General features: G+C 43.3%; 2 protein-coding genes across 8 annotated transcripts; both read right to left on the minus strand.

The window, feature by feature from the left end:
* Nucleotides 1-26,004: 26,004 nt before the first annotated feature.
* LOC310922377 (ribosomal protein S6 kinase alpha-6) lies at nucleotides 26,005-62,754 on the minus strand (the record flags this gene model as incomplete). Of its 6 annotated transcripts, none has more annotated exons than XM_083882886.1 (22): nucleotides 26,005-31,002; nucleotides 31,846-31,986; nucleotides 33,026-33,143; nucleotides 33,841-33,917; nucleotides 34,306-34,467; nucleotides 34,906-35,064; nucleotides 35,721-35,810; nucleotides 36,267-36,392; nucleotides 36,671-36,795; nucleotides 37,845-37,947; nucleotides 39,396-39,460; nucleotides 39,897-39,985; nucleotides 41,262-41,332; nucleotides 42,100-42,242; nucleotides 43,306-43,343; nucleotides 43,606-43,712; nucleotides 46,502-46,581; nucleotides 47,083-47,163; nucleotides 47,978-48,059; nucleotides 50,719-50,835; nucleotides 54,424-54,483; nucleotides 62,680-62,754. In XM_083882886.1, the coding sequence occupies 22 exons, from the start codon at nucleotides 62,752-62,754 to the stop codon at nucleotides 30,877-30,879; spliced, it is 2,235 nt and encodes a 744-aa protein (XP_083739012.1). In that variant the 3' UTR covers nucleotides 26,005-30,876. The 6 variants fall into 6 exon arrangements, with proteins under 6 accessions (XP_083739012.1, XP_083739011.1, XP_083739010.1 ...); XM_083882885.1 differs by having other exon boundaries at nucleotides 43,601-43,722; XM_083882884.1 differs by lacking the exon at nucleotides 62,680-62,754 and having other exon boundaries at nucleotides 36,267-36,389; nucleotides 54,424-54,705.
* A 15,626-nt stretch (nucleotides 62,755-78,380) lies between these two features.
* Nucleotides 78,381-119,653, minus strand: LOC310923329 (highly divergent homeobox). 2 transcript variants are annotated; one of them, XM_083884601.1, is made up of 12 exons: nucleotides 119,590-119,653; nucleotides 115,470-115,615; nucleotides 114,800-114,886; nucleotides 111,704-111,850; nucleotides 108,661-109,785; nucleotides 104,781-104,834; nucleotides 95,652-95,798; nucleotides 91,954-92,161; nucleotides 88,913-88,992; nucleotides 87,261-87,344; nucleotides 85,119-85,241; nucleotides 78,381-84,908 (listed from the first exon to the last, which is right to left on the minus strand). In XM_083884601.1, the coding sequence occupies exons 3-12, from the start codon at nucleotides 114,833-114,835 to the stop codon at nucleotides 84,783-84,785; spliced, it is 2,130 nt and encodes a 709-aa protein (XP_083740727.1). In that variant the 5' UTR covers nucleotides 114,836-114,886; nucleotides 115,470-115,615; nucleotides 119,590-119,653; the 3' UTR covers nucleotides 78,381-84,782. The 2 variants fall into 2 exon arrangements, with proteins under 2 accessions (XP_083740727.1, XP_083740728.1); XM_083884602.1 differs by lacking the exon at nucleotides 114,800-114,886.
* Nucleotides 119,654-129,486: the final 9,833 nt, after the last annotated feature.

A 129,486-nucleotide genomic window follows, 5' to 3' on the forward strand; every position in this document is an offset into this window, starting at 1 on the left:
CTGTGCAGTAAAATCATCACTGGAGGTTCTTTTGGGAGTAACTATTCTTTCACCACACAAAAGAAAAGAGCCTTTACAGATTCAATTAATTGAAAAAAATAAACTAAATTCCTCAAGCAGTTTTTTGTTTGGTGTTTTTTTTGTGTGTGTGTGTGATTTTTTTTTTTTTTTTTTAATTCCTGCATTCCATATGCTAAATATTATGTCAGTGTTCTAGAAGAGAAATATATTTTTTTGGTAAAGTCTTTTCAGGGGTGGGGGGGGGTCTTCTGAGCTCTTGCACAGCAAAACTCAGGCTGCCCATGTGATTTTTGCTGTGTTTGAACATGAAAATATTAATGCAATGTGACCCCATGGCAAACAGCTCTGTGGATGAAGGTGATGAAGGGTACACAGCAGTGCTGTTGAGCTGAGCAGGAAAGCTCCTGACTAGACAAAAACTGTGGGTTTTTTAACAATGCTGAACATCATGGGGTGTACCCAAGCAATATATTGTGGAAATCTCTGGTGTTCCAGCAGCAGCAGGAGGATCCCATGGCTGGATAATCAGTCACAGGCTTGGTGTTCTCCCAAAGAAGGCGTCATGCCCACTCCGGCTGCCGAGCTGCGGATTCCAGACCTCCGTGATTCCCCCTGTGTCTGCCTGGAGATGCAGGAGCTGGAGCAACTGGGAAATCAGCAGAGCAGCAAGCTGAGCACTACAAATTGGTAAAAATTATTTAATACTGGGAAGCCGATCTCGTCACCCCCTGGTAATTCTGTCAATTAAGCAGATGGAATTAATATTAATTATCAACGACGAATTGTTTGCGGGTGTAATAATGAATGGAGGAAATAGGAAGAAACACAGCACATTTGTGATGCAGAAGTGTTGGCTGTCTCTGAATATTTCCTCTGGAATTCCTTGATTCCATTAAAAAGTACTTTTAGAAATACATTTTTTAAGTGTTTCAGTTGCAAATCAGCCTGAGTGTCACAAAGCAAATATGTACACTGAAATTCTCTCTGATCCAAGAAGTTACATTAACTTAAAAGAAAATAAATCAGAAAACAACCCACAGAGATGCTCAGCAAGAGTAGTCATCCTTGAAAAAGAGGGAAGACCAACACTTGGAAATATTTTAACTGGAGAAACAAACATTGGAATATCGCTCCCACTCTGTGCTGATGCCTTCAACAGATTGCAGTAACTTTTTTCTTATATTAGAGACAAAAAAAAGAAGTCAGAAGGAAATGGTAAACCTATAAGCAAAACCCCTGAATCCCTGAGACATCATTTATAATTAGTTTTCACTAATAATTCTGATTAATCTCTGCCACTTTGCTCTGCACCTTCAAGGTGCCCCTTTTGGCAGCTGTTGGGAAACCTCCTTTGCCTTTAGAGCAGGAGAGGCCTTGGTTAGAACACCACTAACAAGGGCATCAGCTTCTGGAGTGTTTGACAGCGAGATTTGCACAAAATTAATCCTTAGAGGAATATTTCCCTCCAGAACAACCTTCCTCCACCCCCAAAAGTTTCCCAAATACTCCCACTGGCAGATGGTGCAGACACAGGCAGGTCCACAGGCACGGGAATTGTTCATCACCCCTCGTGCTGGGGGTTTTCAATCTTGTCACCAAGACCAGAAATGAAATTTTCCCTACTTGGGATCATTTTTCCAGCTCTTTCTTACCTGAATTGGAAGGTGATAGTAGTTTCTAGGTTAGGAAAGGGAATTCTAGGTGACTTGTGTGGGCTCTGGAAGATCCAAGACAAGGGAATAAGGGGCACAGGGGTAGGAGCAGTAGTGAAAAAAAGGATACAAGCAGTTCTAATCCTTTTTTTAGAGCTGTGTATAAAATGATGGATACGTTCTGCTGCTTGAGGGACATAAATATCAGTTATTAAGACAATCAGGATTTGTTCTTTGCAATTACTTTTTAATAGAAACATGAATCTCAGTTAAAGCCAGATTTACGCTCACCCTTGCCTAACCCAGTGTCAGGATCTTTGATCCCAAATTATTTATGAAGTGGGGAAATCTCTCCTGCATGGGGTGTTTCTGCTTGAAATGGGCAATAGGTTCTTCCCAAAGGCCTTTGCACCTTTATTGCACAAAATAATCTGCTGCTGAAATGCATTTATAGGTGCAACATACAGTTATTACAAAAGCAGTCAGCAATAAAACTTAAGGGTTTAGGGCAAAAATTGAATAAAAATGTCATTTCCAGTCTGAGCAGTGAAACTGACACAGTGGGATCCCAACAGGAGGATTTGGGCAAACACTCTTCTAATGGGAAACACCCACTGCCACCTCTCCTAGTGAAGGGTGGGGAAAGCCCAGAGGCAGAAACAGGTTGCTGGGAAATGTTCCCACAACCAGGGGCTGCAGGTGATGCCTTGGGAAGGCTGACCTGGAGCAGAGACTGGACAGAGCTGAAGAATAAAATAGGTATTTACTGAAAGGCCTTTAAGGGTACACCTTGGGCAGGACAAGAGCCTGACCAGGGCTACACCCAAGGTGGATCCAAAATGGTCACAAAATGTCTGACTGGTCATGAGGTTTTACATTTTTATAAGTTTTGGTGCATTTGCATATTGGGGTTTAATGGTCCAATTACAGCTCCACGTTGTGAGGTCTCATCCTTCTTTTCTCTCTTCAGTCCACCACTGTTTATGCTGCTGGGCTGAAAGTTCTACTTGTTCTCCAGCAGGAAAAGGATTTGTTTTGTCTCCCTGCTCTGTGAAAAGAGCTCGTCAGCACTTAATATGAGGCTCAAACTACATCCCTAGGCAGAACAGAATCTGAAAATATGAAAGCTAAAGCTTAAGACATCACAGGGAGCCTCATCCTGTCCATCCCACTGGCCAGCAGCTCCAGCTTCCCCCTTTCCCCATGGATCTACGTGTAAGACACCAGGGCTTCTGCAAGAGTCTGGTGGGATTTACTGTGGGGTTCTTTCCTTTCCTTTCTTTTAATTTTTGCAGTAATTTTTTGTCCCTCCTCCCAATCCTGTCTTGAAGCATCACAAGAGATCCCACTTGGTTCTGTTCTAGTTAGCAGTGATCTCTCAGTTAATTCAGCCATGTATTTGGGGGGTGGGTGGGAAAGCCAGAGCTGATTGGGAATGGGGTTTCAGGTTGGTCCAGAGAAAGGACTCCATGAGGGAAGTGACCCCAGTCCCACCACACTCCCCAGCCTCTTGTGCACTCAAACAGCTTCTGGTTTTAACTAAAAACCCGATTCAGTCTTTTAATGAGTCTTTCAGAGTGCCATAAGGCAAGTGAAGACAAACTGAAGTTCTTGGGGAAAGGTTTAATTTAGGCAGGGAATACAAGGATAACATATTAATGTTTCTCTCCAAATGGAGCATGTGCAGGTTTGGCTGCAAGAAGCAGAAATCATTTTGCAGACTAAAAGCAGCTGCAATCTTTTGAAATTCATATTCAGAAAATAATTCTGAATCGTTCAGGTCTTTTGACATCAACTTACAATTAACTTTTAAGTAAATTGAGTGTAGTTTTATTTACAAGGCCAAGCTGCCTGCAGCTCCCAGCCCTGTTCAAGTGGGAGGAAAACCAACCTTCCACTGGTGTCAACAGGAATTTAAAGGAATTGGGGCTCTGAATGCTCAGTGTGCTCCAGAGTGCTGCTCAGGATCCATGAATCCCTTCTCTTTGAGGAGAAAAGCTGTCTGAATGTCACTCACACTGCCCTTTATTTTTATCCATTAGACAAACAAAATGAATGATCACATTTATGTGGAAAAAAAAGCAGACCCCACGGGCTATACGGCGTGAAAAGAACTCTTTCTGCCCAGCAAGATAATGCTTGAAAAGGTGAATGAAAAGATTTTAGCAAAGAGGAAAATGTCCCTGTAGGACCCTTCCTAATTCTGAGCTCTTCAGCAACGTCAGCCTCGCTAATCCATACCTAGCTGTGAGTTCAAATGAAAAATTCATTAACTTTGTGTCCTTTAATTTATTAGGTGTAGCAACACTCCTCATCAGGGGAAGGGCTGAAAGGAGGGGACAATCAGGGCTCTTTTATTCCCTTGGCAAACCCACGGGCTCACAAAGGGAGAGGACCCTTTTGGGAGAAATTACCCTCCCTAATTAGAAGCGCTGCCGTTGGCTCTCGCCGGGGCCGGGCAAAGGGAAAATGGAAATTCTGCCATCAAAGACCTGCAGCAGCCATGGCCACAACTACAGCAGGGATAGGCAGTGGTGGAGGCTCCTCAGTGACCAGCTCAGCCCCGGCAGTGCATGAAGAGAGAACAGGAACAGGAAAGTATTTTTTTTTTTTTTTTAAGCAGAGAATTAAAACCGAAAGGTAGATTTTTCTATGCCACGTCAGGGCTGGATGCTGCTTCACATCCCCTGCACTCCCTGCTGATCCATCCTATCCCTGTGCTGTGGCAAACTGGAGAGGCTTTTCCCAGCAAACAGCCTGAGCTGGGATGCAGGAAGTGAGAATGGGAAATGTAGAGGATATTGAGTGATCACATCCACAGTGGAACCTGGGATAACAACCACCCCTGCCTTTCTCTCAGGCTGATAGGATTTGGTTTTATTCCCAGTAACACAATATTTTGTCCTTACGTGACCCTCCCCGGTGTCCCTTCCCTCCCTCTTTGGAAAGGAATAAATAATTATCCTTATTTTCTGCCAGGAAACACAGATAGTGAGTGGGGTGAGATGGACAGCAGCCAGGCCAGTGCCAGCAGCAGAGCTAGGGGCCCAGGCCCCATTAACATTAATGCTTAATTAGTGTTTACATTTTCCAAGCAAAATGTAAACATGTATCTGCACCAGCCAGTGCCAGCTGTGATGGAGGGAGTGATGTTATCCAACAGCAATTTCCTCTCCTTTCAAAGGGGCATCTCCAGTAGGTAGGACCACAAAGCAGCATCTGAATCGTGACACCTCATATTGTGCCCTGCAAAGGACACAGTGGGGTCACATCATCAGTTTTGAGGTAAGACCAGCAAATATTTTTGCTGATGAGAAAGGGTAAGTAGCAGAAAAACAAAACAAAACAAAAAATTATTTAAAAACCCACCCCCTTTGAAGTTGCTGCAGCAGTCATCTATGATTTCAATTATAGAATTACAAACTGCCCTGATAGCCATATGGATATAGGCTTTAAAGCCAGGAATTATTGTTCCCTAAATTAACTGTTCTTTGCAACAGCAGAAAACTCCGAACAGCTGTAAAAAATGTTCACAAAGAAATCTGAGTGTAGTGGAGGTTAATCCAGGTTGAAATTTCTTTACAGATATTAAAATGAGGTTCAGCTGAGCCAGAAGTTCATAAAATCAGCTTCTCTTGCTCACAAAGGTGACAGAGATGCTCTGGCTCTTGGCCCTTCACCCCTCCAAAGTGATACCCAGCTTACCCAGACATGGAACACATGCCCCTGTCACCACTTGTACCTTCCTGAGGCAGCTTCCAAACATCTCCTTTCTCATGGTCCAAGTTCTCCCACTCCAGGGATCCCAGAGACAAACAGCTGGAGGAGAAAATTACACAGACAAGGATTTTCTGCTGCAATTGCTGAAAAACAAATCCAAAATCTCTCTGTCACTGATGTTTCTAAAACCTCTGTCACGGGGGTGTTGGGACAGCAGATGTTTGTGGTTCCATGGGGGATGGATATGATAGGGACAGGATACTTCATGTCCTCTAAGGGGTTTTTCTAATATTGGAAGTTAGGGCAGTGCAGCATCACCTCCTCTACACCCTGAGTCACATTTGGTCTCCTTCCTCCTTTGGAATACTCTTGGAAAGAAGCCTTAGGGGCTGGGGAAGGTGAGAAGTTTCTTGGGCAGTGGAGCTGAAAGGAGATGGTTTTCCTGGAGGGAGGTGCACAGGCACCCATTTCCCACTCAGTCACTCTCAGCAGCCACCTGCCATGCTGAAAATCAAATGTAAATGTTGATTTTGTGTCATAAACTGAGTCCTTCTGAAAAGGTGAAAAACCATCAAGGAGAACAACCACAATCAATGCAAAACCCAATATAATTGTAAACCAGGCATAAATAACAAACAATGTACATCATCTCCATAAGGATAGGGGATATATACAGGGTGTTAAGGCAGTTATTTAAAGAAGGAAGACTTAAAAAATGTGTGAAATTATCCCTGAGTTTGAAGACAACTCTCCCACGGTGTTTCCTAAAAGGTGCCTTACCTAAAACTGTAAGAACTGCTCTGGTTTACCCAGCAAGAAGAAGAGCTCAGCTGAGCAGCACAGAGCTGGTAGGGCATCACAATTTGTTCTAAGAACAGTAAATAACACAGTTTTATAATGGCTTTCTTCTCTCTTATCTTGTGGCAGAGTTCAAGTTTTGGTGCTGTGACAAGGAAAAGAGCACCTGAACATGAGCAGCATCACCGTGACTTAGTCAGTTGTAGGGACTTTTCTTCAAATGCAGTCACAGACATCATTATGTAGAGGAATTCCTTGTGCCATTATGAACATACTGATGACCCCATGGCCCCCAGACCAGCCCCTAATCCCTGAATCAGGACATGAGAGAGGGTGAAGGTGCAGGACTGTCCCTGCAGTGAGATCAGCATTACCAGACTTGTCTGCAGCTCGGTGCCACAGTCACAAGTCACAGGAATTTCTATACAAATACACCATTATGATTTTTCAGGATGTGTTTTTCTGGGGTGGTGTTTTTTTTTTTTTTTTTTTTTTTTTTTTTTTTTTTTTTTTTTTTTTTTTTTTTGTTTTGTTTTTGTTTTTGTTTTTGTTTTTGTTTTTTGTTTTTTGTTTTTTTTTTTTTGTGTGTGTGTGTTTGTTTGTTTGTTTTTACAAAGCTTAATAGGAATTAAGCTCTATGGTTTCCTTTCATACAGGGATGACTTTAGCACAGGTGTCATGTCATCTCTCCCCGAGGCACCAGAATGACCAGACTGACCTCAAAATGCACATGGAAAATTAGAAACCACACACACACACACACACACACACACACAAAAAGGAAATTCAACCTGGAAGAACAAAACAATGAGCAGATATTGCAGATATTGCTGTTCAAACAGAACTCATTTTGCAGAGCCCCACAGCCCTGCAGGTGATCAGTGCATCCCCCAAAGGGGGTCTCACCAGGGGAAGTTGGAGGAGACGCCCACAGACACGGCTCCGTAACCTGGATGCTCCCAAGTAATTCCCAGTCCTTGGGAAGGAACAGTCTGGAGTGACAGCAGGGAGGTACAGCAGGAGGCCTCTCTTTGTGTGCCACACCAAGCTGGGCTGGAGCATGTGAGGGCACAAAGGGTGGAAGTTATTTATTATGAAATAAACTTTGCAGAGGCTTAGCGAGGCACCTTTGATGTTTCCAAAGAGCCCATCTGAGCTCAGTTTTGGAATAAAGTAGCCAGCTCAATGATATCTTAATTTCTTGAAGACAGTTGTTCAGTCTCTTTTCTATACTGTATGTTCCACATTAAGTCATTATCTATGCTGTTCACTCCATTAATTCTGCTAGTTTTATTAGCAAAGTTCTGCTGCCTGGTCCTGTAGCAGTGACAAGCATTTCTAAAAGCTAATCTGACAGATAATGACTCCATTAAGTGTTGAATACTAATTGGTTTACATCAGGGGCCTGAAATTAATTGATGTAAATAAATTAGCACCTGAGCATGCATCACCCCAGCTTTGGATTTTCCTAAATACCAATGATTTTTAAAGCTTGTATCTTCAGCAAAACGCAGTGAAATATAAACAGACAGGATGAGTAATTAAAATGTGGCAACAAAATAAGACTATCAAGATGAGCTTAACAAAGATTGTTTACCTATTGATGGAAAGGGTAGTGCCTGCCTGTACAGTCTGTTTACACTGCTCTGACTCCTAGAAAAGATACTTTTCTGACAGCTTCCCAAAGATATAATTATCATTTCTATAATAACAGTGACACTGACCCCCACACCATTACTAAGATTTAGTAAAGTTCTGTGATATGCAGGGAATATGTCCTATTAATCACAACAAACACCTGCCCCCCCTTTAAAAGTCAAGGCTTCAATTATTAAATCAAGGAATTAATAAAAGTTATTTTGTTTTAAAGGGATAAAACCTCATTATAGTGGTGATTTGTCATCGGAGTGACACAAATAACGACTGATTCCTGAAGCCTGGGAGAGTGAGAGGGAGCCTGGGCTCCTTGGGCATGGCAAGAGCAGTCCATAGGTTAGAAGACACTAACAACTGAGGTTTATTTTTGTATACAGATCTACTGTGTTCACTTGCACCTTTATAAGCAAAAGAAAATCTAATAAAAAACAATAAAAATCTAAGAAGAATTCACTTTAGGAAAGTGGATGTCATTTGGAACAGTGAAGGAAACTCAGCCTAGGACAATATGGAATCACAGAACTGTTTAGGTTGGACAAGCCCTCTGAGGTCATCCAGTCAAAACATTAATTCAGCACCTCCAGGGCCACCACTGACCCATGTCCCCAAGCGCCACATCCACAGGGCTTTTGAATCCCTCCAGGGATGGGGACCCTACCCCTGCCCTGGGCAGCTGTGCCAAGGCTGAACAGCCCTTCCCATGAAGAATATCTGGACAATATGAGGAATCTTTGGCATGAGCTCCATCTCCACCAGGGAACTCACCTGAATCTCTGCAGAACTGCTGGGAAGCTTTGGGAAAGCCACAGAGGTTGGTGAAAACACACCCACTAACTCCAGTCTGCTTTGGATCAACTTCCTAATTAATCCCATTGATTTTAGGTCGGAGACACTGTTAATTTTTACATGCACTGAAGAACTCTTTGTTTGACAGAACTATCATCATTGTGAAAACACTGAATGACTTAAAGTTATCCTGCAAAGGACAAGACCAAAATCCCTTCCCAAATACCCCCCCTATCCCTGCCTTCTGGCAGTGGGAAGCCATTCCCTGTGTCCTGTCCCTCCATCCCTTGTCCAAAGTCCCTGCCCAGCTCTCCTGGAGCCCCTTCAGGCACTGGGAGGGCTCTGAGGTCTAATACCAGGTATAATTCCGTGAATGAACACGGAGGGAGCTGTAGCAGTCTCGGGGGAGCCGGGATGCTCCGGTCCCCTCCTGCCCACACTCCAGTCCCCGCGCTGGTGCCGGACCCGGATCCGTCCCCGCCTGCTCGGAGCCCTCCCCTGCTCGCAGCAGCCGGGTTTGTCATTCCTGCTGTGCTCCTTTCAGGATCCGCTTTGATCCAACGCCAGGCGCAGCCCATGGCAAACAGGCAGCCCGAGCTCTGTAAACAACAACTAGAGTGTTCCTCTCCTCTCCTCTCCTCTCCTCTCCTCTCCTCTCCTCTCCTCTCCTCTCCTCTCCTCTCCTCTCCTCTCCTCTCCTCTCCTCTCCTCTCCTCTCCTCTCCTCTCCTCTCCTCTCCTCTCCTCTCCTCTCCTCTCCTCTCCTCTCCTCTCCTCTCCTCTCCTCTCCTCTCCTCTCCTCTCCTCTCCTCTCCTCTCCTCTCCTCTCCTCTCCTCTCCTCTCCTCTCCTCTCCTCTCCTCTCCTCTCCTCTCCTCTCATTCCACCTTTCAGAGGACTTGCAGCTCCTAAAAGTGAGTCCTTTATCACCACTGTGGCTCTGATTCCAAGTGTATCAGCTGACAAGTTTATCCCTGAACCACCTCAGAATTCCCGGGTGGACAAAACTGCCCCACTCCTGGGTCCAGGTCCTGTCCTACACCAATGAACCATTTCTGGCATTTGCATCACGAGGCACCCCCCAGAGCACCCAACAGACAAGAGCCCCCTGAACATTCCTCACACACCCCCAAAGTGGGGGGAAAAGTGGAAGAAAGTCCCCTGGAAAACAGCTTTGATAAAACCAGTCATTTCTCAGCTCCAACACACCAGAGATTTCTTCCACAGCTATCAGCCAGCTTTAGGAATAAAGGTAAAAGACAAAAAGTATTAATAACTGGGAAGAGATACAGGAATGAGCAAACGCTTTGCCACATATGGAGTAAAATACAGCTCCGAGCAATTAAACATTTTAAGCATTTTAGAGTTTTTAAACATTGCCTTAAGCTACATAAGAAGTCAGAAGGGTTTAGTAATTCCATGTTCCCTGACACAGCCTTCCTTTGAAAGCTTTCACCCAAGAGTGTGGAAAACTGTGCAGAGCATCAGCCCTGGGGAAATTTCAGCCAACATCCACCATCATTCAGCTACTGGGCCCAAAGCAGGTAACACCACCTAAAATCCCAGGTTGGTTTGGCTTGGAGGGACCTTAAAGCTCATCCAGTGCACCCCCTGCCACAGGCAGGGACACCTTCCACTAGCCCAGGCTGCTCCAAGCCCTGTCCAACCTGGCCTTGGGCACTTCCAGGGATTTAAATGGACAAATAGCTTTTCCCCCTATTAAAAAGCAGCAGAGTCCCTCAAACCTAAAGCAGCATCCTCGAGGTGGGGAGAATGTGGCCCTGTGTGAGTGTGGAGAGGTTTTGGTGTGGTCCATCCTCTTCTCCATCTTCCCACCAATTTTGGAGCAGCTTCTCTCCAGCCTCACCTGTGCAAGGATGTGGATTAAGCCACCAGCAGAAAATCATCAGGAGTTAACCAGGGAAAATTAATTACAGGAATAAAACTTCCTTGAGTGTCCTCATCAGTATTTAAGTATAATGACTATTTATTAGTCAGGGTAATGGACAACAGAGCTGAAAGGGTGCAGGTTTCCAGTAGTCACCATGCATATGCTTAATGAGAATTCAAAAGACATAATGAATTAGGATTCCCCTGTTGGGCACTGAGTATTTCTTCATTAAATTCTAATGAACTGGGAAGAGTATCAGGTTTGCTCATGCAGTGTAATTTCCCCCCTTTTTATGGTTATGTTTACATGCATTTAGTTAATCCTCATCATCCTTATGACAAAGAAGTGCTGAAAAAACAAGTTTGTTAGGAGTGGAAGGAAGATAAATATGCAGAGACAGACGACTCAGCAGCACAAATTGTATGAAGTAATAGAATTTGTGCTGCACCCCACAGAACCCATAACCCCCAACCAGACAATGCTTTTTTCCTTGGGGGTTGTGGGAAGAGATGAAATCTCATTTAGTAATAAGGTTATGGCAAGTGATGATGTGGTTTCACTGGTGACCACCTTTAGGAAAAGAAAGGACTCATTCCTAAAAACACACCCAGCACATGAGAGGGGTCAATGCAGACCAATCCAAATTGCTCATCACAGAACTGAGGACTAAAACAGCCCAGGGAGAAAAAATCCATCTCAATGAATGACCACTTCAAATGTGACCACACTGTCCCTAGAACAGTGTCCTGGACAAGAGGTGGCTGGGCAGCCCAGAGAAACAAATCCAGGAGTCTGCGGTGTTGTGGACTCTTCCAAAGGGCAGAGGAGCTCCTGTGGCTTTGGGAGTTGGTGTCTCCACATCCCCAATTACTGTAAGTGAGTTCCTACAAGTAATTTGTTACAGAGTAAGTTGTTACAGAGCAAGAAGCATAAAACCAATAATCTGTGCTGGCATTAAGTCAAAAAAATATTTTCGAAAGGGTAAGAGGGTTTGAAAGAGAGGATGAAAGCAGCTGCAGTAATCCTCTGGTGTCTTCATGCTTTTCCAGAATCGTGGCAAACTGGAAATCCATTTGCAAGGCACTTGTGGTCCCTGTATCCGTGCTGGGGTCGGAGCCACCGCCCCAGCCCTGCCCCTCCTGGCGGCAGCTGCTCAGGTGACAGTGGCACCTGATGGGGACTGGGCCATGCCCCGGGTGGTGGCACCGCCCCTGCAGACCCCGGAGCGTCCCCTTCATCAGCACCTCCCACGTCGAAATCCAGGGGATTAGAGCTCTTCGTCTCCTCCCTGCCTGGTGGCAAGACTAGCAAAGCAATTAGGCTGCTATGGCAATTTTATGGTGCTTAGAAAATTAATTAGCCACTTATTAATTAAAATTTGTCATTAATATTATTATTATTATTATTATCATCTTTTAATTCATTCTCTTTCTCAAGCTTGGTGTTTTTTCTGTTTTGGGGTTGTTTTTTTTTTCCTTTCTGCTTCCTTTGTGTTTCTTGTTTGCTTCCCAGGATGGACACATCCCATCCCAGCTCTCTAGCCACAGGGAGGCCCTGGATGGGGAGCTTGGCTATTCAGGATGAGCCTGGAGTAGATGTCTAGGGAGTGGATGCAGCCCGGGGAGGGCACTTACAAATGCAGGACTAACCAGGGAAAGCCTTTGCATAAATCAGTGTTTAAGTCAAAGGACAATTTTTTTATTTTTTTTTTAATTTTTTTTTTTTTCCAGAGACCTGGGATGTGTCCTTTTTTTTTTAAGCAGAGGATGCAGATGAAGCCTGCGATGTGGAATCTTCCTGAAGAGGCCGTTCCTGGAGGATAATGTCGTCCAGAGGTTGGAAACCACAGCACTTGTTCTTTGTGGACACTGGCCAGGGATTCTTTTGTTGTTGTTTGCTTTTTGTTTGCTTGTTTGTTTTTTAACTCCGCGTTGGGAATAATCTCCGAGAGACAGTTTCATAAAATTTTACATTAATTTAAGACCAAAGTGTATTTTATTTGTACCCTTGCCAGGATTTTGAAGTCTCCCTCCCAGGCTCCTGTCCCCTGCTTTAGCATCTCCAGAGACTCCTTTGATGCTCCTAGCATGAGAGATCCCACCACCCTACAACGCCAGAGATTGTCGGAGTTGGAAACTTTCCCAGAACAAGTTTGTTGGTTAAAGGGCTCTATCTGTGATGAAATATGGCTCAGTCCACAGGGTCTTACCTTCAGTACTCTCCCTCTGTTGTCTCAGACATCACACTTGACACGCTCCTCTCTCCTGTAAGAGACACCAAAGAACTTTATTACTGTCAATAAAATTCCTACTGGGGCTCAGCGTGGCTTTGCCTGTTTTGTCCTCAGTGCTCCTGGAGTTTTATAGCCCATATTTAAGGCCATCCTGGGTGGAAGTGACCTGGTGGTGCCCTGTGGTGGCTCTGGGGCAGCCCCTGCCCTGCCCAGGTGAGGACACGACCTGAAGGGAAGCAGCTCTGGCAGCAACAATCCCTGGGCAGGGAGTGCCAGCCATGGCCTGGGCTCACCCCCAGCAGGTCAGGGAGGGGATTCTGCCCTGCTCAGGTGAGATCCTGGATAGGGATCCCAATATAAAAGATGTGGAGATGCTGGAGTGAGTCCAGCTGAGACCACGGAGCTGCTCTGGAGCCAGGCTGGGAATGTTCACCTGGAGAAGAGAAGGGAGACCTGAGAGCCGTTCCAGAGCCTAAAGGGGCTCCAGGAGAGCTGGAGAGGGACTTGGGACAAGGGATGGAGGGACAGGAAGGAGGGATGGATTAGATTGGCCACAGCACAGTGTGGTGGGGCCAGAGCCACTCCTGGGTCTGTGGATAAGCCACAAGGAACAGAGGGCTGTGTGAGGGGCAGGGTGGGGTGCAGGGCCTGTTTTGGGGTAGGGCGTCTCGGGGGTACAGGGGGGGCAGGGTGGAGAAGGTGTTCAGGACCAGAGCTGGGGTGCAGGATCAGAGCTGAGGTGCTCAGCAGTGCTGGGTGCAGGAGCAGTGCTGGGGTACGGGGCAGTTTTGGGGTGCAGGATCAGTATCACGGGTGCAGGATGGGTGCTGTGGGTCCAGGATTGGTGTTGGGTACAGGGAGGGTTTGGGGTGCTGGATCAGTGCTGAGTTCAGGGCAGTTTTGGGAGTGCAGGGCACAGACCAGTGCTGAGTTCAGAGCAGTTTTTTGGTTGCAGGGCGGGTTTTGGGGTGCAGAGCACACATGGACATTGTGTTCAAGGCAGGTTTTGGGGTGCAGGGCAGGTTTGGGGTGCAGGACACGCATGGATATTGTGTTCAGGGCGGTTTTTTGGGCGCCGTGTCTGGAGCATCGCCCGGGCCCCGGTGGAGCAGCGCCATCTGCAGGCGCTCCCGAGCACTGCACAGTGCGCTCCCCCTGCCCGCGGCGCCGCTTTTCCCTGGAATAACAACAGCAGCATCCCTCTTCTTCCCTGTGCCGCCCCCTTCTCCGTCCTTCTTCCATGTGCTGCATCCTTCTTCATCCTTCTTCCCTCTGCTTCATCCTTCTTCATCCCTCTTCCCTGTGCTTCATCTTTCTTCCCTCTCCTGCATCCCTCTTTCATCCCAGGAACCCTCTGGGATGTTCCCCAGGCTGGGGGACCCTCCCGACCCTTTACCTCCAGCCGTGGCCGCCGATAACCCGATGCCAAACCTGCTCTAGAAGCATTTTCCTGGAATCTGGGGCTCTCCATGTGGGAGCCATGGCGTGGCTGAGGCCAATGAACACAGAGCAGCCTCACACTGTGGCAGGGAAAAGGCACAAATTCAAACATTAAAAAATGGCAAAATCACGTTAAACCCCCAATATCTGGGTGCTGTGACATCATAATCCAGTATTGTTGTGGGCAACATCTGATAAACTCCTGTTAGATGTCATTCTGAGAGAGAGTTAAGGGCTGTTAAAGCATTAAGGAATTAAACTTTCTGCTTACCAAAGTCACCCTTCTGGCTGAAGTCACTCTAAAATAGCACTGTTGCCTCAAAAATTATTTGTCGCTGCAAGCAATGGTATTTCTTTTCTGTTAAAATCTTTTTTAAAGCTTTTAACCCATTTTTCTGCGAGTCCAAAGCATCATTGTTCTTAAATAACAGCCAAAACCTGCCCAAAGGTTCCTGCCTTCACCCTTGGCTCTGGTAAAACTGACCAGATTTACCCATTGCTCACTTGTGTCAGGACTTTTCCACTCTACATTGCCTAATAAATGAATTTTTTGGGTATGAGCTGAGCTGTGGGAGTTTCAGCAGCTGCCCCTGGCCTGATGACCACTGGAAATGTCCTTGGGGCAGCTCCAGTCTCACCCTGCAGGAATGTCCCAGCTGCCACCACCTTCCTCCTCCATCCTGCAGTTCTGAATTGCACCAAAGGTAGTAATAAAAATAAGCCTTCCCTCCTGCAGCAGAAAAATTAAATTTGCCATTATTGTGCCTTCACACAAGTCCTCGTGGAAGGATGGGTTCCACCTGTGTGAAGGGACTTTATTTCATATTGCACTGGTTAATACCAATGTCTTTGGAGGTCATCAGACTCAACAGTTAAAAAAAATTAACCTGAGAATTTACAGCAGTTAAATACAGCTAAATAATTAATGATGAGGAGATTGAACTTCCCGTTGAGATTGGATTAGGAGCCAATGTGGGACACCACTGCTGTAGAGCATCTTTCCCTGGGGATCCTCCCAGCAAAAATCAGCTCCTTTATTGCTTTCCATATCACTAATAAAATATGAAAGGAGAGAATACAATAATATTTTCATATCATATTAATGACCTTCAGAATGCAATCAGACTTGCAGCTCTGGCAGAGCAATTTGCTAACATAATATAAAACTGTTAATATGATATGAAGGTCACTGAGACAGTACAAAAATTAGTGTAATGACAGCAACTAACCTGGGCCCTTCAGCAGCAGGAACAATTAACTTCCAACTTCATTTCTGCAACCTGTGCCTCGCATGGCAGGGGCTGCTGGACCCCAGACTGCTTCTTCACAGGCTTTGAGTTCACTTTTCTCCTTCTGCAGGGCTGGAAAAATACTTTTAAGAGGCCCTGCCATGATGATCATGTGCCTTCAGCTCCTTGGAAGGACATCGCTGCAGCCAGGTAAAGCAGGTTTCTAGAGGAGGTGGAAATCTCTAAAAGACCCAGTGAGAAAAGCTCCAGATTCCATAAGATTTATGAGAAATAAAAGAAAAATAATATTTTTAATGGAACTGAGAATTTAAAAATTAAAATATTTCAAAATGTTATTATTTTGCTGCTGAGGAAAGCTTATATGTTTACTTTTGGTAGTTTAAACATCTGAATGTTTAATGTCCAATAAATGAACATCCAATAGAAAAGTACTAAACTTTAAAATCAAGGATTTTTAGATTATTTTAAAGAAAGCCCTATTCTGAAGCAGGAAAACTTTGCTTTTCACCAATTAATGTTCCTGAGGCACTACAGAGCACGGAGGACAGGGAGCATGTTAAAGTCCTTGTTTAAGGGTCTTCTAAAGAATTAGGTCTGGATACAAGAGAGACTAAACTCTGCTCTTGGTCCAGGGTAAATTTTAGGCCTCTTATTCCAAGTCTGTCCATTTGACCTCACCTTAAAAGCCACCAGTACAGGAGAAAAAACTGCAGATTTCTCTCTGAAATGCCCCACTGATTCCCAAAATGTTCCCTCATGGGAACACAGAATGGGAGAAAAGAAAATAAAAATTACATGAGACTTCTCCTGTGTTGAACTCCTCTTCCAGACTCTCCAAAACTTTTCTCCTGTCTGGGGCTCCCCTAAATTTCAGCATACACAATATCCTACAACAAGGCACTTACAGCTTAACAACTTTTTCCATGGAAAAACCATGTTGTTTTATAAACTTTGGATACTTTGGATTCATTTGATGCCACTATAAAGGACCTTCTCAAAACTTTTTGGGAGAACAAAAATAAAAGTTATTCTTTCATCCATGAGAGTTTTGTCTAATGACACCAGCATCACCATAACAAAGTGGTGATGGAAAAGTCCCTGTGAAATCTCTTCTGAACAGCAGGAATGGTTTTGTTTCCATAAAAGCAGCTTTTCTGCAGGGCTTCAATATCCTGAATGACAAACACAGCAAGGAAAAGAGTGTGGGAAGCCACTCTCCAGCTGCACAATGAGCAAGAGAGGAATCTCCTCCTGGAGGTCCTTTTACTGCCTGAGCCAAAACCCCTTTATATGTATTTTATACAGGGATTGATTGGTATTTAATTAACCTCCACTTTATGCCACAGTCAATCTTTAATTAAATGCATCCTTAAGCGTAGAATTTAGAGCATCACCAGAATGAGTTTAAGTGCAGAGAGGGATTTTATGTTTTCCTCATAAACAAGAGACAAGGAAGGAGGGAAATTGCTGCTTGGAAGAAGGAGCCTCCTCAGCCAAACACAAAACTCTTTGCTGGAGCCATTCCTATAGAAGGAGACGTCCCAATTCCCTCACTGGGTGGGGATTTATGGAGGGGGAGCCCAAAGCAGCAGCAAGTTTTGGAAGGAAGGAGACCCCCCCCAGCTCCCCTGAGCTCTTTGGACCTTCAATTCTTTGTGCAGCCTTTGAAAAACAAACTCCAGGAAAGAAAAGAGTGGGGAAAAAACAAAGGTATTATGGACAATTTTCTAATGTAAACAGCAGTGATAAATTTTAATATCTTAAGTAGGTAAATATTGTTTAAATAAGACCCAGCAGTGAAAAAAAAAATCATTATTTTATAGTTTGCAATGAAAGCCTGTGTTTGTTTTCTCTGCAAAATTCTGAGCCTCCTTACACAAAAATGCTGATCATAACAAAGTTTAGAATCCACTTCTTTTCCTTTGCCTTATAACACTCATCTTGCTCTGATTGCCCTGGGTGGAACCCCCACTCTGGTCACACCACGGCCTGATTTCAAACAAATGGTGATGACTCCGAATTTTTCCCAAATTTTGCCTTTCACAGAGGTCAAGAACCACCACACAGGTTTTGAGCCATTATTGGCAAATTTATTAATACCAAAGTGATGATTTAGGAGGAATTCACATTATGGATCACTCACATGAGTAAAAGATATCCTTACCAAACAAGGCAATCTCAAATCAGGTGTAATCATTTCCAAAGAGGAAAAAAATCCCTTCATCCCCCACAGAAAAGAGCCTCCTCTACAGGGCAGTGCATGCCCTCCATTTTCACACAGATTTTCTTAAAAAACACATTTCTCAGGCATCCCATAGGCAACTATTCAGGGTTTTTCCTGGATGCAGCCTCGCATGGAAATCCAGTGATCCCCAGAGCCCTGCTGGGTGTCCCGACAGCACTGGGGTTCAGCAGGGTCAGAGTGAGCCCAATCAATGCCCCTCTGCTTCAATCCCACCAATAAACACAAATTAATGGGCACATACATAAAGACTGGCATTAAACTGTCTGTTTTCTCACCTTGTTTGTTATCTGTATTCCTGTGATATGGAGAAATGAACTTTGCAGGTTAATCCTGTCATTTTAACACCTTTGGGAAGGGTTGGAAGGGACATAAAACATCATCAGGTTCCAGCTCCCTGCTGTGGGCAGGGTGACCACGGTGTGTGGGTTTGAGATGCTGTCCTGATGTAGAGAAACTTCTTAAAAACAAAAAAAACCCCAACTTTTTTTGGTGTTTTTGTTGACAAACCAGAAATTACTGAGTGTTGCAAGTGACAAGCAGGAATTTTGTTTACTGGAAACATGAACTCCACACAATGTGAGGCCACAGCTCAGTCTAGGGCAACACCATTTATTTTTATATGTGTCAAGAACAGGGAAAGGAGAGGAGAGAAGCAGAAAAGGATAATCCCCAGCTAAAGCGGGGAGAATTTGGTTTTGACCAGTGTGGGACCACAAAAATCAGAAGTAAACTAAGAGATACTTACATTAGCACTAACCCCAGAGTTTCATCTCACCAGAGCAAGTGATGGTGTACATCAGTCCAGATTTTATCTCCATTAGTGCAGAAGTGCCTTTGGGGCTGGCAGACACGTGTTTTGGCTGATTTGGGACCTGGGCATTTCTCTCTGCACACAAGAATTGCTCCCCAGAAGAGAGGCCCCCACACCAAGTTCTCATATGGAGGATTTGTCACCCTGTCTTTCTCCCAGAATTAAAAGCATATTTGTTTTGCTTCCAGAAAACCAATTACACACAAAGCTCACCTCGCCTGAATGAAAAATAAGAAAATTGAATGTTTTCCTTGTAATATCCCAAAAGCTCAGACAACCCAGCTGACTTCCATATTTTATTTGAAAGGAAAAAGGAACCCATGTGTCCTGGCAGATCTGTGCTAAAAATTGCACCTCATTGTGGCTCCAGATTGAGGGATTTTTCCAAGGGCAGGATCTCAAGTGCAACCATTTCTTTTCAAAGTTGACAAACATTTCTATGGCTCCAGACTTGCAATGGTGGAAGGTCACAGGCTCCCTTCAGTCCCTTTGGGTCTCTTTTTCATAGACGAAAGGTCTCACTGGGCAACTCGGCTTGGAGACAATGATCCATGAAGAGACTCATGGCTTTCCAAGAAAATAAAGTCTGTCTAAATCATTTAAGCAGGATAACGCCTTCTTCCTTCGTGGAAAAAAGTGTCTTTCACTGCCTGTCTTATCTTTGTTATATAAAAAAAAACGCCTTTCATTCAACTTGCAGCACAATGATCTCGTCCTACCAGTGCTAGACATTCCCTCTGCCCGAGCCCATGTCTCCTAGCATTGGGTCTCCAGCATGAATAATTGCTCTGCACAGGCTGGCAGTGGGCAGGGAGCAGGTTTTCCTGACATCCCTACCACGGGCAGCCTTCCCTCATCCCTCTGGCTCCATTCCCTCTGCCGGGCTCGCTGCGGAGGGAGGTGAGGAAGGAGAGAGCAGAGATGGATGTAGTGCCATACCATACTAAAATCAGCACTTCTGCCAGCATCCCTCATTGATCCATAGGGAAGAGACTCCAGAATTCACCCAGCTGCCCAAAATCCGGGCACAGTCCTGCCCTTCCAACCTGTGGCTGCTTCCATAACTGGAACAAACTGAGCGTGCCTGGACCATCCCTGGCTGTCACCCTCTCGAGGGCTGCACCCAGCTCCTCCTCCACCCTGAAATGAACCCATGGGCTCAGCTTCATGTCCCTCCTCCAAGATTAGCCAGAAAGAGAAGCCATTTCTGCCAGAGCTAATCAAAGGGGGTGATGAAAACCCTGGTTAAAGGCAATAAATAATGAAACCAACTCTTAGGTCAGCTGTGATGTGCTTACACAACTCCTGACATCCCTACAAAACAGCCCAGATGGAAACGTGAACCTTTCTAAAGGATAAGGGATTGTACTAGCAAAGAGTGAGCAGGATCCTTGATATTCTGACATTTGAAATATTCAAAGTGAAGAGAATTTCTCTATGAAAGTGTCAGCCTTAGTTCAGCCAGAAACTTGGCACTTGCCACAGCAATCACAACTCAACCTCACCTTTAGGATCAATCACCCCCCTGGCCTTACAGCACACCATGTGCAAGTCCCACACCATCCAGGCACTAAAAAAAGAGCTCTTTCCCAATAAACCAACAACCTGAGTGTCATCCCAGCCACCTTCAGCCCGAAATTGCTGCCAAACAAAAACTTTCTGCCTGCTTAAAATAGATATCCTCAGTGAGCGCCTGCCCCTGCATCCATTCTCCATGTTTATGTTATATTCAGTAATTTGCTTTGTCTTCCTGATATTTAGGATTAAATCATTATATTTCCAGCTATTTCCCCATAGACATTTTCTTAAATAGCTTACGTTGCAATAGTAATAATCCTTTGGATGGTCCAGCTGATTGTTCACCTGATTTCTTTTCACCAGGGTAGGGCTGTAAATTAGATCTCTCTTCTCCAAAGTTTTCTTGGATGAATGGTTTCATTAATAAGAAAAGAAACAGAAATCGATTCCAGCGTTCAAAAGGCTCCAAAGAAAAATAATTTCAAAGTAAAGAGAACTTAGGAAATTTCAAAGCCCAGAGGAAAAAAATTAGGACCTAATCGGTTTTCTATAAATCCTAGCTTAAAGAATAAGGGAGAAATACAGCAGGTTAAAGAAACTTGCCAAGAAATGCAAAAAATTCACAGGTAGATATATTCTAGTGTTTCTTTCCTGATGATGCTTTTTAGGATAACTTCATCCTCTAAGCCTTTATGAAATTTTTTTTTCTCTTTTGTTTCTAATCTCCCTTTCTACTCTCCTCCAATTACTGAATTCCATCTGGCCTTTTATCCCTGCATCACAAATAATGTTTCTCTCCCCGTGATCTCCCACCTTTGCCAAGCAGCAACCTGGGGGACACCCAGGTCACATCTCACCTTGTTGGTTCTTCAAGGTTTTGTGTCTTCTCCTGAGGAGGAAGAGGGGCTGTGAGGTGTAAACCCAGCTCTGCTCAGAGGTTACTCCGTATTCAAGAGATGCTGGGATGTTCATGCATTTGTGCACTCCCAAAAAAAGGGAAATTTGAAAGGAATTTTTGTTTTGTTGACCCCGCTGCTGAGCGGGAGTTCTCACTACAACAGGAGCTGCTGGAAAACACTTTTTCTGAACAGTTTCCAAAGGGTCACTGGCAGCAAATCATCCCCTTCTTAGCTCTGGATAATTTGTAAGGACGTTTGGAGGCTTGTGCTGGGGTGTAAATCATTGGCAGCACACAATTGATTCATGGGGAATTTCATAGAGTTCACTCTCAACTCCAAACAATTACCACTGGGCTGATTTGAGAAAATGTCTCTTCCCTTGGGATGAAAGCATCTAAATCAAGCTCAGTTTCAAGCCACAAAAAATTAATGGCAGGTATTGCCACCCCACAGTGCGGGGAGCTGTGGACATAAATCCCACCTTGTGGAATTTTATGCATCACCCAGTTTCAAAATTTATATTAAAAGCTCACCTAAAGTATGAAAAACACATTCTAGCAATTTAATTGTCACGTAAATATATTAAGTGAAATATATTAAAATATATTTATTATTTACCCAATATATTAAAATAATCAGAAAAACCATGGACTTATAAAAACATGTATCTTTGATGTTGTATCATCCCAGGAATAGCTTGGGCATGTCAATTTTTTGACAGAGTAAAGGGCTGCTCATCCAGGGAGTTGGGGTTCAGAGCAAGGTGTCTCCAGAGCATGTTTTTGTCACCACTTCGTCTAAAGGACACAAAAAATGGATTGGAGACTCCTGGAAGAACATATGGCCACAGGATAGGGAAAACTATTTGTGATTTAGTAAATTATTCCAGACTTCAATTGATCCACTTTGTGTTTTCTTCCTCTTTACTTTCCAACAATTTAGGACATTTTTTTTTAATTAAATACAAAGGCCTTGGCACGTTTCAGAAAATTAATCACTTTTGGCATTTATTAGCTATTCATTTCTGTTTAAAACATGTTTTATAATTCATTAAAGTACCTCAAAAATTAAATTCTTAACAGCCGTAGGCCCAAATTATATTTAAGTAAGAAAATTAAGCACAGTAATAAATAGCAAAGAATTCTGAAATATTAATTTGGCCTGTAGCATTTCAAATGTTTATTTGCAATAATTAATTTGAAACCAAGTTTACATTGCCTTTGCCAGGAGTTTGCTGGGAACTTTGAGTTACGTTACTAATTTCCTCAAATCTGCCCTTACTCCCTCCCTGACAAGCACTGCCAGCTCATTTAAATTAATTCTTTCAGCTATTTTGGAGTTTGATCATTTTCCATGGGGCACAGGGAATGAGCCAGCACGCTCTTCCTGGTCTGGTGCAGGGGGAATTAGCAGCTGGAGCTGTTAATTAACTCGTGGTTCATTTTCTGCTCCCCCCTCTGCAGCAGGAGCCTGAGCAGCAACATGAAACCTCTTCTTTTGGGTTGGAAGGGACCTTTAAAACCCATTTAGTCTGACCCCCCTGCCACGAGCAGGAACACCTTCAGCTTGAGCATAATGTGATTTTCTAACCTGGCAAAGCAAGATCTTAACTAATTTTTATTCCTAAATCGTTGTCTTACTATCAGAATTTAATGAGGTTTTCTATCATACAGTTTGCTTCAGATGCTGAACCCTGGAGTATCAGAGCATTTTGAATTGCAATAAGTTTCGTAATGAAAACAGGAAACATGCACAAATTTCTGTCTACAAGCATACAGGTGTTTAAATCACCTTTCCCAGGTGGTTTAATAGCTTTTAAGAATCACTAAAAACATACAGCTGGTCTCTACTTGGATCCAAAATATTTCTGTTTACCTCAAAAATTTGCATTTCGAGTTTTTTGCCCGAGATAAGAAACTTCCAGATTGGCCTTGTGCTGCTGTTTCCAAATCAGAAGTTTTTGTGCTTGGCTGCACCAATTCCAGCTCAGGAAGAGCAGAGGAAGAGCTGCAAGGGGGAAGTTCCATGTCCAGGCGCTGCCCAGATATTCCCGTGTGGATCCGTGCGCTGCCCTGGCCCTGCCCCTTCTCCCTCCTGGATGGAACAGCCCTCCCGGGAATGCTCCCAGCCCAAACCCTGCCAGAGCTCCGGGAGAGTTCGGACAATGGTCCAGGGCACAGGGTGGGATGTTTGGGGTCTGTGCAGGGGTAGGAGTTGGACTCAGAGATCCACGTGGATCTCTCCTAGTTCAGGATAATCTATGATTCCATTATTCCTGCTCCTCCTCCTTTCCCAGGACTGGGAAATCCTTGCCAAGGTGTGACCTCTGTGTTAAGGGAGATGCTCCGAGGCTGGTCCTGCCGGCGCTGCTTCTCTGCCCCTCGGCCAAGAGCAGCAGGATCTGCTCCCGGAGCTGCAGATACGAAACTGTTCTATTAAATTCTTCGGGATATGGATATGAAGGGATCACACAAGCCCATCCCACAGGCAGGAAAACAAGAGAACCAGGAGAACAAGAACTTCTCAAAAAGGAGAAATAAACAAAATGACAAAGCACAGACTAATTCCAACAGGCGCAACCGAACTGCAATTCCCGGCCGTGCATCCTGCAGCCGGGCTCCAGGAGGGATCAATCCCGGCGGGAAGGCTCGGGGGCCGCTTGCGGGGCGCTGCCTCCATCTCCTGGGGGCTGCGGGGAGCGCAGCGGATGCGCCGGGACCTGCCTCGAGCCGGCATGGGAAACACCGGGAATGCCGGCACGGGACCCGCACATCCCCCGGGACAGCGAGCACCAGGAGCAGCACAGCAGGGCTGGCCGACATCCCGAGCGGATTTGGGGTCACTGTGACTCTGTAACCACCCGGTGCCCGTTCCCCCAGAGAAGGGCAATGAAGAATTGCGTCCCCCTTTCCCCACGCTGTTCCTCATCCCCGCTCCTCGCTGCTTCCTCGCCCATGGAATGACTGAACTCAGCCCCAAACAAGCAGACGAGGACACAATACGCTGTTTCTAACGCCTTGCCACGAGGTCAACTTTCAGTTTAGTTGCCAAGACCTCCAAACAAGGCTTTCAGCACAGCCAGCTGCCAAGTTAGGGATACACAGAGCCTGGATCAGCACCCTGTAACTGAAATTACCATAAAAAAAGATTCAATAAAACGGGAAGGGACCTTAAAGCCCGTTTCTTTCCATCCCTTGCCATGGGCAGGGACGCTTCCCCTATCCCACGTTGCTCCCAGCCCCATCCAACCTGGCCTTGAACACTACCAGGGATGGGACAGGCACAAGCCTGTCAAAATTAGACTGATTCCCCCCACAAAAGCCTTAAGAAGCGATAAACCCCCTTAAATTAAGAGATATCCCTCCCTCTGCAATTCCAGCCATCCCTGCAAAGACCAGGACACAAACCCGAGCGCTGAGGGCCACCAGAGCCCAAAATTCACCTGTTCAGGAATAAAGGAATTTGCATGGTCAGCCAGCGTTAGGGCATTACACTTCTTGTTTAAACACAGCTTGGTGCAGAACTGCTCTGGGGTAGAACACTGTGCATGCCAAAAATCAAAGAGCAGGCCCCAAAACAGCTCTGGAGAGTTAAAGATTTGCTCCAAGGCTGGAAATCCAAACGACCCCAAGGGGAGGGAGCTGTGAGGGATCTCCTGTCCAAACAGTGCTTTAAGGGACTGCAGAACTGACCTCACCTCTGCCAAAATCTTCCTGAGTCTTTCAAGAGGCCCACAACAAGCCCCAGCCTCTCAGAGAAGTTCTCCAGAGGTTCTGGAAGGAAATTGTTAAAATAAATGCAGTATTTTGGCAAAACTGCCAGCATTACACCTGCTCCCTCTTTCTGCCACTGCTGGAGCAAGCAAAGGTGGGAACATCTTTACCTTAAAACATTTTGCATCCCATAAAAACACAAAAGAGACGTGGGAAGGTGCCTCTTACACTCATAAAGCTTCAGAGATGAATCATGGGGAAAACAGCTCCTGAGAACCAAAATTTGCAGGAAAACAAAGAGCAGGATACAATTAAGGCACATTCTGGAGTCTTTTAACAGTTGGCTCATTCCTGTCCTTGGTTTCTCCAAAATTTCAGTAAGGTTGGCTTTTAATCCTTGTCTCCTCCCACCCAGCAACACCTTCACAAAGCCTGCAGATCTCAATACCTGACACTCAGAGCTTAAAAAAAAAAAATCTGTATTTTCATGGTTTTGTCCAATTTGATTCGTTTTTCCTGCCTATCTTGAATGAAACCAAACTAATCACCACAATCTGGGAAACTTGCACCTGCTGTCTCCTCTGTGGCTCCAGTCCCTCCCTCCTTCTGCCATACATGTTGGTAAAAGCAGTGTCTTGTGTGAGCAAATAGCACCTGGGAGATGGACCTGAGGAAAAGGTGAGGCAAAGGGAAACCTTCCTGTCCATTCAAAACAATAAAGTATTTATAAACCGTTGTGAATACCAACAGCACCAGCAGTTACCAAATACCTCAGCAGGATTTTAAACCCAGTTTTTAATGTCATTCCTGCCACTTGTAATGCAAGTATCTACTTTCAAATGATCAAATATGTGCGGGAAATTATTTCCTCTTAATATATGGAGTCAAATTTAATAGGTACTTAAAAAACAGAGGTAGATGATCCCACCCTGAGGTAACACATCAATCCTACCACTGAATGTCTGTTTTGCTGCAAGTGTGGCATGAAACACTTGACTGAATATAAATTTATAAATAGCTCTTGATGCATGTGAGATGTTTGGCAAGGTTTATGAAATAATTCATATACATTTAATTTGGGAATGTTTGCTCATTGTTTTTTATATCCATTTGAAAAACAGAAGGAAGCGAACTTTCAAAGCAGAAGTGATGGATTTCTGTCAATTACCAAATGTTAGGAATTTGCAACCCTTTTATTCTAGTACTCAAGGAACTGCCAGCTAATTAGAACTGTACCTTTTTGATTATCCAGGGAGTTTGACAAAAGTAAGTACAATTTTGAGGTTGTCTTTGGTGTGTTGTAATTGAAGGCAACAGTGCAAAGAGAAACACCACTGCACTGCCAGACCCAGCCTTGCAAGAAGAGAACGTAGTACAATGCAAACTTTAATGTCAATATATACAGAGCTTTAAAGAAAACATTTCTTTTAAAATTAAATGAAATAAATACAGTATGATACAAAATCCACAATATGCTTAAGAGAAAGAAATGACAGTTACAATATCTGATAACGGGGACCTTGTGTAGAGTTTCATCTTTGAAGTACCTCAGAGAGCATGGAATTCATTGCACACTGTTCTCAATTAATGCCCTTTATCGAGATTTAGCCACGTGCCAGGAGTTTCAGCTCTAACCAGAGCATCAGTGCAAGATGCCAAAGTGCTTGGGACATTATGACAATGCAATTAATTAATTAATTAGCAAATACTGCTCAAAAGCCTAATGCAAAACACCCAAACCTCAACACTTGGTCCTGCAAAGCAGATCCACCTCCAGCATCCTCGGTCCTCGTGTGAAAAACCCCACAAGAGGATTCAGGGTTATTCAAACTCACTATTGGTAATAAGCTGTTGCCCAAAAATTAATGATTAACAGACTCAATCAATTAAGTATCTTTTAAAGCTCTCAGAGGAAGTTTGCGCTCGTTACACAGGAAATATCTCAAGAAACCAGTTGCTGATGATTTTGTGGGGGGACTTTCCAATTATGCAAATTATTACAATACTCAATCAGCTTCAGCCATACATTAAGGGTGGGGGAGTTTCAAATTTGTATCTGTTCCTCTATTTGGAGAAGCAAATATTTTAAAAATAACTGGAGCATGGACAGATGTTGATGCAGAAGGCTGGTGTGGTATGAGTGAAGTGCAGGGGTGCTACCAACAGCTATCAGTGCACACCTAGAAGAGCTTTGGAACAAACCTTTAAGGAGAATTTTGTGGGTTTAACCCTACAGAGCTCCTACAGGATTACACAAGGACTCTATTATGAGCTTCAGAAGCTTTCCGGAAACTTTGAGAAAGAAAAACCTGCTCCTGCCTCACCTCCCACAAATACCTGCAAACTTTTAGCTCTTGATAGGACTGGAAAGCTTAAGTGCTACAGAAATACAAAAAACCTGGTGTTTGCATTCATGTTTTAGCCTAATTTCACTGATGCAAACCAGAAGAATTATTATAATCTTGTGTAATTGATTTCACATACCTTTACAGACCAGTCTCTAAGTAGATTGCAAGGAAATCTTGAAGTTTGCTAGAGGTTATTTTAACTTTTAGACAGTAGAAGATCAGCTTTAAAATTTAAAAACAAAAGTTGAAGATCAGGTATTAAAATATGGAAGACAGAATTCAAACTCAGCATGACTGACTCAGGTGAGGTTTTGGATTCCTTCTCTGGCTGCAAGAATATTCAAACAGAGGCCTCAAATGAACAGCAGGATCAGCCTCCTGCATCTCCTGGCTGGACAAGGGGAATTTTGTGATTTTGAGCACAACGGGAAAAAGAAGAAAACCACATAAGCCACAGGGCAGTGGCTTGACTGGACCCAACCAGGAAAGCTCTCAGGAAGGGCCCTGTGACCCCACCATGGGCTCACCACAGTGGCCACTGCAGTTTCTGGATACAGAACAGGAATATAAGAGAATTCCTTACTTTATATCCAAAGGAAAACTGAACGTACAAACTGAGATATCCCAGGGTAAAAGAACAACAAAAGAGGTCCTGAGGCCACTCCACCTCCAGTGGGAATCTGCTTTCTGTGTGCACCAGAGCTGGAACTTACTGAGAACAATCACCACCAAACACCAGAGGCAAGGGCTCTTTTGGCAGGAAACCGGAGGTAAAATATTCTATCAATAAAGATTTAGTTCTGTGGAAATTCCTTTAGTCTGAATGCCTACTTCTGGTGCAATTATGAGCCTTTGTGAAATTTTGACATTTTTTTCTAACTCAATAAGGCAGTAAGAACATCATCTGTTTGTAAACTTGAACGGTGCCCAGATGATATGAAATAATTTCCATCAACTGCAGCCAGAGCACCTTCCCATTTCCCACCTGCTCTTCATCTCAAACCTTTAACTGACAGCTCACAAGCAGACCATGCTACTTTCAGATACCAAAACTTAAGCTGGGAAAGAAAGGGATGAGAAACAGGCAAGGAATTCCTGAAGGAGCCTCACAAAGGTGATTATTAAATACAGTAAAAGTAAACTGCAAGTGAACTCTTTCAAGCTCCTGCATACCCCAAAAATTTCCAAGACTGATACGCTGAAATAGTCAGAATAAGGGAACTTTTCCCCAAAAATAAGGATTATAATTGGCATACCAGGGTACACTGGCCTGTCAGATACAACACATCCATGTGTTTTCCCCATGATAAAACAACTTTGTAACATTGCAGTGACTGAAAGGCTGCTTTTATCACTTGCACTTGCACAAAGGTCAGCAGTGATGTAACACAGGGATAACTTTACAGGAGATGTTTTAAATAACTCTGCAAAGAACCAAAACATCCACCTTGTTTGTGTTCTTTTCCTCTCATCACCTTTATGCTGCACATCAAGGACAACTTGAGTCCCTTCAGCTGCTTCCAACTGCTCTGTGCAAAATGCTTTTAAGGTGCTTATACTGTGGTGCTTCTAAGCAAACTAAAAGAAAATACCAACAAAAATACTGTAAATTACTCATGGGCAAAGCCATTAAAGACCAGCTGTTGCCTTTCAGGAAAGCTGAAGACAATTGAAGTTTGACATTTTCACTGTATTCCAGGCCTTGTATTAGCTCTTATGCCCAACACAACTTTTAGGACTACATTTCAACCCACATTACTCCTTGACCTGGGCTCAGAGGGTTTAATTTCCACCATTTTTGCCTTTTTTTTTTTTTCCAAGTGAATTCAAATTCTTCTGGCAGTCATCTTTAGATTTACCTAAAAATGACCCTGACAGAGTGCAGACAAGAGGCTTCCAGGCATTCTTGCTGGAAAAGGTTTTCAGTAAGGAAAAGGAGGATGAAGCAACTGCAGAAGGGGCAGGTTTTGTACTAAAGAAGCAGCTTTCCAGGAAGCAGTTGTGTTCTTTGATAAGCTTTCCAGCATTTCAAATAAGCACCTCAAAACCAGGCACAAACAGCCCCTAGAGCTTCCAACATCCATCAAACACTCAAGGAATTCCATCCAGGGGATGTTCTGCGTGACAAAAAGAGCACACCTATGTTTGCTATGTCATTAAGTCTCAAATCTACATATATTCATACCTAACTATCTGGCCAGATAATGTCCATCTTCCCCCAGCACAACAGAAGAAAGCAGCTTATCTAAAAGTACTTCCAACACCACCAAGTCCTTCACAGGTATAAGCAAAAACCAGCCAACACCTCTTGTGAGATCTGAGTTATCACCACCATTCCTGGTGCTTGGGCCAGAATTCTCCTAGAAGTTTTTTTGGTTTGGTTTGGTTTTTTTGCTGTCTCAAAACACTGATTTCTGTCAGCCTTGGGGACTTGCACTTGAAAATTCAATGATGACAAATGAGTCTGAACTACTTTTGAGTTCTGGTCACTTCACAGTCTAATGTCACTAATATATTTAATACTTAAAATCATCCTGCTATGTCACTACGATTGCTCAGTGTCTACAACACTTGAAAACGCTTCTAAATGTATCTCTGAACGAACTACCAGCGGTTAGCATTGGTTTTGAGTCAGGAAACCCCAAGGTAATTCTGGCCCTGAAATGAATTCCCTCTCCACCAGAGCCTTTAGGAACAGCTGAAGTCCCAACACCAGACAGAGAGGGTGAGTGAGTGCTGGCCACAGGACGCTGAAAGGAATTTGTCCCTAACTGTGAAATTTCTTGGTCAGAATTCCCTTATCTGGGCACACAGCAAGGCTTATTTATTTTCCCAAGCTACCTCTACAGTTAGGCAAAGAGAATTTTGCATTTCTGTTCTGTAATATTTGTACATGCGGCAAGAGAGTCAGAGAGAAGCAACCTTCTATTAAAAATAAAATCAAATAAATAAAAAATAAACCCCAAGTGCCAAGTTGGTTATAATAAAGTGTCAGTTTGTCTCATATACCAAACAAACCTAATATCAGGTGTATTTAGTGGAAAGACTGCTGAGGAAAATAACACAGTAGTTGTACTAATGGATGGGAAATATAAATAACAAAGGATTGAACTGCATGATGTTGTTTTGAAGTGGCACCAATGTTTCTGAGAGCCTGAATTTTGACAGTTTATGCACATATTGACTTTCTCCAGCTCAGTGCAGGACACAATTTATGCTCACAACCAGAAATGTTCATTTTCCTGTTAGAGGCCATAACCAGCATTTCTTTTGGGTCACAAGAGATTAAATTGAAGCGCAGATCTTGTACATCCCTTTGATTTGTTTTTCCACAGCAACTCCTCCGTTACTGGCACCATGCAAACACAGATCTACCAAATCAACAGTGATGAATTAACTCTGGCACATCACATTGCTCAACTCTGCATAATAGTCATGGACAAGGGTAAGGAATTGAGTTGAATCAACGAAGTGCCCAATTACAAAATTAAGAATTTGCCCTTCACAGTAGGGTCTAAAGGTGTGAAGCAAGAAAACTCACACTGACACTTTATGTACAACTTGGTCACTGGCAACGGTCCCCTAAACCATTTTTTTTTAACTGAACCCAGCAAAACTATACAGAATGTGAAAGAATATTTGCAACAGATCTCAAAGGACAGTGTAGATAAATCCATTATGGTGTACCTGATGTTTAAATTAACTTAACAGATACGGCCTGTAAAACGAACACAGTATGAACCTGTGGATTTTTTTTTCTTTTTAAAAAAAGGACTTTTACAGAATTCAAGTAGTGTAGCAGGAAACCATAGATGCCTTTTGATCACAGGTCAGGCAAAACAGAGCCACTTGCTGGGTTTTCCCCTTGCTTGTGTCTGCTCAGGTGTCCCAGTGGATCTATAAGTCTGTGGATGTGAGCTTTTTCATGCTCCGTCGCTGAGCTAAACTGGAGGCTGCCACAGGCTCCAGCACTGGCTGAAATGTCTTGTGGTTCAGTGCAGAATATGTAGCAGCCATGGCTCCCTAGAGAAAAAAATAATACATAATAAGGATTCATACATATACAAGTTTTAATCAGAAAATAGAGCAATTGAACATTAAATACTCAACTAACTCCATTAAAATCAAACAATACTTGTGTCAGGTCATGTGAATTCTCTAAAGTTTGTTAGGAAAAAAAAAAAAACTGTTGTTGACTCCTTCCGATGCCTAAGCATGGGTGCCTGAGACTTCTTTCTCCTTCTTTTGTATTTCTTTTGTATCCCTTAGATGTAGGAGTCACCTGTTAATGTAGGTCAGAATTTGTATCTTTTAAGCCAGATTAGCACCAATTTCTCAAATACAGCCACTTTAGTGGCTACTCAGGTCCTGACTGAGGAGACAACTCAAGAACTACCTTAGAGAAAACATACACAAAAATCTATTGCTCTACACAGAGGTTAAAAATAATTAACTAATTTAATTTGTAGAGGGACTTTAAACAAGGCTATGTAGGACAGGGGAATGGCGAGGACAAGGGGAATGGCTTCTTTCTGCCAGCAGGCAGGGATAAATGGGATATCGGGAAGGAATTTCTCCCTGTGAGGGTGGTGAAGCCCTGGCACAGGTTGCCCAGAGAAGCTGTGGCTGCCCCATCCCTGGAAGCATCCAAACCCAGGCTGGACAGGACTTGGAGCAACCTGAGACAGTAAAAGGTGACCCTGCACATGGCAGGGGGTGGATGGCCCAGCTTTAAGGTCCCTCCCAACCCAAACCATTCCACGGATTTCTCTATGTAACTTAAATGCGTTGATACTACGGAAAACAAATAGGAAAGAGAGACTTCTTCAGCCCCAGCTGAAGCAGCAGCATCCCAGGTGGGTTTACCTTTACTAGATGTGGGGCATCTTGCCTGTTGAGCTGATAATGAGGCAGCTGGTCTCTACAGGCAATCCAGGAATGCTTCAGCACCTGCTCGGCCGTGTACCGCTGGTGGGGATCCACGTGCAGCATGTGTGACAACAAATCCTGCAGGGAAGGGAAACACAAGGATTGCTCAGTCCAAACCATCTTAGGTGGCCTTTAAAGCAGCAGGGATGGCAGCAGTGAGAGAAGCACCCGATGTGGAGGGATTAACACAATGCCAACACACAGAGAACAGCAGACAAACAGGATCATTCTGTGCCCTGACACAGCAGAAGGCTGAGAACAATGTGTGGTACTATTGGAGCAGTTCAACAGAGCCAGCCTTGATTGCAGAGGAACTCACTGTTGTGCCTTTCATGTTTATTATGAATATAATCTTTAAAAGACTATTAATCCTATTCAAATGTAGCAGGCAGATTTTATGGAGGAAAGCTATTATTTGCAAATCTCTCTCCTTGTTCATTCTGCACTTTGGGCTCTGCTGACTCCTTACAACTGAATTCAGAGACAGTGAGACACCAGCAAGAAATTTTTCCTTCAAGAAGCCACATAAAATATAAAGCCAGCAGCAATGGACATTTGTTTTTGCCTGTTAGAAGCATTAGCAATAAGCTACTGATTAATTACAACATTGGTCCAAAGAAAAGGTGGGTGGGAAGGGCACAGAACAGAGACAGCAATAGTTTGAAATAACACCAAAATATGAGCAAGCTGACAGAATGTTCCCTTTGTTTTAGGTACAAAATGTGAAGCATTCTTAAAAACACAGAACTGAATTTCTCATGCTAAGACAGAAGCAGCCAACAAGCATTCTGAATCACTCCTACTGAAATGAACAAGTAGCGCAGTTCCAAAGGATCGGGAAAAAATATTTAAACATTAACATTAAATATTAATGTTGATCTTTTTAAAAGGTAGCACTGGTGATTAAGATACCCACAGAAGGGGTCAACATCATCCCAGGGAATCCATATTGATTACAGATGGAGTCTTTAAATAAAGTGTTGGAGCAGATATCCTTCCCTGCAATAAAGTCTGCAGATAATAACAACGAACTACACTTATAGTGCAGTCTAGCTGATAAAGCTCAGTAGACTTCATTGGAATTCTACAAAAATATAAAACCAAAACACATTCACACCTTTGCTGCATCTGAAACAGTGTCCCAGTTGCCTCCACTTAGAGAGAATTTTCCACTGCCTATCCGTACTAGGATCTCCTCAGGAGTATCATTGGGACCATTGGCAAATGGAGTATAGCTGGTCAAAGAAAAAAAAAACAAACAAAAACACCTTGTTAGATAAAAACTGCAAGAAATTGGTAAAATCTTGTGAATCAGAATCACTATCCCACTGCCAACAGAAATATATCACAGAATATACACATACTATTAAATATTAGTATTTCTAATATTAAACAGAAAGTACAGATTTATCAAAAGAATAATTTCCCATAGACAGGATTTAGCCATAAGGCTAATAACCTGCTCTTTTTCTGTTCGAGCAGAATTCAGCAAACATCTCTCATTTTGGCCACTAGATGCTTCCTAGAGCTTCATCAGGTTTGAACGTTTAAGAAACTCCAGAGATCACAACCCAAAGTGTTCTACACAAGAATGCAGCAGGGGCAGGAGACACAAGGTGAGTAGAGGGGATGGGGTGGGAGGACAAGAGGCTGGAGGATAAAAAGAAACCCATCATGTATTTTCACAGATTCAATTCCCTGCTGAAAACTGGGGGAAGTCTTTTCACCCCCAAGTCATGCACTACGGGAAGAGAAATCTTGATCCCACTTGTGAGATAAACGTGGTTTATTTGGCTTTGACTCAGAGCTGCCTGTCCCGCCTGAGTGTCTGTGTCATTCTATGAGCCCATGCCTCACCATTTCTATGGAAGCAAGGATTCAGGCAACATTCTGGGATTTTAGGTAAACAAAACAGCTCAGAAATATTCTCACCCTGCCAACATTGTGTAAAGGAGAACTCCCAAGCTCCATATGTCACAAGCAGCATCATATCCCTGTCTCATGAGAACCTACGAAACAAAGAGCATTTAAGACTTGCCAGATATTAAAAAACAACACCACAGCCTATGGAAAGGTAAAACCAACCCTGGATCACATCAGAGATTTGATTCTTGATTTTCTAATATACAGGTTGCAGTAAATACCAACAATATTTCTTGTTCCCAGGTCATCTCTTAAGGTTTTCAACAGGCTCACATCCTATTTTTGAGGGTGGACTCCGTTGTTTTTAAAGCAGGTTTATAATAAACACATGCCCAAGTGTTTAAAAAGCATGTGTGATTATATTTAAAGAAAACTAGCGGAACTGTTTAAGTTTTTTTCCAAGCATTGCTGAAAGGTTTAAGCATTTGATGCACCAAAAACAGCATAAAGAAAACACAGAGCAGCTTGAAATACCTCTGGTGCCACAAAGTTTGCCGTGTAGCAGGGAGTTAGAAGTAGTCCATTTTCTCCTCGAAGTTGTTTCGCAAATCCAAAATCACAAATCCTGATGGAATCAGCATTGTTTGAATCATCAGTGTATAAGATATTACTGGGTTTAAGGTCTCGGTGCACCACCTTTAAGCAAAGACATTAGAAAAGCCATCATTTAGGAGGAGCAGGTACATTTGTTTGTAATTTACAATTTATGAAAGCTATTCTCTAGATTAAGATACTTATGATAAAGACCTATATAACTTTAAAGTACCCAAACATTCTAGTTCAAGTGATGTAACAAAAACCTCCTGGCTGGTAATACAAACTGGAACTAACATCACCATTTGGCAGGAACTAACATCACCATTTGGCAACAAGGAGAACAGGAAAAAAAATCTGATGTTTCATAAAGAGTCCAAAGGCTTTGCCAGGATAACAGGGTAAGTTGTTTACATTATTCACCTTTGTGATAAAATACAAAACCCTGTAGCAAGAGAACAATCCAAGCAAAGCACACAGGGCAAGGGAGAGGTAATTTCAGGTCTGTGAGGCGGCTGCGGGGTAGCAGAGCTCACTCACCCCCTGGCAGTGCAGGTAGTCCACGGTCTTGGCGATGGTGAAGAGCACAGCACTGGCCTCCCGCTCTGAGAAGAATTTCTGCCTCAGGATCCGGTCCAGCAGCTCCCCCCCCTTCATCAGCTCCGTGACCAGGTAGATGAATCTGCCATCATCATACACCTGGGGAGAGGTGGAACAGTGCATTCCCACAGAATACACCCCGAGCTATTAAAAGGCAACATCTGCAGTTACACATTCCCCAGAAATCCCCTCCTCCCACAGCAGTGGGCAGCACAAACAGCAGGGACTGCCAAAGCTGGGAGTGCAAGGCAGCTCATGTGTCATCCTGGGAGTTCATGACTCAAGCTGTTAATTCATCACTCTCCATTCAAGTTGTTAATTCATCACTCTGAGTTACATTTTTCAGTGTAAGGACTTCTGTTGGAAGAGGTGAGCAGCCCTGCAACTCCCTACTGCTCTCCCTTCCAGGGTCATTCTGGCATAGACAGGACAACATGCAGGCCAATGCTTTCTTTTCTTTTCGTTTTTTCTTCTTTGGTTACCAACACACTGGCTGCTCCTTTGAAACAAGTAGAAATGCGGCATTTCTAACCTTTACATCATTTCTCACTTCAGGCTGGTTAAACAGGCTTTAGAAAAAAAATCAGTATCAGGACAACGTTGTATTTTGAAACACACCCTGTACTATTACATACTGTTCTCGCACTCGATTTTTCTATGTAAAAGAAACTTAATGAATCCCAATAAACTGCCTACATCTGCATTTATTTTTTTAGCACTGTCTAATAAGAGGCAGCAGAAAAGGAGGTACATACATCCTTTAAAGTAATAATATTTGGATGTTGCCCATAACGCATGAGAATCTCAATTTCTTCTGAGGGATCCCTTTTGCTTTTATCAATTATCTGCAAAATATAACATGAAAAACAACTTGCATAAGCAAAGTCTATTTAATAAAGACATTTTTTTGCATTTATATTCTCATTTAAACAACAGAATAAAAAAATTCTAGAGTTCATTACTTCTTACTAATCATAAGTAATTAATCTTCCAGCTTCTAATCCCATTTATTCATTTCTTGCTCTATCCTTGTTAAAACTCTATCATTAATGAAGCCTATCCTCCACCAGTGAACAAGGAAATGCACTGGCCTGAAGCATCACAAATTCCCTACAACTCAATTCCACCCTTGTGAATGCCATTTTATTTCAGGTGTTCTCATCATTGTACAGGATTTCAGCTTTCAAGATTGTAACTTATAAACACAAACAGCCACAATAACTGGAAAATTCATAAATACAAGTTTTCAAATCTACCAGCTAATACTTTCAGAATGTCAGAGTGGAATTTATGCCAATTACCTTCACAGCAAACTCCATGTTTGTAGCTATGTGGATACATCTCTTGCAGACAGAGTAGGAGCCTACGCCAATATCTTCCTTCAGTTCGTAGACATCAGTGAACTGTGCACTGTTTCCATGAAGCTGCTTTAAAAAAACACAGGCAAATGGTTATCTAAAGCAACAGCATTCTCTTTGCCATTACACTGGTACCAACAGCAGAAATTTCTCCTGCTTGCTCAAGATTTTTCTTTGAAATTCTGCCTCCAGAGAAACAGTAACTCACTTCTTAAAATCAAGAATATGGAAGTATTTAATAAGACACGTTTTACAACTGTCTCCTCAACAAAGCAAGAATAATTGTAAATAATGAATATTGGTAAGCCTTTGACATGTAGTAAGTTTCCCAAAAAGGAAAGCATTACCTGGACTATGGGCAGGATATTGGCGAGGGGTGATATTTTATGGTCTTCTACAGTAGTAGTTGCAACGAAACTAAATCCCTTGAAGAGCTGGTGGGCATTTGCACTGGGTGGGACCCCTGGAGAATCTAGGGGCACACAGACACACAGTATTAGTGTGGCTACATCTCAGCAAGACCATTTCATGACATTCAGGAGAGGTATGTTATAAAAACCATCTTGAGGGAAGGGAAGCAAACAAGAGGAACACCAACATTAAATAATAAATAAAATTTCTAGTTTGTTATCTGTGCTCTCTTACTTCAGTAACAATCACAAACAAGTATTCCAGGGCTTAGATAAAAACTGCAAAGCTCTGCAGGAATTTATGTGTGAACACATGTTTTAAGGAAGAATTTTACTGAAGCAAAAGTACTTATGGAGAAGAAATAAAGATCATTGTCAAAGCTCAACAGCTTTGTAACACAGAAGAGCAACAGCAGAATTGCTGGTTCAGTGGTAAATGAGCTGCTGGCAAGGCACAAGTGAGGCAACACAAGAATATGCAATTAGTAAATTTTCACTGAAAAAAATATCACTGAATTATCATAATTAAGTTTTCCTCAGGTTTTATTTTGTGCACCTCTGAATCCACTGTCTGAAATCCCACAGCAAGCACAGCTCAGTAATTTTGTGTAGCCTATTAAGTGCACAGACCTTCTCCACACAAATGTGGGAAGAGGGTTTAGAAGCTGCATGCAGCAGGAAAAAAAATTCACAAAAGAAAACCTGAAGTGAAACTTGAAGCAGACCAAGCAATAATAATGATGATCTTTCTTTAAGCAAGGCATTCTCAATGAAATACTGACCCTAAAAAGAATCACTGCTGCAATCAAATTGAGTTTACTTTTAGTATAAATACTTCCCCTCAAACACTGCACTGCATGACTTTAATTATAACTAGAAACCATAGTCCAGCTTTTAATATTCCAGTTATTTTTTTTCTTCCGGAATCAAAGATTAGCAAAATATTCAAAGAACAGAAACCTGCTGAGGAGAACATCCTCCTTCAAAGCACTGGAACTCTGGTGCATCCTTTTAACTTTGTCCCTGGCTTTTCTGCCTGTTGTTTTAGCATTAATTTGACCCTCCTGTCCCACACATCTCACCAATTTACAGCCATTTATAGCATAGTTACCTTTTGGTGTTTTCGCTGTGAATTCTGGATCAAAACAGAAAGTATCTTCTGGCTTTCCAGAGGCAGGTTTGAATGGAGGCTGTATTTCTCTTCTGAACAGTTTCTGAAAGGGAAGGACAAAGATTTAAGAGTCAATGAAGCTTCCATGAGCACTGTTATTTTGTCAAAATAAAGGGTAAAGGACAAAGACCTCAACCAGTGTCAGGCAAATCCCACTTGGCAATGAATTGCCCATTCTCAAAGCTCTAATCCAGGTTTTTCCTAATCCACCAAACTAAATCAGGGGAAGATCCCAAATCTGCAATAAATTCCATTTACAGCTAAGGAACAGAGAACTTCATGTCAAAAAGATGTTGACTCCCCATACAAAATTCAGGAAGTTCTAAGAGCATTTCCTTGCCATTTCTCTCCTCCTTTTAGATAGACCTATTTTGCGCATTTTTTTTCAATTTAACCTTCCTGCAAAAAAAACATACAGTATACTTTAGTTAAAAAAGCTGAACCAACTAAACCAACCAACACCAAGGAACGGGAACCTAAATTCATCCCAAAGAAATAGAGATAAAATACTAAAGTGTCATCAACACCACTGGAGTGAAATAAATACAAATTATTGTCAAACTGAAAAAAAAATAAACAAAAAGAAAAGAGAAAGAGCTAGAACTGCTGAACTTTCAAACTTCCCTGCTGGTATTTATTTCAACATCAGTCCCTTCAAAAGGAAAAAAGTAAATAATCAAGCCAAACAAGACAACAACTTCTGAAGTGTATTCACATAAAGAAGAGGAGTTTTGCTATTACTAATAACTTGTTGCTGAACAAACTCTGAGGGAGCGGCTGCCTGAATACACTTAGAAAATAATTTTTCAGAAATAAATACAGGAGATAAATAGATGCATAATGATGAAGGGCTTCAAGAAAGAGGTTGCTGCAGTTCTGTCAGCACAGCCACATCTCATTTATTCCATCACAGCAAAGGGGAGGATTTATTTCACACACAGCACCTTTGAGAACATTTCTGCTAAACACAGCTCAGAGGATGAGTGAACCAGAGAGCAGAATCATAAAGTGCTGACAAGGAATTGAAGCCAGGAGTTGTGATCTTGCAGACTTTGGATCATCTTGGAGCATTTGAGTTAATTCCTGACCTGTGAGTGGGATGGGAGTGATGCAGAATCAAGTCCAAGACAATTACAGCCACAAGGAGCTGTTGCTCTCGGCAGGGAGCCCTGGACATACACTTTCTGAAGGATTCCTGGGGACACCAGCAGCCTCTCTCACCTACAGAAACTCTAATGGATCATTTCAGCTTGAGAATGCTGCAACTCTTAATTATTTAAAAAGTAAATGCACAATTTATAATTCATATTCCCTATCTGCAGTAAATACTGCAGCTCCAGATGCCAAGGAATTACAGGAGAAGCCAGGATGTGCCAGTCAGCAGTAATGCAGGGTTTACTGTGCCCTATTCAGATGTAAACACTTACACAAATGCTACAAGACACAGAAAAATTAACAACAGCTTTATCATTCAGATTCTTTTGTACTCACATTCCAGTCCACAGTAGAAAAAAAAGGATGTCTCTTGATTTCTTCAACTCCATCTGAACCAGCTCCTGAACAAAAGAAATATTGTGTTTAACACACTTGTGGCTAAAGTCTTTGAATACTGCATAAAAAATTACTTAATTTCTAGAAAGTTTGCACAGACATGGTTATTTGAGGGAACTGTGAATCCAGAAATATTCCAAGGATGTAAAATACCCAGGGAGGCAAAGAGAGCACAAGAAGCCATAAATACAGTGTCTACATTCTTTGCTGTGACACTGTCAGAGCTTTGGCTCACTCCTAAGTCACTGATCCCACATTTTGACCATTCCTTGGCCAAATCCAGGAAGTTATGATCCAAGCTAAGAGGAAATGGTACCCAAATGTTACTGATCACCCAGAGTTGAGAGTCTCCAGCAACTACTTTTTTTTTTTTTTTTTTTTTTTTTTAAATAAAAAGTTAGTCTGAGTTGATTATTTAAAGATCCAAATAAATGAACCAACCTAATCTATTTGATGGGTTCCTTTTAAACAACATCCTTAGGAGACTTTGTGCTTCAGGGCTGAGGAACTGAGGCATTCCCAGCTTTGCTCTAAAAGAAAACAGAGAACAAGTCAGAGGAAGAAACTTATCTTAGTAAAAACTGTCTACACAGATTTCACTGCACAGTTTGATGCATCAAGGACCTATTCCAAAGCCTTGTAGAGTGCACACACTTAACTCACCAACTTTTTAAGTTTCCTATTATAGGAGTGGTTTAAAATAAAACCCAACAAAGAACAAAGACATCAGACCAAAATCAAACCCCACCCACGTCCCCAAAGCAAGCTTTATGCTGAAACAGAGTCCAGTAATTATCTCAGAATATGTAAGTATTTTCAAAGGTGTCTGCATGTCACCAGGTGGTTTTTACCAATAACTACAGTAACTCAGAAGAGACTCACCAAATCCCCAGTTACCTGCCCTTGCAGGGATTGCAACTATTCCTCCAGGGTTCATTGAGCCATCATATAGAAGCTCACTGACTTTACCATTTATTTTATTTAATGGAAACTCTAATGCCAAGGCAGGAAATTCTTGTGCAGAACTGCAGCATCACTGGGAGCTGCAAGGGAGGCAGCTCGTAGTCTAATCCATCCTTTCACAGGCAGCACCACCATGAACTCCCCCTCAGGGCAAGCTCCAAGTGCCCTGTTCTGGGAAGATCAGAGTTTCTCTCTCCCCTTCCCTTCCCCATCAGCCCTCACAGGGCCTGAGGCTCTGCCTGTGCCAGGAGGAAACTGTTAGCTGAGCACAGACAGAGAGAACATATTTGCCCAACAGCTCCACGCACTGAGCACCAGCTCACCCAGTTTGTCCAGTCCAACAGCTTCTGTTGTAACTGGGGTAATTTAAGACGAGAATTTGAGCACGTCTGGGCTCTCCACACATCTGTACACAAAGCAACTCCTGATCCCTTGCTGCTTACAAAACAAGGTGTGCTGTAACAGTAGCAAGGGAGTGTAAAAACAAGAGTGTAAATCAAGCTGCTCTCAGTCACTGCACTGTTCTTATCTTTATTATATGCTTACAATCAAAGTACAGATTCATCCATGAGATTTTAATTGCTGGGGATACTTAATGGTACTTCACAGTCTGGGATCTAAAGCTTATCAAGTGGTTTTGCTTTTCGTTCCTGTTGCAGCTCGGTGCCCTTAGAATCATAAAATGGTTTGGGTTGGAAGGGACCTTAAAGCCCATCTTGTTCCAGCCCCTGCCATGGGGACACCTTCCACGAGACCTGGCTGCACAAGGAGTTATAACAACCTGCTAAAACACATTTAAAATTATGTTTTCAGACTTCTGAAAAAGGAAGGAGATATACTTACTTCAGTATCATATTCATAGTCTCATTTCGATCTTTACCTTGAAATGGCAGGGTACCAGTAAGCATTTCAAACTGGAAAGAACAAATGTTAATCTAAATCAACACTTCTTCCCCCAACTGCTGAAACAAAGTGTTAAGCACAGCACTCTTTCCTACCTCTACATCACACTGGTTGAACTTTGAAAAGATTATGGAAGTGTTACCAAATCTAAAATTCTGCTCTCACTTGCAGTTCACATGATGACAACAGTAGCAAGTGTAGCATGATGATGACAGAGCAATGTTATACATTAGGAAGCTACTTGAAAGTAATAAAATATCCTCCACAAGCAGGTTTTAGATATTGCCATATTCCCAAAACTGCAAGAATGGTAAATTCTAGAGCAGTAGTTTACTTCTCAAGTCCATCTGCATGTCAGGCTGATGCTCTAACACATCCCAGCAGGCACAGAAGTGGCAACAGTTACTGACTTATCTCGCTATTCCACTCCAGCACTCCTTCCACAGGCTCACTCTCAGAAATGTCATTAATATTCCTTCAAACTGAGTCTTCAAGTCTGTTTTTAAATTTAACTATTGAGTAACATGCAAAATAAACACACAAAGTGAAGTCTCTCACACTGACTACAACCAGTTTTAACTACTAACAGACAACACATGATTTTTCAGGTGCCTGATAAACATTCCTTGGAGGTGAAAAGTCAATTTTATTCCACCCAGTAGCAATTCAGTCACTGAACTGCTGCCCTCATCCAAGCATCCCTAATCAGAACTGGACAAGCTTATTCTAAGTGCAGTTGTGTGAGGTTAGCAAGGGAAGCAAGAGGCAAATACAGTACCATGAGGACCCCAAAGGACCACCAGTCAGCACTCTGGTTGTGCCCTCGCCTGTTTACCACTTCAGGAGCCATGTACTCTACAGTACCACAGAAAGAATAGGCCTTCTTCTCTTGGTCTACTGATTCCTTGCTGAGTCCAAAGTCTACAACAACAGCATCACAAGAACACAGCCAGTAAAGAACTTCAGGGGAAAACAAATCAATCAATATAGGGTGATTCAAAATGCAAGTGTTGAGAGGTTTGGGATGGTTATTTTCAGAAATATGATTAGCACAGCTCTCTGTGAAACAAGAGACTGCAGGTATCTGGAGACAGCACATTCAGTTTACTACACACCCCCAAAACCATTCTAAAAGTCATTAAATTCATGACTAGCCATCAAAATTATCACTGAAACAACTCGACATTTGAAATCCTACACGTTTAGAGCTCTAAGATACTCAGAAGTTCTCATTTCCTGTTTACTGCCTGTTTACTCACACAAAAAATTGGTTAAAAGTAAAAATCAGTTTCAAAGGGAATGCAGCCTGCATGGTCTAGTCTTACTGAATGATGAATCAATAGAATCACATTAAAATTATTGCTGTTACATAAGGTAACATGGTTCTGTAACCTGCCTCAAGTTCAGTACAGAACAGCCCTGCATTCCCAGAATATTTCATCCCCAGAACACTTTTGTCTCTGTTTTGAATACAGTGAATACACAAGTCCTTGACACTGGCTCAGCTCTAAAACACTCTTTTTTCACAGGGGAAAATGATTGCTGATCAATGATCCCATCCATTATTCCCACTTTCAGAAGGAAGTGACAAATTTAGGACCGAATTGTATTTAAATATAGCAGAATTTTTAAAAGGCATGCATTTTATAAACCTGATTTCCATCACCATTATTCTATCAAGTCTTTGAGGGTTTAAAAAACTTCATTTTCTCTTGGAATCTAACAGCAATATCTTAGATTAAAATATATGATGAAATCTCTAGTACAAAGTCATCACCTTCAATGTAATTTAAAGCTTCCAGAAATTTATAGTAATTTGTTTCCCAAATAGTCAGTGTTTTATATACATTATTTTCTAGAATATATGTATTTGGATTGTTCCTCACAAAATTATTTTCTGCAATTTTATATGCATTTAAAATTGATAATACATAAACTCAAAAACATTTATTTACAAAGGGCTGTATTCATGAGTGGTGCCTACCTGTTAACTTGATATGTCCTGCTTCATCAAGCAAAATGCTGAAAATTAAAATTCACATTCACCAAAACACATAAATAGCAATGTTTACATAAAACATTTAAAATATAAGCTAAAAATTATGATATCCAAATCTGTTATTACTTTAACAAGCAAATGTTATTTCATTCAAACCACAGATACGTGGTTTAGATTTTGTATTTCTTTACGAAGTCTTAACAGAAATAGCTTTAATTTTTACAGTGGAAAAAAAAGGCAACAAGCAAAATACACATAATAGTGGTAAAATACATTTTACTTTACTTTTCTGGCTTCAGGTCCCTGTACACAATTCCCAAGCTGTGAAGGTGATCCAAAGCAAGGGCCAGTTCTGCGAGGTAGAATTTCACATCTTCCTCTGTAAACATAACCTAATAAGAACTGTATAGATTTACCTTCTGATCTTGTCTTCAGTTTTTAAAACTGCAATCTAAAAATATATAGTTCTATCTGCCTAAATTTCAAACTTACTTTTAAAAGTCCCTTGTGAAGTCATAATTCATGAGTTCAGCCAAGAGAAATTATTTACTAATATCTGTTAATTATAAAGTACACAAAGAACTACATGCAATACTTAAATAAAACCATCAGCATTGCTGCAGAGCATTAATTAACTTTTAGATAATAAAATAATTGTTGTATTTGGTGTAATTGACACTCAGAACTCATCCTGCCAGAATCCCAGACAGTTTTGCACTGCATCATTACATTTAATATATGGCTGCTGTATTGGGTGAGTGTGAATTCACAATAATAAGATTAAGGAAAAAAGGCAAACATCATTTAGGAAAAAGGCATGCAGAATAAAACACCAGTGGCAATAACTATGACACCCTGGGAGTTGAAGAACATACTCTGCTCTAGGAAAAGAAATAAAATTAAAGAAGCCTGGTGAGACACTGAAATATTGATGTTACTTACTTCTAGAGCAGAGATGTATTTCTATCCTGAACACTCCACAGGTTGCTTCTAATTTAATATACAAAAACTGTGCCTGCTTTGACTCTTGTCATGTTCTACAAATTGCTGGAGGAGCTTGGAATCTTTAAACGTCTGGACAGAATTTGGGCTTTAAGGGAGCTATTCCCTCATTTGCTGGATCCAGCAGGAATGGGGAATGGAGCCACTCAGCACGGCCAGACTGGAAGTACCTGGGCTCCCTGAGTCAGTGCCACTGCTCTGAACTGCTCAGGCATTATCTGTTCTCCAGGCACAGATTATTCCCTGATTTCCATAATGACAGGTGCTGACCTCAGGTGAACAATGAAGCTGTTACACTCCACACAATGTCACCTTCACACCTTTGAAGAGCAATGCTCATGATGGGTCTCATCTCTTTCAAAAGAGCAAAGGGAAACCTTGGATTTCATTACTCCTTGGATTTCATTACTCCTTGGAGCAGCCAAAATGCAAATCTCAGAATACAGTGATGCTAAATGCTAATCTACCATCTCCCCATAATGACATCTAAAGCTGTTCTCTGGGTCAAGTTTAACATGATGCAAGCCAGTTAAATTAAATATTACCAATAAAAATTTCATTACACACTCATCTCACTGCCACAGCTGAAACTCTCATACCCACATTAGAATTTAAAGACCAACAGAAGTCTTTTAATAACATCATACTAAACCAAATTAATTTAAAATAATCCTTGTGTGCAAGGTATGGAATGCCACAGGGAATTTATTCTCACATGCCTTGTCCATAAGCTGTGTTTTACCATGGACTTTTGAAATTATCTCTCATTCCCAGAAAATAAAAACCTGGGGTTTTTTACTATCTATATACATAAAAGCCAGTGTAAAAGGTAACTGAAGTGTTAAAAAAATAAAAAAGAGGGAGTCTTAGTAGTAAGAAAACTTGAGAATTATGACTTCTTGATTCCCACAAGGAACACATCCCTCTTTCAACCCCCAGCAAGAGTTCTTATGGATAGCCTTGCATCTCTTATTTAAGAATGTTCCATAGGGGATAATCCTAGTTGGGTTAGTGCAAGAGAGCAGTTCTTCCTCCTATTCCAGAACTCCCTCTGGAATTAGACATTCCATATCAAAGCAGAGCCTGACCTCTTTCCTACCTCGTGCTCCAATAACCCAGGTCAAGTCAGTCACTTGAAATTTTTAACAGCCATTCTAGATCCAGATTAATTAATTTTGAGCTCAATTCTTAAGACATAATCACCATGTTACTGAGCTCATCTTTTAACAAAAATGCCTTCAAATTCTTTCTCTTTTGCCTGGTTCCTAAAGTCAAACCTTTATTTTTATGAGAAGTATAAGGGGAAAAAACTCTCTCCTGGCCTTACATACTGGGAACAAACAACCTCCTCCATGCCATGAAAAAAATCAGATAACACAGTTTTCTCATTTAAGAAAGTGGCTTTTCCTGTGCTTTGGCAATATAAATAGATTTACAGTGGTAAAAACACTGAAAACCTCTCTTGCTGTGAAGCTGTTGAGAAACTGCCATTAAAAATTTAGACCTTTATAAAAGGTTTGCCAAAAGAAAATAAAAGTCTTCTAAACATGTTCATAACACTTAAGGGGGCATGTAATAAATATTTGATAGCAAATGTTTTTTTAAAAAAATAACAACAACCTGTAGCAGTACCCCATTCCCTCCTCTGGAGCTCTCTCTCCAGGAAATAAAAATAGAAATGAGAAATCCAAGGTCCAGTTGTGCGCCAGGGCTGGATGGAGGGGAGTGGGCTCAAATGCACTCTGTGTTCCCACTTGAGGGACTCAGGATGAGCATTTGGATTGCAGCACGAGGCAATTTTACAGTGCAGCAGAAAAACTCTCAGGGCTGCAGGATTCTAGGAGCACCTAAGCTGACTAAGAGCATGAGAACTACACATCCCCTTCCTTCAGTGCTAAATATTCATTTACTTCAGTTGTGTTTCCAAGCAACAAAACATTTTTAGACAAAAGAACTGTACTTTGCAGATGCCGAATTAAAACTTGGGCTACTCATCAATACACACTCGGGTTTCTTAAGGATAGAACAGAACCTACAATATGTAAGAAAAGCCCAAAAGTTATAAAAAACTTCACTGTGACAAGAAATATGGGGGGAAACAAGTTTAGAAGGCAATCCTGTACCAACAAAACCCAATCCCTGTCTAAGAGTGAGTGGAGATAAAATTTTAGGTACTTACCTCTTTGGATAATCGTGTGAATACATCTCCTCCCCTGAGAAAATCCAATATTAAATAGAGCTTCCCTTCAGTCTGAAAGGCTTTAAAAAAAAGTAAATAAAAATCAACAGTTGCATGACAAAGCTACAAAACAGATATAAATGCTTCTACAACTAGGAAATTTCAGTCACAGGCAATACTTTTGTTGTGGAACTGAAATAATTCAGCAGCACACAAGGTAATTTACTGAATGATTCCTCACTTCTTCACATAAGAAAACCTTAGTCATGGGAGATGATTAAAATAATGTTCTTCTATTTCCCCTTTGTCAAACAGGGAAACAGCAAGGATGTCAACTACTGTGGTTTGGTTTAAATCAATGAAAAGTACAAAATCTCTGCAGAACCTGAATGTAAAGATTCAGAACGTTCTTACAAGAGGTCTGAACCCAAAACTTTTATACAAATATGTATTTACATTCCTTTTTTTCCCTGAGTTGCTAGAACCTAATGGGGACCCTCCAAAATTGATACAGAACAAGAGTAGCCGTGCCCTCAAGCAAGGAAAGGAAGTGTAGGCAAAGAACAGGAATCTGAACCAACCATAGTGCAGTTTGACGATGAACGGGTGATTTACTTCTACCAAGATGTCTCGCTCCATTTTGGTACGGACTCTGTCCCGGACTGAGGGGAGACAGGAAAAAACAACCACAGGCTGAGACAAATGCATTTGCTACAACACAAACTCAGCAGAAAGGCTTTGCTGGCTAAAGGAATCTCTTCCCTCACCACCTTATTTGTTTTTAATGTTCAAGTCACCCACAAAATTCCTCCTTTCAGACACTGAAACTCTGGTTTGTTTCTTGCCTTCTCTAACTTTCTTCTTTCCTTCATTGTACTTTCAGCAAACCCCCATCTTTTGTGATAATCCATATTGCTTTCAAAAAAAAAAAAGCTCCCATCTACGTTCCCAACTTCAACTTTTGTGTTAACTCTCTGTCCTGAATATAAAGTATTTTTAAGATTACTTTTTTCCCTTTAACAGTAACAGTCCTATTTACACATAGTGGACTCACACCCATCCAAGTGTCTCCTGAAAGCCAAAACACTGAATTAAATAGTTCTGGCTCCTAGAACAAGGGAATGACTTAATTTTAACCACAGCAGAGTTCTGACTTAACAAAAGACAAAACTGTTTATGAAACAACTTGTTTTCATATAATGAAAATGAAATAACTTGTTTTCATATAATGAAAAGTCTAAAAAAATTAAATAATCCAATTTTAAACTTTAAAAGAGCATTTCTGACCACACAATTAAAGCTACCTGGCCAGATTTAAAATAATACTTAAACATGAATTTACAACTTACTCTAAAAAAAACCTCCTGTCAGAGAAGAGTTATGAACCCCTGATAAATACTTAAGATTAAAAAAAGCTTTTAAATACAGGTGCACTAAATCCCATGGTCCAAAGTCTCAGCTGAAAGACAAACCTACCTTTTAAAGAAGCCTTTTTCAACACTTTCATTGCATAAAGCTGCCCAGCATCAGGCCCAATTATCTTCCTCACGAGGAAGACCTGGCAACATAAAGCCCATTTTTAAATCACTGCAAGCTTGATAATCAAACCCAAACTCTCACAAAGCATTTGCAAACTTCTCATGAACATCAGGCATCTCCCAGTGCTCTGTACCAAGCACACACCTTTAAAGGAAGAGCAAAACTGCATTCCTTGATCAGATCAGAGCTGCAAAGCACCAAGCTCTCTGAAGCATGACACTGGCCATAAATTCTGATTATTTCCTGATTTATCAAAGAAGTTCTTACAGAAAGATGCTTCCTTCTATCACTTTCTTGGAGAATGACAATTCTGCCTGGTCTGCCACCTCCCAAGAGGTTTTTGAGGTTTAAGACCCAAATCTCAGATACGAAACGTTCATTTTCATTAATGAATTCTGTGCAAGTGGTGAGATAAAAGCAATGAAACCTCACCATTTAAGATCAAAGCACCTTTTCCCTCTGGAATAGCAACTCCAACAGGTTTTTCAACTTTTTTCTCTCCAGAAGTGTTTTAAAGATAGATGGGATATAACCTGACACCGAGAAAAGCATATTAGATAAAATATTGCAGTACAGAGACATGGAGCTACACGAATTTTTAAGCACCAGATCTTCCAATTTACAAAATGGTTTGATATGTGCTCCTACTTCTAAATTGCTGTTCTTGTAATAGCAATTCTTAGTTATGAATTATTAGGTTTTGCTGTAACAGAACAACATACAAATGACAAGAGAAAGCCAAGAGTTCCCCAGAATTACCACTCTGATCTCACCTTATCCAGGCTTTCATTTACAATTAATTTATTTACATCTAGAAGTTATATCTATTTTTTCAATGATCTTGTTGAATTTTCCATTCTAGAATCAGAAATTCAAGCACTGTTATGACTAAGTTGTGCAACTTGGGAGAGGGGTTGTTTTTATTTGAAGCTCTGGTTAGAAGAAAAATGTCATCGTGTTTCAAGGTTGTCTGGGTTTTTGTTTTAATAAGTTTTGCCCAATAACTGACCTACAACAGTGCTCTCCTAAAGGCCAAGGTGATAGAAAATAATAAAGAGAGCAATTTGAACACCAGCAACTAAGAAAACAGCTGTAGACGAATACTATCACAACCATAAAAATAAGCACATAAGAATATTTGAGTCTTAATAACCAACAACTTTGGTTATTAATGTGATTTGGTTATTAATGTAATAATAATAATATTAATGTTATTAATATTATTATGTAAGAACACAAGGAATTCATGCACAAGTTACAAATTTTAGCTAATAAGACTCAAAATAGCTGAAAACTGCTGAAGGTCAGTGCCTATTTATTTAATTTGCAGACAAATTCTCCGTAACTCCACATCTGCTTTAGAAGGCACATTGTTCCTCAAAAAATGAAGAGAAAAATTCAGTAACTCAGAAGATTTAACTCTTTATTTCTGGGGAAGTGTTATATATCCTGCACTGATGTCAAAACCAGCCTCCAGGAAACAACCCCTGTGTTTGCCAAGCCCAAATGAAGGACTCTGGGAGTAGAAACTGGGAAGAGAAAACACCACAAAGGCAACAGCCACAGATCCTTCTGGTTTGTTTTCTCTTTTCAATGCAAAGAACAGAGACAAAGAGCTCTGAGCTCAGGTGTGCAGCAGGCACCGTGCAGCTCCTGAAGCTGCTCCCTGAAGAGGCACTGCCAGGATTCCAGAGCTCCAAGCTGCAGGGATTCCGAGCAGGAGCACTCCTTGGGCTGGCAGAACCCTGAGCTCAGGGAAGCCAAATCTGAGTCAGGCCTGGCTCTGCCAGCCCTGCTGAACCCTGAGGGAGCTTCAGACATCTCAAGTCAGGAGTAATAAATATATGGAGCCTTTCAGGCTCCTGCAGTGAGAAGTGTGTGAGGGAATTGGCAACCAATACTACCAGGTAAAGGAATGCTTCTGAAACCTCAAAATATTAAGAAATATTTTAAGTCTGTTCTCTACACTGTCATTTATGGACAGAATACCTTCCTAATGTCAATTTTTGACTCTTTCATTGCACTCCATGCAGAGGTTTGTTCCTGCCTAGAGACACACAAAGAACCAGCAGATTAACAGGAAAATAGGAACAAATATAAAGGTGACTGATTATTTCAGATGTTCCAAAAGATGTAGTTTGAGTCTGGTTTTAAAAAATTAATTACCTTCCTATACACTGGGATTAATATTTCAACTACTGTGTTTCAACACGGGGACTGAAGAGATCAGATTTTCAACTTCACTTCTGCAAACTGACACCCAGTGGCACATTACAAAAGGAAAACACTGCAACAAAAACCCTGCCATATTTCTTCTCTGTGCCATTTGAATAATTAGTGTCTTTTAGCTGTAGATCACTTGATAAATACAGCAAACTAGAAAACCTGAAATACATTTCCCAGGTTATTTAAGTTCCATACTGCTACAATCAACTCTTCTGTAGCTACATAAATACAGATTTTGTGTCTTGAAAAAAGCCAAACACTCCCAGCATGTCAAGTGCTATCACTAAAAGAAAAACCACCATTTCTTTCAGAAGGTTCTGTCCATGGCACTGGAGCAAGGCTGGAAAAGGATTCAATTACTCAATACATTTTCAAACATTCCCAGCAGCCATGCTGGCCAGTATTCCCCTGGAATGTCTGGACAGGTCTATGGAACAAGTTTATCATCTTACCTTTCCAAATGATCCCTGTCCAAGGACCTTAAGTAGTTCAAACTGTGCTGGATCTGCTTTCTCACATCCTTCTTTCACATGGTGTGTAATTGGAATTTCTTTCACACTTCCTTCATCCTGTGATTTCAAAGCAAACAGAATACAACAGTAAACAGGCCTGCAGTAATGAAGTCTTGCTAAAAATGCATGTAAATATCTGGATTTTTCTTTGTTTAGTTTTATTTTAGTAAAATATTTGAAATTCTATTAAGGTTTTAAGGAAAACTGTTCAAATGTAGAGTTTTCCCATCTATCTTTTCTTAAATAGATTCAACTGAAGGAAAATTCTCAAAGAATGCTCATTTCCTTTTGCCATAAATATTTCAACTACAGAAAAGCTGAATTATTTTACATGAAAGGAATAAATGCACAGATTTATAAACCAAGACTTCTGTGCTTCACCTCTGCTTAGCAACTTTAGTTTTCCCAGTGATTACTCTTCTCATCTTTCCCCCTTCCTGAAATAAGTCTTAATGAAAGCCAAATTGAATTTCATCATTTGGGGTAATTATTGCTTTTCACAGCAGCAAATAATAACTCTGGTCATCCATTTGTAGCTGGAGGAACAGGCAGCATTTGAAGACCATAAATAAGAGATGACTCATCTTAAGGACTCTGAGAATCCTTGCATCCAAGAGAACAAACTACTCTGGGGTACGGAGCTCCTGGGAAGATTATCCTGTGTGGGGACCTCCTTCAGACGGCTGACGGTAATTCTGAGCTAGGTGAGTGATTTAATGCTCTCTTGACTTTCTCATGTCCCTCTCATCTTTAGCAGGGCACAGCAACCCCACTTGTGAAAAGACAAACGTTCCTGATGACAATAAATCCCATGATGGATTGCAGCTTTTATGGTGTAAGAGAAGTTTCTGAGAGCCAAAACAAGCAAGGTGTCAAAATAAGCACCCTTGAAATTAAACACTGAGGCCCACAAGAGCAACCTCAGCTTGCAGGTGGAAAAGCAGCAACACCCTCAGCACTATCAAGAATATCAATAAAGTTCTTGAACACAAGAAAATCGCAAATGAAAATCCCATCTGATTTGCAGTACTTCACTTTTGGGGCATCAAATGATTATCAACTGTCTCCTGTCTTCATCTACAGGCCTTCTCTTTGAAAGCTTCACTTAGCAGAGACCAGAGAAACACCCCACCAGCCTCCTGTGAGCTACAGCCCCTTGATGAGAAGTGCAAACCAGGAAAGAACCTGAGCATTGGATGAAACAGCTGGGTTTTGGAAATAACATCATTTTATAGTCAGGTGAACTTACTGCCCCAGACTGTAAATTAAAACTTCTAATCAGCTTTATCACAGTTCATACAGAAGTACCCGGATGAAATTCTGGTTTTACACAGAAATTCACAGTAGAAATCTCTTCATCTGAATTTGTACATACTGCAGTAATTAAAGAAAAAAAAGAAGCAATCATCACACTGCATTAATTGCTTCTGCCTTAATTGCTTTGTTTGTCCAGAGGGGGAAAGAAAGAGTTCAAACAAACATCTTGATCTATTCCCAAACTGTAGTCCAGCTGTTACTGCACACGACTCCTTTCCCCTCCCCTCTCTTATTTCATCCTCCTTCTGGGAAAGGCCTGTTTGTTCTGCCTGCTTCCCACACAAAGGTGGGTATTAACACCAGACACTGCTGGAAAACAAAGTTAATTCTATAATTCACAACCAAGCTACTTTATTTCCCTCTTTGGTGACAAACCCCCATCGCACACTGATGACACACTGTAAATATCCCAACTTCCCCTCATCCATGCCCTTTGGTGACCCTGCATTTATGCACTCAGGGCAAAGATACACCTATCTTTTCATTTTCCTTGACTCTTTAAACACATGCCTGGTTTAAGGCAGGTAAGAACAGCAGCATTTTGAAGTCATCTGATGACAGATGAAAGCATCGAGTTGTTTAATTACACACCAAGTTGTACAACAGACTTAATGGCTGCTTCTTCCTATGAAATATGTAAATACTCTATTTAGAAGCCTTTTTTCTTCACCATCCTAATTTGTATTCCTTAACACCGTGAAACTTTGCATGAGAAAAGCTCTTTAAGAGTTCAGCCTCTCCTGTGTTTATCACCCACCTCGAGCCATTAGCCTGTGACATCACACGTGGTTGCTGAGGAGACTGAGAGGATTTCTAAATGTGAACTCAGGAGAGAAATGTTTTCCATGCAAATAAAGACTAACTTGAGATGGATGAAATGAGTTGCCTTTTTTTTTTTTAATAAAGTGTTTTATCTTCACAAAAGATGTCTATATAATTTCACTTACTTAACTATCATTAAGGTACAAAAAATTGGCATGACTGAGGTATAGAGAGACCTCTTCATCACCGCCAAGGAATGAGCACACAGAACAGGGCAGCTCCAAGCCACTTTCATTTTCATTTCTACTTTGGCCTCCATGAACTGCAAATTTGGTTATCTCATTTTGTGTTCTGCTGCTTGAGCAGCAAATTTCTTTCCAAGCTGAGGCACCAGCTCCTACCCAGCTGCATTAGAGGGAACTCTTCCCTGCTCCCAGCAGGTGCAGCAGGAGCCAAGGAGCCAAAGGAAACTCTGGGATCAGTCATGATTTGTCACAGCTCCCTGGAATGTGGCTCCAAGCACCAAGAGCTCAGCAATCTCCCCCTCCTCCTCGTTCAAGAGCAGTAGAAAACTCAGACAATCCCCTGCTCCTTTCTTTGCTGCATGTGACACCACTCTGATACTTTATTTACCCACTCCACACCAGGAAATGTCCAGGCAGCACGTGAGTCTATGCCCAAGACTGCATTCTCTAAATCGCTTCCTTATACATGTTGTTATTGTAACACAAAGCAGTGGTTACATCTGGTGACAAGATCTACTTATCCCAAAATCCCAGAGTGGTTTGGCTTGGAGGGACCTTAAAGCCAATCCAGTGCCACCCCCTGCCATGGGCAGGGACACCTCCCACTACCCCAGGGTGCTCCAAACCCCATCCAACCTGGCCTTGGACACTGCCAGGGACTCCATGGGCAACAGATACTTCTGTGACCCTACTCAAAAATACAAGGGTGAGTGTGTTGAGAAATGCTGGCCAGTATTTTTATCATGGGAAGTCACAGGATGAGCATGAACTTCAGTCCAAGGTTTAGCCAGCACACAGAAGGCCCATCACACTTCAGCATCTCCTAAACAGGCACTGGAAAAAACCCATGCTCAATAGGGGCTTACCTGAGATATTTCTACATAAAAGCAGAATTAACATACTGGTGTACATATTAATTCTGTTCTAAAAAAGCACAATTAAGTACCTTTGAGCTGAAAGTACAGCAGCTACACTAAAAACTACAAATGACGGCAGCAAGAGCAGCATTCAGCACTGGGTATGAAAGATTCCAGGTTGGCCTGAGCATTTCTGAGGTTGAGGGATCAAATGCTCCCTCCAGCACAAGGAATCTTGCCATAAAGCTCAGCCTCATGCAGCAGATTTTCCCAAACAAGGCATTTACAGTCTCTACCCAGGCACTAATTTCCAAAGCCATCTTTGAGACGTAGAGCCTCCTCAGATATTGTTCAAATGAAATGAGGGGTTCAGAAGTTATTAAAGAGCAGGCAATGCATAAATATTGCTTCAACTGGAGGTCATGCTAATGAGTGGCTTAAGTAAGTAGGAATCAAACACTTACGTGGTACGAATATGGTTCACCTTCTTCCATAGGCTCATCTGCCATTTTAAGGCCATTTAGCTGGAGAGGGGAATGCAGGAAAAGGAAAAAAAAAAAAAAAAAAAAGGAAAAAACATCATTAAGACCCAGCAATTTCAAATTAATAAGGGTTTGAAATCGACCCATTTACATTTCAGAGCACACAAGTGAAAACTGGTGGTGGGGTTGCTCTAATTTATAGCTGTAGTTTCAAACAAACACTACTACTCAGTAGTTATATTTAGCATCTCCCTTATGTATCATTTAGCATCTCCCTTTTGTAAATGCCATCATTATTATTATTATGCCAGTGTTATTTAATTGGGATTAATTTAAAACTCCTTTAAAAGCTACAGATACCACCCCTACAGGATGACACTAATGCAGAATTCCTCAGTTATGAACGAAACTTAAGCTGCAGATGCTTTTCAGAAACCTGGAGTCTTCTAATGAAAATTAATTTGCAGCTTAAACAGAAAAGATGCAAAGTGATTCCAAGCCTTTTTGAAAATACCAAGTTCACAGCTGCATTAAAAATAAAAAAAATTAAACCTTAGTTTAAGCACTCTCTAAGTCACAAACAATTTGGTGCTGAAAATAAATAAAAAAATACTAAACCTCAGAAATGAAGGACATGCTCTGTTCAGACATGCAAAGCATTCATGAAAAACTGGAAATACCTGACAAAAATGGGTGAATGCCATTATGGATTTTGCTAGTAATAACTGCTAATTTATTCATATATTAATTGCTCAGCATCTCTATCTTTTCGTGGCACAGGTCTCACACTAAAATATTAACTAGAAATTACATAAGAAAATGTAAACTTTTTTTTCTGAAAACAGAAGTTGAACCAATTAAATTCTTAGGCTGGGTAACGACTTTTTTTTTTTTTTTTCTCGTACTTCTGAATTTTTCTAAAATCCCTGCCTAGATATTGGAATATGGTATCACTGTCAGCATGGGAGGTGGTAAAACACAGGACTACAAAGAAATGCCCCACAGATTCCTCTGTTCAGAGCCAAACTCAGACTCTGGAGGAACAGGTGGGGCTGCAGGGACAGGTCTGTACCACAACTGTGTCACCCAGGCAAACTCTCAACCACTTCCACTGCTGCTACAGACTCCTGCCTTTGAGAGCTTTTAGAGCTAATTCACAAATCAATGCTTTTCATAAAATTAAATCTCCAGTTTTTGTAGCAAGATACTGGCACATATTTTTGGACTATATCCTCACTGAAAAAAAAACCCCAACAGAAAAACAGATCAAGGCAATAGCATAAAGCTTCATTTATTTTCACTCTACAAGTTTCTATTTATCATAACTCAGTTTAACCAACGGTACCTCCAACCCATGGCCCATTATTGGTCTTTCACGTGTTGCCACCCCAACTCTAATGGCCAAAAATCACCCAGGCATTACCCTGGATACAGAAACCAAAGCTACTCATTTGCTACATAACTTATTTCTTTTTTTGCAGAATTATTTTTCTCTAAATTAGACAGTGGGAGGGCCAAGACACTCACTGTGGTTGTTATTGTCCGAATTAGTGGAATAAATCCAGAAGTAACACTGAAGTTCAGCCCAGCTCTGACCTCCAACCTCATTTCCACGCAATTTCTTTTCACAACACCATAAAATTACATTCAAGTGTGAATCAAAGTGAAGCCACCAAAATTGTCCATAAAGCTTATTTAGAACTAGAAATAAACTGGGTTTCTACCCCAGGTACTCAGAAGTGTAAGAACATTGTTCCTTCATGGACTTTACTTCAAAGTGATTTTATTGTGCATTTTACCTTTTCTTTCTATAAATATGGGCAACTTTCAATAAATATGGGCAATTTATTTCTATAAATATGGAAAATAGTATTTTCCAGGTTTTGTTACTTAAATTTAAGCTCTAGAACCAATGCTACCAGCCGAAAGAACTGTGGAAACACTCAAAACAATACAGATACAAAAAAAATGGAGCTGGAATGGTGTTTTGAACCCAAAATCAGTGTGTTACCTCATCTAGGTTGTTCCTGAGAACACCATTTATTGTACTTTCAACTTGCTGGCAAATCAAGTACACTAAGCTATTGGATTTTTATGGCAGGTGATCATCTTAATTAACAATTTCCTATCGTGCACTTTTCCTCTCCACTGTTGCTCCTTGGTCTGTGTTTGTTTTTTCCTGTCCAGTCTCTCTGTACTGATACGGACTGGGACACCTGCCAATTTGTAGTCCAAAGAATTTGATGTTCAAGGGCATGAATATGCTTTTATTGCTTGATACACTAACTACCTTTTTGCCATATTCGTTTGTGAAGCCTGGTCACTGTCCATTAAAAATAAAAAAAAAAAAAAAAGGAGGGAACAAAAGTCTGCAAACTTGTTGGTATATAACCCAAAGTCTGGTAGCTTGTTAAGTAATTCAGCTAAAAAAAGTCAATGACAAAAATCAAACCATTACTGTCTTGTACAGTCACTTAATTGGCCACGTTTCAATAACCAGAAGCTGGCAAAAAAAAAAAGTAAACTGACAGTTAATACTTATTTCCCACCTCAGTGGAAACCAGATACAAAATGCAACTTCCACAGCCAAGTGAGGCTCCTTTTAGTGATTTAAAGATGAATATTTATGCATAAACATATAGAGAACAGAATGATTTTAACCTGTAAGTCATTACTTACTAAGTATCTACAAATGCACAAATTTAATTTATTGTTGAGGATTAAAAAGCACAGCTCTCTATAAAGAGAACAGGTGAAAGAAGCCAGTACCATGATTGTGAAGGAGACTCCTTCATCCTTCAATCATTTTACTGTTTAGTGCTGCTCACGTCCCACAACTGAACATTTTAAACATTAACTCCCATGAAAACACGAACTGAACTCAGACATTTAGGCAAACACTGAAAATACTTTCCAAACACGCATTCTGGAAATGACACAAAGTACCCCACGATGTTGGTTAGTATAAAATAACAAAAGGAACTCTGTAAACAGATGAGCTCAAGGTTTAGGCCAGAGCACCTGGCGGGTCAGACACTCACTTCTGCAGAGGTGCAGGTTGAGGGTCCCAGCTGCTCCAGAGGGAGAAATGTGCCTCTGGATTTAAACAGTGCCATGGATCCCATGACTGGGACCATCCCTGTTACCTCAGGAGAATATCCAAAGGGCTTCTGTGGGCTGGGAAAAGGCTTAATGACTATTGCACATGTTTTTTCCTCTGATTAGTACAGCAGAACAGAGGATTCCCAGTATTACCAAAGATTTGAACCATTCGCCTTCCCCCTCTCCTCCATATTAAGGATGTTTTCACTGTTTACATGGTAAATGCCTTAAGACCTGGTGAGTCTACAGGTTTTGGTTGAAAGAAGCCAGGCAAAGGTCAGCAGAAATGCCTAATCCCAGGAAAAGCAGTGGAAGATGTAAAGCAGGTTCATCCTGCCCTGGTTTTACATGTCTTCACTGAGGCTTTCAAACAGAATTTTAAAAATTCTAGAAAAAGTAGAACTGGGAATTTTATCATCATACTATAATTAGAAGTAAAAAGCAATATTCAACACTACTCACCTAAAATCTTATCTGGTTTGAAACAGATAAAATCCTACCCAAGGCTCACCAAGACCTCCTGTATCCTCCACAGCTCCACCTTCCCCGGGCTCCATTTGGGAAGTAACTGTGGTGTTCCCAGAGCTGCACCTCAGTTCCCCCACACAAACACGGGAATAAGCAGTCTCCCTCCCCACACACAAAAGGGATGCTTCAAACACTTATTTCAAAATATTTGAGTGGAAGCTTACATCAAAAATCCCAATTATGTCAAAAAGACTTTGAAAAAAAATATCCTGACAGGACGACCACATTTGTTCCTCATTTATTCTTAATTACATCTATAGAGAGTTTGCACCATTAATTTAATTAGCAACACACTGGCCTACTGAGGATTTCCTGAGATAGGTCTGAGGAATTTGAGGGTTCTGGGCACATCCACTCCCCACCTGAACAAACTCCGGGCCAGTCCCAGTCCCTCAACTCCCCCCACAACAGGAAGAGGCCTCTCAACTCCCTCACACTCTTTATTTAACACACCAAGGAAAAGAGAGAAAGAAAACAACCCCGAACACCTGAAACCCATAATCAATTACCAGGGAGAGCTACAAAGTTCTTTTCCTGTGGCAAACAAATCACACATTCAGACAGGACACCAAACCTTCAGCAACATATAATTAGTGATTTTAAAAGAACATTTTGATCCTTCCCATTATCAGATCAAGGGAGAATTACGTGTGCCACCAACAAAGTTACAGCTCTGACAAGACACAAAGCTGACCCCAAGCACAGGGATCACTGAATTAGCAAAGGACTTGAGATCTTTCCATTCCTGGCTGTGTACAAGGTCTTAACTCCAGAATCAAAGGGCATAAAGCAGCCAGCCTCCATGTTTAATGGCAGGTAAATCTGGAAAAGGATATGATTTAAGCTTGAGGAAAGCAACTATTTCAATTATTTTTTTTTTCCTTAATCTAGTGAAATACTACACAAAAAGCAGAATTCTATCTATGAGGAGTTAACAAACGATACCATTCTTTGGATTTAGGGTTATTGTGAAGTGTCTCCAAAGGGATCCTGCAGGAAGCAAGGTGAGCTATGGGCAACAGACTCCTGGCTCCTGTCAGACTCAGAATGCTACAGCAGATTTCCAAAACTAATGTCAGAAGTGGTAAACAAACCCACCACCATTATTACTGTGTTGCAGCACTTTTCAATGCATAAAGACACTCATTGTTTTCCCTTTAAGAGCATTAATATGAATACTTTTTTTTTTTTTTAGAGGCAACCTGTTCTTCAAGATCTTTACAAAATCTGTACATTGCTGTAACGGCTGAGGGCACTCGAATCCGGGGCAATGTTTTACTTTCTCTCCTTAACAGAACACCAGCCGATTGTGGAGGTTCTGAGAGATGCACAAAACTAGGTAGAGCTGAGTCATCCACGTCACTGCCAGTAATTACTCACAAAGGAGTTATGCAACTCCTAACACTGACAAAATTCAGTGGCCTTCGACAGACCAGGCTCAGAACGTGCTCCAGAGGATGGACTGAAAACGCTGGCCAAAATCAAAGATGTATTTATTTCAACTGGCAAAGGCAGCAGCTTACGCACAACAGCAGCAGAGCTCAGCTCACGAAAATGCCTTTTGAAGGGCACCAACTTTCAATGCAGCCCCTTTTCCAGCATAATACTTTAGTTTTCAGCTACTTTTATTTGCTTCAGCCTTGTCTTGCTTGTCACAACCAGGCAGTTAAGCAATTGGTTCCTGAAGTATTTATTGCAAAAATAAGTACTTGAGAAGGAGGTTGCATTTATGCAATTCACAATATTCATTGCTTGCTTACAGCAATTATACAGTTCATTGTAAATGCCATCCTCCCAGTTCAAGGGGCAGAAAATGCCCAAATTCCTGTATTCCACCCAAGTCCAACTATTTCTGCATTTCATTCAGCTTGGTCAGTAAAATGTTAATGTTTACTTTCCTGTTCCTTTGTAGACTGTAATTACATTTTAACAATCTACAACAGTAGATTATGATCAATACCCTGACACCTATTTTTATTACCATGGAAATACTTATTAATCCAATATCCAGGGGGAAAGAAGTTCATTGAATATTTGAAGCTTTAACAGCACAACACTGATCCTTCCTACCTGGGCTTAAGGAATTCCCAGTCACAAAACAGCTTCACAAGTGATACTGCCACAGGAATATAAACACAGGAACAGTACAGTACACAGCCCCAAATCCTCAGCACTTCTAAGAGCATCCCAAAAAGAGCAAAATAATTCAATCCTGACCTTCAATGATTTCTTCCAAAAGTCCATGCTGTTCTTGTGACTCAAAGCAAGAGAATTTGTCTCCTACTTTCAAGATCACCTCCTTTCCTTGCCAGGTGTTTTTAATCCAAGTCAACACAAGTGCTACTGGAAATGCACTTACTGCTAATAACATAATCCTAAATTCAGTCAACAAGCAGAGTCCTCAGAAAAAACCATTCTTCCGATTTTTCCTCCTGTGCCACAGCTGATGGACAAGAGCACCAGAAGGCACAAGTTAATCTTCAAAATAAAAACCTATTTCACAGTAGCTCTGCTGACTGTAGTTCCAGCAAGGCCAAGGTCAGAGATCTCTCAGACCGCCAATACAAGGCTGTAATGAGTACTGTGAGCTATACTCATTCCATTAAATTTAAGCCCAAACTAAAATGCATTTGGACATAAAATACACCTTTGTTGAACCCCCAAACCATGTGGATGTAGAAACCCAGCAGTGAGAAGTGCAGCACACCCCTGAGATCACATATAGAAAGCGTTGTGACAACACAAGTGTTTGCTCCTGGAATTTGGGAACTTAACATTCAACTTGAAGAAATTGGTTTGGCACAAATGGCTTTAAGTGCTGCTGGCCAAACCTAACACGGACACAACAAACACCAAGTCCCCTTTTAATCAGAGCACAGCTGGAGGAGCTTTACACAGACCTTGTGAAACAGCTCAGGTACAGGCCTGAGGAAAATACAATTTAAAGAGTGACTGCTGCAAACAGTTGCCCTCACATGTCACACAAGCACAGAGCCCTTTCGGCTGGACATCCCTGTCCTGTGCTCTGCTGGCTCCCCTTGCTGGGGGGGCTTGTCTAGCCAAAAAACACCAGGGATGCACATCCCACTTCGGCTGCAGCACTCTACACTTGATTATTTTAGCACTGATACGTCAGAATTTCCTAGTATTTCCTAAAGAACTGTTCAACAGGACCAAGAAAGTTCTCAGATCTTCACTATGCTTCATAACCTCAACTACAACAAACTTCTTTTACAGACAATACAAACAAATAAAATAAGCCCTCGTACTTCTGCTGACTTTCTGATCCTGAAGCTTCACTAACATAATGAGTTCTCTAACATTAAGGTAGAGGGACTGCAGCAAGTATTATTAATCATTAGAACATTTTAAAGTCTTAAGAGGGTAGCAGCCATGGTATAAAAATGCACATCCAGTAATTACAGTACTTGGCAGTGGTACCAAAATCCCCAAATTTTAAAAGCATTAAGAAATTTGGGGGTTTTTTTCCCTTCCAGTTTTTATCAGGGGAAAAAATTTCAACAAGACCCTTTAAGGGACATCCTTTCACTCTCACACACTTTGTACTTTGAGATGATTTTGCTGCAAACCCTCTTCACTCACAATAAGAAGAGTCTGGTGCACTACAGAAAGCAAGTCCGACCAGTTTTAAGCAGCTTTATTTAGATAACATCTTTTGTGTGTCTAACAGACCTAGGTGTAATCTTTTATTTGTCATAGCTGACGATACCTGATACGCAACCCTTCACTTCTGATTTCAAAGTGCAAGAGTTCTAATACTCGAGCACCACGTTCTGCTGAGAAGCAGCAATCACTGCAACAAGAACCAGTTTTACCTTTTATTTTCTTTTAAACTGCATTTGCTCCTTGCTGATGAAGCACCTGGAGCACCAGGCAATACCTCGAAGTCGTTCCCCGTTCTCTAGCACGTTTAAGCATCCAAACCTCAGCCGGGCACTCTGCTTGCTGTGTTTATGATAGTCAACGCAGAGTTAGCTATTCAACGTTTAAACACCCAAACACTCAGCCGGGCACTCCCGGTTCTCTCAGGTCGTTATGTGTACGATAATTAAGGTATAGCTATTCCAGCAGAAGGGCGAAGGGACCTCCCTAGCGACAACCTACCTGGACGCGCACCCAAATCAGCGCCAGCAAATCTCCAGCAGAACTTACAGTAACTTTTCACAGCAGCTACGGCCATAACAGTGAGTTTACCACCCCTGGGGTGCTGCGCGGGGACGGACACCTGTGACACGAAGCAGCCGGGAGGGGACACAAAGCGCGGGCCTCCCCCGGGCGCCGGTCCCGCTACCTCCACACGTGTCGGGGCAGCGCGGCGGGGCCCGGGGGGCGGCGGGGGCGGGCGGGGGCCGGGGCCGGGACCGGGGCGGGCAGGGCAGGGCGGACGCGGGGCGCAGGCCGGGGGCGGTGGGGAAAGCGGGGAAAGCGGGGAAAGCGCGGCAGCGGAAAGGGGGAAAGCTGAGGGGGCAGCCAGGCGAGGCCCCGCGCGGAGGAGGCCGAGCCGGGCGCAGGTGCCGGCGGGGCGCGGAGCCGGCCCGCCCCGTCCTCCCCCCTTCCCTCCCTCCCTTCCTTCCGCCCCGCACTGACCTCGGCGCCGCTCACGTACAGCTCCATTTTGTGGCAGGGCTGCGGCTCGTCGTCCAGCGGCGCGCAGGGCACCATGTCCCGGCTGTGGGGCCGCGGCGGCGGGGCCGCTGGCGGTGGCGGTGTCGGGGCGGTGCGGTGCGGGGCCGGGGCGCGGAGCGGAGCGCGGGGAGCGGGGAGCGGGCGCTGCCGGCCGGCGGGGGCGGCGCCGCGCTGCGCTGCCCCGCGCACGCCCCCAACATGGCGGCCCGCGGGGGCGGGGCCTGCGCCGCACCGCGGTGACGTCAGGGCGGGACGGAGAATCCCCTGCATGGGGAGGGGGGGGAGTGACGCGCGGTGACGTCACCAGGGCCGCGGGCGGGCGGCGGCGCCGCGCTGAGGGGGATTGGGGATGGAGGGGCTGGGAATGGAGGGGTTGGGGTGAGGGACAGGTCTGGGGGGGAATGGTGGTCAGGGGATGGAGGACGGAGGGATTGGGGGTGAGGGATATGTCTGAGGGGGATTGGGGTGGACGGATTAGGGATGAGGGGATTGGGGTGGACGGACTGGGGATGAGGGGATTGGGAATGGAGGAGTTGGGGGTGAGGGACAGGTCTGAGGGGGAGTGGAGGTGAGGGGATTGGGGATGGAGGGATTGGGGGTGAGAGACAGAGGATGAGGGAGACGGGGCCGAGGACACGAGGCTGCGGGGGCAGGTCTGAGGGGGATGGAGGCTGACCAGGGGTTGGTGATCAGAGCACTGGGGATGAGGGGACAGGGGTGGTTTGGGCACAGGCTGGAGGGGACGCGGCCTGTCAGTGGCCGGCGCTGAGGGGCACCGCCTGCGGGCCCGGCGCGGGGAGGCTCTTCCACCGAGCTGACAGAGAGGCAGGGGAAAAACAAAACCCCTAAAAGTTTCGTTTGGTTTTTGTTTTTTTTTTTTCCCGAATTGGCCCGGCGTGGGGACAGGAAGCGCGGGCGGCGGGAGGCGCGGCCCGGGCCCGCGGCGGGGGAGGCGGGAGGAGCCGCCTCGGCGGGTGGCACCGGCCCGGGCCCGCCGCCTTTGTTCGCGGCATGTGCTCCGGGAGAGACACAGGCGCTGCCGAACGGGGGCAGGGGAGAGAGAGTGCAGGAAATGATCGTATCCCCCGCGCACCGTTCGGTTTTAGGAGCTGGAAGTCGTTAAAAAGTATGTTTTTAAAGGATAGAAAGCTGCCTCAATGGCGGTTTGTATTTGAACACGCTGTCTGTCTTATCAATAAGCCCTGCCCTGTAGACAGAGCAAAGGAAGACTCAAACCGTTCTTGATTGCCAAACAATTTCGATTAAATGAGCACAAACGGGAGCAAGCTGGTGCGCCCCATAGCTCTAACACTTTCTCCACGCTGAATTTTTGGCTCGGGAGCCAAGCACCGCACAGACAAGTGTAGGATGCTGTGCTGCCGCAGTCCTTGATTAAATCCCATTCCCAGTCCCCCAGAGCTGCCTGTTCCCAGCTCCCTGTGGCTGAAGAGTTGCCTATTGTGAGTGTGTCACTTCAGCAGCCGCCAGCTGGCACGTCAGCATTCCCATTCCTGTTTTTAAAGGACTGGAATTCAACCATGGGAGACAAACGCTTCTGGAGCGTGCACCGGGAAAGTTTGTCCTTCAGAAAAACAAAAATCAGGTGGGAAAACGGAGGAGCCAAGTCACAGGTAGTTAACGTCGCCAGAGGATTTGTGGTTTAAATATAGAGTTGTTCAGGTTGGGTCACTTTATTTTTTGTTGTGGTAGGAGTGTGTGAACACAGAGATTTTACAGCAATTAGGTGGCAGGAGATGAAGGGAGAGCTTTGCAGGCTGTTGGTGCCACTACTGGTGACATTGGCGTGGCCAAATCTTCTCTTTGATTAAATCTGTACATCAGTTCCATCAGGCACTTAATTTAAATAGAAAGGAAATCAAGTGAGAAGTGATTTTTGAAAGTTCTTGGAGTGCCCAACAAGAACTTGTGTCTAAAACTCCTGTGGCAGATGCTGGTTTCCTGCATCTGACTTCTCCCATTGCTGCAAATAATAACAGGCTGCAAACAAGTGTTCTGCATCCCCAGGGATTTGAGAAGTTCAGAGGAAAGCAATAATTAAAGGAGTTAGGATTGTTATTTGTGTCAAAGGCTAGAAAAGGGAAAATATTATGTATATAGCTACAAGAAAAAGGAAAATCCAAATTTCTCTTACTCTCGGTCTCATGACGAAACAAGCAAAAAGTATTCAATAAAAGGCAACAATATGTCACTGAAACGTAAAAATTAGGAAGACCCTCCTCAAATGCTCTTTTACAGAGAAATAAACCATCAAAAATACATCAGCAAATCACTCATTTAGGACGACCAGGGCCTCATGTCTTGGGTTTCAAATGAATATTTAGATATTATATACCTGGATATTGTATGCCCCTATTTCTAGAGCATCCAATCTGCCTATAGGGGTATCAGATCTCATTTGGTGCCCAGGTTTCAGCTGAGGGTGTCACATCCCTGCTGTGCAATTTGCAGCTGAATATTTCTGGCATTTCAGCACCTTCATCTGTTCAGCAGGTTCTGCCCATTCCACCCCTCAGCAGGTCCTTGTAGGAGCAGCATGAGAACCTCTGAGGGACTTTGATTAGATGAAGGGTTCAAAATAATTAGTTTCTTAATATAGATTCACTTCAAAATTAATTCTACAGCATGGTAAAGTTGCTGAGAGTAGTATTTTATTGGAAAGGAATAAAAATAATAAAAAATAAAAGTAAAAAAAAAATAATATAGTAATAAATGGGGTCTGCAGCCAAAATCCAGCTAGTTCAATATCAGTAACATGAACTCCAAGCACTGAGTTGTCCCTTTTATGCACCTGCAGCCACCTGACAGCATCCATATGAACTTTACTTATTCAATTTCCCTGATAATCACCAATCACATGTTTGAACGCAGGAACAACAGCTTATTTATCAATTTTTAAAAATCCCTGCACATTTCCTGCATGTCATTCCCAGCAGGACATTTCTCAGATTACAGATTGGTGTTCCCTCTGCAGTTTTCTGTTAATCTGTAGCTACTCTAAACAACATCATTTCAAGAAGAATCCTGCAAACTTTGTGTTCATTCACCCAGCAAGTTTTCCAGAAAAGGAAAAATATTATCATCTGGCCAGTGTCTTGTCCCCCTCCTTCCCCAGCTTAGTGACATTGAACCTGAACCACGGCAAGGACAGCAAAGCTTTCCCCTGGAAAGTCAAGGATTGGGAAGAGAGGGATATGTGGAGAGTGCCTGATTTAGCAAGAGCTCAGGCAGGAAACTGCAAAAAGCAAAGTTTGAGGAAGCTGCCGTTGCTTGTTTCATTCTGCTTTTATGACTCTGGTAACACCCCTGGAAGAGAACAAGTACAAATTTGGCTTTGGGGATTCAGTTCAAGACAAGCTGAACTCTAGGATTGATTGTGAAGCTGGTTTGGGGGGATACAGTTAATTCCTCCCGGCAAGTTTGTTCAAGTTCATCATCATTTCACCTTTAATTTATTGCACAACACAATTTCAGCACATTTTCAGAATCAGAACAGCCCAACCCTTCCCCTGTTTTGTGGATGAATGCTGGTGGGCACAAAGCATGTCCTGTTCATGCCACTCAGTCTCCTAGGAGGAGGAGAAACAGCTGTCCTGGTGCAACAAAAATGTGTCCTTGCATCCTTGAGTCCCTGCCAGAGCTGCTCCAGAGGAGGGACTGCTTCACACAGAGCCTGGCCATTAAATTGTGGAAATCCTCTACGCACAGAGGAAATAGCTCAGGTCCTAAGGAGGTAAATACAGCTAAATTTCCACAGTTTTAGACACTGGTATCCCAATACCAAACATCTGTATACAGATTAAGTTATGGAACAGCATCATGGCAAAACCTTTGGTCAGTGCTGTGTTAGTGTGAATACAGAAGTGTGAGAGTCCATATCCCACCCTGGATATTCTGATATTTGAAATGTGCACCTAAGCCAAGCTCATTTACGTGTATTCACAGGGATGTGGTATCAAATACAGAGTGAACTTCCACTCTGTTGTGGTTGTGTCAGAGTACGGAGTGCGAGGGAAGAGGCCCGTGGTGAATCCCTGCCTCAGCTGCATTATATTTTCCCATCTCATCCCTGTGCTTCCGTAGCAAGGTTTTAAAAGCTCACTTAGGGATAAAAAAAGGAAGCCAATTGGGAGATGATGCTCCCAGATCAACACCTTAAGAAAGATCTACTATTCCGTTCTCACCGTCAAAGCAAACATATTTTGGGGGATATTTTGGAACCATGGGACAGACTTAGCAGCAAATTTTGCCACATTTGTCCAAAATGAGCTCAAGAAATATCCCAGCCATATGGAAAATACAATGAATTTATCTCTGCTGATCACAGTGCTTTGACAGGAGGGGATGAAAACTGCAGATAGGCACAGTGAATGAAGGTCCTAGTAGACTTTTTTTTTTTTTTTTTTGCTTGTATATACTTGTTTTCACTTAAAACCTTTTCGTTTTCCTTCATTTTGAAATGCATTTTGAAATCAAATGTCCTATAGTTTATATTTTCTTCCCAAAACTGAGTGAATGCTACAAACTAGCCAACTGACACGTCTCACTTCTTCTCCATCCTCAAAGGAAAATATAAATTAGAGATGCAGTATCCTGTCTCCACACTGGCCAGGAAAGCAGAACCTACAAACAGGGTAAGCAATAGCTAAAAATTCAGCTCCAGATCTGCTCAGGCTCAAGCAATTCAGGTTTCATAAAGCAAGGATGAGATCCTGCACAGCACAGTCTTGTTCCTTCCATCAGTTTGCCCAAGTTTTCTGGAATATCTACATTTACAGTGATCATGACACCACGCTAACTCCTCCCTTATCACCAAAGGCTCACTCTGAGCCTGCTGCTTGCTTGGATCTGGTGTTCCTTGGATTTATATTGCAAGGGAGAGGGATTATTCCCCCTCTGCACATCTGGAATTTCACACAGGTCTATATCCCACATCCACCATCCCACTGGGCACTGCTACCTTCCCCAGGCTGGGGGTTCCTGGGCTGGTCACTCACCCAAAGCTGAAGAGTGGGGAAATTCCATTTCTCTGCACATATTTTCACTGCTGATTTGGCATAAACATGGTACAGTTGTCAACAATGAGAAGGACAAAAATTACAAATTACAAAGAGAAGGAAAGTAATGAGCAGCCATCAGCTCCCCAAGTCCTATGGGAGATGCCAGGGGACTCAGAGCACACTGGGCCCACCACGAGGCCACAGCAGGGATGGAGTAAGGAGGGGCAGGTTTTACACCCACGGGTGACACTGCAGGGATGGATACTCAGCTTTTGTGGGCACTTTTGGATAGTGAGCTTAGGAAAGCCCAGCAGAGACCACAGGAATCCTGCAGCCTCCACATAATGACTCAGTGAAAACCCCAAGGCCCAGGTTTGTCCAAGCTCCTCCTAAGGACTCATCAACAAGAATTTATTTGGTAATTCATCCCTTTCCAAAAGCTACTGACGAAAACATGACCAACTGTATTTCTGATAGAAATTCCCAAGGTTAGCTGAGCCAAGTGCAGTCAGAAAACGTAATTAAATACTGAAGTAAGTCACTGCAGCAGTGTGCACACACCAACAGATGGCAAATCTACCACAAGCAATTGATCCTTTTTAAAAAAACCCCTGAATATCACATGCTTTTGTCTTTTTCCAGAACTTGCTTCCTTACAGTTCCTCAAACCTGATTTATCCTTGAAGCTGAAACCAAGCCTGAAAATTCCAACTGGAATTCAGAGCAAATTTTGCCTCAGAGCGCAGAATAAACCACCATGATGTTCCAATATGCAAATGCATCAACAATGATGAATACTTAAGGGATTGATTGCATCCAAAATCATCGTGATCTCCATCTTCAGGGAAGTTCTTGTGACAGCAGAAGGTGTTACTTCTGCAGTGAGAGAGAGCCAAAGATGCTGCCAGTTCCTAACTTTAGCTAGGAGCCCACATACCATGCCTCAAACCAGTATCCTAATCATCCCAGGTGAAAATTCTTCCCATTTTGGAAGATTATAATTAACTTCCTACTGAGCCATGCTTAGAAAAATGCCTCAACCTGAAAGATTAAATTGGAACTTAGTATCTGTCAGAAATAATTCAGCAGTAGCTGTTTGTGTCTTGCAGTACAGAGATACTGATTTAAAATTATATATTTAGAAGTTGTTTTCTCCTTATTGTGTAACAAAAGGACTTGACTGGATGAGTAATAGCTGCATTAGGAGCAGAGAGGAGGTCATGAATGCCATTTCAGGGATGTCAGTGTGGTTCTTCAGATAATTGCTGCAGCAGCAGTGAAGGCTGAAGGGTCCCCACTGCTGAAGGGACAGAGATCTACACACCCTTCCAGTATACCCTGCTGCTCTGGGGGTCACCACAACTCCACTGCTGTTTCTCCTCCACCACAATCAAGGTCATTTTCCAGCCATCTTGACTTTGCTCCTGTTCCAATTGGGGCACATCTTGACTCATCAGTTCTTTATTTGGAACACACATCACATTTCTGCACTTCATCAGTTCTTCTCCCAGTGAGGTCACTCATTTGTGGCCATTCAATACTTCCTGCAAGTGCCCAGCTCTCAGTTTCACCTTTTCCCACTGCCCTGAGTCTGGAGCCACTCTTCAGCCAAGGATGTTCTTTGTAGCCCTGTGACTTTGGGTTCAGCAGGACACAAGCTGAGCACTTTCTGGAATGCGTTTCAGAATCAGTCTCTTAAGCCCAACTTCTTTTCCCATTAACCCTGGTGACAACATTCATAATTATTTCAATGGTAGCATGATAATTCTGTAAGTAATTGCTAACAGGAATTTAATTTAAACCTCATTTGACTGACATTTCTTGTTTGCAAGATATCTATTTTAGGAACAATGTCTTGCTAGTATATATCTCTTCATCTTAGTCATGACTGATAACAGAATAATCATCTCAACCACTTTCCTTTTCTTTTCCTGCATAATGGCTTCGCTGCATTTTTACATAGCAAACACACAAGAATAGAAATAATTAGACAAATAACAGTATTATATGGAGATGAGCAGGTAAGTGACTAGAACTAACTTGAAACTCTTTACTAGGCTGAGAAGCCTCTCGAGCCACAACAGGGCTGCTGAGAAGACTAAGGAATGATGCAAGTTGCCTCTAATTCCTGTTTCCCTCAGCTGGGCTTAGACAGGTGTGTTAAATACAGAATGTCAACGTGCGAGAACTACAACCTGCTCCTGATTTCACTGCCAGAAGGACACTGAGGGTCTGGAGTGTGTCCAGGGAAGGGAATGGAGCTGGGGAATGGGCTGGAGCCCCAGGAGAGGCTGAGGGAGCTGGGAAAGGGGCTCAGCCTGGAGAAAAGGAGGCTCAGGGGGGACCTTGTGGCTCTGCACAACTCCCTGACAGGAGGGGACAGCCGGGGGGGTCGGGCTCTGCTCCAGGGAACAGGGACAGGAGGAGAGGGAACAGCCTCAGGCTGTGCCAGGATGGGCTCAGGTTGGACATCAGCAGGAATTTCTCCATGGAAAGGGTGGTCAGGCCTTGGAAGGGACTGCCCAGGGAGGTTTGGATTCCCCATCTCTGGAAGTGTCCAAGGAATGCCTGGATGGGGCACTCAGTGCTCCGGGCTCGGTGACAAGGTGGGAATGGGTCCTAGGTTGGATTCAATGATCCCAGAAGTCTTTCCCAACCTCAGGCATTCTGGGATCCTGTGTTGCTCTGCAGGAATTCGTTATGCATCCATCCTCCAGCACTATCCAATAGCATGGCACTGCCAGCAAAGTCATCCCAGTCACATCCTGCTTTTCCAGGACAAATCTGAAGCAGCAATTGCCAGGCAATTGATCTTTAATCAGTGTCTTTCTACAAGGAAATGCCACAAAACACTTTGGAGGTCATTACCTTGCTCTTAATAACCAACAGCAGCCACAGGACAGCCAAGTGCTGAGTAAGGAAGGACAAGGCTCACCACCACTCCCAGTTCTTTGCCATATTTCCTCCTGTGCTGCAAATCCACAGGGACAAATGATTATGAAGAGTCTTCAACAAGTTGACTGTGACACTGAAAGAGCTGCTTCTCCTGTCACTGTGGAGCTGTCACAGGCATCGATGGAGCTGTGGCAGAACAGCTGAAAGTGGTAACAATTTGACAGACGAGCAGACTTCCTGGCAAACAGGAAAAAATCCAGTCCACACCATGTGAAAGGCAGGTTCTCACCGCCCTTAAGGGGAGGGTTTTTCAGTAGATGTTGTGAATTGGCTCCAGTGAGAAACAGGAGCACTCAGTGGAGGAAACATCTCACAGGATGAGGTCAGACTTGTAAAGAATGGCTCTTACCCACAGCCCAGCGTAATTCTGGTGGGGGTACCTCAACCTGCCTAATGAAGCTACAAAACCCCAGCTCCAGCCTAGTTTCAGTTTACATTTCACCACATTTTGTGGTGTTCTGAAGCAAGTTTAAAGAATGTAATTCTGAGCATCAATATTTATCTCATAAAAGGAGGAAGAACAACCGTTGATTTTTCTTCCTGCGGCAAACACAGTGTGGTACCACCTCTGGAAGGCCAGCAAAAAGCACCAGGGCAGGACTCTTCAAATGAGGAGGATCTGCTTTTTTTAATACAAAAAATTAATAAGCCTAACTTTTAAAATCTGCTAACAGTAATCTCGAGGAAAAAAAGAAATAATGCTGGGTTTGTGTGGGAAGGAAGCAGATTTAAATCTCAAATGAATGACGTACCTTATAATTACAGGAACCATTGAAAGAGATAGTGAGAATTAAAATACTTCCAATATTCTCAGCGAAATATTAATTTGAAAATTTTCAAGGATGGCTAACTGCACATAAACAGAGGCAGATGATCAAGGGCTGAAGTTCAAATTAACTCAAAGGAAGAAGTCAGTCTTGTTAAATGATATCTGAAATTGTCCCTGAGCTCAGCAGCGAGGGCTTGAGGCACCATGTGGCTGGGAGAGCACCAACTTGGATTTACTGCAAAACTGTGCCTTTGTGAGTGCCACAACTGCCTTCCAACAATGCCTTTCAGAAGTACATGAACCCTGAGAACACTTCAAAATTTAAATTAAAACACCTTTCCAAATTTTCAATCACCAGACAATGAGTGATTAAGCACAATCATTAAGCTTGCAGCAACAGAAGTAACGTATTTCTTCCGTTATGACAAAGTTGCTTAATGCCTTTTAATAAGACAGCTATAACGCATTTTATGTTGCACCTAGCTATTAATATTGGTTATTTAGCACTCTAGGTGGAAGATGTTTTCACTCAGAGATGATTCCATCTGTATTAATGCTACAATAAAACTATGATCCCATTTTATATCAATTAATGGCATTTTTTTGGACCCAGTGGACTCAATTAATGGTGTTTTTTGAGTGAGGGAGATGATTACCTGAGCACAGAACCACCAGGATACCCCCAGACCCCTTAGATAAGATTTTAATGGGATAAACACATGGTATCAATTTTGTGTACAGAACATTCTGCCATAAATATTTTCTCCATGAAGGATTTTTCCTCCATAAAATGCCACACTGTTTGCTCAGCATTTCCCTCTGACTCCCTTCGTGTCACTCTGATGGATCTGCTGAACCCACCGAGAGCTGCGGAAAGCTCAGGGGAGCCCAAAATTGTCATTCCCTGTTTGTCTGCTTGTTTGTTTAACTCCAACCCCGCCGTTCTGGCTTCCTCCAAATTCACTTGGAGACTCTGGGAGTGTTTTTTCAGAGCTGTTGGCTTGTCACAGTGACACCTCTGCTCCATTCTGCTCCACACAGCTGGAAAACAGGGAGAGCTCCCCTGCAGACACCTTGGCTGCTGCTCACATTCCTGGCACGGGTGAGGAATTCACACAGGCTGGGGGCTCCTTGGGAAAAGCACCTGCCAGAACAACTGCAATGGCACTGCAGCTTTCAGGACTTTCAGGACTGAAATATTCCAGAGGAGGCACCAAGATGGTGCCACCATCAGAGGGATGGAGCAGATCTGCTGTAAGGAAAGGCTGGGAGAGCTGGGATTATTCAGCCTGGAGAAGAGACCTCATTGTGGCCTTCCAGTGCCTGAAGGGAGCCCACAGGGAAGATGGAGAGAGATTATTTCCAAAGGCCTGGAGTGCCAGGACAGAGGGGAATGTCTTCAACCTGCCAGAGAGTAGGTTTAGATTGGATTTTAGGAAAGAATTCTTCCCTGTGAGGGTGGAGAGGCCCTGGCACAGGGTGCCCAGAGAAGCTGTGGCTGCCCCTGGATTCCTGGAAGTGTCCAAGCCCAGGCTGGATGGGGCTTGGAGCAACCTGGGATAGGGGAAGGTGTCCCTGCCCATGGCAGGGAGTGGGACTGGGTTGGCTTTAAGGTCCTCCCACCCCAACCATTCTGTGTCCTATTGACACCTCCCAAGGAACTGATTCACTCCTCCCTCAGGATGGTTTTGAGCTGGAAATCATGGTCTGAACTTTTACAGGTGTCCTCAACCCCTCAAAGACCAGCAGGCTGATCAGCCCTAAACACATTTATAAGCCTCAAAGGTTATACTGTAAATGACGACGTAGTTCAAGGAGTCACCCAAAAAGCGTAAATTAAAGTTAGCAAAGGTCAGATCATGGCATGAGAAAGCTGGAATGACTCAGTTTATCCGTGAGTGGGATCTGTTCAAGCTCTCATACATTGAACTAAGAAATGCTTCCAGCAAAAATACTTGTCACTGTAAAACCTTTAGGATATGAAAAAAATAAGGAAGTCAACATTATTGGTAGATAAGGGTAAAAACAGCTTTTAAAACCTCTTAAGCAGGGGATTTTCTAATGGATTGTATTTTTAATTTTGCTTATTACTACACTGCTTTTAATACAAACCATCCTTTTGGGCACGGATTTTCCTTTCTTCGCATGTATTCCAGTGCTAAAACATCCCAGTGAAAACTCCACGATACGTAGCCCATAGTGAGGCTGGAAGCAAACAAAAAAAAAAAAAAAAAAAGGTTGGGTTTTATTATTTCTTTTTTCCTTATTGAGCCAAAACCCACCCGTCATCCCAGCCCACGGCTACTCCCACGGGCAGCACCGTCAGCGCTCTCCCATCCCATCCTGTGCCGCTTCCCGGGAGCTGCTCCTGCTGAGCCCAGGCCGGGCCCCACCAGGTGACACCGGGTAACACCGAGTGACACTGGGTGACACTGTCTCCTTCAGGGGACTGCTCTGAGCCTCCTGAGGGGGCAGCCAGGGCCAGCCCCTCGCAGCCCACCATGTTGTTGTGTTCTGCTCCCATTCCCAGCTGCTCTCCCTCTCCCCCAGGACCTCCCCAGATGTCCACGGCTGGAGCTCTGAGCGTTCCCAGCTCTTCTTGTTTTAGCAGTTTCCCTCTCTCCATGGCACACGGACACCTTGTGTCTCAGTTTAGCCTTTGTAACCTGCAGTTCCAGGCTGGATTGGTCCTGTTGTTCCCTTCCTGCTGCGGCGTCCTGATCCTACACACGCCCAATGGATGGATGAAAGGAAGATTTCACAGAATCCTTGAGGCTGGAAAAGAGCTCTGAGGTCATCTAGTCCAGCCTTTGGCTGATGTGTGATCCTGGATCTTGGCTACCTCCTTTAAGTCCAAATTATGATTGTGGCAAAGGTGGGAGGTCACAAATCCAAACCTTTGTTTTATCTCCATTCTTAGGGCATTTTACAGCTTGTTTTGTGCTGAAACAAGGAAAAGCTCTGCATTGAGCCCAAGCTGGGCTCATGCCAGGCCTTGGGATTTGGGTGAGTGTTCCCCTTGCTGGAGAAGCCCAAAGCAGGAGTTTGGGAACTCTGCCTCTCCAGTGGCATTCCTGTCATTCCTGCTCAGAACTGCACCTGGAGAGCCACTCCAGGATGGGGTGACTTGTGTGTCTGTGTCCCCATCCACCTCCCAGGTTATCTCTGCCTCTCCTGCCTTCTTCAGAGCTGCCCCCTCTTCTCTACATACATGAATTTTCTTTCCTTGCATTGAAACCTTGGTCTCACAAGATGCGTGTGCAACTCCGGGTCTCACAAAACTCAGCTGATTTAACCAATATTTCCTTTTTTTTTTTTTTTTTTTCTTTTTTCCTAGACCTCCAGAGTAAGATCATAGCACCTTACTCTCTCTTCTTTGGAAATTTCCTTTATCCAGGAAGCCAGCATTCACTGCTGGGAGGGAGTGACCCTTGTGTGAGCCATGGCAGTGGTGTGGAGGTGGGGAGGTGATGGAGAGGAATGACAGGAACAGTGAACAAAACATCCCTCACCTGGCTGGACCAGTCACTGCCCCTGGGTGGGAAATCTGGAATCACTGTTGTGAGGGAAAATCTGAATCAGCCTACAGTCACTGCCCATGGCCTGGCTCCTAATTAGAGCTGCACTGAACCCCAGCACGGCGGAGCTGCCTCTGATGCATTGACCCATGGTGAGATATTGATTTTGGGGTGACTCAGAGGGGCCCCTCAGAATCCCAGCCACACACACTTCCCTGCCCAGCCATCCACTGAGCCCATCTGAGCGTGGCTATAAATACACACCCGGATCATCCATCGACATTTAAATATAATACACTGCCTGGGAGAGGGGTTTTAAATATCTGAAGGATGTGGTATCTTGGAAACCGATTGCCTCGAGTTGCCCAAATCAATTACAGAGTGAATCAACACATGGCTCCGGCGTGGGAGCAGCAAGCAGCTGGTGCTGCCACCCGCCCCTGTCCCCATCCCTGTCCCCAGGCTGGGAGCATGGCAGGGAATGGCTCCAGGAGCCCCAGCTGCTCCTGCTCCCCCAGGACAGGGCACATCAGGGCACGGAGCAGGCACAGCACTGAATGGCTTCATATCTTACCCCAGCTTCTCCAGCTGAATTAAAGAGGAGAAAACCATAATAATACACAAAGATGATAGGAGTCTTTCTCTGGGAATGTTTGCTCAAATTAAGGAGGTTTTACTGGTAATTGCTGACATTATTTTGTTAATATTTTCCACCTGTCTTCAGGCCACTGGCAGCACTTACTCTGAAAATTGTGAGTCCTGGTTCTTGCTGAGGACAGGGATCATAGCAGTGTCAAGGCAGCTCACAGCCCTCCATGGCAGCAAGAAATTGCATTTTCAGCCCCACACTCTGGGGTTTTGTATGAAAAAAAATTACATTAATTAATATTTTAAAGAACGGAAACTCAGAAAATCAGATATTTCTGAAGTATGGTTGTGGAACATGCAGAAACGTGTCTATCCTGTTCCCACAGCCCAGATTAGGCAAAAGACACATTCCTGCGGGATTTTTTCCCAAAAAAGGGGGCTAAACCAGGGAGCCTGTGCCAATGTTACTGGGCTGGGCTCAAACCCTGATGCTTGGCTGTCTCGTGAGGAGCCCACAACCTGATCCCCACACTGGAGCTCAACACTTTCAGCTGGTTCATTCCTCCCTGATCAGTTCTGATTCCTTCGCCAGGCTCTGTAAAAAGCCTGAAATTTTAAATAATGGTCCAGAAATGGGATGATGTAGCCAGGAGAGTGTGGGTTGCTGAGAGAAGAGAAGGCTGAGCTAAATATTTGGCAGAATTAAGCAAACCAGGAAAGACATGTGGGCATAAAGAAATAATTCAATATTCAATTTCTGGCAGAATTCATGGAATCTATTTATAGTTTGGATCACAGTGAGCCATTTGTTACTATTATGGGAATGAAGGCCTGAGGGGGTTTGGTTGCAATGGGTTTGCAACCGTTAAATGATTAAGAGAACACTAAATTCAGGTTTAATTAACCCATGGTCTTTGGCCTGATGGGGTGTCTCTTCCCAGGTGCCATTCCAAGGATTTGGCCTTCCCAAAATGGGCTCTCCTGGTGTGGCTGCTGCTTTCCTGCTCTTGTCCATCCTTGAGGGGGTGGGACCTGCTGGGTGACTCCTTCAAATTCACTTCAAATTCCCCTGAATTCTGACCAAGCCCAAAACTTTTGTAAGAAAGATGTAAAGGGCTTTTAATTGAAAATCTCACATTTAACAGAAAAGAGGAGACTGCCAGGGAAGATTGAGGCTAGGGAGAACTTTTCCCTCCAAGAAAGTCAAATGAGCTTTTTCTAGTGAAAAAAAATTATATGCAGCCCAAGATTATTCCAGATTTCCAGCAAGAAATAACCGAAAAGCCAGATCAAGTAGTAGGTGAAGTCTGAAAATTTTCACATTTCTTGCCCTTTCTTCCCCCTTCCTTCCCCACTAAAATAACAACTGGAAGTAAATAACCAGAAAACACCTTTTTTTTTTTTTTTTTTTTTTTTTTTTTTCCCCTGCTTCTTTCTCCTCCCATGGCCCTTTCCCTTACTCCTTGCAGCAGGAACATGGAGCTGGAGTGGCCACCCCAGCTGTCCCTGCTGGTCACACATCACCTCATCCCATGGAGCAGCTTTGGTGTCCCCAACCCTAAATCCACGTGGGGAAATTAAACTAGAATATACTCCTGGTTTAAGGCTGCACCTTCAGTCTGATCTCAGTCTCCTCTTTACGAAATGCCAGATTTATTTTAAAATTTTATTTTCCATTGAGACAAAAATAGTTGTTTATTCTGAAATGTAAAGTATGGGCACAGTTCAAAGCATTTTTCTCCAATTCCTGGGTGTTTTGCCACCAGGTGGCAATGGAGCTGCAGCACCACTCGGCTCGGGTGGACTTTTCCCAAAACACCCGAATTCAGGGTGTTATAATAATAAATAATAATAAATCTTTCGGGTCAGACAGATCTAACTCCCCTCCATCCGTGTTCCCTCTGGTTTTACCCTCCCACTCTGCAGCCGTAATTCCAAAGCTGCCCGGGGGCTGAGCTCGGAGTTTGGGTGACTTTGGAGCGTCGAGAGTTTAATTGATCAGGACGATGCAAATCCGGAGTACAGGAGAGGAGCCAGGTGCGCCCATGGCACCCGCGGGACGCGGCCACACCGCCACCGCCAGCCCCCGCCACCGAAGCCAGCCGGGAACTGCGGGACAGGGAATTGCGGGAATTTCGCGAATCGCGGGACCGGGAGCGGCAGGAATTTCGGGATGCGGCTGCACCTCGCTCCCGTTCCCCAGCCCGACACCAGCCTGGGATGTGCCCCGCACCAAAGCCCTTTCCCGGGCACTCCCTCCCGGCTCTCCTTCACCATTCCCGGTTTTCAATGAAATTGAAACCCAGTCCCTCGGCCGCTCCCCGGCACACCCGGGATGTTCCTTCCAGGACCAGAATTGCTCCTAAAGCCAACAAGCCTCGGCTCCAACAAGTTTCTCCAGTTTCCATCCAGGTGGATTGGGGCTGTCAGAGGCCACGAGATTCAGCTCCGGCGATTTTTAACTTAGGAAATGCCAAGGGATGGGATGAAAAGAGGTTTTTAAAAGCCCCACAGTTGACCACCCCTCATGTGAACTGAGCTGGGTCAGTGCTGGGTGTGCACAAATGCCACTTTGGGAAGGCACATTTCACTGTTCCTGGGACAGAGGGCTCTGAGTTCTGTATAAAATTCTAATTCTGAAAAGCTGCTCCATGAGTAATAAATTAATTTATGTGGTGGGAACTGAAGAATCGTGGCTGAGCCCTGGCATGGATTTAATTCTTGTTGCTCTGAACAGGACTGAACACTTACAAGGCCATAATAAAGACAGAAACCGAGAAGTTCATATAGGAAAAGGAGTTAGTTCACCTTTATTTCATTTCTCCATAGTCCCAAACTTGACAGACGTAGAAAAATATCCTTGAGTCAGTAGACAAATTTACCAATGCTAAATAGCCCTTTTCTCTGACCATCTGGGCCACCCTAAATACATTTGTACAAGCATTACTCCGGGGGGTTTCAATAAAAGGTTCTTCTAAACTATAAACAATAAACTACAGAGGAAAAATTCGAGCTACCAAAGCATGCAGATGAAGGGATCTTCCAAAACTTCCAAAAGAAGGAAAAAAAAAAATTAAGAAAGCAAACCAGCCTTGAGATGCATTTGGAGGAGAAAACAAATTAGGACAATTTGAGGAAAAAATAATTAATTAAGAGGAGTCAAAGTAAACTCTGTAAAGGATCTGTGGATAAGTTAAAATATCTATGGCACAACTTTTCACCAAAAAAAAATTAAGGCGAAGACCAATGTTTTATATAAAAATAGCTGAACAGGCTTCTAGAGCAGGAAATCAGCATTTCCAATGATGACTCTGTTAATACAAGATTATAAATACCCTTTATATACACAGAAAACCAACTCAATACAAACGTCTGGACTGTTTCTTCTGGGCATCTGGCACCCAAAATACCCAGATGGTGTCCTGGACCATAGTGGAGGTACTTCAGTTGAAGGTTTGTAGTAGTTTCTTTGCTACACATAGTGATACAAATCATAAAAATGCAATATAAATAGTGATTTTCACACAGAAACTCAGGAATACACTCAGGTTACAAAGCTTAAGGAATTGGACCAGAAGGAAATGATAAAATATTTAAAATAATCAATTATCCTGTTTTGTAGGCGAAGGAAAACATCAAAGTTATACAATAATATTTAATTTTTCAGAATTTCTTTTTAAAATGAAACTGATTGCTACCGTGAAAATAAAGCAGGAATTATTACGGCAGAAGATTCATTATCTCTTCAGAAATACAGCAGTTTGTTTATTTGCCAAGATCACTTAGAAATATCATTATTATGGGCATTTTCATAAATTTCCAAGCCTAAAGGTTACCAGTAGCAAGGACAAACAATAAAACATACTTGTATGTATGTATTTGACTAATTTTCAGAACTATGCAACTGATATGCAGCAAGACACAAAAATAAGAGCAAACGAAATATATTTGAGAAGAATTCCATTAACATTTCAAGTTAAAATACCTTTGTAGAGCTACTGTGATCAAGTTCAGCATATCTGTGTGTTCACACACACTCAGTAATTCCAGAAATAACCCCAGAAACGATGAAGTTCCTACTGGAGAAGACAATTTTCCCCCAGCACAGCTCAGTGGATTTGCCAATGACTTTTTGAAGTGTATTTCAAAAAATCTGCAGATAAAGCAGAAGGTCTTGTTTTCCCCAGCACAGAAGCCTTTCAGTTTATTGAAATTTCCTTGACTAAAACCCAGAACCTTCATTTCTGCCTCCTTGTGCCTCATTCCTTCCATCCCCCTCATGTATCCTGCCACCCTTCCCCTGTACTCCAGGGAGAGAAATGCAGAGGAGGAAATTCAAGGAACTCTTTTCAGATGGAACTTGAATACAAAAGTTGTCTAAATCTACATTTGACTTCAGTTTGTTACTGACCCATTTTCATTTAACACTTCAAAATTCTTTCTACAAGGTCTCTATAAAGTTATGCCAAGAAAAGGGAAACAACTGAAACAAAAATCTCCAGAGGTATTTATGAACTCTGATGTCTCAGAAAGTGTAAAATCCTCTTCCTTACAGTGGTGGCATCACTGACTGCTCTCTCAGATCAAGTCATCTGATGCACTGAGCAATGTTCCAACAATCATTAATACCACAATTAAGGATAATACCCATTTATCACAGTAACTGCACCAAAAGCAGCACAGCCACCCCACCATCCTTCAGTTTTAACCAGAAATATTTTCTCCTATTAACATATGCTAAGCTTTTCTCCATAATATCCCATTATTTCCTTCTCCACAGACTGTGATGAACACAAATACAGAAAAACAGCACTAAAATAAAAACAAAGTGATGGCTCACACCCAGCAAAAACCAAGCACAAGCTGAAGGATGCATGTTGGGAATAATTTATTGCCTATAAAAGTTTTTTAAAAAAATTCCTAAGTTCACATTTTCCGTGTGGGTTTAAGGGGCGTCACGTTTCAGAGGTAGCGTTGTGTAAAATGTAAAACAGAGCTGAAAAAGAGTTATTGACTTAGTTCAGTAACATGGAAACTGTTCCCAGAGCCAAAGCACTGACCTGAACTATTTTCCTTCTAGGAACATCCTTGAACACCTCCTTCAGCCAAGAGGGTTTGCTCCTTTGTGGGAAAAGAACCCCCACAAGGCCAAGGCTCTGCCCTGTTTCTGTTGCCTTCTGACCAAAGCAGCTGCTGTTTTGCAGAGCAGTAAATAGTCGGACTAAACTTGTGTTCTTCCATGGAAAACACCCATTCTGTAGTGCTGCTTTGGCTGTTTTTCTTTGCCCAAAACTTTTTAGATTTCACATTTGGTCAATGTGGTAAAACGTTCTTGATTAAAGAAATCAATCACCACAATCCAGCTCGTGTTCACTGGCAGCCAGGTGGAGTTTCCTCACGGACCACCCCTAACTTTGCTCAGGCACCTCAATTGGGGCAGAAAAGGCAGAGTCTGGCCAGGCTCCAGCCCTTCAGCCCCTGGTCTGGGGGAGCTAGGCACGGGCTGGAGGTTGGACATCAAGCTTTGGGCTGGAACAAGTAATGAATTGTTCCTGTGTCAGGAATTCTGTGCTATTCCTTTCATGCACATTCCTGTCCCGCCTCACACCTGCAGCACCCTGAGACCAGAGGCCAGCAGTGGCTCTGTCCAGAATGACCAGGGAAAGGTCAGTGCTGTGCAGGAGCTTCTGTTCAGTGTCAGGGATACAGCAGTGCAAGAGACCCTAGATGGGAAGGCAGATCCATGTGAAGCAGGGATTCCCATTCCCAAGCCAGGATGTCCATGATGCTGCTGGTTTGTTCCATCATTTCACCTGTCTGAGCCCAGCAGCAGAGAGAGCCTCTCCCCTTGGAGAACAGACTCTGTAGAGCTGCTGCCCAGTTCAAGGTGAGGACAGAACCAGGACATTCCCTTCCTCACCCACAGGGCTGCAAAGCCCCAAACTCCTAATTTCACACTTTTTATTGCCTTAGTGAAAATAAATACTTTGAGAGATTAAAGTGCAGAGCTGCCTCCAGTGCCGGGCACTCCAGAAACCTCGTAAGGTTCACCTGCTCAGGTACCTGTAAACCTGCCCCAAATTCACCTCCTGGAGTATTTACTGTTTTGAGTATTTCCTGTTACTGTTACTCCTGTCAGACCTATGGATGTGACTGAAATGTCACCTGGAGGGAGAGGAAAGGAGGCAGAGCTCCAGGAAATAGGGTTTTAACCATGAGCAAACCTTCCAGCATCAAAAACAGCTCCTCAGGGAGAGCCCATCCCGCCTGTGGGTGAAGTGTCTGTTCTACTTTCCCACCTGGTTTCTTCAGAAAGACATCACTGATGTTCCCATGGATGCTTTAGGAACAAACAACGTCAGGGAATTCATTGCTCATGGACAAAGTAAAGACTGTGCAGGATGGTCAGATATTGATACACGGCCACAGAAAGGTGATAAAACCACCCCAGGCCCTGGCCCTCCTGCTGCAGTGATAATTCACATTAGAGTCACTCACTGGAACAGACAGGGGGCTGATTTCTGTCACCCAGAAAAGCACAGGATGAGCTTTGTCTCCCATGGAAGGTTATGAAATGAACTGTAACAACAGGTATTTGTTACCATCCTACAGACAGGGGAAACACCCTGAACCCAAACTCACCCCAGAGCCACACACACTGCTCTCCACCTTTAACCACCACTAATGGTAACAGTAACCAGATTTTAGTTGGATATACACACTGATACTAAAAAAAAACCAACCAAGGAGCTGTGGAGCATCTTCCTCCCCAGACTTTGTTATTCAGGGATAGCATTTTATACTCTTTTTTCCTGACTATCCTGTAGTGTTTCCAAGTGTCCCTGGCTGTGTTTTGTCTCCCCACAGGAGAAAGGACCACAAAACATCCCCCAGGGATGGGGTGGGGCCTGACTGCAGCTCATCTCAGCTGCACATCCAAGAGGATTCCAGCTTCCTGGAGAACAGGGACTGACATAATTGCTTGTATCTAGCAAACAGTTCATTCAAAATTCACTCCTTCGTTTTGTCTGGATATGAAATAGCAGCAAGACAGCAAAATAGGAATCATCGATGGAAGTTTTTCTTGCAGGAAGGCAGATGATTCAATTGACCATGAAATTGAGAACTCCTGTTAAGAGTATCCTGCCCTCTGTCATGGGAATTCAAGTGGAAGAAGCAGGAAAACAGGGTCCAAGTAGTGGCAAATCCCAGCACTATTTTGTTCTTTGATTTCACAGAAAACAAGAGGTTTCACTGTCAGTGGCATGAATTTCCTGTCTAAAGGGAACAGCAACAGAAACCATTGTCAGCCTGGCATAGAAAAGCCTTTATAAATGAGTTTTCAGAGCGAGCAGAATTCCAGCTCAGCTCCATCCTCCATGTGAAGGACAGCACTGTGAGCTCTGCTCACAAATCTCCATTTCCACTCCGAGTTTTAATGCCTCAACTCACACACAGGCCCAGCAGCTTGGAACTCTGGGCTTTGTCTGTGGAAGGGTAGATCTGTTGAGAACTTATAGAATTGTACAGGGAAAAAACTGTGAGGCTTTTGGTTTCTCAGAACACCTTTTAAAACTGTTCCTGTCCTTTCTGCAGCTGGTATTAATTAACAGTATTGCTAAAAGCTCCTTGTGGTCAAGGAGAGGAGAGACTAAAAACCTGAAAGAACAGAGCTCATTACTGATACTGAACAAAAAGAGCTATACAAGTGATTAGGGAGGGACTGATCAGACTGAGAAAACCCTAAAACCCGAGTTTAATCCCAGTATTAAAGAAAAAATAGTGTTATTTCCCCAACAGTCTGGATTTTCTGCGCTATACCTTGGACCTCCCACTGAAATTAAGGGGATTACTCACTGCATGAACCAGGATTCCCCAGAGTCAACTATTATTTGGCATAAAACGGGAAGACTGGGTTTTTTACCAGACTGAAGCAGCTGTGTGAAAAATGCTTGCTGAGGGATATCCAGGCTGGAATTGGAGCATCAATGCCACGGGCAGGCACCTGCAGCATCCCAGAGAACCATCCTGAAGGAAAAGAGCTCCAGGATTGAGACTTGCCTTGGACTGGTCACCACCCTGTGACTCAACCACGGCACCACTGCCAAGGCCAGGCATTCCCTGGACACAAACACACCCCACTGAATCCATCTGAATATCTCTGCACATCCATTTCACCACAGGAGTGAAGGGATTCAGTGCCAATAGCTCTGGGAAAGAAGAAATTCAGTTCAGCCCCTGCCTGCCATCGAGACCACAGTTTAGAAATGGCACTTGCCAAAAAATGAACCAGGGCAGGGCTTCAAACCAGATCTACAAAACTCAATTCCCAACACTGGAAAACCTTTCAGGATACAAAGACAGTTGTGGAATTCTGACTGGCTTGGTGAACTGGAGCAAAGTTTGTGGAAAAATATATAACCAAGACTTAAAATAATAAGCAGAACTTTAGCATTCAGGCTTTGACAAATAAAAACTGTGACTACAATCATTAAAGAGTGTAAACATCCAATCCCATTGCTACTGTATTAGGGAGTTGTGTCCTGCAGCTATCAGGGTTCCCATTTCCACCTCATTTCTTCCAACACTCACTGCTTCCTTGCATTAATAATTTATTGAGGATAATTCAATTTTTTCAGTTAGCCTTTCAAGGTTTTTTCAGCTATTTTGGTCAGAAAAATGGAAGATTTAACAATCTCAAGTCAGAAAATGAAAAACACTTCAGTTTAATTTCAGGTTTTCAAGCACAACTCAGAGAAAGCCCATTATTCTATTTGGATCCCCAATTTTAGTCCACCTACCTGAGTAAAAATGGGGAAAAATATAATAAACAGGCCTGGGGAGCACGTGGAGCTGGAGAATTCGCTGTGGGTCACACAACACTTGTTTCCCACTCTTGCATCCCTGTTCAGAAAGACTTTGCTACAGAGCCAGAGTTGTTCTGGAGAGTCAAAGTTAATCCTACTCAAGGCCAAGTTGCTACCAGTGAACCCTTCCCTCACCCAGTTCTTTGATTTTCCAAACCCAGCATTCCCAGTTCCTGGGCAGTGCGGGGCTGTGAGCAGCCACAGCCACCCTCCAGCACAGGCTCCTCGGGCTGGCTCCCCTGGGCTGAGAACACTGCAGAGCAAAAGCCTCTCTCTCTCCTCAGCCCTGCACCTCCCATGGGGTCTCTGTTCTGTCTCTTCCAAAAAAAAAAAAAAAAAAAAAAAGAAATCACAAACTGTCTGAGGCATTTTTCTCCGACAGGGACGAGAGGCTGAATGAGGTATCGTCGGGCTCCGGGGATGTGTGGTTGAAATCCATTTCTTCAAGTTCAGGAGGTAAGTCTGAAAGCAGAGCCTACAAGGGAAAAACATACCAATATATAGTATTTACACTATTAGGTGTGGTTTTTATGTCAGCAGCGCTTTAAACAGAGAGTGAGAAAACTAATTGGATTTTTCAATTGTAATTTGAGTCTCTGGAATAAACCCAAGGGAGGAGCACAAGACAAAAGAATAAATATCTTCTGATATTAAACACAGATGTTAAACCTGCTCCAGGATTTACCTGCTGCTGTTCCTTATCATCTGATTTAATTGCAAGTATCAAACTCCGGGTAAACGTCTGCAGCTCAAAATATTTCTGTTTGTGGTTCTCCAGCTGACTCTCGATGAACCTGACTTCTTCATTCTGCGGGGGAACCAGAGAGTTCCAGGAATAATCTCAGAACCATGGAATCCTTTAGGTTGGAAAAGCCCTCTAAGATTGAGCCCAGCCATTCCCCAGCACTGCTGAGCCCACCTTGTGTCCCTAAGTGTCACATCCATCTGTTAAATCCCTACAGGGATGGGGACAGGACAAAGTATTGGAATAACCACACCTAAACACTCCTGGGTTAAAACTAAATTGTCACTGAGAACCATTTTTAGTGACAATGACAACCAAAGGCCAGATCTTTTCCTAGAAGTGATCTCTGTGAGTTCTCTAGTAGAAGAGACAGCAAATGAATTCCATTATTGTAGCAGAAGGCTAGACACAAAAAAAAAACCCAGGGAAAATGACCTGAAAATTCCTCAAGCTAACACAAATTAAAAGATAATATCCTCCAGTGCAGCTGGGTTTGACATGGATCAAGTGTCAGTTCACCAAGCTCCTCAGGATCCCTGGGGTTACGGAATAAAAGAAAAATCAGAGTGACAGAACAGTTTGGAAGGGACCTTAAAGATCATTTAGTTCCAACTTCCAAAGACTTGTTTATGGGGCTGGATGTAATATATTACAAAATGAGGAAACATCAATAATTTGTGTGCTTTGGCTAAAAAGACATTTTCCCAATCTATACTTGCAAATCGCTTAATTAAAAATTCAGATTTGATAAGTATTTCCATTTATTCCAAGTATCTCTTCTCTTTCAAAGTTATTGGATCAAAATGCTAAACCTGTTGATGAGTGCCGAGCTAAAATTCATTTTCCTTGCTTATTCACCTTTGCAAAGATCATGAGAATCAAACTGTTTATTTAGGTTACAAGATCAAAGGCATTGCTCATTTTTGCAGAAGGGCTCTGCTTAATAGCACCAACTCATGAGAGAATAATGAAAAAAATATGATATTCATGCTCACATTGGCTGGAATTCAGCTTTTGTTGACATGAAAAGCTGTGACTACATGATGCTCTAAAGGTTTGCAGCAAACCTTTAAAAATGGTGTGGGTTTTTTGTTTTTTTTTTTCCCAGAAAAATCTCATTTTTTCAGTGAAAGCACTGCTCACCACACTGCTCCAGCTGATAACTCTGTGATGAGAGAAGAATATTTGGGCTGCAATTCTGAGGCTTTCATAAAAAATCAGCTGTGTTCTTCTTGATGGACACTTAGCAGTTGGCTTGTTTAGCTCTGGACTTTTCCCAGCCCAGGAAGAATTCAGATTTAGGCAGAAAATTCAGGGAGTTATCAGTGCTGTCAAACAACAACCCTGGCTCTGCAGGGCACTGTCACAACAAGCCTCTCACTGTGCTGACAGGTGACATTAAGAGAAGGTCATTCCCTCTCCTGGTTCATTCTCCACTGCCCTTTCCAGGCAAACGCTGCTGGAAGGAGGAATTTTTGTTCTGAAGAGATGATTTATTATTTTGATAATTGATTACTGCCAGGAGAACAGACCTGGTTTCTAAGGGGAAAAAATCAGCAACGGAGGTAAAAACTCAAGAAAATGTGGAATTGTGGCAGCTCCTGGGAGAGCAGCACACACAACCCTCAGCCTTCAGAGGAGACAGGAGCTGGCAGGACTCAACTGCTTCTCCTCCCTCCCATAACCACCACTTCCAGGCATGTCCTGGGGAATGACTTCTCCTCACATCCTCTCATTCCAGCAGAGGATTCCAGCTGCTCAGTCCCTTCCAGAGCTGGCAGCACCACGCTGCAGGAAAAGCACTGCAGCCCTCCAAGGAAAAATTCTGGTGGAGTGGCTCCATAAATCCCTTTGTTGGGACCCATGGAGAGAGCTGCAGCTCTGTAGAAATGGGGTTTTCTTGCCTCCATCTGGGTTGAAACATGGGTAAAGTGGCTGGAGGTGGGATGATGCAACGTGCACACCAGGAAAACAGCAGAGAAACTCAGGATCCCACAGGCCTTTGCTGAATTCCTGACAGATCCACCCCCCCAAACTCCCTGGGGATTATCCCACTGTCCCTGATACGGCCCAATCACCCACCTTGTAATCCAAAAGAGAACTCATCTGATCCACTTCAGAATTGCTGATCAGATCACTCTCTTCATCGTCTAAAATTTCTATTTTCTGAAACGGAAGCAAACAGCTCATTCCAGTGCACAGAGGAGACAAACAAACCAGGATCCACATCCCAAAGGAGCAGGAAGGATGAAGGATGGAGGATGGAGGTAAGAGAGGCTCTGTGCTGGCTCCTGAGGAGTTCTGAGCCATGCAGTCCCCATTAGATGGCAATCATGCACCTCAGCCAGGAGATCCAGCAGGAATCCAGCGGGAGCTGCTGCCATGGAGACTCAGGGTGTTTACAGAGCAGCTCCCTGGCCCAGCTTTTTGACTTTAAGTTGCACATTTATCCCCTCACAGCCCCTGCTCTGCTCTGTTGCTGCAAATGAGGGTCTGGAAATTCGTCCCTCTGGATAAACCCCACCCATCACAGCAAGTCCTGAGCTACTCCTCCCCCAAAGAAATCAAGGAGTTCTCCTCGGACCTTTCCTGGCCACAGTGCAAGGGAAATGCCCTTAGCTGCAGGGGATCCTGATCCAAAGGACACTTCCAAATGCATAAATATGGACACTTCCACCTAATTCACAAAAATCTGGGGAGCTCTTTATACTGGTATTTTTTGGGTATCTAAACATACCTAAAGCACAGTGTTAAGGCCAAACTCAAGACTGACTAAGACTCAAAAATACATTCCAAGTTTTTTTACTGTTTTTATTGTTTTGACAGTTGTGAACATTTATGAACCTGTCCACAACAGGTTAAAGCAATTTTCCTATTTTTAAGATGGCATTTAACCCATGTAGGGAAGACCACCCACTGACCCAATCCATGTTCATGGGTCATTCCTGATGCTTTAATTCAGATTTTTCCTGCAGTGTATGGTCCTTCCTACCTGCACACCAGGAATTTCTCTGAAATCAAGGAGGAGAAATCCTTACAGAGGCATTCCCAGCTCTCCCTGGCAGGACCTACCAAGCTCCCAAGCCTGTGCTGAAGGCAGGGAGGATAAAGCACATTTTGTGTGCTCCAGTGTCTGCCAGCCCAGCTGAAGTGACAACAGCTCAGAAATGTCCCTGAGTTCTGCTGCTCCACCAGACCCTCAGGAAAGCTAGGACTCAAATATTATTGATTTCAGACTCAGCTTGAGGAAAGAGTCTCTAAATAATTGCCAAACATTCACTTTCCCTTTCTTAGGAACAGTTTTTAACATACAAGGGGAAGGAATTAGAATTTCAAATAGGAAAACCGTATCTCTTATGCAAATACAAAGTATTTTAGTCCAAATTTTAAATGTATTTTTAAAAAAGTTTTGTTACAGTGTTTTCAGAACAAAGTATGAAGAAACTCTTCCCTGGTTTTGTTCCATTGTTGTATCAAATGACAGAATCTGGGGTTCAGGCAGGTTGGGGAGCTGAGTCTCTTGGACACCATCTCTGCAAACCATTTCTACTGAAGGTTTTAGGGTTTTTCCTGCTGTGTTTTAGTATTTTTAGCACAGATTTAAAGCTCAAATAGGAAGGACTTTTAACACACACAACTGAAGCTGTCATCCAGTGAAAAATACAGGTGCTGGACAACCACCTAAACATTAATTAAGGAATTATTAATTAGTGGAAAAGGAAAGGTAAACATACCACATTATCAGTGGAAACTGGATTCTGGTCATCATCTTTGTGGCCAATTTCTTCATTTTGAAGAGCTTCATTTGTCTCTTCTGCAGAAATAAATTGGTTTTGTCAGATTTCATTCCACTTTTATGCTGAAGGACCACTAATGGTGTTTACCACTAAATGTCACAGCTGCTAAATCCAACAGCAAAGTCATGGTATCAATGTCTAATCATAAACAGAATATCTGCCTTATTAAAAAGACATCTTGTCACAAGAATTTCAGGCCAACATCAAACCAACATCCTGAAACAACAACAAAACTCTCAGTTATTCTCTGTACCAAAACCTTCCCATTTTTAGGTTCGGGCTGGAATTCAAAGGTGATGGAGAGTTTCACATCAGAGGTGTGCAGAAGTTGGGGTGTTTTTTTAAAGGAAAATCAATTCCTGCATGAAAAATCTCACATTTCCTGAAATTCTGGGGTACATATCTAAATCTGACTTCCCCCTTGCAGACACTGTTGGGTTTTGAACCAAAAACTGATCAGCTTATCCCCAGTGAACCTGAAGTGCTTTTTTATGTATAAACACTTGAAAACAGAGCAGATTTTACCTTGGTATTTCAACCACAAAGCATGAGATGATTCCATTGACCTTAAAGGCCAAGGAGAACACAAAATCCAGAGAAAGGTAAGTCTATTTACCCCTCAAATTGAAGTTTGTTTCTCATATTTACCTGGCTTCTGCATATAAAGACATAAATCTATTATACATATTAAATATAAAGAGGAAAAGAGGGATGGGGCAGCAAGGTTCAGGTGATTCCAGGGTCTGTCACCTCCACACAAACACAGGAAAAACAGGATTTTCCCTGGGATTAGCAAAGACAGGGTAATGTTTAGGCCAGACCATACAGAGCCAGTTCATGGTTTTAAACAACTTTTAAGTTACATCTCTCTGAAGTCAGCAAATCTAATTGGAAATTGTTTCAAATAGACTTAATCTGCCACTGGTCAGAGCTCCATAGGACAATTTGTGCCAGGAGCACACGGGATCAAACGGGAGCACTGCGGAGCAGGGAGCAAGGAAGGGTGAAGGGCACTGGGTGAGGATGCTCCTCAGGGACATTCCAAGGCACCGGGAACTCTGTAACCCTGACAGCCACCCCTTCGATTCAACAGCTGAAGGAAGCAGCTCCCTACAGCATTCCCAACTCCTTAAATATTCATCCTCAGCTCATGGAGCCCAGAACAACCCTAATGGCCACCACTGACATGGTGTGGATTCAATTAACACACAATAAAAAAAGGGGAGGCAATATGAGAGCTTTCATGATCCATTTTGCACCACAGCACAGCTAATTTTTTTTTATATTGACACACTACATTTTAAAAGCAGAAGCCATCAACTGTCACTCTAATTAGGTGACCAAAAATTGCTTTTGTCTGTCTTTCAGAGTGTTTTTTTGCTGTTGTGGTTTTGGTTTTCTAATAAATTAGGACCAAAACTTACAGTTCTCAAACATTAGAACAACTCCCTATCTCTGACTGAACATAACCCGTGAGTATTGGGGGAGGTATTTTCCAGGAACCTCAAAACTAGCTGAGCTGCAGCAGTGAAACCTCCTCCTTTGAACTGGCGAAATGAACAGAAATAATTGTTGTGGAAGAACAAAGGAATGAAAGCAGGATTCCTGGGTGTTGTGGAAATCCTGTCATTGCCTTGTTTTGACACTAATAATGCACCCAAGTGTTCAGCCTCACCTTGCCTGATGAAAGCCTTGCTCAACAAACATGGAGTTATTCCTCACTTGAACTACAAACACTTCAGACTCTTCCCTGTCACCATTTTCTCTCAAGCACATCTGACTTAAATCAGCTCCTTCCACACCTCAGGCAAATCAAGGACTCTGAGATTCCTCATCTCACTTGGCTTGCAATCACTTGACCCATTTCTTTATCATCTAATTCCCTCTACAGCTGAATGTGACAAAGCTCTCCCAAACTCATTCCCAGCAGCTCTCTGTTCCCCTGGCTCTTCCCTTCAAATTGTTCTGAGGAAATGACAGGATCAAGCCTGGCGCACTGAGCTGCAGCAGCAGCAGGCCCCAGGTCAGACTTTCTTTTAGCTTGGAGAGCAAAGGCTCCATTGATCTCCTCTAAGCAGAAGCACTGGGAGCAATTAGTGAGTGGGGGATGTGCCAGGATCATGGACAGGAGGGGCAGGGAGACATCGATCCTGTGTGCTCCTGGGAGAGAAAAGGGAATTAAGTTGAAGGCACTTCTCACTCCAGATGCTGCAGTTTACTGAGGACACCCCCCTGCGTGAGCAGTTCCAAGGCTCCTGGCTTTGATCTGCTGGGCTGTGTTTGCCTGTCAGACTGAGCAGCAGGAGGCCTGGGCAGCTCCTTGTTCCAGCTTGAGTTGAAGGGTTCCCTGCCAGGAGAACTGGGAATGCACAGTCCCAGCAGCAGCTCCAGCTCCACCAGTGCCTGGGGTGGCAAAAGGATCACAGGGATGGAACCATGGAATCACAGCATGCCTTGGGATGGGAGGGACCTTAAAGCTCATCCTGTTCCTCCCCTGCCATGGCAGGGACACCCTCCACTATCCCGGGGTGCTCCAAGCCCCATCCAACCTGGCCTTGGACGCTGCCAAGGATGGGGTGTCAAATGGACTGGCCATTCCAGCTGGCTCGGAAGAACTGAGCAGTTGGCAGAGAGCATTTTTAAAATCTGGCTTCCTTGGGAAGTGAGGCTTCCCCACCTGTACTGGCTGCCGATCTCTCACTTTCACCAACAAAACATGAACTCTTGATTTCATTTCAGATGAAACTGGCAGAAAGAGGGTTCGTGTGATCAAAGGCTTCTCCAATCTTTCTGCAACAAACCCACAAAACTCAGAGACACGGAAGTAGAAGAAAGAGACCAAACAGTACCTTCAGCCCAGGCGGGGTGGAGCACTTGTGACTCTGTCAGACGTTTTTGAATGTGTACAACAGAATCCAAAGCATGCACACTGCACAAAATTGAAAATATAGGCACAGTAATAACTGCATTCCAAATACCTTGTGAGCTTCCTTCAGATAAGCAGATTGATACTTCATCATTCCTATCATTATCATCCCCCACTTCAGTAGCAGTTTCCTCTCCTGGATTAAGTGCTGATTTAGAAACAAATTCAGACTGATCAGAGAAATCAGCAGGACCTCCTCTAGGGGGTGGAACCTCAATCCCCATTAAACGATATTTCCGTCTTCGATTCCCAATCCAAGTCTTGTAAGAGAAATAAACATGAATGATATCAGAAACTATAACAAAAGCAACAGGCCCCCAACCAAGTGACATCAGCACATCTGGGCTACAGGAGCAAGGGTGCAGCCAGCAGTTCAGGGAGATGATTATTCCCCAGTACTTGACCCTCCTGAGGCTGCTTCCCAAAATCCTGCGTCCAGGTTCAGCCTTCCAAGGGAAACAGGAAGGTGCACAGCAAAAGGAAAAGAAGCAATAGGCACAAGTGGCAGCAAGGGAAGCTTTGACTGGAAGTGAGAATATAAAAGAAAAAATAATGCTTTACAGTGAGGCAGAGGGAGAGTTTGCCCATAGGAGCCTTGGTACCTCCAGCCTTGGAGGTACTCAGCCTTTACTGGACAACATCCTGAGAAACCTGACTTGATTCCAAAGTCAATCCTGCTCCAGATAAAGAGCGGGACTAGGTGACTTTGTAAGGTCTCTGCCCACCTAAATTATTCAACAAATTTAACATAAGGTCTTTGATCCAGGTTCTCCTACTCTGCAACTTCCATAAGGGGACTGAAGCATCTGATGACCCAAACATCCCCCATGTTCTAGGATTTCCTACAGCACAGAGGGAACTGGCCAAGGTGACACATCTACAGCGCTCCCCTTGGAGGACAGAAAGAACTTGGAAGAATAAAGCTCAGAGCAGCTCATCCTTCAGTCCCCTCTGGCTGTAAGACAGAGCTTTAGGAAAAGTTGTTTGCAGTGAGTGCAGAGGAGCACACTGGGAACAGTCTGGGAGATGAAACCAGCCCAGGGAACCTGGAAATCCTGCCATGGTGGGATGGAGATTGATGCTTTAAGTTCCTCTTACATCAATAAAATTGAGTTTCAAAGGAGAAAAAAAAAAGAAGACCCACATTCTAAATTCTCCAAGTGGATCTGTATACCTGGTCATTAATTTGCCTTCCGTGATGAAGAAACATCTACACCAAAAATTATTAAAGATTCAGAGTTTAACACGATGTAACAAGAATTGTCTGCAACTCTTCACCTCCTAAGGCTCTCCTTTCCCTTGTGGCATTCAGGCTTTCAACTTCTCATCTCATCTCAACTCTGCCCAACAGTCCCTGTACCCCAGACCCTTTATTTCATCAAATCAGTTCTCCACTGGCAACCAAAAATCCTTCCCAGAGCCAGGAATCCATTTTTTTTACCAACTCTACTCCCACTCTTCTCGGGCTGGCTCTCATCCCCCTTCCACACCACCTACAGCCCCAGAAATAGGAGCAGCAGCTCCTGGGCTTGAAAACATGATCAGGCCATGGCAGAAGGCACATCCTTTCCATGAGGCCTCTGTTCCAAATGAGTCTCCCCAAACATTAAAATATTTTAGGATTTTCTTTAAAGACACTCTAAACATTGCTCTGGCCTTATTTCAGAAATACCTGCCCTGTTCCTCTTCCTAGGGTTCTGAAAAAGTTGAGTAAAAAACTTTTTGCTTATAATACCTTGATTACCAAAGAGAAAAAATAAAGGAATATTAACAGCAGTCCCAACTACTAAACACAGTTTCATGCTATGCCAGCCTTGGAAAAAAAAAAATATCCTTTAAAGCTGCATCCCTAACAAGCTAAAAGATAACATGCTGAACACTATTTTTAGCAAATCACTTTTGTTGGCTGGTATTTGCTTTCCCAGCTTGCTGATTTTCCTCTTTGAAGAATGCACAACAGCTATGCAGAGAACTACCTAGATAATTTTTTTTCTATTACCTACAGTTTCAGGAGAAAGAAATTAAAGAAAAAAACCCACACAAGCAGCATTTTGAGATCTGAGTCTCTTTCTTCCAAGCAGTGTATTGTCATTCTTTTAAATTTTCCCATCATCTTGTGATTTTAACAAACAGCACTAACAAAATTTAAAACTGAATCAACCTCTTTTTTTAGTAAAAAAGGCACTTGGGAAAGGCAGATCTTTTTACAGACTCTTCAAAGCAGAAAATCTTTCATTCAACATACTGAGAATGTCAGAGAAGATGAACATGTTTTGATAGTGTCTCAAATTAAATGGGGAAGAGAAGGTTCCACATCCTGTGTGCTCTGCTGAACAGAGAACATTCTGGAACAGCAAAACGGTGAGGGCAAGAGCAGACTGGAATTGCCATGTGGGAAATTCAGAGTTCTCTCTCTATCCCTAAAATACATTCTCCTTAAACACTTCCAGCAAGGTCTGTGAAGTACATGGGATCATTTGTGAGTCTGTTCTGGCCTGGCGCAGGTGATGCCTGAGCCTTCCAGGCCATCCCTGTCTCTGCCCTGAGGACAGAAACATTCCAGCAGGTGGAAAGGCTTGCACCGAACTCCACAGTGTCACCCCTTGTGTGCCAACAAGAATGTTCCCAAGGAAACAAATCAAGGGAGCCTGGGTGTCACTGTGCTGTCAGGAGGTGCTGCCAGGGGGCAGGAGGTGCTGCCAGGGGGAACAGCCTCACCTTTCAGAGAGCAAAGTGAAGCCTTTGGAAAACAAGGAGCAGCTTTGCTCTCTACAGAGAAAAGAGTGATTCTCTTCAGCCTTCAAAAGTACAACTGGGTTTTTTGGAATTCCTGTGTGCCCACAGAAACAAACAGCCAGATTGGTGTTTAACCCTAAAAGCAGCTTTGGAACCATCTGGATGCACCAACCCAGAAGTCTCCACAACAGGAGAGTCACTAAGGGCTCTCAGCCCTGTTCCTGCAGCAGTGTCAGGAATTTAGGAAACAGCTGGGAAAAGAGGATGAAGCCTGAAAGGAATAATCCCAACTGTCGTGCCTGTCATGAGGGAAAGGAAGGTCTTTGTCTGACTGCAAACAGTGGGGCCATTTACTGAGGGTGGGATGAGCAAAGGAGACCCCAGAGCTGCAGGGTGCTGATGTGTCTGCTCATCCAGGACACAGCAGCAACAACTTTCCAGCCTCTGGAAGAGGTATGTGCAGTGGTTCTTGGGAACCAGGTTATCTCCAGCACTCATGTGCCTCCCTCAACCACCTATAGGGACCATCAAACTGAACTGACCCAGAATTCCTCCATCACACCTCAACCTGTCCTCAAGACAGTCTTGTAAAATATTTTTTGTTCCTATTTTGGAGGAATTTTTTCCCCACAATTTTCCCTACAAGCAGGAATGAGAAGTATTTTCCCTGTATCTTCAGAAAAGTCCCGTTTTGGTATCTTATTAGCAATATAAATAGTACCTTTCGGCCTTCTAGGATCTCCCTCAAAAATGTAACACTTTTACTTAAAATCTTACTCAAGAGAATGTCAAACAGCTCGTAGGGCTGCTTCTGCTGCTGATCAATAAGACTCTCACCTGAGGGCTTTTACTAAATATAGACTGCAGAAAGAGCAGGAGAGCACTTCCCAACATGGTCATTCATTATGTAATACGTGAAATCTATTTCAAGCTTCCTCATGAAATTTTTAAAGCCTTTCATCTGTCCTATTTTTGCTCCTGCAACAAGATAAGGGAAGACTCTGGATTTCTTACCCGAACTATTTCACAGTCAACATTTAATTCTGCAGCCACAGCTTCAATTTTCTCTCTGCAGACTGAGCCCAGGCTGGTCATGCCATTGTCCCAGTATTTCTTTAGGGTAGCTAAGTCTCGGTCACTAAATTGTGTGCGGTCCTGTAACTGCAAGATAAAAAAAATACTGTTAGATTGAAAAAAAATCTGCTTATCCTGAGCATTCATGTCCAGAGGTCTCCCACAGAGTAACACACACGTTCTACTGTCTCCATGGCTCTTCTTCTCTTTTAAGTCTCCCTGAAGAATTTCGGATTTTTTTTTAATTTCTTTTTTTTATCCAGGGCACTTCAGAGTTCCCTGGGATTTGCTGTAAAGGCAGTGGGACCATTAACACAAGTTTAAGGCACTTCAGCTTTGTTTCAACTCCACCTGATTTTTTTGGTAATTTAGCTCATTCTATAAGGCCTTACTGAAAATAACTTTTTTCCCCCTTGTGCTGTTTACTTTCTCCACCCAATTTATGCAAATTACTCCTTAAAGGCTTTTCGAGTTTCTCACCCTCCCTCCTTAAAGTTCTTTTATCTTACTGCAAACTACAACACATGCATAATTCAAAGGATTCTGACTTCCTAAAGGGAATACTTTAATGTTTATGTGGTGAGCTCGAGTTTAAATTGGTTCCACTGTTTATCTGTGAGTTCCCAAACTCTTTGTCTACATTTATCAAAACATGTGAGAGTGGATCAGTGATAAAAGGAATAACACTGAAAAAGAATTACTGAATATCTTACCACTGTTTGAACTGGTGTGAGCAGAGTGTATTTCTCTAGTAGAGCTTCCAAGCTTTATCAAAAGCTTTTCATACAGAATTTTAGCTACAATCTACAGTTTCATTACACCAACCCATGTTTTTCATTTCTCCTGCTATTCAGAGGACAGAAAATCAACCACTAAGCCTGCACTTAAGTAACTTGTAGTCCATGTGCCACACGTGTCATTATTTCAGTAGCTGAATTGTGTTCATGATTTCAATAGCTGTGAATTCTGTGTTTGCTCATTTAAAAACCGTTAAAAGTTAGAAAGGAATAATTTTAAGTGGAATAAAAAGTAATTTTGCAGATCTAGGATCATTTGACAATCTTGTACAGTTTCTAGTTCTAGCTTTTTTTAATCTTCAGAATATTGTAATTGTTGCAATTTTCTTCTCTTAAAAAATATTATTTCTCAAACTGTTAGAAAGCACTTGAATCTCCTCAATGCATGAACACAAAATAGGGGCATCAAACCTTTGTCTTCCTAAAGTAATCCCAGTAAAGAGATGCACCAGATAAATTCAAATATGGTCCGGTTGCTCTTGATAATCTTAGAGGTCTTTTCCGACTTTAATGAACACACAATTAATTGAGTACTTAGCAGGCACTCAGTGTTTTTCCTGGCTATCATTCCATCATGCCAGTCTGGAATTAGGGGGGCTGTTCCCATCCTGCCCATCCCACAGCTGATGCACTGGGTCAGAGTGGGGATGGTGAGGAGCACCCTGGACACCCCTGAGCCGCTGTGCTCTGCACTGCCCAGGGCAGTTCAGCACAAGAGATGCTCCCAGGCAGAATGCCCCAGGCCACGTTCATCCAAAAGGAATCCACTTGGCTCACTGAAGGCTGCTCTAGGCTGAGCAAAGTGCAGCTCCAGACCCTGGCAAAGCCAAATCCCTGGTGCCCGGAGCTGCTGCTGCTCGCTGCACGCCTGACCTGAGCTCCTCCTGACTACAAGCCATGTTCAAGGAACAAAAGTACAGCCATCTCCTGGATCACTGCAGCAATAACTCCTTTTATAGCTGCTGGCAAAAGAGATTGGGACTTGGGAAAAGCTCTGCTCTGCAGCAGCCCAGCACTGAGGAGTGGGAAGGCAGAGAGCAACGCTCAGACTACACAGAGATACAAGGCCTATCCACATTCCTGACTGCTCAGGGCAATCTGACCTCCCAAAGGACAGTGGGTGTTTTGTAAAGATAAATAACTAACCTTGTCTGCTGGTTCTAGAGAGTTCACACTGCTGCAGGCCCTTTCAGTGAACTCACAGAGTTCCCTGTGATCAGTGCTCACATTTAACATCCACAGCCTAAAACCCCCCTGGAACACCCAAATTTGCCTTCCCACATACGACTCTCTCATTTCAACCTGTTCACTTCAGTGATCCTTGTGGGGTCCTTTCCAGCTCAGAATATTCTATGAAATTCTGTGTAGCACCAGGAAATGTGCCTGATGTTACAGCACAGGGAAGGGTGAAACCTTGCTCAGGTTGTCTTCTTCCATCCTGGTGGTTGCGTTGGCCAAATTAGAACAAAACCCAAATTACGTCCAGCTGCTGCTGGAGGAAGCTCAGGTTTCTTTCGGCCACGTGGTTTCCCAGTTATTCAGAAATGCTTCCTCTCCTCAAAGAACCCAGGGCAAGGACTCAGAAGCAGGAAAAGTGATCTGCAAGGGGATCCTACCTTGGACAAAAGACACCCAGTGCTTGCCTCGTGCTCCCCAAGAGATGGTGCTCAGGAAGGTGCAGAGCCTGCTCAGCTTTTACTTACTCAAAACAAGGACTTTACATGGAGAAAAGCAGAATTTGGCAAAAGCACGCAGCCTTCAAAAATTTTCCATAAAAAGCAGAGTCAGATTTTTTCCATATTAGTGGATAGATGTTAATTCTGATGACCTACTGCAAATGTTTCAATAAAAACCTTATTAGATGCATCACTATTCAATGGTTTTCACCTCACAACTGCTGTATAATTATGTTAATGTAACTTATCTTTTCTGCTTCGGAGTCTCTGTCTCATTTTAGCCTTTTTGTTCTGCCAAGACCAGCACTGAGGAGCCCCTGTGCTCTGCCAAGTCAGGAGCACTGCGGGATCTCAGAGATCCTGAAGGATCGTAATTTACACACCCTGCTCTCAATTGCAGCATCATGGGATCAAGTGTCACTCCTTAAGCTCAGCAGACGTAAATGACACTTGAGCACATCCAAATCTCAACTCCAGATTAGCTGCCTTCATGTAACACGCTGTGCCATGGGCCTTATCAGCAATTTCCCAGGGAAATCACCAACTACCTTCAATTACAGGATCATCCCCTTGACATGGATCATACCCAGGTTTGACTCCTGCATTATAAACTGCTTAAAAATTACATAATGACTTTTGTCAGAAAATAAAAGACCAAATTTCTACATTGTACATGTAACTAAGCTTCCATCAATTTAGTTAATAACCTTCTCATGCCTAATATGATCAGAGGAAATGAGGGACCAAGAGGAAAATCTCAGAGCCATACAAATATCATAATACTCATCATTATAGAAAAAAAATATCAAAAGATAATATTGGAAAGCTTCATATTTATGACAATACTTATAGGTGAAGGCAAGCCAGTAATTCAGTTCTTATTTTTTATGTCATTAACTCAGCCCTGAATACAATTCTCATTTCCTCTCTCCAGATACCCAGTTGGCTGATTCAAGGATTGGCTTTACCCTCGGCAGTGCTGGCTGTTGGCTGAATCCTTTACATTTGTCACTTCTGTTGGCCACAGCTTAAAAAGCAGGAGAGGCTTTGTCCAGCAGAATCCAGCCTACCCATTCCCAAGGAAAAGCAAATTAAATCAGCAGTTGTGGTGTGCGCAGGGCTAAACCCGGCTTATCTCCGACCTCCCAAGTGTAACAACAACATCCTTGGAAGAGATGACCCAGTTTATTAGAGACATTCCTGGCTCTTTGCCCAGCCCCTCATCCCCTCCACTGTGCAGCAATATCTGTGGTGCAAATCCGGTGCCCATAATTGGGATGAATAATTGCACGCAGTGGAGTGTCCTTATCCTGCCTTTTCTTAGGGCCTGCCTTTTTAGATCTGGTTTTATGCATCAGTTGAAAACGTTTCGGGACACGTGCACAAAAGCTATACACAAATTTCAGATTATTAATCAAAGACATGCTAAAAAATGGAACAACTAGAGGTTTTATACAAAACTTGCCTTTATGCTGCAGCTGAGCACTGTGCATAGTGTTCATTTCAATTGCAGTGAAATCATATTAAATCAACATTCAGTTCTGATACTTGGTGATGAAATGGGCTGAGGTAATGGCTATTTTTAGCAAACAAACCTCTCACAAACAAATTTTCCATGCCTTTGATCCCTGTCACTGCTTCTCTGTTATATTTTGGGAGGAATGGGAAGATCAGAAGCACTCAAAGTATTCAAGGTATGAACAAATCCCAGATTCTTCAGTACAAGCACAGTGTTATTTTGCCTTATTCACCTTTTCCAGTGACACCAGCATGGAACTCTCTGAACCCTGACACTAATTAATATCTGTTTTCTTCAGAAGATCATCAATTCCCACCTCAAGATCTTATTTGTATGTATTAATTATGTGATTTCTGAATCATTCCACTACATTTCTCCTTTCCCATCTGCACCATTTAATATCATTTTTGCTTTTCAGTTTATTATTTCTTGATTTCCCACACACAAATTCTGAAGGTCTGCATTTTCCCCCAACACACCAAGATATTTAACCTCATTAAAGCTGTCACAGATTACACATTCCTTCGGCCTGAGGTTTCAGTTTCAGGTTTCAGCAGTGCCACAAAGCTGCTCCGTCAGTGACACCCATCCTGGGCTTAGGCTGGACACTGCTGCTCACACACAGCTGCACAGGCTCAGGCACAAAGGTTGAAGGCACCCTTCAACTCTTCCTGCTCACACACTGCTAGGTTTCTGCAGCAGAGACTTTCTGCATCTTTCCCACTGGCTGGGTAAGGTTGAAGTTTGCTCTGATGGAAGCGGAACTGATAAAAATTTCATAGCACCACCTCAGCGTGAGAAGAGCTGTAACTGCTTCAGCACTCAGCCAAAATTACAGATATTCTGTTAATATCTGTTTCTAAATCAAACTCAACTAAGAAGATTAAAAAAAAAAAAAAGATATATCAATGCAATGAACAAAGAAATTACACTCTGAGACCCAGTCATCTCACTCTAATTTCCAAACCAATCTTCAAACCACACAAACTAACAACTCACTCTTCTGGAGACTTTGACCTGATTTGTGAAACAGTGAATGTTCAGCCTCAAAGTAAACTGATTTTTAGATGGTAATTATCATGATTCTTACTTGATCTATTAATGTCTTCCTCACACGGGACCAGAAAGTCTTGCAGTTCCTGTTCAGACAGGATGCATTCCTTGCCTGCAGGTTCACAGCAGACAATAAGCCAAGGTGATTTGTGGCACTGAGGTGCAGCACACCACGTAATAAAAAGATGACCAGACTTGTTTCCCTTTGCATTCCTTCAGCATTGCTGTGGGACAAGGAGGTGCTGCTCCCAGCCAGAAGGCCATGCTATGCTATGGATGGCATTGCCAATGGAGAAGTATCTTGAGATAGGTAGTAAAGTATCTCAAAGAAGGAGGAAACACTTCAGTCAGAATCCCAAATGCCACAGAGTAGGAACAAGCACAGTGTTCCCATCCATAGACCTTCAGCTTGGCTCGCCTCTCCCTGCAGACCCTGACTGTCTCACTCAGACACACTCCCACTGGCTTGACTGAACTGTAGTTTTCTCCCCTCCTGGGAGAGCAGAGAAAGGTGGAGAGAAGTCCACAAGTTCTTCCTGGGATAGTTTTAAAACAAAAGGCAGAGCTGAGGTGCCCTCTGACTGCAGGCAGCTTTAATCCCTGCCGGGGTTTCTCTGCGAAACTGCTCTGAGGTGTTTGCTCTCAGCTCACATCAGTTTTCCCGAGTCTTTTGCAGATCCCAGGCCAAGGAGGAGCTTTCTTTAGAGTTGTACTGATGTGCCTCCCCCATAAAATCCACGCCCAGAGCAGCTGGGGGAAGGTGTCACACCTCACCCTCTCCACCTGCCCAAAGTGTGCCTGCACTCCTGTGTCAGAGTTTGTATTCAAACAGTCAATGTGCAAACAGTGATACAAAAATCAAACTCTAGCACTCTCCACCCATTTCAGGTCTTTCCTGTCCCCAGATTCATCAGTCTGAGAGCCCAGACACCTCAGAGTTAAGCACAGGGCAGACAATCCCCTTCTCTCCCCAGAAATAAAAGCTCACCACTAAGGCACATCTTACCCATAGTCATCACCTGTGTGACAAATGCCTTCCAGAGCACACCAGTACTTTTAAATCTACCACAAACATAAACCATTCTGCTCAGACCTCAGACGACACAGAACTGAAGCACAGTCAGTACACTCAAGACTTAAGAACAGAAGTGAAGATATTTTCTCCCTTTTAACTTTCCTTAGCTGATACCTTCACTGCTATTTTTGAATCCTTGTTATCCTTCCACCACCCTGTGAAAAACCAAAAATCAATGCATCCATAAAGGCCACTGCACATGCACCAGGACAGAACACAGAACTCTGCCATTTCCAAAGACACTCTCATGAGTTACTGAGAGGGTGATATTTCTAGACTAATATTCATTAACAATCGGGATTACATCATCCTACAGCAGAGCTGAGCAGACAAGAAAGAGTTTCTGCAGAACTGCACAGCTTTTATTTCTCTCCTGATACAGTTGAAGGACAGGGCAAAGGAAACAAAACATCAAGGCAGAAGATTAAAAATTCACAGCATCTAAAAGACAATCTTCTCCATTTTAACCAAAATACAGATTAGCCTTTTTCCTGTTTGAATGGCAGTAATTGCCATAATGGCACTTCTACAACTCTATCCATTCTATTTCTGTTCCCTCACACTCTTTATTCAAAAGAATTTCAGAGTTGAAATCAAAGTTTCTAGGAAGTAGGAGCTTTTTCTCCTTTGCTTGTCTTACTCCGGTATGGACATGGCAGTTTCAGAGTGCCAAGTCCTCAATTTGTCTCCTGAAGGAGGCTCATCTTGCACTCAGACTGGGAAAGTGCATCCACAAATCTGGACACAGATGTTGGAAAACAGATTGCATTAACCAATGGGTTTTATGCATTTTATTGATTAGAAAGACAAATGAGTAAAGGTCTAAGGAAAAAGAATTCCCTAATAACCATCCTTAATGGTCTCTCACTGCAGGGAAGACATTGAGAGGCTGGAGACAGAGAACGGAATGGAGTTGGGAATGGGCTGGAGCCCCAGTAGAGGCTGAGGGAGCTGGGAAAGGGGCTCAGCCTGGAGAAAAGGAGGCTCAGGGGGGAAGGGGGGACCTTGTGGCTCTGCACAACTGCCTGACAGGAAGGGACAGCCGGGGGGGTCGGGCTCTGCTCCCAGGGAACAGGGACAGGAGGAGAGGGAACGGCCTCAGCCTGGGCCAGGGGGGGTTCAGGTTGGACATCAGGAAATATTTTATCACTGAAAGGGTTGTAAAATACTGGAACAGGTTGCCCAGGACAGGGGTGGAATAGCCATCCCTGGAAGTGTTCAAAAAACGTGTGGATGTGGCAATGGGGACATGGTTTAGTGGTGACCATGCTGATACTGGGCTGACAGTTGTACTCAATGATCTTAAAGGTATTTTCAAGCCTTAAGGACTCTAAGATTAATAAACAGGCACCTCCACATCCTTAAAAGTTTAAAATTTACTCCAGGAATGTCTTTTACAGCTGGAGTCAGTTATGTAGCATGACCATAATGCCCAAACACCCCCACAGTACTGCAAGCAGAGTCCAACATCACCCCATTCCCAGCCCAGTGCCCCCACTGCCAAATCTGAGCTGGCTCTGGCACACACCTGACCCCCAGAACAGCACTGAACACAAAAATTGTGTGAACAGCTGAATTTGTACCTGACAGATCACACACCTGGCCTGGATTACCTTACAACCAGATATTGGCTATGGATGGGCTGCCAGGGTACTGGGAGGGAGGGGGAAAACCTCCCCATTTAGCTGTGAAACTACCCAAGGACATTCCCCAGCTCTTTGGTGAGATGCTCTAAAAGGTCATTAAGTGGTAGAGGGGATGAGCCTTCCAGAAAAGAGCTGCATTTTAAAAAGCCTCCTCAAGAGAATTAGCACTTAGGAAAGAAAAAAGATGGATTGAGCACAACAGGATTTGTATAAAAGTACCAGCTCCTCTGGGAGATGCTCTGATAAAGTGCTCTCTGTATAAGAAGAAGTAAGTGATTGCACCAAACTCTGCAGAAAGTGGAAGTACTTCAGCTGAGACCTAGAAAAAGTCTGAGAGAAAATGCCATTAATGTGATGGTCCTCAGACTCCTACTTATAGAGAAAACACTGCCACACTCACACATTCTGAAGACTGAAAAACAGAAAATAATCAAGAAAGGAAAACGTTCTTGTTACAGCAGGAGAAAGCAAGAAAAGGCTCTTCCACTGCCAAGACCTCACTGCCAACACAGCAGTCACTGCCAGGGCACTGCCAGGGCACTGCCAGGTCCACAGACTGGAGAGTTTGGTTACCATGACAGACACTTCCCCAGCTGCTGCTTCTGACAGAGCTGGAGTGACAGAGCAGCCCCTGGAGAGCCTGGCTGTACCATCCCACCTGAGGCTGGATTTCCTGGTAAGGGGGCAGAACTGACACCTCTTCAAAGACAAGCCAGAAATGCTGAGCAGTAACTAAACAAACTGAGTAGTACAGAGGTTTTTTCCTCCCCTGACAAAAGCTGTTTCATACCTTGTGTTATGGTTTGGGGTTGTCTGTGAATTGAGGCCACCAAACGGGCTGATTCTGCTACTGTGAAATGATATTTATGTGGATAAAATTAGACTTGAACAAGTTCCTACAGCCAGCACTGACTAATTCTGTGCATGTGCAGAGAAGCTGCAAGAGGGAGTTAGTCTCTTAAGCATTCAGTTGCCTCAATTAACAACCACTTCCCTTTCAATATAAAAACATATTCTGAGCTCCAAACTCTCAGTTCTTATCAATTCAGATGCTGTGTTTGAGCTAAGGGCACAATTCCTACCTGGGCATCACCTCACACTGGATTATGACCTTGACCTGCTTCTAAAGATAGTCATCATCTTCACCTCAACTGAAACACTGCACCTGCAGATAATGTTTGTATCAAAGGAAAACGGGAAAAAACCCCCCCAAGGTAAATAGTGACATTTTCAAAAATGTGTTTTCATCAACCTTTCATTGCTTCACTTGATGCATCAGATACTTAAGTGGAAATGTACTTACTGCTCTTTTTCTGGAACAACCTGTAATCCAAGGCACAGTAAGGTTTCCTGAAATCTGCAGAGGGGAAGGAGAAAACAGATCAGAAAACAAGAGCAGCTTAGGTGGCTCTGAGAGTCAATACTGAGACCTCAGCACTGTGCATTCAATTCTGACACCAATGTCTGTAAACTGGTTAAGATTCAAAACCAAAGTCATACTCACCTTTACTGCCAAGAATAAAACACTTTCTTTGGGTGAGGGCAAGATAAGACAGTGACAGCTTGAGTGTTTCTGTATTTTTGGTACCCCAAAACTTGTATTTCACAACAGCAGTTTGCCTTTCCATCTCTCCCAAACTGGCAGGGTCAGCAGACTGGAGTCAGACAAGGGCTGAGCTGCCCTCACATCTTTTTCAATTACATCACTACAACTTCCAGAAAAAATGCTCTCATGTTTGTCACTGAGCTGTTCAAGGTCTGATGTTAAAGATTTGAGTGCCAGCAGAAAAATCAGGGATATCAGGATGGAGAAGAAAGGGGTGTGAAGGCAAAGGAGAGCTGCTTCCATTCCTATTGATTCTCCATCATTCCCAGAGGTCAGACTTTATTAAATAAAAAAATCTCAGAGTGTTTTCCCTGACCATCTGAGGTGTGTCATAGCCTGGAATATTTTAGGCTTATTTAAGATTCCATGTTCATCTTCTGCTGCTGACAAGCAACACTTGAGAGACTAAACACAGCCCTGATCAATCACCTCAAGTCATTACAGACATGTATGTGAGGAAAAAACCTGCTCACGTCTGCTGACTGAACCAAAGTGCACTGAGAGTTTTTGCATTTGCAAAGTGCTTCCCTGATGGCTCTTGCAGGACAGCACAACAAGCACAGCAGCCCAGGTACAGGTGTCTGCTGCACAAGCACGTAAAACACTTTTATTCTTCAAGCTTTTAGCTGGAAGCACTTGGGGGTCACCCAAGGTCAGACATTTTCTCACTACAGCACAAAGAGGGTTGAGGGGGGCTGGAAAGGAGCACCTCCCCTCCCAAGGGCCACCCTGTATCAGGTTTTGAGTCTAAAATATTAAATTCTTCACTGGACACACACATTTTGGAAATTCTTTATAGAAAAGCTACATTTGTTACAACCCTATATCCCACACAACAGCTTCACACCACAGAATCCACTGTAAAGGCACCCTGAGGACCCACCCAGGTGGCTCCACTAATTTAAAGGGGGCTACAAGAAAAAAAAAAAGTGCTTTTCTATGGGAATAAAGCAAAATCTACCTGGCAGAGACTAAGGGCTGCTGGGAAGACAAATGCAAACAGTTCTGAAAGGGATGAGACCAAAACCAGCCTAGCTCATCTCAAGAGAAGCCTCTGAAAGACAACGTGCATGACACTGTTCTGAGCTGCCTTTGTCAGACAGGCACAAGGGCTGGGCTTGGGAACAAAGTAAATAAAAATACACACATTCTCAACAGTGTTCTTATCCCTCAGGGCTGCGGAAAGGAACCAAGACTAAATCCCCGTTCAGCCTGGGGAACAGCACAAATCACCTCTCTATTCCAACACACTCAGAGTCAAACTAAGACAAGCAAGCAGGCTGAAGAATTTGTTTACTGAAACTGCTCAGGCATTAAAATTGATCACTTAATTAAATTTAGTCTTAAGTTACACTAACATGAATTTGATTAATTGAACCAGTAAGGAAGCTATAACTAATTGCTAATTAGATACCCCACCAATATATGACAGTAATTGCTTCATCAAAACATGAATCACACAGCCTTGACTTTGAAGAAGCATCTGCTTGGATGTTCAACTACTCCAATAATCATTTAGCTCAGGTTTAATCTATTTTTAAATTCAAGAAGATTCCCCCAAGTTTAAGGATTTTCATCTCTGTGCTGGTGGATAAATTAGCTAAACATGGGCAATAAAATTAACATAAACTGACTACAAAAAAATGAAGTGTCATCCTGTACAAGCCTAAAAAGATTCAAGACAGCACCTTGGAAAGTCTCTAATACCCAGAAGTGTCACCTCAGGGGTTCACAGGGTGCATGCTCACAGCAATAAGGGAATTAACAGCATCCTGCTCAGCTTTTCCAAGGTTTAAAACCCTGGGATGTCAAAGGATATGACAGGAAACAGAAGCTCCCTCCATTCACATTCCAAATCCAAAGAACCAGGTGGCTGAGATAGGCACAGAGGTCAGCTGGGGTACAAGTGAATTCCTCACTTCTTAAAAAAACAGGTATGTTGTTACAACAGGGGGAAGTAAAAATAAAAAACCTAAAACAAAGTTCCAGAGACCTTACTCTGATCCATAAAACACTACACAGACAGACAAAATATCATTGACCATGAACTGTTCTAGCTCCTCAAAAAAACTCAGTTCCTACCCCATAAAACCACCAAAGTTATTCTGACTTTCATTAAAAAAAATTAAAAACAAAAATAAATCAATCTCTCTGATGCTTTTTCAGGAGTGAAATAAAGCACCATAAATAATAAAGCTGATGGAGGTATCGGTAATGGATTTTCCTTTGTCAAACTTAAAAAAAATGTCCTTAACTCAATAGTAAGCACTTTTACCAACCCTTTATTGGACTGATCTGCACATTTACAGCTTTTCTTCTCCTGTGAAACTGGGATGGCAAAAGTAAACAGCATTTCAGGAATTCTATAATCAAGTAAGAAAAGTAACAGCAAACACTGAGAGACTGTATGAGAGTAAAGGAGAGAACAGCTCACCTGATGTGCTATCTACTCCCCAGAATTTACTCTCTGTTCATCAAACCTCTGGTTTACCCAGAAAAGTAAAAATTTAGGTGAAAAGTGGCACTGACTCGGACTCAGAAGCTTTCTTTCAAATGGTCACATGAGACAGGAACAAGTCAGGAAAAAAAGAAAAGCAAAACTATAAAAAAACTACTAAAAATGACTCACCAATTTTCTCTATCCTGGTGAGTAAAGCACAGGAAAAGCTGATATGCTGTCGACATGGTTTATTTTCAGGATAAAATAAAAAGGCAATAACAGCCAAATGCATGCAGGTGACACACAGAAAATCACATCCTGTCAGCCTTAAAAGACTTTTATCTCAGTGCCTCCAGGCTATCTCATCCCAGATGGTGTAAAAATCCAAGAAAAACACAATTTGGATGTTTCCTGCGCAAGTATCTCTCCCCTTGTAATACCAAAAACTAAAAAACGTGTCAAGTGTTGCAGTTTCTCCTAAACATCTTCCAGTTCTTCAACGACCTGCATTTAATTTCCCCTCAGTATCACTAAAGGGATTTTAGTACAGGAAGAGGAATAAAGGGATTGAATGTAAAACTGATTATTTGAATTAGATGCTGTGGTAAAGCAAACTGAGTTAACTCCCTGACAGGGGATCCTAATCCCTGACAGAACACAGGTCCAGAGACTGCCACATGCACAGGGGGTACAGGATTCCAAGCTGACATCAATGGGCTGAGCAAGTGCACAAATGTCAGCATGAAACCATGTCTTGTGTCACGTGGAATGTGATTCCACAGGGGAACACCCAGGGAATGGCCATGGCATGTGCTGCAAAGCCAGGGCAGGACAACACAGGCTTGAGCAACCACCAGCTCATAGGTGTGACTCTCCTGCAGCCAAAATTTAGCCAATCCTCATGGAACTCTAATATATGGCTATCAGGGGCTCAGTTGGACAGGTAAAGTGCTACCACACTGCAGTGCTGCCTGCACTGGGTTTGAGAAGGAATTATCTCCACTGAAAGGCATAAAAGGAGCACAGCCTGCAGAAAGGTGAACTTATTGCTTAACAGCTGCCAACTTTGAAAGGAAACAGCATTTAGCTACAACCTCGGCTTTCAGCTTTGAAGACAGAGATAAACTGATGGGTTACCTGGTAATTATTTTGGTTTTGTGACAGCCTCAGTTGACTAGAAGACGTGAAATGAGGAGAAAAGGTACTTCTGGCCGCGCTGGCGGTGTTATAAATGGTGCTGGAGGTGGCGTGCAGTGATGTCCGTGCGGGCAGGTGGAACTCTCTGCTGTGGTAGAGCAGGTTGTCGGGCACATCCCGGGCAGTGCCCAGCTGTGCCCCGCAGCCCGCACCGCGGCCCGGCCCGGCCCCAGCCGCGCTCTGGCTGTACCCGCGGCCGGAGCCGCCGCCCTCACAGTACCGGGAGCAGCTCTGGATCTGCGCCCCCATGGAGGCCAGCTCCTCCTCCCGGGCGTACTCGTCCTCCACGTCGCCCGTCTCCATGGCGATGGACAGGCAGCCGCCCTCCGGGGAGGGCTGTTTCTGCGCCGTGCTGCCCGCCACCAGCCGCTGGGGCTGGTCCGTGACGGCCAGCGAGAACACCTCGCGGATCTCCAGGTTCTGGGTGCCGCAGCCTTGGTCCCTGCCGTGAGCCCTGGGCCCGGGGGGCACGTGTGACACCAGGGCCGTGTGCTCGGGTTTCTGCAGGCGCTGGCACCCCAAGGGCTCGGCCTTGCAGGGCCTGTGGCAGATCATGGGTTTCTGAGGTAACACCAGCTCCGCCGTCTGCACCGAGGAGCCGCCGTAGCTCTTCTTGGTGTGGCTGTAGATGGAGTTGGCGGAATTGAGCACGCTCGTCTGCCTGGACAGAATAATGGTCTTTTCCCCCACTAGGAGGGAAGCGTTCTTGCAGTGGGGTACCTGCCGTCCCAGAGGGATGTGCTGCTGCTGGAATTCCGCGTCGCTCTTGCCCGGGAGCCGCGGGATGGAGGTTTTGTGTAGCTCTGCCACGGAGGCGTTGGTGTGCTTGGCGGCTCCGGGCCGGCCCGAGGAGCTGGCAGGGCTGTAGATACCTGTCACTATCACGTCGTTGTTAGAAGAGCTCCAAGAGGATTGCTGGCTTTGCGATCGAGAGATATTTACCACGTTTCTCACTGCAGCCTCCGGGGGCATGGAGGGAGTGGCGGGGGCAGTCCCCGGGGGGGTGCCCCCCGATTCCACCGCGCTCTTGCTGCTCATCTTCCGCCGCTTGTTGCCAACCCACGTCTGCAAACAACGGCAGCAACGACAACAAACACAAAACGAGGCGTCAAAGAGGCAGAAAAAAAAATTAGCAATTCCATTTTTAAGCAGATCTGATGACATGTTAAGTGCTCCAGTTGAGATCTAAGTTTACAAATATGTAAATCATGTACTGATTATGCAGTGAACATGACAGGGTGGAAATACAGGCCTGAACAATAAATACAGGGTAGAAATCCAGGCCTCTCCTCCTTGGGATCCATAACTCATACACAGGAAAACCCCAGCCTCAACTCCAAAGCCCCAGCTTCTCAAAAGTCCTGAGACTCTCATGCCTCCTGTCTTGAAGTTATCTCAAGATTCATTTATTTCATTGACACCACCATGACTAATTTCCTACAGGAAAACAAACATCCCTGACATGCACAATTCCGCTCTACTAATTTTTTTTTTTTTTCAAATTTTACAGAATGTCTAATTTGAGGCACAATTTGTAACCCGCAGTAAAATGTCAGTTACTGATTAGCTTTGCCTTTACTGAGACTCCCATTCTCCTGACCAATTGTATTTAGGGAATTCATGTGCCTATTATAATCCTATCTGCGAGTGCCAGCTGCAACTCAAGTATCATTTTGCAAAGAACCAATCACTGACCAAGAGTTTTGTAGGAAAAAAAGAAAAGAAAGGGAAAAAGGGGGCATTAGGAGAAGCAGAAATGAGGGGTGTAAAGAAGAGAAAGGCAAGATCATGCTAAAATATGACAAATGCAAGACTGGTTCTGTTCCCACTGCATTTCCTAAGTAAGAAAAAGTTTAAGTGCTTTAAATCAAGGGCTCAGGAAGAGAAGAAAACAGAAGGAATGATACTTGATTGCAGGAAGGGAAATGGAGAGGGAAAGGAAACATGAAGATGGAGAGAACTGCAAGGAGAGAGGAGCTGGGCTGCCTCCTTTAGGACATTCAATCACCACAAAAATAGCAAACCAGCCCTGGCTGCACCATCAGCATCCAGATTCCTGTTACAACTGCCTGCCTGCCCCAGGAGCCTGAATCCCTGGCGGACTTTCACAGCTTCTATCACCTCCAACTGATGTTTCCAGAGTGTTTAATGTTTCCAGAGTGTTCTGAGGGAGGGGAATCCAGGTAAGAATTTGGGAACAGGGTTGTTATTGTCAATGTGCCACTGTTAAAGCAATTAAAAACCAACCTAGAATGGTCCCACTTGCTCCTCCTCAGTGTCCAGTGTCACAGCAGCTCCTGGGAGCTCCACTACCCTTTGTTATTTTTCCATCTAATGCCTCAGGATTTCTATTTCTGCTCTCAGACAACAGCCATTTTGTTGTCTAGGGTTTCACAAAGGGATTATTATTTCCCTTCCCGTGGAATTCATGGACTCTGGAAGAGATCCTGTTAGCACTGGGACATTCTTGTTTTATAGGAAAAGAATGTCCTCACTGTAAATAAACACAAGGGACCACAATATTTATGATTGTGATGTGGAATACAAGTGTGACAGAGTGCATCAGAAGGAATAGTTTCACAATTGTTTTCCCCAAATTAATATAAATATTAATTTATAGAAACTTATTTAACATAAAAATAGCTTATTGATAACGTGACCTTGCTTTGATACATAATACAAAGTTTCTATAGGGCAAACCAACTTCTAATTTTATGAATGAAATTTTATTCATACAAAAAGACAAAGAACAAAAATGACTCCTTGTGCAAGTCAGGCCCCTGCTAAATTCAACAGTCATGTGAAGATATTTCAGTGAAAGCAAACTCTAAATAGGCTCACTGGGTAAAAATGAATGTCACACACACACACACTGAAGTCTGATTTAAGACAAGGATAAGGTTAGAGACTCCAGACTTCTCTATATTTTATGTAAAACAATGAATGTGTAAGCTTAACAAATTTGGAAGGCCTCAGTACTTACCCTGACCACGCTGAAATCCAGTTTAGTTTCTTGTGCACACTGTAAAATGAGCTGAAAGCAATTTTTACTTTGATTTGTCATTCCATTTTCATAGTAACGCTGTAATATCCTTTGTTGCTCTACAGTAAATACAGAACGCAGATTCATCTGAAAGGAAAAGGAGATACTATGAAAGCTGGAATGGAAACTGTAACACTTGCAGGATGCACAGGCTCTCATTTGTGCCTGCAATAACACTGAGGATTGACATGTTTTCTCTACAGAATCTTTTACCAACACTCTTCCTGGCATTTCAAGAAAGCCTCTTGCAACCAGTGTTGTGACAGACTCAAACTGAACAGGTGAACTGGACGTTTGGAACAACAGTGACTGCTTTTCATAAATAAGTAAATATATATTCCACGATATTGCTAAATCCAGGAGGCTCTACTTTGAAAGAAAAAGTTTCTGCCTTAAAGATATAAATGAATTAAAGGCATTAGGCAAAACTGAAGTATCAGCAGCTCCAATATCAGCAGGTCTGTTTCCCATCCCTAAGAACAAAAGATAGACACAATCTGGTATAAAATCAAGGTGACTGTTTGACACGAGTAAAGTTTCCGCTGTCTCCAACTTCAGCAATTCCTGCACTCCACAAGAGCCGGTCCTTCTGCTGTGTCAGGACTGGCACTTCCAGCTGCAAAGTCACAAGGATCAAGGACCAAAGACCAATTTGGGGAAAACCCGCAAGGAAGGGCTTTGGGCAGCCCTGATGCTGCCCACCCAGTTTAACAAACGCTCCAGTTTAACAGAGGAGGGACACCCATTGTCTCAGGCTGAGAAAGGTTCTGCTGCTGTGACACCCCCTGAAAGCTGGAAATTTTGATCTTTAAGAACACGTAAGGGTTGTTCTCCTGGGATATAACCAATGCTGGCTTCAGGACCTTGGGATGTGTTCCTGCTCCTTGGCTTTGTCCAAAGTGGTGCTCAGGAACTCAACCAGGATGAGGCTCAGGCTCCTCCCAGGCCAGTAGCAACTCCTCAGGCCAGTTCCCAGCACTGGGTCCCCCTGAGTTTCTCTATGAGGACACAGGAGGTGGCCTGGACAGGGCAGCACTTTGATGAACACATTAAACCAGATACTGATCTATTATGTGTGAAAATTCACACCCTGGCTTGGGAAAGGCAAATATTATTGCCAATATTATCAATGTTACCAAGCACACAGCAGGGTCCTAATGGCAAACTGGAGCTTGATGCTCTTGTTACACAGTCTACACAGGCAAAGGATGTAATCCTCTGGGCAGAAAAGAAGAGCTCTAACGTTACAGATTTCCAAGGCAGGGCCTTTTTTCATTCCAGACAGGAGGTCACCAGCTGAGACAATGCAAGTGCCAGCCAGGAACAACCTGCATCCAACTTGGTGCCTTGGGAAGGAAAAACCTCACCACTCACAAGTTATTTTAATGCAGTACATGCATCACAATATTACAGAATGAATCAAAGGACAAGAAACCTGCCATCATCCAGTAGGAAAATAAAGGGGATGAGGGAACCCTTTGTAGCCAAGCATTTTTGAAAATTCTGACTGGAAAGGAGGAGAGGGGTGATCTACCTAATCTTTGCACAAGAGCTGCTTCTAATATAAAGCAAATAAAATTATTAAGGGCTCAAAAGCATAAGACATCCAACTGCTTTCACTTTATTCTCCAAGATGATTATACTACGTAATGGTAATGAATGTTAAGAGTTCAACAGGCCTGTCTAAAGAAAGAGATTGATATCTAGAATTTGGAGTAAAATGCTTGTAGGCCAGAGCTTTGACTCCAGAGTTTACTTTCCTCTCTATGTCAACAGGCAATAGAAAAATCAGTAATTACCAAATTGTAAATATTACTGTTTCTTTGAATTAACAGGTAAAATAGAAGATGATTTTTCAATCATATTTTTTTACCTCTGTTATCAACTCTTATTCACCCTCTCAATCCTGTGCATTACTAAATGCAGCACCAGCTGCATTACAAGTCAGATTTACCCAAGTTCTGCCACTCCCACAACATTTACTCCCTCTCAGCCAGAGCTGGGCAAAGGAGACTTTCTCTGAATAATCTACTCCTTAAGGAATTTATAGCAAGCAAGAGAAGAGACAATTATTAGTCCATTAACAAATCAATAAAGTTCATAATAATCTACTTTCTCATGTTGAGGACTGCCTTCAGATCTCCCACGTGGATACACAACAACGAGGCCACCGACTGATTTACGTCACTTCGAAAGAACATAGAAGAGTTAATTCTGTGATTATTTTTCCTCCTGCACGACTGGCAGGACCCAGCTTCCACTCCTGTCTACTCCTTTTTCAGTACCAGTGCTCCTGTTTTATCTAGTGGAGCCAGTTCCCACAAACGACCTCATCAGAAACAGTTCTGCAATTTCCATTTTTCCAGATTCAGCTGAAGCCATCCCAGAGCTCCAGGTTTCCATACACAGGCTCATGACATCATGCTCTCCGAACAGTTCATCAATTGCAGTGAAGACTTCCAATGGCAAGATAAATTTTTAAAGCCAGACCTGATGACCTGAGAGGGAAGACCTGTGTCAGGTCCTTGACACATTTTTTAATTATGTGGATTTGTATATCCAAGGTCACTTCTGTGTTAAAAATACTTCCATTGTTGCATTTGACATCTGTAATTTAGATAAAGACAGGGTGGAGCATTTTGATTAAATCACTTGAACTTCAGATAAACCTTTGAGCATTGCATGACAGGCTTGGCCCAGCTAAACTCAGGAGAGGTCATGCTCTGCTTTAATAACTCCTTTCTGCAGTGGATTTTAATCACGCATGAACTACACCTGCCAACCAAAGTCCTGGTAAGATTCCTTGGAAGCCTCTGCCTCGAATCCAGTACAGCAGAGCTCAGAGGATCCCTGCAGAGACCATTAGAAACTGATTTAAATAAACAGATTACAGGATCTCCAACCACAGAGTTACCAACTGAGTCACAGCTGCAGTTTACATTCCAACACCTAAACCTTCAAATGAACAGGTGAGATTTATTAAAGCTTTTTGTGTCTTGGATATACCACATCCTTAGTCAACAGACAGTTCTGTACCATTTTCCATCGATTTTGCACCGGTGTGACGGACATCTGGCAATATTCTGTCTCTGGCAGGTTCAAAGCTCTCTGATATTATGTCACCTGTAAAGTGCAGATGGAAATCAGTTTGCTATCGGCAGTTCTTACGTGCTGATTCTGAATATCCAAAGCAGTACCCTGTGCTGAATAAAGGGAGCTCCCCTAGAAAACCACAGAGCCCAGAGCCATCCCATCAATCCAGGAAGAGCTGCCTCTGCATATCCCACCTGCACAGGCAACAAGTTCTGCTCACATCCCATGCCTGTCACACCTGGGAATTTACCTACACTGAATATTCAAACAGCTGTAAGAACATAATGCTACTGTCTCTGAGACAAATTAATCCAGGATACGTTCACCAAAGGATTACACTGATTATTTTGGGGGGAAGTATTACATGTTCAGCATCGGTTTTCATAATTAGAACAAGATATGAATTCTTACATTTTCTTTAACACAGGAAGTAACTTGCAAAGTGCTAAAATTACTGAACATTGAGTCAGCCACATTAGTGTGAAGGCAATCAGCAGGTCACACACCTTCATCACAGACTATTATTCAAAACAACCTCAGTAACCTCAGGAAATAAATAATTTTCCCAATCTGTCCACCTACAGAGCACTCCAGCCTCTTCAGGATTTCTCACCTTTGTCTTGAACCTCAGACTCCAAGTTAGAAATCCACATGGATTTTTATCATAATTTCATTTTGCTCTTGACTTGCCAAGCTTAGGAAGCATGCATGTGAGCTTTTGGGAAGCCGACTGTCCAGCTGGTTGGCAACACATTGGCACTGAAAAGAGAGTTTGTTACAGTAAAGAACTCTGTGAAATTTAATAAAAATCGGGTAAAGCATTATGCAAACAAATTCCATGAATGTAAGTTGAATTTTCACTTTAAAAGACAGAGGTAGCAAATCTGTATTTAAGGATTCAACATCTGCCTGCTCTAAAACAGAGCAGCCTTGGCCAAGTATGTTGGTGTCTCTGGCAGTGCAGAGAATAACCGGTGACAGCAGAAAAAGCAGGTTTTCCAAGGTTTCCCTTGCCCCTGTTACTTGTCCTAGGCCAACCAACACTGCTAACTCTCACTCCCGTGGTCTCCCAGCCCTCATGAACCCAACAATATAAAAGTGTTTTCACTGCCTTTCTGAACTGAATGCTAATTGAAAAATCTGCTCATGGTAAGATCCCTCTGCTGTGTCATGGTTTGGGAGGTGTGAATGGAGTCCAAGTGCTGTCAGGCACTGGGGACACTGGGAGATCCCAGGGGGGTGACTGATAAGGACAAACATGGGAACTCCGTGGCCTTCGGTTTGTCCCAAGGACAATTCCATGGACACCCTGCAACAGTCACGTGCTCCTCGGCAGATGACACTGGGGTTATTCCTACAGCTGAACTTTTTCAGGCTTCTTTAGTGGTTTGAGCAACTTCTCCCCAGTATTTCCCTTCCATCCCTTCTCTGGGAAGACTGAGAATGAGGGGAGAAGGGAGGCTATGGAGACCTCCAGCAGAGTTTGCTCCTGAAGCCTCATGGAACAGGTACTCAGTGAATGATCCCACAGTGTCTGCTGCAAATCCAGCCCTTCCACCCCAGTTACTCCATCCAACAGTCCAAAATCAGGATGCTCTCCAGGGAGACCTGGGGAAGCCAGGTCATTCCTTTTTAGCAATTAATGGGAACAACTCGATGTCAAGGAGTGCCACAAAAGAAAGAACAACTATAAAAAAATGGGAAAAATAATGTAAACAAATAATTCAGGAGTTACTGAGCATTTCTGCAATTATTTGAGAGATCTGGCGGGGAAAATTAAAAAAAAAAAAAAAAGGAGAAGCATAAGAGGGAAAATAATTTCTGCCTACACTGTGTGGCAATATGATCTTAGTCTCCAAAAATGTTTGGATGCTGAATCAAGTAAACATTTACAAGGTAAATCTTTATACTAATACTAATTAATTTGAAAAGTAGGAAAGAAACTCATATTTATACTCACTTCAAACAGCAATAGAAACTAGTCTTGGATGTCGAATAAATAATAAATAAATCAATTAAGACACAAGCCACCAGGAAGTAACTAAGTATAAAAATATTTATGGTGTAACACATTCTAAAACTGTCATGGATTAACACAGAGTGATAAAAGGGAATATTCAGTTTCTGAGAGTTTTATTTTTTAACTTCAGCTCCAAAAAGGCATTTGCCTAGAAAAAAAGTCACCTCACAAAGACTATTTCTGTTTTGGTCTCTCCATCTGTAAGAGGTACAACAAGAAAATCAGCACACTCCCAATTTATCTCTTTTTTTGCTCCCTCCACAGATCTCCAGTGGCAAAAAATAACAAGTCTTAGTGCCAATATAAATCTGAGACAAACTGGAACTATGGTAAGAAAACTACTACAGACATAAATAAAACAAGCCTGCAGTAGTGACACTATTCCTCCAGCTTTAGAAACTTGAGCTGAAATCATCTCATTCACTTTCCAGGACTGCCAAAAACTCACAATTTTTTCCACATCCCAAATGGAAATAACCAACCAACCAACCCCCAACACTTGATGTGCACCCAGTATCTTACACGCTATGTGGAGATACTGGACGCACATCAAGCAACAACCTTTAATAATCTGAATTTGTAGGTTGGTGCCTCTTTCTTACACAGGCCAAACCAGTTACAACCACTCGCTCCAAGTGCAGCTGATGAGGCTGATGCTTGGGTGAGTGTAATGGGCAGGCCAGCTTGTGAAACTACTTTTAAATATCTGTGACTCGCAGCATAATTGCTTCCCTCTCCACTAAGTGCAGCGTATGTAGGATTGTATTACAGCCCTACCTATAAAATGCAGCCCTTTATTAGGGACAAATTAGACAGCCCTCAGTAACTTAATAACATAATAACCCATGACCACAACACTGCAGGTTTATGCATCCCATCCTGCTTTATTGATGCAAACGAGACTCCTGACTGCAGCTGGATGAGCCACGAGATTTAAATAGAGCACGTGTTTTGTAAGACCTATGTCAGAGAAAAGGGAAGAAACATTAAAATGCAGTGTTACTCTGAACATGTGAGCTGCTTCAGGACTCCAGCTGGGGGAAAAAGCACTACTTTATGTCAATTATGTGTGATCTTATCCACAGAATGAGAAACCCCAGGCTAGGAGGGCAGGACACAGGGCTGGGGACTGCTTGGGGCAGGCGAGTCCCACACAGGCACTTCCAGGGGTGAGACCTCCAGAACAGCACAGCCAAGGATGTTCTGCTCCTCATCCTCAAACACCTGAGGGACAGAAGCAGGGCAGCACCAGGCCCCCTGTCCAACCACCACAACTGGCCATGCCTGGCACTACGGCAGGCTGGTACCATGAGAAGGGTTTGGGTTGGAAGGGACCTTAAAGTTCACCTTGTTCCACACCCCTGCCAACACAGGCACACTGGGGACACTGGGGCAGTAAGGACTGAGGCAACCCATGACATAAGAGAACATAGTCTTAAGCCACAGGCAAAACAACCTCAGTAACTTCCAAGGAAATAAACTTTTCCCAATCTGTCCACCTTACAGAGCACTCCAGCCTCTTCAGGATTTCTCACCTTTGTCCTGAACCTCACTAACCTCAGTGTTAGAAATCCACATGGATTTTTATCATAATTTCATTTTGATCTTGACTTGCTAAGCTTAGGAAGCATGCATGTGAGCTTTTGGGAAGCCGAGGCACACTGAGGCACCGGGGAAACCAGGGCACTATGGACTGAGGCAACCCGAGACATAAGAGGACACAGTCTTGAGCTTTGCCAAGGTAGGTTTAGGCTGGACATTAGGATGAAATTCTTCATAGAAGAGGTGGTAAGACATTAGAAGGGGCTACCCAGGGAGGTTTGGAGTCCTCATCCCTGGAGGCGTCCAAGGAAGGCCTGGAGGTGGCACTCAGTGCTCCGGGCTGGTGACAAGGTGGACACTGGGCATAGGTGGACTCTGTGATCTCTCTTTCCCAACCTCAGGGATTCTGAGAGTCTGTGACTGAGGCACAGGGGAATGAGGAAATCAGCAATGACAGCACCTGTGCCACGGGAGATTTAGGATCGACATTATAAACAATTTCTCCACAGAAAGGGTGGTCAGACTCTGGAAGGGTCTGCCCAGGGAGGTGGCAGAGTCCCCGTCCCTGAAGAGTTTAAGGCAAGGCTGTACGTGGCACAGAGTGTGGGCGGTGTTCGATGACAGGATGTGCTGGGGATCCCGGGGTGTTTCCCCGGCTCCGCGCCCGTGATGTTTCTGTGTGGATGATGTTTCTGTGTTCGTGATGTTTCTGTGACTGTGACTGAGGCACCCCCGGCTGAGGGGAGGCTGCCGGGCCCGGCGCGCACGCGCAGAGCGGCCCCGGCCGGCGCAGGCGCCCGGGCGCCACCCCGGCGCGCGAGGAGCGGCTGCGCGCGCACGCGCAGTTCCCCCGGCGGCTCCCGGCGCGCTCCCGGCGCTGTTCCCCCCCCCCCCACCCCGCTCTCGGGGCCGCGCCGGGGGGGGCGGGAGGCGCAGCGGCGCCTGCGCGCGCCGGGCGGGTCCGCGCGCGCGAGCCCGCGCGGGCCTCCCCCCACCCCCACCGCCGGGCCCGGGCGCGGGGGGGGGCATCGCCGGCATCATCATCATCATCATCACCACCATCATCATCATCTTCTTCTTCCTCCTCCTCCCCTCCCGCCGCGCCCCTCCCGCCCGGGGGCCCCGCCGCGCTCCCCGCCCCCGGCCGGGGGGGGGGCTCCCCCGCGCTTACCGTGTAGCGCGGGGCCGGCGCGGGGGGCTCCGGGCTCGGCCGGGCACGGCTGGGTCGGTCCCGGCGTCACACAATGAAATCAGCGGCCCCGATCATTAATTCTCATCATGATCGTGACGTGCGCGCAGACAGCGGCCAATGGCGCGCCGCGATCAGCGCGGCCCGGACGGCGCCCGCCCCCGCCGCCCGCCGGGGGGGCGCGCACGGGAGCGCCGGCACCGCCAGGGCACGGGCGGCCACAGCGCCCGCCGGGCCCGCACCGCCCCGGGCCCGCACCGCCCCCGGCCCCGGGCACGGCCCGCATCGCCCCGCAGCGCCCCGGGACAGCCAGCCCGCGGGTTACGGGCAGAGAGGGAGAGAGAGAGGGAAAAGAGTCCGCAATCTGTGTAAATGTCTCCAGGGGGCGGTGCCAGGCTCTGCCCGGGGACAGCACACGGAGCAGTGCCCAGAAACTACAATACAAGTTCTGTCTCAAGAGAAAGAACTTCTTTCCGTGAGGGTGGCAGAGCGCGGGCTGGGTGTGCAGTCTCCTCTCTGGAGACTTCCCATCCCTCACGGACACTTCCCTGTGTCACCTGCTCCAGGTGGCCCTGCCCTGGGCTGGGGGATCTCCAGCGCCCTTTCCCGCCCCAGCCATCCGGTGGATGCCCATCCCTGTGACCAGACTGAGCAGCCTGGGCTCACAAGGAGGTTGTGCACAGAGAAACCCAAAGAGCTCCATGAAGGGCTCATTTGCATCAATATTATGGCATTCAAGAAATAAACCTTTATCTCCCGGTTTTTTTCTGGAAAGGGAGGAAATGCCAGTGTTTCCAGGTACCCCGTGGGGCCAGACAGCTCCTGGGGCCAAGGCCAGAGCTGGTGACAGCACAAACCACACTCGTTCACTCTCTGTGCCCTTACAGGGATGCAGGTACAGCCAGGGGCATCAGTGCCAACCCTCCTTCGGGCTATGAATTATTAAAAAACTATGGATACTGATCTAATACCAATATCCAACCATGACGGACAAAGACTCTCTAACAGTTTAAAGTTAGAAAGTGTATGTTTATTACGACGCCGGGATCGCTCCCAAATACACACCACAATTCACAGATGATCACAGGGTCTTTTATGCACAGGAGTATTGAATACCAAAAACACAAACGCATATTCATAACTCTGGTACATCCCATTCCTCACTTCTTATGGTAATTAGCCCAAAAAGCCATTAAGCATGCTTAGTTTGTTCTTTGAAATGGGTCGGTGGTCTTTTTTATGGGGTGGGGTCCCAAAATGATGAAGTAAGATGGGTCTTCCTCTCTTTGACTTTTTAACCTTTAGTATTACGTGACAGCTGAATGCTGTTTTTCCAGGACTGCTTGATTTATGATTGTATTGTATTCGTGGGGTCTATTGATCATCCAGGATGCAAAAGCCTGGTTTGACAGGTTCCATGATTTATCAGTTCCTTCCATGATTTATCAGTTCCTTCAGTCTGGCTTCTGTTAGCAAAAGGGAAGTTTAGCTACCTTACCTCAGCAATATCTATTTTAACTAAAGTCTTTAATTCTTCTAAATCAATGCTTCAGTGGCAAGAAGTTGCTTACATTGTTTCAAAATTTTAACGCTGGCTTCTCTCTGGGGAGTTGGGAACAGATGATCTTTAAGATCTTTTCCATTTGAAACCATTCTATAATTCTATGGTGTAGTGAAAACATCCTGAATTTAGTAGCATGATTTTAGGGATAGCCCATATATTTAAACCCTGAATCTTCTGTTGTGCTGCTTTGTCTTCTGGATGTGTTCCCTTTCTCTCTGTGTGCCATCAACACTCGCCCTGTAAAAATTAAATACAGCAACCACAAAACCTCTACACCAATACTTTTAGAGAAAATAATTGGTTTGGAATTAGCTATGGAATGATTCCTGAGCAACTTGGTACATTTTCTTCTCACGTTATCAGTGGCTTGGGAAATAAAAATGGTGAGACAGTCTCTCTAAAATCCCTTGAAAAATATGGTGGTGTTTGATAAAATGCAGCTTATTAAACTCCTTTAAAATGGTGAATAATAGAAAGTAATATTTCAAGGGCTCTATTTAACTAACAATGGACTCACAGGTGCTTTTTCTATAGTTTTCATCAAGAAACTCATTGAATCGTTCTTGAAGGAGGCATGAGATGTGTATTTAAGTCATCAAAGAAACTGTTTTGCAGACTTGTGGCCCCAAAAAAAGATGTATTGATCACAGTAATGCTCTTTACAGTATAGGAGGAGGGGCTGAACATACAGGTTAACAAAGCTGGTGCTGTTTGCAGCAGAGGAGTGACAAGCTCCAGAAAGAATCTCATGTTATGTGTTTCCCTCCCTAGTAATGCCTCTCAAGGAGCCAAACATTGAGAAAAAAAACTATGGCAGGATGAAATAAACCAAATATTCTTCTCCTGACACCAGATCAAAATGCTTCTTCCTTCATTAATGACAGATTTAAATTAACAGGGGCTGGCAGATTGGTCTGGTGGTTTAGAGAGTAGCCTAGGACATGAAAGGATTCCTTCCATGAAGGAATTAGCATCAAAGTGTTGCAGCTCCTCTGTACAAGCTCATTAAACTGATTAGCCCAGCTCACCATTAGTGACTTACCCTGGTGTGGTTCTGTGGGCAGGGAAAGCATCTGGGCCAGGGCTGGGTGTGGGTATTTCCTGCCACAGCTGGGAACATCTGCATCACTCCCTGGTGTGGCAGGGAATAGATTCCACAGCCAGGAGCCCAGCTGTAGGGGCACACAAATGTTCCCTTTCCCTTTTCCAGCAGTCCGTAGGTTCTCAGACTTTTGGCAGCTCCTGTGGGATACGAGAAGTCTCTGTAGGGATTGTTCAGAATTTCTAGACAAGGACTTGGGAGCTGGTGTGTGACCAGAGCTGATCAGGCTTTGGTCACACAGTTTAGAGCAGAGGCTGCTGTTTCCATTTCTCTGGCTTTAACAGAGTCTAGAAAACACAGGGGCAAACTCACCTCACTCCACAGAGCTCTTTCCCAGGACATCTTTACTTCATTTTTAATGCCATTGTTTAGGTGATGTTTTAAAGGATGTAGCTCTAAGCCAGACCTTGGGGTCACCTATAAAGTCAGAGGCCTTTCAAAAGGAGTGAAAGGAGTGTGGAAAAGAGCCCAATTTCACCTGGAATTTTGTATTTGCAACTCCCCATCCCACCAAGTACTTTGGCTCTGACACTGCTCCAAGGCATGAAATTGTGTGGCTGCATTGTATCAGCCAAAAAGGGATCTGAATTCAATCTGTCCCCTTGTCCCCAAAGAATCCAACTTATGCTTGGGAAAATGTATGGAGGATCCAATGAGGAAAGGCCTACAGATGATCTAGTGCTTGACCATCCTCCCTTTGGGAACTACATGGTATCTTTCATCCTGAAATCTTTGATAATCTCAACCCTCATAAGAGATTTATTAAACTTCAGGTTCAAGAGTGCCACAGGAACACCCTGCTGGTCCTTTCATTTTGTTGGAAAAGTGTACTAACAGTTTCCTAGGGAGCTCCTCAGGCAGTTCTGAGGCTTTGTCCCCTGTTTGACTCTAAAAATCTCTGTGACCATTCCAAAAACCCTGCTAAAGCCAAGACATAACATTTACTGCTTCATGTCTCTACAAGACTTCTTATTCTGCCACAAAGGGAAGTTTGATGTGATTTATTCTTGCAAAATCCAAGTTGTTTCCACCAAAATATGTATATCCTTCTTTTCCTATCGATGCCATTGGATTTGGAGGGGTAAAACTTACTCTGAAAAGCAAATTCTTGGTTTAGGTGCCTGCTCCTTCCCAGGTTTTCTGCTCAATGAGCACTCAAAATAACAACAGAGATGCTCATTTTACAGAAATATTATGAAGACACAGTGAACATTGGGAGCACAGGGGTGTAATTAAAGATCTACTAAATCAGGAGGTTCCATGCGAAATGGTGATGGAGAAAGGATTTATAGTATGTAAACCTTAGGAAAAATGTTAAATATGGAAAATTCCATGCAGCACGTTTTCTGCATCTGAAAGCCCAGCCAGAATTAGTGGTCTTACAAGATTTACAAATTTTCTGCTTTCTTTGAACTTGGTTTTGCCATATTAATTAAAATTACTTGTTAATCCTCACCCAGTGCATAAACAAAGCTCCCATAAACTGAATTTGTAAATGTGTCCTTTGTGCTGGTATGGAAAAAACAGCTGGTGCTTATGGAAAAAAAGTGGAAAAAGAGCCTGGCTGGGTAGATATTTTAAGGATTTGTTCCACTTTTTATCTTATTGGGATATTTTAAAGGAAATCAGGGATGCTGTTTCCTTGCATTTTTATTGCCTTGGATAATTTTTTATACACCAAGCAAGGAAAATTATGAACTCTAGGAACATATAAAAATGCATACTCCAAAAATTTTAAAAAAGAGGGAGCTAATCATTGTATATTTATTTTTCACCCATTAGTATTCTTAGCATAGAGAGTTTTATAGTACAAAGAGAAAGTTTAAATGTTTTTTGAGTAAAAAAAGAAACAAAACCAGTCATGAGGAAGCAAAGAATCAGGAAGAGAACCATCATTAAAAAAAAATAAATTTATACAGCCCCTCCTTTTGTCATTTATCTTTCCCCTACAAACCCCAATTCAGTTGTTGAGATGATTCACCTAAAGGTGATGCCCAAGCAAAGCATATTTCCCATGATTTTTTTTTTAGAAAAGCAGCCAAGAAAATGTTGAATTGGAATCTTCAAAGTATTTATTCGTTTAGACAGCACTTTGTTTTTCTTTGATTTGTATTTCTTCAGAGGTTCAGATAATTTTTCTGTTTGCTCAGGGCACCCAAAATCAGACATTCCTCTGCTCCTTCTTTTCTACCTGTGGGTCCACACTTTATTCCTTGTCCACCAAAGCTCATGCCTATCCCCCTTGTTACCAGGTCCTTACTTTTCTCTTGTACCCCTGACTGTGCTGAAAGGGCCTGAAAAGTGTTTTTTTCCCCTTTTAAAAATAGGATAAATGTAGTGGTTGTCCCGAGTCCTTGGGAATAAAAATAACCATCACCCCCCAGTTCCTTCAAGTGTTTCTCCTTGTTTGATTTAGTCAAGCTAATTTATCTCCCCAGTCACAGCAAGCCAAAGAAAGGGAAAAAAAATTATACAGTGAAATGTCATGTAGCTTTAGTTCTAAAGGAAACGGCACCATAAAAGCAGAGACAAAGACTAAAACTTAGGAATAAATTTTATTAATAGAATAGCAGGTCCTCTATAGCTCCACATTCCTGTTGAAGAGGAAAGGTGAATATCTGAATGATTCCAAGGAAATCCTTTCACCAGTGGTAAACCACAAGCACTTCCTGAAAGGAAATCATGAAACGACTCAATATTAACCCAGCTGTGAGCCCTTTGGGCGTCCTACTGAAAACATGCTCCTCACATGACCTCCCAAAAGTACAAGACAGCCAAAAATGCCAGTTCTGGCAGTGCCAGATTTCAGTGAGGAGGGAAATCCATGGGCCAATTCCCATCTCTGCTTGGCTGATCCATTCATCAGCTTGCAGGTGGGGTTTCCAGAGAAGGCAAAGAGTCGCTGGAGAATCCTGATCAGGAGAAGTGTCCTTCTTGGCAAGGAGCCACTGTCTTTTGTAGATAAGATATCCTACTTTGTTCCGTCCCATAGCACTACTTTTATTTTGCAACAAGACTTTGTAAATTTAAATCTTATCACAGACTGCTATCATTCATTACAGAATTATCCTGATAAAAAATATGTTTGGAAAGTAATCTTCCATCTTTGTCTTTGAGATAACAATAAAACTGAAGTATTGATGGTTTGATGCCAAATATTTTCCCCATTATTGTAACCTTGTTTTCTTTCATCTACAGAGGAATTTGTTTAAATGCAAATTATTTCTTTCATGAAAGAAGACAGCTTTTGTATGAATCACTATTTGTTTAAATAATTTCTTTAAATGAAGTCATATTCATGGTAGCACTACATTATTGTTTCCAACCTGTTTTACTCCCTCTCTCTTTAATCTTGTTTAATCTCAGCCCAGATAAAATGGAACGATGTGACATTAAAGGGAATCTTTTGTAAGAAGAGGGGAAGGTTATTTCCCCATCCCTGGTGATGTGATTTGTACTTTTGGGTTCCTGGTGGATGCTTCTTTGGGAAGCCATCTCCAAGAAATGCCTTTAGTCTCCTTTGAGGTGCGATAGGATGCCCAGTCTGGTTCAGGTGCAGGTGTAGCCACTGTCACCCAGCTGTTCCCATGAGGCAGAGCTCTGGGGCAGGGAACAGCATTTGGGGCACAAATAGAGTTGTCTCCTTTTAAATGCAAGACAAGAGCACAGGAACTCAGGACAAATCTCGCGGATCACATCGAAAGCCTTTTTAGTCCTGGCTGACTTTTTGGTGGGTGTTTTGTGTTGAAGCACACAAGTAACTCCCAGGCAGTGTGATCCCCGCAGCTGGAATTCCAGAAGTCAGAATATGAGATGATAGAAATGCTGCATTTATCATGTTTTAGTGCACCAAGGATGGGCTGTGGGATTTGAGTTTCCTGACAGTACCAAAGTGTTGCCGACCAGGGAATTTCCAGTTAATTAATGTTACTCCTCAGCATTCCTCACTATCAATAACTGACTTTGATCTCTGCATTTTCCAATGAAAATATGTATTATATATATTATTAATAATAATAATAATAATTTTACACTCACATAGACATTTTGCTTCAGTTTGCCTCCAGACTGACATACTCTTACATTCTCTTCTGTTCTCTTGTTCTTCTGAGGTCTTTCTTCTCCCAGCCCCACAGTCCCTTCCAGGACCCCCTTGGGCCACCTCAATCCTGGCTGTGACCCTGCTCTGTGGGGAGCACCCACTCCTGGCTCCCTGCAAGCAACTGCTTCCACCTGCTTCCACCGTGCCCCAATACATTATATATATATATATATATATATATATATATATATATATATATATAAAACAAAACAAAACAAAAAAACCCCGCTTTTTTATGTAATATGGGGAAAGAAAAAAGCTGTTAGCACTGTATTTCACTGAAGCTCCCAGGGCAAAAACAGCAGCGACCTGTCATGCTACGGAGCTGATGGATTTGCTCAGTAGCCCTAAATCAGTGTGTTTATCTCGGATTCCCAGCTAATGAAAGGGTGGAGGGTGCTGCAAGCCACAGAGCTTAAGCTCCATTAACTAATCAATTTCTGACTCTGGGAATTAGAATAACGGGAACAAAGCTGTGGTCACTTGTACAGTTTCAGAGGAGCGGTGCTCAAAGGAGCATTTCAACAGCAGCAAAAAAATTGGGTGACAAAGGAGGTGCCAGAAATCACTTCTTTTGCTGAGGGAAGAGAGGGCAGTGAAAAGGGGCAATGAACGTCCAGGATGTGCTTTGGAAGTGTGAAACATGGGAAGAAATAAATTTGAAATTCTCAGTTGGATGTGGGCGGTCCAGCCCAGCGAGCAGCACGTCTCTGACGTGTTGCAGCAGGAAAAGCATCTCTGTCCTTTGTAGGGCTTCGAAAAGGGGCGAGAAAGTGCCTTTGTGCCATTCCCCAAAGCTGGAGGTCTCTCTGAGCTGCTCGGAGCATCTGCAGGCACGCTGGATGTTGTGCAGGTGTGTCAGGGAGGCTGAAAAAGCAGCAGCGGCCCCTTCCCAGGTTAATTAGCTGTGCCCTTCAGCGAGGATTAGGAAAGATTTGAAAGCATCTAAAGCCAGGGAGGATTGAAGAAAAGCAAATAGCCCAACTTCATGGCAGAGTCTATTGCCAGGGATTCGACTTAATCGGGATCTGTGTCAGCTGCCTTGATAGGCCCCCTGTAAGTCGTTTATGTTAGGTAAATATTTGCAAATGAAGTTTTTGTATTCCTGGCGTCATTTGGGAGAAGGAAAAAAAAAAAAAAAAAAAAAAAAAAAAAAAAAAAAAAAAAAAAAAAAAAAGAATACCATACCAGCATTACTGGTGTCTGAGCTCTACCGAAACATTTAGACCTTTCAAATTAAATGTCAAGTTGTTCCTATTGAGTCGAATTCTTGCAAATTTAAGCTAATTAACATAACCACTTTCCAAGTCAGAGCAGGCCCTTATGCTGTGCTTAAGTGGTTTAATACATGAATTCTTTCTGATTGCCACAGCTCCACGTTTGTGTCTGTAGGATGAGAAGGGAAAGTTCTGAGTTCAAAGAGTTTTTTATTCCGGGCAACAAAATTCTTCATGGATATAAATGTAACTTTGCTATGATTTTTAATGCAGAATTTCTGAACCAACTGAGAAATGTGATCCAGCTGAAATTTCTGAGGCACAGAAGGGGCACAACTGACTGGAAAGGAATGTTCAAATAATCATGATTGGCTTTTAATCACAAGAGTGACCCAACAGGCCCATAAAGGGTGATGAACTGAGTTCCAGGAAGTGGGAATTTAATTCTGTATTACTTTCTAATGTCAATCCTCTCCCTGTCACATCCATATGAAAGCTCACCTTGATTTTTTGTATCACTTTTTAGATGCTGCATTGGCAAAGCAGTGTTTGGAAATTGAGATTCAAATCAAGTCATACTTTAGAGCTGTTAACTTGGTGCAGCTAAAATTGGACAAGGGGGAATGCTTATATTCAGCATGAAAAATTTATTTGCCTGTGGGACATTTTATTGTCCAAGACATACATTTGTGATAAACAGTAGAATTTGAAAATGCTCTTTGAATATACAGGGTCACAGTCTGCAAGCAGTGACCCAAAAGATAGGAAAATATGAGTCACAATTTCTAAATAGTTTTGATTCTGGTGGCAATTTAACAGCAAAATAATTAACTTTTGTATTCTAGTCTGAATATTAGATTCCAACCAGAATGATGTTCTACCAGAAAAGTTCATCAGAGATTTAGTAACAAACAGTGTACAAAGTTTTTTGCAATAAATTAAATATTTTAAAATTAATCTCTTTTTTTAGCAGTTAATGATACATATTTTTGCTTAAGTGTGAAAACAAGTCACTTATAATTTTGGGGGAAACAGCTTTCAACAAAGTTTTCAGCCTAAGCTATTTTTAATCTTAACATTTTCTGTGAATAAGTAGAAATAAGAAAATGAATTGTGCTGTGAAAAGCCACTAAAACAGTTTTTCCCCCAGGAGATTATAAATATCTGTATATATGGGCAGAACGTTCAATTAACATGAGAAATGTCCTGCTAAGTTTCATGATGATGTACTGGGAGAGAGCAGCAATACAGCAAAACTGGTGAGCTGTACAAAAGGAGTAAGAACTTTCTTAGCAAGATACATGATTGCAGAAATTAGACATTTGTTAAAAAGATGTGATGCAGAAATGCAGCAAATGTGGCACTTCATCAGGAAAATGGGCAGGCATCATTAAACATAAGTGACAGTGTGGTTTAGTTTAGAATGCAAAATGAATTTATAAATAATAGAGATAATGTGGATAGTTTTAGATAGATTAATGGAAACAATTTTTTTTCTAACCCTTTCAAATTAATTTAAGACAGCTGCAGAGTTATACCCCTTCCCCAAAGAGTTAAGAAAATGTTAAATGGGTAGCTCCCGTGATGGAAAGTTATTACCCCAAGATGAGCCTTGGAGGAATTACAGGGAGGAGGCAGAAAATATTGGAAGTTACGACTTTGATTTTTATTTAAACATTATACCTTGAAATAGTAGCTAAAATCCTCAAACTCTTCCAGGCAGAAGACACAGGGCCTTGTCTGCTGGGACCAGGAAATAAGGGACACGTTCTTCACAGGTTTCTCACCTGTCTCACCTTTTCCCAGCATTGGTTCACAGCAATAACACCTGCAGAGAGGCTTTGTAGCCAAAAATTGCTGCCTCCGTTACTGCACTGAATGGAATAATAAATCT

This window comes from Zosterops lateralis (genome assembly GCF_965231275.1).
Source record: "Zosterops lateralis genome assembly, chromosome: Z".
In the NCBI taxonomy this organism is placed as follows: domain Eukaryota; kingdom Metazoa; phylum Chordata; class Aves; order Passeriformes; family Zosteropidae; genus Zosterops; species Zosterops lateralis.

What these genes read in the sequence shown, in the direction of transcription:
- LOC310923329 (XM_083884601.1), bottom strand. Translation starts at nt 114,835, where the DNA reads ATGTCCGTCACACCGGTGCAAAATCGATGGAAAATG. An exon ending in TGGATTTCAGCGTGGTCAGG is followed by an intron (nt 109,786 to 111,703) that starts GTAAGTACTGAG and finishes CGTTGTTTGCAG; the next exon opens with ACGTGGGTTGGCAACAAGCG. An exon ending in ATGATAAGGAACAGCAGCAG is followed by an intron (nt 84,909 to 85,118) that starts GTAAATCCTGGA and finishes TTTCCCTTGTAG; the next exon opens with GCTCTGCTTTCAGACTTACC.